At 28.7% G+C, this 120,327-nt stretch overlaps 1 protein-coding gene across 4 annotated transcripts; it reads left to right on the top strand.

Annotated features, from left to right (window-relative positions):
- The first annotated feature begins 21,326 nt into the window (after window positions 1-21,326).
- On the top strand, window positions 21,327-97,841 carry LOC107455636 (uncharacterized). 4 transcript variants are annotated; one of them, XM_087168061.1, is made up of 24 exons: window positions 21,327-21,565; window positions 32,019-32,065; window positions 38,761-38,911; window positions 39,438-39,500; window positions 41,467-41,544; window positions 47,193-47,297; window positions 54,294-54,399; window positions 55,837-55,881; window positions 58,131-58,191; window positions 58,278-58,377; window positions 60,400-60,464; window positions 61,709-61,787; window positions 63,884-64,002; window positions 71,317-71,409; window positions 74,412-74,508; window positions 75,849-75,957; window positions 78,950-78,987; window positions 83,701-83,810; window positions 89,263-89,347; window positions 90,724-90,779; window positions 91,955-92,064; window positions 92,451-92,506; window positions 95,636-95,671; window positions 96,531-97,841. In XM_087168061.1, the coding sequence occupies exons 2-24, from the start codon at window positions 32,043-32,045 to the stop codon at window positions 97,536-97,538; spliced, it is 2,793 nt and encodes a 930-aa protein (XP_087024187.1). In that variant the 5' UTR covers window positions 21,327-21,565; window positions 32,019-32,042; the 3' UTR covers window positions 97,539-97,841. The 4 variants fall into 4 exon arrangements, with proteins under 4 accessions (XP_087024187.1, XP_087024188.1, XP_087024189.1 ...); XM_087168063.1 differs by having other exon boundaries at window positions 21,348-21,565; window positions 89,278-89,347; XM_087168062.1 differs by lacking the exon at window positions 32,019-32,065 and having other exon boundaries at window positions 21,341-21,565.
- Window positions 97,842-120,327: the final 22,486 nt, after the last annotated feature.

Raw genomic sequence — 120,327 nt, 5'->3', positions numbered from 1 at the left:
TCTGCATATGTATATTATCTAAATTTTAGTGGGTACGAAAGTAGGTAAATTTTAAGTTTCTGTGATGAATAATTTGCTTCTCCTCAACGATTCACTCATAATTGAGATCATTATCAAAGATTTTCCAGAAGAGTTTTATTTTATGAAATATGCTCTAAAGAGCAATAATCAAGTTGTAAAAGAAATTTTATAAGCTTAATTGTATATGATTCATTTGAGCATATTAATATGTAATGGCGTTGACTATGATAAGTAACGCCTACTCTCTACTCGTAAATATGATTTTCATATAGCAACGATTCTTCTGTATAATTTTATTTTAAGTAATACGCCTTAAAAAGAAAAAGTCATGTTAAAAAATACATTTTTAAAAATTAATTGCAAACGTTATGTAAGAGAGTGTTAAAATGCTAAGCAATGTGAAGTAACGCCTACTTTCTACAAACGCTCTATATCTCTTTGCAAACATATAGCAATGATTATCCCGTTTAGAATAATGGGGGAAATGATTGAAGTGGCTAAGATTTCAACCTCCTGATCCTGAAACTGGTTTCATGGCATAGCTTGAGGCCCTTTTTTCATTTATCATGTTTTTGTGGCGTTGTAGTGACAGAAAATTTCGAATTTCTTTCTACTTATCTTTGTTAAGTTAGCTCATTTGTTTTCATATCCTATTTTATCCTGCACCTAGTTAATCTGGTCAAAATTCACTGCCTCACAATTAGGGATTTCTGTATAAAATTAAATTCGTTTGTCTTTTGTGAAAATTAGCATTAATCATATAAATAGGCGCATCTACAATTTAGCTAAGTATTCTATTTTGAGTCGTATAGATTGTGTTGATTAGATTTTTCTTAGCAATTGCTAATGCTGGCTATGCGCTTTTCATAATTTGCTTTATTAGATAGAGAAGTATTTTGTTCCATAGATTGAAACTGAATTTTCTATTTATGAGTGGGTAGAGTTTTATTTATGCAACTTTAGCTTTAAGAGCAATCGCTTTAACATGTTCGTGCTAAGTTATTCTTTTATTAATTATAACGCTAAGATATAATTGTTCTTAAGATTGCCTGGGATGCAATAATTGTACTTAAAAATGGCACTTCGGAATGCTTCTCTTTCGGTATGACATAATTAGAAAGTTGTTGTTGAATAGTAATTGAGGTAGCTATTTTATTTCTTCTAATAATTAAGAAATTTGATTTTTCACCATTGATCTTGATTTTAAATTTACTACACCATTCCTCTATGGTCGTTAGACCATCTTGTAGCTTTTGAACAGTGTGATTGAATTTTCTGGATTGGGATAGTAATGCAGTGCCTTCGGCATAGTAAACTGTCGACTCATTGACGTTGTCATTTGTTGGGAAGTCGTTAATATAAATTAAGTAAAGTATCAGGCCTGAAATGTTACTCTGAGACATACCTGCCCTTATCTTTCTGTTGTTGGATTAACTATTATTTTTTGATTCTATAGATTTTTTCCTGGAGAATGACTTTTCGTCATACGGGCATCTGAAAGGCAGATTTGTTAGCTACTCTTTCAGGGGTACCATGTGAGAAGAAAGAATATCCATGAATTGCCCGGGATTCGAACTCAGAACCTTAGTGATGCAAGGTTAGTTCCCTTACCCCTACACAGGCCTGTCGGCTTGATTCTAAAGTACGATCAATAATATGTAAGTCTGTTAGTTTTATAATATCACATAAGATATTAAAATAATTTAATTTGAGAATACAACCATGGCGCAAAACGCGGACAAACGCCTTTGCCTCTTAAACCATAAACTACGCAGTGGCTTTTTTATTGTAAATGCCCTGTCCTATAAAGTTTAAAATTCTAAAGTGTTTTTCATTGATAGTTTCTCTCGGAATCTGTACTGCCATGCCAGTAGTTTTGTTAAATAGGATTTGATCCGAAAGTAGATAATATTTTCCAAGATTTTGTTCATGGTGGGCAACAGACTAATTTGGTAATTTTCTGGCAAAGCTAAACTTTTCCCAGGTTTTGGAGAGAAAAAAATGACAGTTCAGTCTTGAGATAAATATCTTATTCTTAGACAGGCATTGTATATGTTGCTTATTTGTTGAAGCAAGGCTTTCCTGGAACTTTATTGTTCTTTAATTTAAGTATAATTTTGTAAATTTCAGTGATCACATGCAAATTTCTTGAGAAATAGGGAGAGGTAGTCTTATATTCTTTAATTTAAGTATAATTTTGTAAATTTCTGTGGTTATATACAAATTTCTTGAGGAATAGGGAGAGGCAGTCTTATATTCTTTAATTAACATAAAATCTTGTAAATTTCAATGATTGCATCATAGATATAAAGGCAGAAGGATCAATCACTCGACCAAACAGACGTCACGGTGAACGTTGACATCACTGGTCTAGTAACTAGTTTGTACTCTATATCCACGCCCTCTAGTGAACTGCGGTGCTCGTTTATTGCAGCTGTACATAATTTGTTCTTTTTTTATTTGATTTTTATAAGTTGTAATGATTAATAATAATTGATAACATTCAGTCTCTTTGCCAGAAAAATATGAAATTCGCAAATTTTATGACACATTTTTTTTCAGAATTTTTTTTAAAGATTTATAATTTGTAAATTTTAAACTTAAAAAACAAAAAAAAAACTAATATATTATTAAAAGTTAGTTCTTTATACCATTCTGAAATTCAAATATTTCAAATAAAATAAAATACATCTCATGTATTTACAAAAAATTAATAAATAAATAAAATATACAACATTTTAGTAAACATTCCAAGCTAGTCAAAACATTAAATTTCATATAAAGCACAAGAAATTGGAAAATGATAATAATTGCTGAGATATGTCTCATTATTGCCTGTTAGCGTACAATTAGTTTGCTAGTAAAGCGTTATCTTGGCTTTCATTTATGTGTAATGGAAATTCTTATTATTTTCATTCAAAAAGTCTTTCAAAATATGATTTTACTCCTCTATTTCAATTACAAGGTACTTTGATATATGGGTCGTGTTAAAAGTTAAAAATATAAGAAAGTGCTTCAACATCCACTAAGATGACAAATTGTCTGTCAAGGATGATAAAAAAAATTAATGATTAAAAAAACAATTCATTGCGATAATGAACATTTAGCTGTAATGCGATTATTGTTCAGCAATCTAAAAGACATTTTCGTGGTTTTCCTTTGCATTTAACGCAACATTTGATTTGTCTAAATTTTAATTTTATTTTAAATAATATGTAGGTTACAGCAAAAGCTTTTATAAACATGATTTTACTCTGATATTTAAAATTGCAAGTTACTTTAATTTCTGAGTCGTGTTAAAAGTTGAAAATATAAAAAAAGTATTTCACAACATCCACTTAGACGGCAAATTGTTTGTCAAGGATGATAAAAAATTAATGGTTAAAAAAATAATTCATTGCGATAATGAACATTTAGCTGTAATGTTATTATTGTTCTGTTATCTAAAAGACTTTTTCGTGGTTTTCCTTCGCATTTTACGCAACATTTGATTTGTCTAAATTTTAATTTTATTTTATTTTAATTTAATTTTATTTTTTAATTTTATTTTAAATAATATATAGGTTACTACAAAAGCTTTTATAAACATGATTTTACTCTGATATTTAAATTGCAAGTTACTTTGATTTTTGGGTCGTGTTAAAAGTTAAAAATAAAGGAAAAGTATTTCACAACATCCACTAAGATGACAAATTATCTGTCAAGGATGATAAAAAAATTAATCGTTAAAAAAATAATTCATTGCGATACTGAACATTCAGCTGCAATCTTATTATTGTTCAGTTATCTAAAAGAATTTTTCGGCGTTTTCCTTTGCATTTAACGAAACATTTGATTACTTTAATTTCAACATAATATTGGTTAAAATAAATTATTTTAATAACTTTTATAAACATTGTTTTACACCGATATTTAAATTGCACGCTACTTTAATTTTAGGAATGAGTTTAAAATTACAAAAAATATGAAGAGCATCTCGCTAATCACCGAAATAATTGACTATCTGTCAAGGAAGCTAAAAAAATGATTTATTATATAAAAAAAATTCATTACGATTACTGAGCATTTCGCTGGAACTCTTTAAGCGTCAAGCAATCTGAATGATATTTTCGTGGTTTCCTTTTACGTGCAACGCAAAATATGATTGCTTTTTTTAAAGAAAACATTCATAAAGGCAGCAATGTTTAAATATTTACATAAATTATGAGTAATTTCACCTTTATTCCTTGTAAAATCAAAACAAAATGAAGAGCATTTGATTGTGGGCAATTAATTAGCAAGGTATAGGTAGTCTTACGCTGACATTAAGAAATTAATTGAGAGATTTTGATAGGGATATATATATATATATATATATACACTGGTTATCATAAATTAAGGAAAAATCACAAAAATAGCGATAACTCTTTCAAAAGTAAGCCAAACCGTGCAAAATTTGCATATGTTGTCCACTAAGAGTAGCTGAGTAAAATTGCAATATGCAAATTAGTGGCGCTGCACTCGGCTTACGTCATCTGCCTGGAGCATAAAAGTCCAAGTTTGAGAGAAAGCACACAAATTTTACTGTGATTGCGACATTGAAAATCTGAGATAGCCAATTCGTAATAATGACCTCTAGGCATCATTTGCCTGAAGAACTACGATGGAGAGCCATCGGGAGACTAGAGGCAGGGCAGAGTCAATCAGAAGTGGCCAGATGGCTAAATGTGAGTCCATCTGTGGTTCATAGACTTTGGAGGCAATTTCAAACCACAGATTCGGCATCTAGGAGGTTCAGTCAAGGACGGCCAACTGTTACGACCAGTGCCGATGACCGATATTTGACATTAAGTGCACGCAGGAATAGAACCGCTACTCCGACACATCTTAGATCCTCTCTTGCTGCAGCCACCGGAAGGTTGGTGTCAACGTCAACTGTGCGCAGAAGGCTCCACGAAGGTGGTCTGTATGCGAGACGACCAGCCATTTGCGTGCCGCTCACATCACGCCATAGGAGAGACCGTTTGCAGTGGGCCCGACAACATGTCCACTGGACGTCAGATCAATGGAGGCCTGTTCTCTTTACGGATGAGTCCAGGTTTAGTCTAGAAAGTGACAGTAGACGTTATTTGATATGGAGAGAACCTGGGACCCGTTATCATCCATCAAACATCCGTGAAAGAGATGCATACGGAAGAGGCAGTGTCTGTGTTTGGGGAGGCATATCCTTAGGAGGGCGCACATACCTCCATGTCTTTCCAAGGGGAACCGTGAATGCTCAGGTTTATCGAGACAACATCCTTGATGCTTATGTGCGCCCATATGCCGGGGCAATTGGTGATTGCTTCCTGTTACAGGACGATAATGCAAGACCACACAGAGCTCGCATTGTTGATGATTATCTTCAACAGGAAACAATTACTCGCATGGAGTGGCCAGCTCGATCCCCGGACTTGAATCCTATCGAGCACGTTTGGGATGCTCTAGGGAGGCGTGTATCTGCCATCAATCCGCCCCCTCAGACCCTTGCCACGCTTGCAACTGCTTTACAAGAGCAATGGCTCTCACTTCCTATTGAACTGATAGACCGCATAATTGAAAGCATCACACATCGCTGTTTGTGCTGTATTGCTTCTAGAGGCAATCATATTCCATATTAAAGGTACTTTTTCTATTGCAAACCGATACTTCCAATTTGTTTATTTTATACATGTGCTAATTTCTATACTACTATTAATGTCTGATAATTTCTTTTTATGTTGTTTAATACCTTACTATGTGTTGTATATTGTGGGTAAGTTTCATAAAATTCCATGTGTAATTTCTTGAGTTATCGCGATTTTTGTGAATTTTCCTTAATTTATGATAACCAGTGTATATATATATATATATATATGTATATATATATATATAGCGCAATGGCATTGATAAAGATCGGAAATCGAAAGATACAATCGAATTCATAATAAATGCTACGAATAATTATTTTCATGAAAAAGATTTTTATTTTTAATTCTTATCGGAAAATTTAAAAAATTTACGGTTGCATGGCTTATATTTTGTTTAAAAAAATGTGTCATTAATGTGCATTTTTAATTACAATGATTTTAAAACAATAATAGTAAACTTATAAAATTCTAAGGGTTTTAGTTTTGAACTCGTTCTGTTAAATCAAATTTTTAAATATAAAAAAATGTTAATATAAGCATCTATACTTCAGTTATAATAGAACCAGACGCTTCAAACTTATAACTATGGTTGAATAAGCAAATATCCTTCTATCGGTTTTAATTAACCCAAGTTCTGAAAACCGAAACTAAGCAAAACCGAAACTAGAGTATATAATTGCTCGTAATCTGAATCATCTCTGGTTTTAAGACTTCAAAAAACAAATAAATAAATTATGAGTAATGAATAGACATCTTTAAGCAATATACAAAGTAATATACTGGTTTACGGAAAAGAAAAAATTTTAGAATTTAAATTAAGTTGCTTTTTAATGATCAACACTGATTACGCGCAATGCTAAGGTACGGCGGGGATGTCAGAAAATAATGCCTAGGACGACGCGAACGCCACTTTTTGTGCGTAAAACCGGTCTGTCAAAAGCGTGTTGCTTTTCTAAAAACCCCCGGGAAAAGTTAAATGTCCTTTTCGTGAAGAGTAGAGTGAGGCAGTTTTATATTTCTCGATACGTCTATGTTAAAAAATTGGATACACAGCGAAAAGTAACGCCTACTTTTCTTTCGCAAAATTTTAAATTGCCTTCCAGTTTCCGGGAGGGCTTTATATTTAAATTTAAAGTTGAAGGAATTCATCCTTAGGTATTTCATTCCTGATTTAATAATTTAATTTAAAAAATTTTTTAAAAGCTATAATATTTTAACTATGATAAGTTAACCATAAACTATAATAAATTAACATAAATAATTTAAACATATGTATTAAAGGCTTCTAAATGTTTAGATCTGGTAATTCAGTATATTCAATATATATATATATATATATATATATATATATATATATATATATATATATATATATATATATATATATATATATATATATATATATATATATATATATATATATATATATATATATATATATATATATATATATATATATATATATATATATATATATATATATATATATATATATATACACCGAAGAGCCATTACTTATGACCACCCTTCTAATAACATGTAGGACCACCTTCAGCCCTCAAAACTGATAGCACCCGCCGTGGCATTGATTCCACAAGGTGCTGATAGGTAGTTTGAGGTATCTGGTACCAAGCGCTCACCAACTGGTCCTGCATTTTCCTCCTCACATTGCGAGGGGGTAGCGTGGCAGCACGAATTTCGTTTTCCAAGTAGGACCACAAATGCGCTATTGGATTAAGGTCAGGTGAACTTGGGGGTCAAGACATGACTTGAATGTCACTGGAATGGTCCTCGGCGATTCAACCTTTATAACATGGTGCATTATCCTGTTGGTAAACACCATCCCCCGAAGGAAAAACTGTTGCCATGAATAGGTGAACCTGGTCTGTAACTATGTTCAAGTAGCTTACAGACGTCAGGGATTGTTCTATGAGGATTATGGGTCCTAATGTGCCCCATGAAAACATTGTTCCTGGGCGAGAAACCATGAAAACCTGGGCAAGCCCATTGTTATAGATGGAGGGTGGTCATAATGTAATGGCTCTTCGGTGTATATTCAATTAAAATATAGCAATAAAAAACGCAAATTCGAAACTAAACGTATAAGTGTTAGTAATTTCAGTTATGAATATATACAGATGTAAACAAAAATAGAACGGAAACACTAAACCGTAGATTATCAACTATTCAGTTCTACAATATATAATAGTTGTTTTCTTCAAAAGTTCGCAAGTTCGTAAAGAGAACAACTACAATTTAGGGAGCAGGAATTTTAAGAAAAATGTCATAATAGGCTATCATCCTTAATTGTTATCGTTTATAAATGGAACTAGACAAAACAGAAAAAGATCCTGGTCCTTAGTTTTTGTAGAATTTAAAATGTCTAAGTTATTAAAATTTAAAACACTTGGTCAATTTTAGAAAAATTTCAGATTTGTAGTAACTGTAGTAGCAAGAAAGTGTTGGAGAGAAAAAGAGTTTTGGATCTTCTTTACAATATATATAAAAAATATGAATAATTTACGACATTATTTCCTCACAACAAAATAATCTTACAGCAAAAACATCAATTTTTGATTCCTTTCAGAAATTTTCAGATCTAGAAATAGTTCTTTCAGCAATAAATTTCGGTGACTCATTATTTGTGAGTTTTAGTAACGCGTACGCTTTTTAAAATTAGCTTAAATTGTTTTTGTTTTGAAATGCTTAACTAGATAACTCTATTACTAATCGGACGTAAAATCAAGCGCCCCTATCTTTAATGTCTATAGAGTTGCGCTCTATCTATAGAGTGTTGCAAGTTCTTCCTTATTAATTTATTCAATTAGAGGTCTTGTAAGTGAGATTAATAAAATATTCATACTTATAGGCTGATTTGAATATAAAAATGATGAACTTTTAATCACTAAATTTATCCTTTTTTACCTGCATGTGAAGGGTAAACAGTTGGACTAACAAAAAAAAAGTGGCGTTTCGATGACATTTTTTTGAATTTCCAGTTGTTGTATTATTTCACCCTGTGACTGTTAATTTTGCGCTGTAAAAGTGAGGACTAATAAAATATTCATAGCTATAGTCTGATTTTGATACAAGAATGTTTAACTTTTCGTCTGAAAATTCCTCGTACTTTAGTTGCATGTGAAAGATAAGCAGTTGTACGAACTATTTATTACTGCACTACCTGGTAATTTCTAAGGAACAACTGAGAGTAGAGTTTATAACCGTCGTTGAATAGCTGACTCAATGTTCAACTCCGTATTACTGCAAAATAGAGTTACCGACAGCTGACCAATAACAGTAAAATCAACTGTAGAGGATGTGAAAGAGCATGACCCGTTATCTGAATAAAAGGCAGTGCACACAAGCTCGTAAATTAATGCTGTTAGGTGTGACCAAAATACCTAACAGCATGGTAATTTCTAAGGAACAACTGATGAGTAGAGTTTATAACCGTCGTAGAACAGCTGACTCAATGTTCAACTCCGTATTACTGCAAAATAGAGTTACCGACAGCTGACCAATAACAGTAAAATCAACTGTAGAGGATGTGAAAGAGCATGACCCGTTATCTGAATAAAAGGCAGTGCACACAAGCTCGTAAATTCATGCTGTTAGGTGTGACCAAAATACCTAACAGCATTGTAATTTCTAAGGAACAACTGATGAGTAGAGTTTATAACCGTCGTAGAACAGCTGACTCAATGTTCAACTCCGTATTACTGCAAAATAGAGTTACCGACAGCTGACCAATAAGAGTAAAATCAACTGCAGAGGATGTGAAAGAGCATGACCCGTTATCTGAATAAAAGGCAGTGCACACAAGCTCGTAAATTCATGCTGTTAGGTGTGACCAAAATACCTAACAGCATGGTAATTTCTAAGGAACAACTGATGAGTAAAGTTTATAACCGTCGTAGAACAGCTGACTCAATGTTCAACTCCGTATTACTGCAAAATAGAGTTACCGACAGTTGACCAATAACAGTAAAATCCACTGCAGAGGATGTGAAAGAGCATGACCCGTTATCTGAATAAAAGGCAGTGCACACAAGCTCGTAAATTCATGCTGTTAGGTGTGACCAAAATACCTAACAGCATGGTAATTTCTAAGGAACAACTGATGAGTAGAGTTTATAACCGTCGTAGAACAGCTGACTCAATGTTCAACTCCGTATTACTGCAAAATAGAGTTACCGACAGTTGACCAATAACAGTAAAATCCACTGCAGAGGATGTGAAAGAGCATGACCCGTTATCTGAATAAAAGGCAGTGCACACAAGCTCGTAAATTCATGCTGTTAGGTGTGACCAAAATACCTAACAGCATGGTAATTTCTAAGGAACAACTGATGAGTAGAGTTTATAACCGTCGTAGAACAGCTGACTCAATGTTCAACTCCGTATTACTGCAAAATAGAGTTACCGACAGTTGACCAATAACAGTAAAATCCACTGCAGAGGATGTGAAAGAGCATGACCCGTTATCTGAATAAAAGGCAGTGCACACAAGCTCGTAAATTCATGCTGTTAGGTGTGACCAAAATACCTAACAGCATGGTAATTTCTAAGGAACAACTGATGAGTAGAGTTTATAACCGTCGTAGAACAGCTGACTCAATGTTCAACTCCGTATTACTGCAAAATAGAGTTACCGACAGTTGACCAATAACAGTAAAATCCACTGCAGAGGATGTGAAAGAGCATGACCCGTTATCTGAATAAAAGGCAGTGCACACAAGCTCGTAAATTCATGCTGTTAGGTGTGACCAAAATACCTAACAGCATGGTAATTTCTAAGGAACAACTGATGAGTAGAGTTTATAACCGTCGTAGAACAGCTGACTCAATGGTAGGTTTTTCAACTTTTTTCTGAGCAATTCAGTGTGGTGTTTCAATAATTAGGTGCAAGTTGCTGAAATTATTTTAACTTTATTAATTTCTCGGTATGAGCCGTGGTAGCTTAGGGGAAAAAGCGCTCGCCCCCCAATGAGGTGAATCGGGTTTGAATCTCAGCGATGGCCGGTTGATTCGATTCCGAACCCTGGTTGCACTGGCCACAGTGCTGACATAAAATATCATGCTTTAGAGTCCCCTTGCAATCAGGCTAATCGTGGAAGATTTTCGTGGTTTTCCTCTCTATGCAACGCAAATGCCGGTTAGTTCCTTCAAAAAGTCCTCCACGAAGGCAAATTTCTAGCAATATTTGATCCAGGATTTTCGTTGTTCTCTGGATCGGGTTCAAAATTACAATGCTACGGATTTGAACATTGGTAATCGTAAACTCTAAATTGGGTCAGCTGCTCAAAGACGGTTATAAAATAAAATAAAAAATTTTCTCCGTATATGATTCTTAGTCTTATATATGATTTCTTAGTGTTGTTCAGTGATGATTTATTGATTTTTTTCTTTCTCCTTACGAAAAGCGTGTATTGAGCTAGTATTTATAATAAAGAGAATTTAATGCTGACAAGAAGTGTGATCGAAATATATTTCATTCTTTTTCTCAAAAAAAAAAAAAAAAAAAAAAAAAAAAAAAAAAAAAAAAAAACAGGAAAATCACGCTCGTAAGAAAAAATAATTAAATAAAAGCGAAGAATAGAAATTTCATATGTTGGATGAATTACGAGAATTGCAAATAATTTAACGAAATCATAACCTTCTTAAAGTTTAGATTCATCAGTGCTTTAAAATTACAGAAATATTTAATTTTTTAAAAAAATTTAATTACATCGCCACTTTTTAGGCATTTAAAATTTTTTCATGACATTTATGTAAAACATTTAATTATGTTTACTTTCTTGAAAGTAAAATAATTTAATTATAGCTTTAACGAGATAAACATATTTAAAAAAAAAAGAAAAAAAAATCGGAGCAATTCTGAATAACTTATTTTACTAACAGTTTAGTTTTTCCATTAAGCTACTATTTGCATTTGTAATCCTTGTAACCGTTGCTTCATAGAAATAGAAACATGGGAAAATGAAAGTAATAAAAATGAGGAATGACAAAAATTACATAGAAACTAAAAAATAATATTGATTATTTTTTTTAAAATCATACATATGTCTACTGCAAAAATTATATCTTTTAAAAATTGAACAAATGACTTTGCTCACATGTAAAGGAAAACGAGATTCAAATCTAGGCCAGGTAAGGGTTAACATTTGTTTTCTCAAATAGTGTGTAATTAAGCTTATGCTGGTCATAAGGGTACATAGTAGGCACTCTTTTTTATGATCTTTAAAAAAGAAACATTTGAAGCAGTCAAAAATATGCATATATTTTTAACTGAATTAAACACTGAAAAAACATATAATTTTTCTACTTGAGAGTAATAACAATGAGACTCAAAGAAAATACCATTTTATATAATTAACGTTAGTCAATTTATTTTTATAGTTTGAATCTTAAATTAAAATGTTGGTTCAATTAGTAAGGAAACAGATTATTATTCAATATAGTTTAGAAGGAAAAATGAAAGTTATTATCTTTAAAATTATTAGGGCTTCTATTTAGAGAAGTTATAATTCATTATATAAGAAGTTATAATTCATTATAAAATTCGAAACTAGGCTTCCTTTTCATTTTTCAACAGTTTAAAGTATACACTTTGACGCGGAAAACTAATTTTTTTTATTAATTAAGGGTCTATTAATGAAATAATAAAAAAAAATTATAATAAAGGATTAAAAAATTTAAAAGAGTTAATAATTAAAACAATTTAATTTAAATAAATTATTTTAATTAATTTAATTAATTATTATAATATTATTAATAAATTAATTTATTATTTGCCTTATTTATCCGGTAAATTAAAATAATAATTTATATTAATAATTAACTGTAATTTTTGAACAGCTTTTTGAACACCGGAGGGAAAAAATGAAAAAAAAGCTCAGATTCAATAATAAAAATGGGGAAAAAATTACATTAAATAAAGAAACGAAGTAACTACGCCTGTTTTTTTCTTATTTTACTATCGAACTATTGATTTAAATCTTTATGTATCTTTAATTCAATAAGTTTTTATGAAAATTAGTATATTTATAGACCGATATTTAATTTCAGAATTTTTTTCGATGTTTTTTTAAAATATTTAAAGACTTCAATTAAGATGTAAATGGCATTTGATATTTCTATTCATCCATTCTTTAGTAGTTTATTTATTTAAAAAAATGTATATTGTGTAGAAAATTACAAAAGAAGTTATTCCATTATAAGCAATTATGATTAAATGAAATAACTAATGAAGCCAACATTTTTAGCCAATTTTAATAAAAATTCAATCAAAAAGCAATAGCGTTTTAGTCAAAGCGGCTCAATGTTTGGACAATAAAACTAATGCTAAATTTGTATTTTAAATCGAACCTTTCCCAATAATTATCCACGCAATATTTCATACTGTTTTTGTATTTGCCTCTTCTTAAAAAATAAAGGAACCCTAATGTGTATAATTTTTTTACTTCATTTTTAGAAGAATTTTAAAGATATATTAAAGTAAGAATTGCAAAGCACCATGTCTTTAAAAAATGTTCTTTAATTAAAATATAAAATAATATTTAAAGGCCACAATCTTTTTTTTTTTTAATACACGGTGAAAAAATTTCTGGTAAAATAACCGTATTGCATGATATTGGCCTTCTGGTAAAAGGAAAAAAAATCCATAATTCAGGTAGTGAAACCAATATATACGGTATTTAAAACATTCATTCGGTAATTTTACCGTTCGCATGATAACGGCTTACCAAAAATTCTTATTTTTAAAATTACAGTTCCTTTTTTCGTACATTTGGTAAAAAATACAATCTTTAAAAGTATATTTAACCCAATAAATGCTTTTTATGCCATGCTCTACGACAGTGTTGCCCAACCTTTTTATCACCGTGGACCTGTCAACGTTTGATAATTTTACCGCGGCTCGCTGGGGGGGGGCGTTGATTGTTTATATTTTAGATTATTTTGATTTACTATTTTAATTTAATTGTATTTAAAGATGCCTTCAAAATAAAATACAATTTCACCAAAACATAAATACAAAGTGATTTAACATTTTAGCTTATTCGAACGTTAAATCAACGAAAACCCCGAGCTTGTTTCCTTGCAATGAGACGGTTCAATCCGGGGGTAATAGGAGACAACGATATATTACAAACATCAAAAAATTTATGTCACAGCTTAGTATTCTAATTTTAAAACTAATTCCTTTTTAAATTGTTGTAGAATTGCTTTTTCCCTTCAAAATCATTGACGGAAAATCATACAACGCGAATATAGTCAAAAGTATACTAATACTTTAGAATTGTAGAGTGAGGGCTCTTTGAAGTTAAAATAAGGATTTCTTAAAAAAAAAAATGACTAGTTATAGCGGTGTCAATGAAGCTTCTAGTATAAAAAAAGTTTAAAATGAAATGTTTCGGAATGTTTGAACAGCACAATTCAGTGTTTTTTCAACCTGAGATAAAAAATTTGGTCAAAACTGCCAGAATATGGCAAAATTTACCTTTTTTCCGGCTTTTTCAGAACACCAAAAAGTTAGATAAATATATCGAATCACTTTGATAATGATTTTGGTAAAATTAATATTTATATACCGTTTTATAATCTGTAATAAAATTTGATGAATGTGAAGAAAATTTTTTTTAACTTTATCATGATGCCTTAAAGTATGACATAATAAACAATTTATTTAATTAAATTATTTTTCAGTTTTGTATTTTTTACTAAATGTGTGGCAATAACAACCACAATTTTAAAAACCAGAATTTCCGGTGAAACCTTTACCGTATGACTAGAAAAATCGTCGGGTGAATAGTTTAAATACCGTATATTTTATTTTGTATTATCAGAATTATGTTTTTTTTTAAAAATTCGAAATGTGATTACTACACGGCACGGCAAATCTACCAGAATATTAATAACACAGTAATTATTTTTTGTTTTCGTTATCCTGCAAATGCCATCGTTTAAACGATGGCATTTGCAACAATAGTGAATTCACTGTTGTTGTAATATTTTCGTCGCGCTTTGTATGATTATCATTTAATCAGCAGTTTATTAAATCTAATTCATTTTTAAATTGTTGTAAAGTCATTTTATTTTTGAAATCATTCACGGATAATCAAAACACGAAGAGTTGAGAGTACAATAAAAAAATTTATTTGCGGAGTAAGGATAGATTGAAAGCTTTATTAGGATTTTCGAAATACTTATTAACGATTTTATTTATGGAAGGCAACCTACCTTATCTAAGGAAGATATTATCGATTATTTTAATATTACGATTCATTCTTTATTCAATTCTTGTTCCTATTTGTCTAGTTATGGTGGAAACATTTACAGCACTCTATTAGAGTGCAGACTTATTAGTCCAGTTATAATGCACAAGTCATTATTGAGAGAATTATGTGAATGAGTATGTATTATTATCCCTTTTTTTAACAACTATTAAGGCTGTATTTAAAACTGATTCATTTTCAGATTGTAGTTGAGCAATTTTTCCCCTTTAATCATGAACGTATAATTAATACATGGATAATCGAGACTATACTAAAACTTCAGAATTCTCGGAAAACAGTTTAAAATCATAAAAAGGTAAATAAAAAATTAATTTAAATGCGCAATATAAGACAAAGAAAAACAATTGTTGTTTTTTATTAATTCAACTGGGAAAAAATTGCGTTTCTTTTTTACACAAACCAATACAATGAGATTTCTGAAATCATTATTTGAAGCATTTCAAACAGTTTTACGATTTAAATGATTTATTTTGAACGTCGTTCGGAAAAAGGTATCGGTAAGTGAAAGAGACACGCTTAAGAAAGATAATATCTTATTTTTTTATAACTCAACCGAGATTATTTGTTTCAAGCAAAGATAAACGGGCTCTAAATGTCTACCTAAAAGAATAGTTTCATCTCAGAAAATTACCGCGCAATTGTCTCTAAGGACGTGTATCTTACCTCAGAGAAAATAAAATCATGTTTTAAAAATCGTGCTTTGTGTATACTTGGTCACTTGATTATCTTTTCCTTTACTTTTCAGAAATTATTCAGAAAAATGCATTCACTTCTTTTTTCAGCTTTGGACTTTTTTTTAAGTAATCTTATTTGTGAAAAACAATAAATATTTCATGTACTTTTTAAGCATTTTGAGGAACAATCGTTTGGTATTTAGTAAAAAAAAAGTTCTAAACTTCTCTTGATTTACATTAAGAGAAATAACTTGAGTAATCATTTCTTTGTTTCTTTTTCTCAATAAATATTTAGTCGTCCTTTTTTATTAAAAGAACTATAATTCACTGATTCGTTGATTTTGATATAAAAATACACAAAGACATTTAATTAACGATTGATCTGTGTTTCATTAAAATAAAATAACTATTTGAAATATTCTTTTTGAAAAAAAAGTTACTTTTAAATAATTGTTTAGTATTTGAATTATTTTTTTTAGAAATATTTTCAAAATCATACAAATTTCAGCTTTGAAAATTATTAAAAAGAATTTTTTTTAATTGCACTTGATCAAGGTGTTTAAAGAACATTTTCATAAAACACAGAAGATTTCAAAAAAGCTTCAAAAGTGGACACTAAAAATTGAGATTACCTCAATAATTGACTTATTCATTGTGTCCAATTGTTTATCCGTTGGGTTGTGACTTATCCACAGATTCAGTGAATGCTGACCATCAAAAACCTAAGTCTTACTAAAATTAAGTTCTGGCGTAGTTTAGTGGGTGCTGCCAATATAAACGTCCCAGGTTCAAAATGAGGATTTGGTATCTGATGAATTGGTATTCTGTTCTCCATTTGAGCGATTAAATTACAGTTATCCGCAGATAGATTATTGAAAATGAATCCTGTCAACGTGACCTAACCACAGAAGAGTCTCTTGTCTTCCATTTTCATACATTGTAAAGAAAAATCTGGATGATTAAAAACTGCCAGCTGGCTTGCCAGTATGAAACCGTTTATTTCACAAGAAATACTGTTATTTGAAAACTGGTGCCTGTTTTTAAGCAGATAAGTACTGCTATTTCAACAAACAAAATCTGTTATTTTAACTCTTATGTTGACAAAAAAAAACTCGGTTGTTTTAACAAAAAATTCTATAAAATAGTTATATCAGGATTGTGGTTGGTGCGAGCCGAGAGCAGAATTCACGTGACTAGTCAACTCCAGAATTCGAACACGGGTCGCGTCATAGGGAAGCGGATGCTCTGTTCCTCAAGCCATTGAAGTTTTGGTGTTTGGTTTGTACTGCCCTCCCTTTATTAACCAAACAATGAAACTATTAAGTAACAATTTTGGTTAAAAGCTGGTGAGGAAAGAAGAAAAAAGTTCAAATACTTTCAAACCTTCTTGCTAGGGCTTTGGGAGCTTTCCTCCCTCACCCTCTTCGAGTCAAAATAGTAACTAAATATTTTGTATTTTCTTTAATATTTTTTATTTTGATATTTATTTTTTCAATATTTTAAATATTTTTATATTTTAGGAAAAAGGGACTATAAACTTATATAACTGGAAAACAAGTCAAAAACTGTAAAAGGAAATGTAAAACTCGGTCGTTTTAAAATTCTTTTAATAAATATATATTTTGATTCAGAATAGTGGTCCCTTAAAAGTGTTCCGCGGAACTCTAGTGCTTCTTGGAAGAGTCATTAGGGTACCGAGAGCTAGGAATCTCTTTTACCAGCAACGAATTTTTAACACCATCAAAAATGTTTAGATCCAGTCAAAAATCTGTAATTTGAATAATATTTCAGTTATTTTTTTGAAACTATTTAAGTAAAAAGCCAGTTTAAATCGAAATATGTAAATTCTTTCTAATAACAACATATTGAATAAATTATGAAAGACATAAGTTATAAAGAATTGCAATAGTATTTTCCGGCGAGAAATAAAATAAAATCGCATACACCAAAAGCAAATTATAATAACTTAACTAGTTGTTCATCCAGGACGGCTAATTCAACAGTTTGTTTGACATAAATTTCATTTAATTTGTTAATTTTTATTTAAATAAAAATTTTGTTTGGAGGTAAGCCATCCTCGAGGCTGGCCACTGAGATACATCTCTACCATAGACATTATTTGATATTTGAATTACAGTAGTAGTTCAACCTTTCAAATATAAAATCTAAAGGGCGTAAACAAGATTGCTATGAATAAAAACTATAATTACTTTTATCAGAAACAAATGAAATTAAAAATTCTAAAACATTCAACCTATACATTCTACATCATTGTTCTAGCTATGTCATTTCATTTTTTAAAGAAATACTTCATTAAGTATCTTATCCTTAGTATCTTATATTTAAAAGATTGAAAGATCGTCATGATACCTTTTTCATATCATTATTGTTAGCAATATTTATTTTATATTTATTTAATTTGTAATTCGATATTATTTATTTAATTCGTAATTAGTTAATTTTTTTTAAAATTAATGTTTACTCATATGAGATTTTTTTAATTAAATATTTAAATGCATATATTGTGAAATGATATTCCAACTTTAATAAGTAAACGATACTAGCAGCTAACGGATAATTGAAATATTTTTTTATAATTATATGACGTGTAGTTTTAAAGTAACAAATACGTAATTATTATTATTATTCCTTTTTTAGCAACAATTAGAATAGATGTAGCTTTTTAGCAAGGCCATAGCTAAATAATTCGTATTATGCAGTGAGAAAAAAATTTATGATCAAAACTACCAGAGTATGATAAAATTTACAGAATTTCTAGCTCTATGGGAACACTTATAAACTCAGTAATTTTTACCGGAATGTTTTGGTGAGGATTTTCAATAAAATTAAAAATAAAATATGATTTACATGATAATAAATTTTGGCAATTTTATCTTAATATCTTAGAGCATTGTATAAAAAGCATTTGATCGGTTAAAATTACTTTAAAGTTGAGTATTTTCTACTTATAATTTTCGGTAAACCGTAACAACAGAACAGAAAAATTACCAATTGAATGGTTTAAATACCATATATTTTGGTTTTATTAACTAGAGTAGCAAATCATGAAAAGTATTATAAGCAGAGCTTTTATGGTGCGCTAATTTTTTTATTGCCATGATGATGTAAAAGAGAACTTTTAAAATATGTGTCGAATTAATTCAATATTTACAAAATTATATTTTAAATATTTATTAAATTGTATTTTAAATTTATATTTTAAAATATATTTTAAGAATTATATTAAAAATATATATCAAAATTCCTTTTTTAATTCAACAGATGAAACTTAATTTAAATGTTTTAAAAAATGCTTAAAACATGTTCACAAACTTATCTCTTTTGGTGAATTTTGCGTAATCTGTATTCTTGAAATCTACTAAAATATTATACTAGTACAAAGTAAGCTATTTTATTATCGAATACACATGCAAAGTTTTTAAAATATCCCAAGAGTTTTCTTTCATTATTAATTTTTTTAAATATTTTTTGGTGGGGAAGATAAAAATTTGCAAAATATAAAATATTAAATTTATTAATGTAATTATGAATAGTTATATTATTATTAATGATTTCAGTATTATTAACTTTAAAATTGAATCGGTGTATGTAGAATAGAATTATGCTTGCTAACTTTTACTTCGGGAAATTTGAAAGGAAAACTATTTTTGATTTTTTCTATCACTGCACAGAATAAGCTGGTGGGTGATCACTTTAATTGACCTGTGTAGAGACCGAGGGTGCGCGGTATCGGTCCTCATTAAACTGCTCTACCGTAAAGTGCTCGACTTAGCGTGCAAGTCATCAGACTACCAGAGCAGGGGAGCCATTCCCTCTGCAGAGGATCAAAATTACGATGGCATGTATTCGAATCATCCTCAGGAGTGTTTCCCAGACCGTCGCCAATAACCCATTGTACAGCTTTAGTAAGACTTAAAGTACCTACCTACCTCACCGACATCCATAAGCATCCTCCTACGATACAGTTTGCTGTAATTCTGATCAAAAACATAGCAAAATATGTTAGTTTCTGTTTGATAATTGACTCTAGCTGTTTTATTTAACAATATCTTATCTTTATCTTTACCTTTATCTTTATCTTTTTACCTTTATCTTTACCTTTTCCGATAGTTTTGGGATATCATAACAAACATTATACACATCTGTATTGTAACTATCATGATCAGTTCCAACATCACTGATATTTGTACATCACAAAGCAATAATTGGCCCATATAGCAAAGCAATTACTGGGTCAAATATAGAAAAAAAATAATTATGTTACTAGACAGAGAAAAAAATATTGTTAAAATTACCGTACAGCATGGTAATGATATTTCAAAGGTAAAAAATTAGAAAAAATATAAATAAAACATAATTCTGGTAATAAAACCAAATTATACGGTATTTAAACAATTTTCTTGGTAATTTTTCCATTGGTATTGCAAAGTTTTACCGGACAGTCGAGTTTTGAAAATTATAGCTCCTATTATCACACAATTATCAAAAATACAAAAATGAAAAGTAAATTTCAACTGAAAAGTAAATTCCCTTAGAGCCGGAAACACGATAAATTTTACCACATTCTGGTAGTTTTAACCATACTTATTTCTCAGTGTGCGACATATTATAAATAACCAGACATAAAGGACTTTATCTATCATTTTTTTCCGTATACGAGTAATAGGTATATAAATTTGTCTTATCTATAATGATGCCTTATGTATGTACCTCAGCTGAAATAGTGAACGGAGCAGTAAAAGAAACACAATAAAATCACAATTTGTTTTAAAATTAATTAATTATTAGCAATTATAGAAATGATAGCCATTTTGTTATTACAGCAGCTAATGTGACTGACAAATGGTTCTAGAACTTATACCTCTATTTTAAATAATGATATATACCAATTAACTCCGAAATTCCTGCATATATTCCACGGTTAACAGTTATAACATTTAACGGTTAATTAATTTAGCGTTTTTTACTAATGTCTAATTTTTTTTCTCTTTGTATCTATTTTAAAGAATATTTTTATTTTGTTTGAAAAATATTTTTCTTCCAGTGTTCCGTAAAACATTCCAGATCAAATTACGGTAAAAAGTACTGGTCTTCATGATGCAGGTACTTTTTTCCGTAAAATCTATTTTTATCGGAGCATGCTATGGTCAAAAAATCAGATATAATGTAATTTTAATACAGTTATAATTACTGTAAAATCACGCAATTATTGTTAATAATTAAATATTACTGTAAAAATTACGGCATAATATTCTACGGTAAAAATAGATTTTATGCTAAAATGGATTTTACGGATAAGGTGTGGATTTTGTGAAAGTGCAGGTAATTTCTTCCGTAATTTTTTTTTTAAAATCTTTCACGGAGTAGGTTAGAAAGGGCGAATTATAGAGATAAAAAAAATTTCTACACGATTTTAGATTCTAAAGCATTTAAATATCAATAACTTCAAACAAAAGAATTATTTGAATAAATACTCGCTTATTTCGTAAAACGCTTTTATTTTGTAACGTTACAAGAAAATCGTTGGATCGTGGAAATAGTGGAATTTGGCGAAATATCTATGAAAACAGCTTCATGAGCTATCTGTGGGAAAAGTATCGAGCCTCGTTTTATTGATTTTGGCGACTTTGGCGAAAGGTGCTCACGTGACGACAATATTGTTCTCTGAATCTCCGAGGATGCTTCCTAAGGTTAGTACAAAAGAAAGAGAAACAATTTAATGCAGTCCATCGCAGAGATATAGTCTAAAAGAAATTTGACTGAGACCCCATTTTTCAAAACAGGTGGTTTGTTACTGTGCATTGTTGATCTTGCAATTAACTTATGAATTCTCTCATGTAGCTGCAAAAATTGAAAACAAAAATTCCTATGTTTAATGTCAAAATATGATGAGAGTATTTTCTAGGTGAGTATTCATTTTTGAATTTTGTGATTTTAGTGATTGATCATTGTCAGGGAGGAATAGTATTATACTTAGTACTGTCATTTTAATTAAAAAAATGAATTAATTAAGAATTTCTCCATTTATTTTACAAGATAAATTGTTTAGGTATCATAAATCCGAAATGCACTAACCTCTTGAGATCCAGCGTAAACAATGTTTAGTACAATTTTATCACTTAAAAAACAATATTTTGATTTTTTTCTGCTTCTATGCTTTTGCAAAATAATTGTCTTTGTGAAAATATAAATAGATTTAATCTCATTAGTTTAAGTTTTTAATTAGAATTAAAATTGTGAGAAAGGTAAGAAATTCAATTCCAAGTAAACGGTTTGACAATTTTATGACAAGAAGTTTTTTTTCTTTTTTTAGTCTAGTGGATTTTGATTTAGATCGAAATGTAAAGAAATACATTACATCCCAAAATATGAAAAAAATACTAATAATCATAATATTTAGACTTTTTGTAATGATTAAAATTAACAACTTAAATTATATAATTATTTTTTAAATAACAATTGTCTTTCGTTCCGTTTAAGGTATATATTGAGGTAAACATCGTTTTTTTCTGTTATTACTTAAAGCTAGGTTGAAAATGGAAAGAATTAAATGGAAATAATTAAAGTATAATTATTGAAAACACATGTGATTGGTAAGACAAGAGAGCCTTGTAGATTTAAAGGGACAGGTACCTTCGATACATTAACAAGATACAAAATTATGGTTCTCAGTAAAATTGCTAGAAATAATATAATATTTCACATAATTTCATTAAAGTTTATAAAAATTAAAGTTATCAGTATAGCAAAAATAAAACATACGATCTTGAAACTAGTATCTTGAACAAGAATCTTCTACTGCGTGTCGCAGTGGAAAATCAACAGAGACTTTCGTATTGAAAATTGAAATGGGTTTAAATAATTTAGGCTGAAATAATATTATTCGTTTTATAATTTAAACTATTAAATTAAGTATGTAAGCATATTTTGAGTTCAAAACACTATTCATCGGAGTTAGCGTACAGCAGTTTAAAACATTTGCCTGTTGCCAAAAGTACCTATTACTTAATAGCATTTTTTTTTTCTAAATTGTATCTATTTATCTATAAAGTTGCACAAATTCTAAATATTAGTTTGAAAAGTTATGTGGATTTTGATAATGCTGAACGCAATATTAACCATTTTAAGTATCTATGGTACCGTGTGAATTTAATAATATACTCCGTGTGACTATACTCCATGTGGAGAATTCCATGAATTGATGCTCGTTGTTAAACTTACTAAGTTAATACAAAGTTAAACTAAGCTAACTAAAAGATACAAAGGAAAAAATATTAGTTAACTATTAAAATTTTAAGTTGTAAATTTTATTTTGCTTACTTAAATAGAGTTTGATGATGTTCTACGTAATATTTAATTATCTTTTTCACCCAGTATTTACCACTTTAAATATCTAAAGAATATTAATCTGATGGCATCTCTCGGGTAATTATACACCGTATTGAGAATTCCTTTAATTGATACCTGTAGTTGAACTTACTAAAATATACAAAGGAAAAAAATTAATCTTAGTTCCCTATTAGTTATTATTACCTACCTGGATTGCATAAGGTGTAAATTTCATTTTGCCCATTTAAGTAGAGTCAAAATAATAAAATATTTAATAATATTTGATTATCTTTTTCATCTGGTATTAAGCATTTTATGTATCTATAGTAAATTGTTAAGCCGGTTGGATTTTTCGAGTAATAACTTTAAGAAACATTCTATAAAATTTAAGATACGAAGATGAAAATTAATTTGTTTTTACTTAAAATTGTGTTGTAAAAAAAATGTTTAGTAAAAAAATAACAATACAGCTTCTACGAATTATTCATTAATTCCTTTCAATCCAAACGAATTCGGCTTCAAAATTTTATTCTCATTCTAAAATTTATTCCAATTCTTTCACGTTTAAAAACTTCTTCTGTCAAAGGAATTGCATTGTGGAAAACATAAAACTACTGATATCTAACAAATCATTTTTTAAAGATTTTGAGGATCTGAACTGAAGTATATTGTTTATTTTATGCCATATTGTTCCGAAGTCGTTTCAAAAAAATATTTTATGCTACATACACGAAGAAAAAGATTTCAGCCAAAGTAATGCCCCAGTAGCACGTTGGAAAAACGTAAGCAACTTTTATTTAATATGTAATCGGTTTAGGCTGTTTGATCTCCGACTAAGTGAAATCAGTACTTTTCGATTAGCCGAGCGTAAGCAAAAAATTTAGACTTCCACTAATGTTTATTAATTTTTTTTACTATATTCTTATCTTATTTATTTTTTTAAACACTGAATAAACGAGCGTTCACAAGAAGAAAAAAATTAAAGAGGAAAAAAAAGTTTTCCTTTCCCCGAAAAGTACTGAAAATCATTTGATTCATTTATTTTTTTAAACAGTGAAAAAAATGGATGTTCACAGAAAAAAATTAAATAAAATAAAAAAAGTGAAAAAAAAATAGTTGAATTTTCTTTTGCCGAAAATTACTAAAATTATTTTTTGAAGTCCTTTTTAGATGTTTGCTGTAATTATGGTATAAATTTTATGGTTAAATGCATTTTGGGGATACCGCACTCATGTTGCCAGTACTTTCTACCGTAATTTAATCTGAATTTATTTTGCAATGTACACAAAATAAATATTTATATTTTACAAAAGTATATTGCACATACTTTTATATTTAGTTTTTTTAGTCTATAAGTCAGATAAATTCAAGGAACAACTTTAATTCGGTGTTATTCTTTGACTGCGTCACCAAATTAATATACCTGATATCACGTTTTTATTTTGTTTATAGTGATTCTTTCAAAATATGTTTCCATAAAAGTAAATAATATAAAATCAACGGTATTTGAAATAAAAAAATAGTTATGTATTATAAGGCAAATGTAATAGAAAAGGGGGATTCACATAAGACAAATTTAAAAATTCGCCATACTATTATTAACGCTAATGATTTTTATTTAAGTTAGGTAATATATGCATATTGAAATAAAAATATAAGCTATGCACTTAAAGGCAAAATTAATGGAGTAGAAGAATTTATTCGCTGAGAGGAACAATAAAAAATTGCAATGCTATTATTGACGAGAATAATGTTTAATTACTGTTGATAATATGTATTAATTAAAATAAAAATATAACATATCTACTAGAAAGTAAAGTAAATATAGTTATTCAATATAGTAAATATAGTTATAAAAGTAAAATAAATATAGTTATTAGTAAATGTAGTTAGAGAAAATAGACTTATTCATTTTGGAGAACCTTAAAAAATCCCCACTCTATCAATACCAATGCTTAATTAATATTGGTATTATTGAAAAGAAAAAGAGCTACTAGCTAAAGAGCAATATTAATTTAGAAAATGTTAATTGGAAATATGTTTAGGGGAACCGTAGAAAATCGTCATACACAGATATTACGTTCAATTAATTTCAGAATTATGTACTAAAATTGTTGTGGTATTTGGTGAAGTTTTAATAAGAGTTTTATGAAGGCTTTTTGTAGTTTTAAAAATTATATTCCCAGTGATCGCAAGGATATTGTATTAATACTTTAATGAATTAGAATTGAAAGAACTTTATTTCCACAACTACTTATAAATATTTGAAACAGTATATTAAAAGTTAGAGAAATGGCCATGCACTCTCTTCTGCTATCAAAATCTTATTATAATTTTATTTAATTTCAGAATTTCAGCTTTATTTTGATGCTACCGATAAATGTATTTCGAACATTACTCAAATGTTGCAGGATATGTAGCATGTACAAAATATTATTGTAATATATATTGACAATAATTAAAAGGGCTCTGATTCAGGTAGTTTTTCTACAGATACTGTAGAATTAAGTGACATATGGCCCCTTAAAAGGGATACGTACCAGAGAAAACTACTTCATAATGTCGATAACAAATCAAGTGTCGATTATATCATTTACAAATTGCGACTCGCATGAGTTGTCCGCGAACTGTAGCATATCACGTTAAGTGATGCTGATTACAGTTAATCTCTAATCTGATGGGATGAAGTACCAATAACCGTGTTTTACTTATTTTGAAAACTACAAAATAATATAGAAGAAAGAAATAATTGAAATTATTTTTGCTTTATTAATTGTGTGGTTATATACCTTACGGTTTTGTGCATGATTTCGTCATGATATTATCAGGAAAAAGTAACCAAATTATATAAAAGTAAGTGCTTTGTTATTATCAGGCAAAAGTAACCGAATTACATTTAGATATTACAAGACTAATTTCGTTTAATAATTAAAAAAACTAATTTCGTTTAATAATTAAAAATAAAACCATCAAGTATCAAGGAATATTTCACTGAAGACCATTGAATTTAAGAAATCCAAGACAATTAAAGTATTTTTCTCTTACATCATTTCAAATGATTAGTAAATTTGTCGGAGTTGACATCACTCATCACAAACAAAACATCTCACAATTTATGTAGTAGTGATTTCTAGGAAATATTTATGTCATATAAAGCTTGGTTAAAAATATTTTATTCGCATTTTATTATTTTGCATATTTTGAATACTTTGAGTTTCAATTGCAAAGCTTAGAGGAAAAAGGCACCAATTGTCTTTCTAAAAAGTTAAGCAATTTTCGTTTAAAATCATGTTATAGTCAGATATATGGAATTTGTGTATATATATATATATATATATATATATATATATATATATATATATATGTATGTATGTATAATAAGTTGTTGTGATTACCTCAAAAATTAAGGGAAATAAATCGAGCGCATAGAACACAAAGCATTATAATTTTTTTTCTGAAACATTGCTACATTTGTTACCAGTTAATTATAATATTATAACATTTCTGAAAATTTTCAGTTTTTTGAGAACCATATTAATCCAAACTAACTCAAATTTGACTTGTAGATATTCTATAAAAAGACGTGATATTTTTTTTTAATTATTAGCTTTTTTTAGATGGTTACTTTTTCTCAAAGCCATGATATTTCAAATTTGTTTGCAATAATAATAATGATTATGTTGATGTGAAAATTTATATTTTGGATATGAAAATTTTAAAATCCAATGTTTTAAGGCAAGGAGAAAGAGTAAATACCGCCAAGCGTGTAAAGAAAAATTATCATTGAGGGCCATATGAGCCGTTTTGTTTTTTTAATGTAATACGCTATATGTTTTTATGTAAAATATGGAAATCTGTAAATGGGAATTTATATGAGACAATATATTAAGTGTTCACCAAATATTTGAACAGATTTTTTTTTAGGTTTACCAAAATACGTGTTGTAAAATATCTAATTTTACAGCATCAACTGCCTTTATTTTCAACGAACATAAATTGAAATTTAAAAAAATGTTAAGTGTGATAGATTTCTTTAATTTTTTTTAATAATAGTACTGCAGTAAAATAACAAATCTTTGTATCTAATAAAAATCAATATAAACCTTTAATCAATCTCATTTGACACTTTTAATGTTTATATATATATATATATATATATACTAGCTAAATTCCCGTTCTTCGCATGGGGTGAATAAAAAAAGAAGAAAAGAATCATTGAATCAGTACTGAGAAACACAACGCAATCATGCTCAAACTGAAAGGCATATACCGACAAAATTAAAGAACTTGATGGAACCAGGTAAATGATAATTTTAGGGGAATTAATGAATTAGGTAAAATAACATAAAGTGGTTGCCTCTACATGGGTATGTCTAAAGTAACAAAACTGTTTTTACGATTACCTTTTTCTAATCCATAACTAATCCATATTAATTTTTAGAATGCTTGCACGATTTTTATTACAATAAGGCAGTGGTAAATAAAATGAAGCAAAGAATTATTAGTCCAGCCTCCTAATAAATTGGTAATAAAATTTTTCGTTTTGAAAATGTTATTTACCTGGCTCTTTCACTAAGTTTTTCAATTAGTATAGCTAAAATAATTTCGATTTTTTTTTTTAAATTTTATATGTTGTAATCTTCGGTGGCTTTACGTTATTGAAGTAAGCAAAGCTCGTTGTTTATAAATTGGTATTTTTGGTAAAAAATAATAGTTCTTCATTTTCTGTCAACAAATTAATTTACTTTAATTATAATATTTTTCGAATTAATTTCATTAAATTTATTAGTAATAGTAAAAAGCTGATTTCAAGTAATTGCAAATATTTAAATAAACTTCTCTTGATTAATGCATACCTGCCAACTTTTACGCATTTGACGTAAAATTTTATTTCTATATTTAAAGTGGTGGTAAAATGTATGCTTTCTATACATTCCTTGCATTTATAAACTTAATTTATAATCATTTTGACCACCACTATTTTTTAAAAAATTAAGCATATACACCGAAGAGCCATTACATTATGACCTCCCTGCTAATAGCATGTAGGAACACCTTTAAGCCTCAAAACTGCCAGCACCCGCCGTGGCATTGATTCCACAAGGTGCTGATAGGTAGTCTGAGGTATCTGGCGCCAAGCACTCCCCAACTGGTCCTGCAATTCCCTCACATTGCGAGGGGGTAGCGTGGCAGCACGAATTTGGTTTTCCAAGTAGGACCACAAATGCTCTATTGGATTAATGTCAGGTGAATTTGGGGGCCAATAAATGACTTGAAAATCACTGAAATGTTCCTAGACGATTCGACCCTTATTGCATGATGCATTATCCTGTTGGTAAAAACCATCCATGTTGGTAAAAAACTGTTGCCATGAATGGGTGAACCTGGTCTGCAACTATGTTCAAGTAGCTTACAAATTTCAGGGATTGTTCTATGAGGATTATGGGTCCTAATGTGCCCCTTGAAAACATTGTTCCTGGGCGAGAAACCATGAAAACCTGGCCGAGCCCATTGTTATAGATGGAGGGTGGTCATAATGTAATGGCTCTTCGGTGTATACTAATATGTAATACTGTTGTGGTACTCAGCATAAGCTTTTTCAAAATACAGCGTATGTTTCTGCCTAAAATTGTAATTTAAATTCCATATTACAACCACTGGGGAAAATCATCCTCGAAAGATTAAAAGTTGGCAGGTATGTTAATGGTATTCCGATTGGGTTTGTGGACAAATACTTGATTTAGTATAGAATGGTCTTCCAGGGTGAAATAATACTATGACTGAGTCCCCTTAGGATCGAAGGTTCGGACGGAACGCATTGAAACGTAATCGTAAACGTATCATCAATAAACGAAAACTACACCGAAGAATCATTACATTATGACCACCCTCCATCTATAACAATGGGCTCACCGAAGTTTTCATGGTTCCTCGACCAGGAACAATGTTTTCATGGGGCACGTTAGGACCCATAATCCTCATAGAACAATCCCTGAAATCTGTAAGCTACTTGAACATAGTTGCAGACCAGGTTCACCCATTCATGGCAGCAGTTTTTCCTGCTGGGGATGGTGTTTGCCAATAGGATAATGCACCATGTCATAAGGATCGAATCGTCATGGATTGGTTCGAGGAGCATTTCAGTGACTTTCAAGTTATGTCTTGGCCCCCAAATTCACCTGACCTTAATCCAATAGAGCATTTGTGGTCTTACTTGGAAAACCAAATTCGTGCTGCCACGCTACCCCCTCGCAATGTGAGGAAATTGCAGGACTAGTTGGTGAGCGCTTGGTACCAGATACCTCAGACTACCTATCAGTACCTTGTAGAATCAATGCCACGGCGGGTGCTAGCAGTTTTGAGGGCTAAAGGTGGTCCTACATGTTATTAGCAGGGTGGTCATATTGTAATGGCTCTTCGGTGTATATCAAGGAATTGTAAACGATGGTGAGAACAGTGAGAAGAAGACAGTTAAATTAGAGAAAAAGTGTTTTGTTTACTAAATTATTTTTTAATATATTTATTCGTATACCGTTTATATAATTTAACCTCATTTTTCTATTTTTAAAACAGCATCAAAAATTTGACTACTATAGATTGCAAAAATGTCCCAAAATGCAAAAAAAAAACATATTTATCAAGCCAAAATCTCTTTTAAATTCTTTCAATTAAAAACTTAAATTGCGTAATCAATCTGTTTATTATTCTAACTGTTTGTATTAACTACCTGGTTTAGTCAGGTTTTACCTATATTTTTTTCCTTATTCCTTCCTTCTTTTCTCTGCCTTCCTTTCCTTTTACTTATATTTCTTTCTCAACAAAAAAATAACAATTTTTACAGATTAAAAATGGCTTTTTGCTTTCTAGAAAATTCTTAGGGTTCCATTTTAATACTAAGCTGATTCTGTAAATATTATTTTGGTTCAAAAATTCGAACCAAAAATGTTTTGTGCATTTTGAATAAGAGAATGATTTAATGATATTCTTTATGAAAAATTGAGTTTTATTTGAAAGGCAAAAAAAAATGGTGGAGTGATTCTAATTTTAAAAAGCGTTAGTTAGATTTGTATCAGAACATTTTAAACATATTTGAATTCGTCCAAATCAAACCAGTGGTCGTTACATTGTCCAAGGTTTTTGAAATGTCATCAAAAAGTTTAATATACAGTTTAATATTATATACAGTTTAATATTAAGTTAATATACAGTTTAATATTTTGTCTAATAATAATAGTAAATAAGAATCTATGCGCAAATAAGAGTATCGTATTCTAATAGTTCAGGGTCTCAAATTAGGGAGTGCAGGACACTGGAAACTTTTCATGTGTTGAATGAAATGGATTAAATATTATGATGTCAAAGTTAGGACAAGAACCGCCGTTCTATCGGTCATGAGACTGACGATGCCCTCGTGGCAGTAATATGTCCCCAGCCGTAAGGAACTAATGAGTTCATTAGGTGAGCCTCGTTGCTGCGATAAAATTCTGGTTGTTTAACTGTATTAGGTAAAATCAGTTAATAAACGGTTTTTCTCACAGTTAGCAATTTGAATGCCATCTTATTTATGGTTACTTGACTGCGTTTGTATATAGTGAAATAACTATTAAATAAATAGTCATGTAATCATTTTTTCGCAGCCGTAAGGAACTAATGAGTTCATTAGGTGAGCCTCGTTGCTGCGATAAAATTCTGGTTGTTTAACTGTATTAGGTAAAATCAGTTAATAAACGGTTTTTCTTACAGTTAGCAATTTGAATGCCATCTTATTTATGGTTACTTGACTGCGTTTGTATATAGTGAAATAACTATTAAATAAATAGTCATGTAATCATTTTTTCGCAGCCGTAAGGAACTAATGAGTTCATTAGGTGAGCCTCGTTGCTGCGATAAAATTCTGGTTGTTTAACTGTATTAGGTAAAATCAGTTAATAAACGGTTTTTCTCACAGTTAGCAATTTGAATGCCATCTTATTTATGGTTACTTGACTGCGTTTGTATATAGTGAAATAACTATTGAATAAATAGTCATGTAATCATTTTTTCGCAGCCGTAAGGAACTAATGAGTTCATTAGGTGAGCCTCGTTGCTGCGATAAAATCCTGGTTGTTTAACTGTATTAGGTAAAATCAGTTAATAAACGGTTTTTCTCACAGTTAACGATTTGAATGCCATCTTATATACTTGACTGATTTGTTTGAATATAGTGAAATAACTATTAAATAAATAGTCAATTAACCATTTTTTCCAATAAATTTCTAACAGTGTATCAGATTTTTTGTTCCGTAACATGTTCCGGTAAAAATGAAATTTACATTAAAAAGTACCGTCATCCTGTGTGCCTGTACTTTTTACCGTATTTTTTTACACTTTAGGTATTTTTTAGAGGGAAGCCGCTTTGGAAGCATTGAAGGCATTCTGAAGAATGTCTAAGCATTTGATAAAATTTGTATCTTCAAAATAATTTTCTTGTTAATGCTTTGTCTAAAAATGCCTGACATTCTATAGAACATAGCCATTCCATACATTGACAAAATATACCATACATAAAACTAAAAATTTCAAAATAGGTTCATATTTTTTCTCATTTTATCCTGATATTTTTTTATGAGAACCATAATTGCAGCAGCCACGTGACAATATTCTGCGGAACAGATTAATATCATGAATTAAACACTGACTTCCTGCCTTCCAATGAACCTCTATCAATAAACTTGACCTATTAAGCGTATTTCTTTTTGTTTTGTTTTTAAAGATGCTGATCTGTAGCATCTCAATTCTTTCAATTCGTACAGAATTTAATGATGCTGCATTTATCAATATATTTTTATTACTTAATAAAATAATTTTAACAAACCCTTAAACGAATAATTTTAGAAACTTCAATGCATTCAAAAACTTATTTTGGAAATTACACTTGACATGTCAAGTTTCATTTACTCTGTTTGCAATGTTAGTTAAGATTTAAATGTAAATATAAATAATATTGTTTGTTTTTATGCAGTGCTAATTGATTTTTTTTATGTTTTTAGCAACTGTTCAAGAGCTAAATTACTATGTCTAATTCACCGGAAGTTGGGTGAGTTTATGATTTTACTTAAAGTGTTAACACTTTAATGTTTTTATTATACCTTTCTTGTTGTATTTTTAAGATTAATTGTTTGAACCGAAAAATTTAAAATTTTAATTGAGCTTTTAATTTTAGAAAAATTGTTATAATTAAAAATAGTTTTGTTTCAGTGAACTATACATTTCCAGTTCAGTTTTGGTTTATTCTCATCGTATCATTTAAAAAATTTGCGAAAGTAACGTGCTTAAATTTAAAACAAATGACCAAAAATAGCTTCAACGTAAATGCAAGAGGTAAAAAATATAAAAATAAACTTAAGATGAAAATAATTTTCGAAAACAATTTATTATTTTCTGATTTTTTTTATTGATTTGAAATATTTGAATAATAAGGTTGCATTATTTTTTTTATTCTATATTATAGTATTTTTTATTTTATTTTTGATCCAAAACGTCAAAAAACTAAAATGATTCTAACTAATAGTTTTTCCGGATGCCTCGTTTTTTATTTCAAACTATTAACAGATTTTGAAAAAAGAAATAAAATTTGAATAGAAAGGTAAATAGTTATGAATTTTATTTTTTTCAAAGTATAATTTTTTTTATCTTGATCGTTTGAGCAAATCTTTTTTGTATAAGAAGTTACATTCAAATGATAACTTTATAGATAAAAAATACATTTAAGTTATCTTTAAATTACGTTTCAGTAATAGCTTTGTTAGATATATTAAACTTGATTTCTAACGAGAGCACTTCAACTGTTATTCATCGCATTACTATCAAAACAATAATTATAAAAGAAGGAAATTTTAGCTTAGATTACAATTTAACTTAAAGCATTTTTTCATTTAAATAATTATTTACAAGAAACTAACAAAATTATGCACTAGAAAAGTTTTGTTGCATGAACTCTTACATTTTTCTTTCTATGCAATTTTTTTAACTGTAATTCGAATTAAAATTCAGCAATTTTAACTATTTGTTATTTTAACTATTTGTAATTTTAGCTATTAACAATTTTTCAGCAATTTTAAATAATTGTATGTTAATTAACAATTACATAAAAATTTACAATACAACAATTTTCTAATTTTTATTATTAGAAATACAATATTCTTTTTAAAATAATTTTATATTGATATATGTACCTAGTTTGTAATCTGTACTTTATAGTACACACTTCAGATAGCCGATTGGCATTGATAGTTTCCAATTAGTAGTTGCATAATCACCTAGTTAATAGTCACCTATTCGCATAGTATAGTTAATTTTTTTCTCCATATTAAAATGATAGCCATTATATGGTTTTATAATTATTTTATGCCTAGGGATGTTTATATTTTGCAGTTTAATAGCATTTAAATGGCTTTTATACACTTTACTGTGATTTATGATTGGAGCACTGGTACGCCAGCACTCCAATCACATTAAAATAAGTTATCCAAAAAAGACTAAGCTAAGTCTCAGTGTCATTTCATAATTTCGTTGAAATGAAAACCGTAAATAAAATGCCAAATAAATGTGAAATGAAACTTTGAAAAATCTTTTTATCAAAGTAATTGCTGACCACAGTTTTTTGATTGACTTTAGCCGCCTGTTTGATCTATCTTGTATAAGGCAGTATGTAATCACTTTATTTCAATAATTAAACATAGAATTATTTTGTCTTTTGTTTAAAAAATTACAGTTTTTTTTTAATTATAAATTTAAAGTAGTTTTAAACACATGATGTGAATAAATTATTTAAGATTTTTATTGATCAAAAGTATAAGTAGATATTTTATTTTATGGTGTATAAATAGACTTTAAAAATTTCTAAATGGCAATGGCAGTTGGGGAGCTGGATTTTTACCAGTAACATTTTCGGGTTTTCAAAAAATCTTACTCTTCCCATACAGAAATGAGCCAAACCTAGGGTAAGTATCGGATATATGACTATATTTTTTCAAATCAAAATAAAAGTAAAAAGAATTGAGATACAAGCAACGTTTATGCATATTTTAACTGTACCCAATATAGTATCTTAAAAAATGAGGAAAATAATAAAAAAAATTATTTGAAAATATAGCTTTAAGGTTGCCATCTCTCTTTAATGTCGAGAAGAGTTAACCATCCAATATTGTAAAGGAAAAATGAGGTTGAAAATAACACTTTCCTACAGTTAACAATGAATAGCTTATGATTAATTAAAAATAAATAAATTTTACCATAAAAAATTTATAAAATGTATCTAATAAATAAATTTTATTTAACAGGTTTAATCCAGCTCCTTCAAGAAACTTTTACCACATTTTTCAAAGGTTTTGAAAAGTTTTACATGTTTTATGGAGCCATTGCATATTATGTCATATGCATTATTTTAGTGAACCTGTTTGTCACATATTTTAGCACTTTTAAAATTTCTTTAAACCTTACAGTCTCTATTTCTGCACATGAAAAATGGTCATCATTTCTTGATTTTATGTGGCCATCAGCTTGCCTAAACTGTAGATAAATGGCCACCGAACTAATAACACCACTCCGACAATACATTCCTTTTCATTATACTCAGGAACAATGATTGGACTATACAGGGTGGTCCCGAATTCATGGTACAAATTTTAATGGTAGGTACAGGACATTGTAACAATGATTTATTGTATAGGAATGTATAGTCGCAAGTGACGCGGTGAGGCGTAAACAGGAGAAATAACGGCCGAAAGGAAAAACAAAGATTTTATTGAAAGCGTTGTTGACAAGTGTCATGTTTACAGTAAGTGTTCACAATTGCGTTCACCAGAAGCGATACATGCTTGACAGCGTCGGTGGAGCGATTGGCGTACACGTTCAAAGATGCCTGGTATTTCACGCACACCTGCAGCTGCAGATATGCGAGCGACGAGATCCTCATCTGAGTCAACTGGAGTCTCATAAACAAGATGCTTTAGATGTCCCCATAAAAAGTAATCGAGGCTCGATAAATCCGGAGATCGGGGTGGCCAAGGGATTGGTCCACCACGCCCAATCCATCGAGCACCAAACGTGGCATTCAGGTAATTCCGTACATCAATGCTGAAGTGTGCTGGCGCCCCATCGTGCTGAAACCACATGCGGTTACGAATGGCGATCGGAACATCATGCAGCAGTTGTGGTAACACTTCTTTCAGAAAAATAAGATAGCTTCCGCCACTGAGTCGCGTGGGTAGTAAGTATGGGCCAATCAAAAAGTCGTTCACAATACCAGCCCACACATTAATACAGAAACGTTGTTGAAACGCATGTGTACGCGTTGCATGTGGATTGGAACATGGGAACTGGGAATTGTGCGCATTAAAGACACCCTCGCGGGAAAATGTCGCTTCATCTGTAAATAGCACATCACCTACGAAATCCGGATGCAACGCACATTACTGCATCACCCATAGGCAGAAGTTCACGCGGAGAGGATAATCTGCCGGATTATCCTCTCGTATGCAGAAAAGGATATGTTGCATCGTAATACGTACTTGTACTTTCTGAAAATGGAAGGGGTGTAAGCGATTTTCGTTTAACACTCTGCATACAGTCTGATGACTCACACCTACGTCACGCGCAACAGTTCTTCTGCTTGACTCGGGTCTATCAGCCACAATGTTCAAGATGCTTTCTTCCAGCCTTGGAGTGCGTACAGCTCTTAATCGACCAGCGTCATGCCTGTTGACGTCGAACGCACCTGTTTCACAAAGTTGACGATGTAACCGTTGAAAAATTCTATGATCCGGCATTCGTCGATCAGGATACTCCGCGCGATACATTCGTAACGCAGCTCTGCCGTTACCATTTGCACGGCCGTACATGTAATGCATGTCTGCTTTTTCTGCATACGTAAAGTCACTCATCGTCTACGGCAGCACAATTGTGAATGGCGCTTTTCCCTACTGCGATGCATCATTTTCAACGGCGGCTAGACATCTACTGCCCTCTACCGGCAATGATACCAACCGATTACTCCATTTCTCTTTCCTTCTATTTCCCCTGTTTACGCTTCACCGCGTCACTTGCGACTATACATTCCTATACAATGAATCATTGTTACAATGTCCTGTACCTACCATTAAAGTTTGTACCATGAATTCGGGACCACCCTGTATATGCGTCTTAAAAGTTCAGCTAGTTGAAAGAAAATATAACCTAGATATTAAAAAACTATAAAATACGAAGATTCACAAAGCTTTTTTAAACCTAAATAAAATAAACATTAAAATTTTAACTACACTTTATTGTTACAAAAAAACAGCACATTATCGAAATTAATAGAAAAGTTTAACTATTTCCTATGAAACAATATTTGCTGTAAACTATTAAAAAATATCTAAGATATTTAGATTGGCCATCTCTCTTTCTATGGCCATTAAACCAAAACTTACCCTACACTGAGAAAAATTCAGGATCAAATTATGGTATAAAGTACCAGCACTTTGGGTGCATCGCCCTCAAAGTTCATTTTACCGTAAAATCCATTTTTACCATAAAATATTATACCTTAATTTTTATAGTAATATTTATCAAATTAGATTGCTTTAGTGATTTTACGGAAATTATTACTGTAGAAATTTCAGTCTGTCAGATGTTTTTTGTTTCGTAGCATGTTTCGGTAAAAATGGATTTAACCGCAAAAAATACTGGTACCCTGAGTGTTGTTATTTCACTAAAGCACTTACAATAATTTTTTACAGTGGATAAGATACATAAATACTAGCACAATAAGAGTAAATCTAGCACAATTCTATGAGACTTTTAACAGGTACTCTTTATACATTGTTGTAAAAGCTCCTATTTATTACGGATTCATATTCATCTTCTCCTGAGACCCTCAATATATCCTTTTTTTGGTACAATACACGGAATTCAAAAATATTATAATTCTTAAGAGATTTAATTACTAAGTTTGCATAAAGATTTTTCTTTGCATCTATAAATGATTTGACTTATTACGTCAAATACTGATTTAAATACTAAAAACTAAGTGAATATCAAGAATATGAGAAGACTGAATTCAGAATATCAGATGACCGAACATTATTCGAAAAAGAAAGAGCAAAAACTGACTTTCATTTTTTTATATACTTATAATTTTGAATATATTTTATAATTACAGGTGATTGAAAGATTTTTAACAATTCGTTTAAATTATTAAAAATCATTTTTGCTATTTTTTAGATTACTTAAATTTTTTAAACTATCATTTTGAAGTTAAAAATTGACTATTTTTTAGGTATTTATTACCTTAACATGTATCATAAAATTAATTTTAAGAATGTGTCACATGCATGTCTATGTATGAACTCATAAGTTACGTTAGCTGTCATTGCCATATTTGTAACATCTTTCTTGTAAGACGCAGTGGTTGAAGCACTGAGGTGCCATTTTGAAACATGAGTTCCGCCTTCGAGTTAGCTTGAAGCTTACCCAAATTTAAATTGATGAGTATGTTGTGTTAGTGTGCAATTCTGATCATGCCGTTGGTCTCGAAATTCCGGTATTTTAGTCTTCATGCCTGAAAACAGGATATTTTTGGGGATGCTTTTATATAGATTTAAAAAAAAACTACAAAACAATTAAACTTTAAGTGAGAAACTCTGTAAATTCAGAACTTGGTATAACAAGTTTTAAAATAGTTAATAATATATTACATTTATATAATATTAAATTTTTACATACGGTACGAGCATGTGTTATTTAAATATTTTATGTATTTGAATACATAACAGAAGACGTGAAATTCAGTTGTATTTGTTAATAACGGTGCTATTAAATAAATATAAAAGTAAAACGAATTAGGGGATATAGCAATATATTTTAGTAATTAGTTCATATCCCAAAAATGATCGGTGACTAGGAAATTTTATTAAACGGAAAAAAATTATGATTGTTGCGTTTTTTTAAAAGAAAATTTATATTTTTCTTGCATAATTACTAAATTAGTTATAAAGGTTGTCAAAAGATAGTGCTTCGAACTGAAAAGAAATTTAATACTATCTTTTCAAAATGATAGTTCGTTGCAGCAGCCACATGGCTATTTTGAAAACAAAATTAACTGACATTCTTGCAAATATTTCAGTTCAAATCGAATGACTTAAAAAATAATTTTTTTGACTTAGAAGTTCCATCTGTCGTTAAATTTTGTAGCAAAAATTTGAATTGGGTTAGAATAAATATCTTGTTTCCAAAGCATAATGCAGCAAAGTTCATGCTTCTATCTCCTCTTATGTTTTTTTAATTGATTTTTCGATTCAAAAGTGTTTTTCTTATGGGGGGATTATTCGGGGATTTCTAATACAGATTTCGATATCACATAGTTTAAATTAGAACTAAGTTTTATGCATATATTTCATTGAGATTGTCATTAACTATATATTCAAATCACTTCTCTTAGATATTTAAATCCATAAATTATGTAAATGTATCTTTCATAAATAAAATGTAAAATATTTAAATATCATAAGCTCAAATTTTTACAAATTTCAAACTAGTTCAAAATTTACCGACTTTCTAATTTATGATCAATTTTATTTCACTCAGTTATTTATTATTTTTTTTTACTCTCCGAAGATTAATACAATAATCTAAAGAGGATTTTACAATTCCACAAATGTAATCCTTATACCTATCATTAAAACATATTGTCATTTTAAATATGTGTTCATTGTTAATTATTATATTTTAAATCTATTATTATAACAATAGAAGCAACGAGAATACTGTTAGTAAAGAAAATGACACAAACAACAACAGTTCCAACTCAGTTACAGCTACATCCACACCAAGCAATCCTGCCTCTAAGCTTAAAAAGTGGAAGGCTTTGTCAGCTAGCAAACATATGGAGACAATTGTTAAGGTATTTATATTTTTGCACATTTTTAGAGAGATTTAAAAGCGTAAAGTTAAGCTATTTTAATAAAAATGTCTACACTGTAAAAAATTCGGGATTCAATTGCAGTAAAAAGTGTTGCCATGTTGCATGCCCGTACATTCTATCGTAAAATTCATTTTTTTCCTTAAGTTTTTAAGGAACAAAAAATACAGTAGTATCTACTGCAAAATCACTGAATCACTGCAATTAAATAAATATTACTCTAGAAATTACAAGTTAAAATATTACCGTAAAAATGAATTTTACGGATACTGTGCATAATGTGCTAATACTTTTCACCGTAATTTTATCTGGAATTTTTTACAGTGCAGCTAGCATTAAGTTTAAAAGAAAATGTTACATTTTTTATTTAAGTTCATGTTGTTTCAATGGAAAAATATAGATGTGTTTATCATTCCTTCGTTTGAATTTTTATACAAAAAAATTTTATGCAAACAAACATATTCTAACAGAGTAATATTAGATTTTTTTTCTATTTCTTTTTTAATAGGAAGAAAGACAGCTTCCCAGATTCATATTCGACCCAGACAGTCCTATCGTATGCTATTGGACGGTATGTTAATTACTTTTTCTGTAAAAAAAAAATAATTTTAAAAGCGTGAGTTTTAAGTGCATTAACATCATTGCTTATAAGTCTAAGAAATAGTGAAAATTATGCTTGTATTTAAACAATGGGATAACTGCAAGTTATGTAGGGGGGATATATCTATACTGATGGGTTGTTGAAACGTGGCATTTGTTTGCGTTAGCAACTGTTCTTTCTATTCTATTTCGAGTAAGCCATGCCTGTAAAGTTTCAATTCTCTTAAGTGACATACTCTATATTCTTACACGAAGACTCCTTCGCAAATATTTCAATTCTTTCACTATATATTTATTACTTAACACAAAAAAGGCGGAAAGCCATAAGCAAACTAATTATGCATTGAAACTGCCAAGTACACTAAACAAAAATATATCACGGTTACAATAAAATGCATAAGCAAATAATAAATCTAAGTTAAGTAAACGATGCAGACGAGAAAAAATTGTGTTTCAAGAAATTCGATGTGTGATATGACGCTGTATTTAATTAATTCCCGTTATTAGCATTCTAACTTACGATTTGAAACTTAGATCAACTTAGGCACGCCATTTTGCTTATAAAGGATCAGCTGGCTCTGAAGTCATAGTTCACATGTCTGGTCTTCTTCTTCTTGAAGTGCAAGTACCCAATTGATTTAGATATCGAAGTTTTATTGAAGTGTTGAGAAATGTAGTTTGTAAAAATAATAAAAATAACTTTAAAATCCTAAAATTTATAATAATGTTTTTTCAAAAATAAAAATTAAAATTTGAAAAGATTTCAAATCACTTTTTCGTTCCTTTGCCCAAATAAATTATACAATTTTAAGGAACTACACCAAACTAAATTCGTCTTTACAGATGTGAAGTTTATAAAAATATTATATGAACGAATTCTATACGAATATCATTTAACAAATTAGTACTATTTCTCTATTTCTTTAATTCCATAGTAAGCAGCTTATTTTTTATTTTTTGCTTCAATTCGACCCTAACACAAAAATTAATTAAGGATTACTGTCGTCAATAAGAATTTGACGTATTTTTACGCTTTTCTTAAATGAATTAGTAATATTTCTGCATTAATTTGGTTTTCAGTACACAAATTTATTTTTTATTTCGAAGTATCGATTAATAAAATTAATTACTCAATATTAGCATTAAAAATGGTATATTGAATTTTTACTTTTCCTGAAGCGAATTAGTTCCATTTCTCCATAAATTTTGCTTTTCTTATTATTTTTTTCTGATTTCAAGTTTTCCTATTTTCAAAATTAATCATTATCATTATTAATTCTATGCCGATTTTTCACGTTTCTCCTAAGCATACTAGCATCATTTCTCTATTAATTTTGCTTCTTAATGAGTATTTTTTATTTCAATAACCATTATATTTAAATTATTTAGTTTTATAGAAAGACATTTCAAAAGCATGCCTATAAACAAAATTAACGTGAGAATAGTTTTAGGAATACTAATTTAGAAACGTTGTCCACTTACGCTACCGCTATAAGCTATTTACAACGGTGATTTCTGAATCAATGAAGAAATTCTGTTTCTCAAATATTTCTCCCTAAGAAAGTAATTAAAGTTTTTGAACAATTGGATGCCTGCAAATAACGTCATCGTAGGTAAATCGTGGCATTTGTCGATTCAGAAGCCAATCAGGTTCAACACACACGCGTTGAAATTTCATGGTTAGACATAATTACTTCCCTTTTTCTCGAGTTGCAAATACCCAATTTTTTAGGATCGGGGAGAAAATTATCCCTTTCATGCACTCTTCAAATTTCAGGACACTAGTTCAAGCGATTCTGGAGCTATAAGAGAAAGATACGCACACAGAGAAGCTTTTCATTTTATTATTATCAACTAAATTTATGCACTGTTTTAGCGCATTTGTACTGCATTTGTGTGACTAGTATTAATACTTTAAATTGTTTTGATAACAACAGGCTGCGGTAGCAATAGCTACTTTGTATAATGCTTGGACTGTGGCTCTTCGAATAGCCTTTCCAGAAATTCGTCAAGAGGTATGTAGCTTTGAAATATATTAATCATTATACATGTATCTTTTTGTTTTTCTTTTGTTTTTCATATCTAAGTTTTAATATTTGAAATAAAAAAATTAAATTAGCATTATTAAAAATATTTTTAAGTATACTGTATAGAAAATGCTTCAGAGTGCATTGGAATATAGATTTATAATATTAATATATTAGCATTAACTTTTTTTTTGTTTATCTTAATTTTTTTCACTTTATTTTTTAATTATTGTTTAAGGTTTGGTTATTTTACGAAGTTGTTTCAAAAAGTTTACTAAGCTATTACAAAAAGTTAAAAGTTCACTAAATGAAAGCAATTTTTCACAATTAAATTCACCAAATGAATTCTATTCTGTTGAATTAAACTATCTAAATTAATTTCACCTCCTATATAAATAATTCCCCACTGTATGAGTTATGAAATTCCATCCAAAAACATTGATTAAAATTTTGTATAGAGATACAATAAAGTATGTGCTCAGGAACAGTATTATTAATAATCTCATGGTTATAGGACTCATTAATGGCAGCATGTAGGTTATTTTTATTAAAGCGTGATTCTTTCAGTGAAAAAATATTAATTTAGGCGATATTTGTAACAGGAAAGACGGTGATTCTAGGCAGAATTGACAAAAAAATAGTTTTAAAAAATTTCGTCATGCCTGTGATTGACCTTTTCGGGACAGGCGAGTCATAAATGTATTCGTACGGAATCAGAAACAGGATAATAATAAATAGAAAGTGGTAGCTTATGTTTGGGCATAGCTAATTTGACAGGTTTATTTTTGCCTTCACTCTAAATCTTACACATCCAATCCTAGTGTGTTAAAAGTGTAACTATGCAATTTTTAATTCGAACTAAGTAGTGGTGAATTAAATAAGGCAAACTATTATTACCCCGCCCATAAATAAACTGCTATAAAAATAGTTTAACTAAAAATTTTATCTTTTTTTACCCTGGTTATCGGTACCCTGAGAATGCATATATGACTCTCCCGTCTCGAAGAGGTTAAGCTTTACTTGAAAGCTCTCTGACGAGAGAGGAAAGAAGAAGAGAAAGACTTGCGTGTTACACTGAGTTTTGCTTGCTGCATCTGACTCTTTTTTACTCCGTTCAGCGTCATCACCATTAGAGCAGACATCATTCACTCTCCATTTTAAGTTTTCAATTCTGAGAATTACGCTTCGATGAGAAATTATGATACTGTCGTTACAGCCGGATAATCGTTTTTAACATTGTCTATAGTATTAAATAAATGAACCCAAAAATCTGTAGAAGATATTACTCGATTAAAAACTTCTTTCACTTTTCAGGATCTCTTTTTTTAGGATCTTACACCCTTCCATAGCATGTGAAAATGCATTTTACCCTGATTTGCCCCTCTCGGCCACTGTGGGTTTTCTTGTTCTGTTTTTTTTTTCTTTCTCGTCTACTGTGGTTTTTCTATTTTTGTTTCTCATCTTATTTTTCCATATTTATATAGCCCGTCTGCAGTTGTTTTGACCCCGCCGCCCTGTGGGCTCGAACTCTCAAAAATTTTTCTCCTCCTCTGCTCATCGACAAAGACTTGTGGTGCTCTTAATCTTGCTTGACTCGGGGCCTTGAGCCAATTGAGTACTCTTCTCTGCCTTTCGTGCTGCGCTGGATGCTTTGTGGCGGCGAGACAGCAGCTAAATTTGAGTATGGGCCATAAATGGGCTGGGTCTCGTAAATATACTACCTTTTCGATATTTATAGTGAGCAACTTTTTGTTTTACATTTTAAATCACTTTTGTTTCACGTCTAGTAAGTCATTCACGTCCAGTAAGTCTTGAAAATGGGCGCCAATTTTTGAGCGCTTAGAACATGTCAACAGTTATTTCTATTGCGTATTTTGTTGAAACGAATAAAGTTTTAATCAAGTAATATTATTTATAATACCTTATAATACCTTTAAATTAAATTTCAACCTTTTCTTTCGAACAGTATTCTCACATTTGCAACAAAGTTATTTTATAATATCTCCAGATATATAATATGCGTGTATTTTACTTTTGAAATAAGATACAATTGTAAGTTCACTGTATCAATTCAATTTCACAATGAATAATTTTAAATTTAAATTTTTCATTCTCTACTTGTAATATACCATTCTTTCCTAAACTAAATTTTATATGAAAAATCAATAAATAGCAAAGAAAAGTCAGGAATTAGTAACAGTCATGATGCACGATTGAGATTTATGTACTTATTTCCAAATTGATGCGTACCTTATGAAATAAATTACTTGTATCATCTTTTTAAATTTATTCTTCTTCAAAATTTCATTGTATGTAATCCTTAAAAAAATGTCTTCTACATTGTTCCACAGATTTATGACAGCAAACCTATTCCACGTTTTTATGACATCGGATTATTTTTTTTCTTCTTCTGATTCAAAAACGTGTCCCACATGGAAACATTTGATATTATTCATTGGAACATAAAATCTATTTTTGTCAGAGAGCTTGAGTTTGTTTCGAATCAAAACAGATTTATAGTTAATTGATTAATCCTATCTGGAATGACATCATTTATTTTCATAATGTCTTGTTTTCGAAGTAAGAGTTTGGTGTAATAAAACTCTTTGTTTCTTATATGATAAAAACTCACAATAGAATATGGAAATTATGTTCAACAGTCTAGTTTTCAGAAGATCACCTTCTTCTCAGAAAAACATGCTAATTTAATTGAAATATTTAAATGTAGGTTTTTTTGTTAACCCTTTGACGCAGATGGGTCACCGGTGACCCCTTTATTTATATTTTTTTTCTGACGCTCTCCAAAAATATATTTTGGTATTTTTTAATTATAAAAAACGGTTTAATAATCACCGGAAGAATCTATTATATTTGTACTAAAAAAGATATTTAAAAGAAGTAGTTAGAATTTTTTTTCATTCATATTCAAAAAAAATATCAATAAATTATTTTGTAAAGTAAAGAAACTTCTGTGATGAATAACTTAAATATTAAGAAGTGCAAATTTGAAAAACTATTGTTTGGAAGTGATCTGAGTTTGGAAGATTTTAGTTTTATCTCAAAAAAGACACCAGGATAGCAAAGCTGCTTTTCATAACCATGAATTATTAAAATGCTAATAATATTTTTTACTTATTTTAGTCTAAATTAATGCAAAATAATGAAAAAAAGTATGAGAAATATGCCTTATAAAAATTCTGAGTCAAAGGGTGAAAGAAGCAAATTATAAAACTCATGGGATAATAATACTTAAAATAAACAGTATTTATTATATTTATAAATTATTAACAATATTAAGTATAAAGTATAATTTTTTCTCATACTTTTATACATTAACGGTTTAGAGATAACTTATTATTGTTTCTAATATTACCATTTGAAGATTACTTAATTTAACATTTGAAGATTATAAAGTTACCATTTAAAGACAAAAAATATTTCTTAAGTGGTCAAGATAAAGAATCCTTCGATAGAAATGAAATTAATAAATATTTATTTAAGAGTTCCTATATTCTTTCACAATATCTCTACAGTGTGAAACGAAAAAGTCAAACATCCGGAATAACTATTATTTGGAATCACTCAAGTTCAGATCACGTTATGAATTTTAAGAAAATAAATTATTTTAATATTATATTCGATTTTAATCAACAAGCTTGTAAATCAAAAATTCAGTGACAGTTAATATTTTTTTAATTAAAAATCAAAGATTATAGCTTTTATTTAAGCTGAAATTTTTATTTAATTCTTTTTTATTTAATAAAACTCTGTTTAAAGCTATGACCACAAAGATATTAAATGGCTGCTGTTACATTTTGTGCAAGATATATTACAACTGCGCATACAAATATTTATAGTTACAAATATATTGTCTTTGGTCATTTTAAAATTTGATGTTAGGACCCCAACATTTAAAATTTAACTATCCATGACAATGAAAATTATCCCAGAACAAAAATATATATTCTCATATAACATGTATTGCTACATTAAATTTACTTTCAATCCAAATCTAGGTGATAAAAAGGAATGAATGACTTTTCACTTATAAAAAACATATTAAACAGATATAAAAAACATATTAAACAGACACATATTATTCAGCTTAAGAGTTAGAGGTGTATTCTTCGCATTATGGAAAACTGTTTTGAGAATAATGCCCCTATCTGAAAAAATATATGTATGTTACTAGCATTTTTTGGGAACTTTTTTGCATACATAAAAGCAGACTTGAAGCATTTTGTGTTGGGGTAAAGGGTCATGAAGGTTAAGAATCCATAATTTAGTGTCCAACAACACGATAGTATCAATATGAAAAAGATTGCGCACAAGACGCCTTTACTTGCAAGGAAAGATAGTATCCATAAATATAAAGCTTAATAGGTTTCACACTACCACCAAGGAGGGCACTCTTGTGCTTTGAAACAATAGCTCAGTGACTTTAACCGCTGAATCATCGTGGCTCATGTATGAAAGTGAAAATAAAATGTTATTCATATGCTAAACATTTTTTTCATGTAACATATTCCATGCAAGTGATATTAGTAGAGGTTTGAAAATAATGTAATAAACTAGACAAAATTAAGAGCTTTTTATTGTGAATAAATATTTTTTTAGGTTTATTCAGTTTGGTTATGTATTAAAAAATCAATAATCTGAAAAATTTAATTCAACTATCATTTAAACAATCAGTACTTAAATAGCATGGCTTTTGAATTTGTTGATTTTTTACTAACGTTCTTGTCGACGACATAAGTAATTCAAAACTTTTCATTTGCTCTAAGTTCTCATTGTGCCACTTCGTATGGCATTGTTAAAATCTAGCCGTGCCATACCGTGGCACGAGTTCTGTGGGTTGGTCATTTATGCCATATTCTGAGTTTTTACTGCTCTGTATGTTTGCTGCTTTTTTCATCAGGTGCTGTTTCATTATCAGGCAACATGAGAGTTGATTAATATTTTTTTATTAAAGTATACTTGCATTAAGTATACTTGCATTAAATTTAAATATTTCTTCTTTTTCTTTTTTGAGTGTATGTGTGTTTTAACATCAATTTCTTCAAAAAATCATTTCATTATTTCAAACAATGTAAACATTTAAATGTTACTTGATGCTGTTTAGTGCTTTTGTGCTGTAAATCAATATATTATAAAACTTATAAATAAGTATTTCATACAATGTAAGAAAGAACAAACATTTTATTTTATTCGAAATAAAACAGCCTCTAATTTTCCACATTAGAAGTTTGAAATAACTAGCTTATTAAAAAGTGCGTTTTTTGTTGAAATTTTATTCTTGTAGAGATTTTGAGAAATTAGCTTGTTTGTAAGAGTAAAGATTTTTTAAAGTTGGTAAATGAATCAGGAAAATATATACATAGTTCGAAAATATGTCTATTAAACATAATTATTTAAAATTGAAGCTAATTTACTTATAGCTATTGTCTTAGAATAATAGTGCGATTTTTGTACTATTTTTGTTGATTTAAAATTGATCTTGTTAAAATTTCATCACTAATGAAATTTGTATGTAGGTCATTTCTCTTACGAATTCCTTCGTATCAATAAAGTTTAATTCATGATGATACATAAAATACTTATTTCGTCAAAATAATATGAAGGAATTTTTTTTCTAGAATGGGCCAAGCTGTATGTTTTATTTTGACATATTATGTGATTTTATTTATTTGTTTGATATATTTGTACAACTGCACACCGCCTATTTAGAAGATGGAATTCCTGTAAGTACCTTTTTATACTTAATTAAATTGTTTTTTAAGTACATTGTATCAGCATAATTTTTCTTATTTGTCTGCTGAGTTTGCCCTCATCATGGCTAAAAAGATCGTTTTAAGGGTAGACAAATAACCTGTGTCGATTATTGCTAAATATAGTTGACAATTATCAACACATTTAAGACACCCATTGCAAATGCGTTGAAATTAGACCTGTCAGAAATCAATTAAAGGAAATTTAAATGACGAAATAAATTAAGTGTAAGGGTTATCCTGTTTTGAGTGTTATCTTCAGTTTTTTATGTCAAGCTAAATTTAAATGGATTTATAAGTCGAATGATGACTACTCCAAGTCGTGTTTTAAACAAGTACAATATCAGTGCAATATTTCAACAATTGCGTATTTTTTAAGCTTAGATGTAGAAATAAATAAAAAGCAGTAACCGAAATACTCATTACGAATTTTAACCCCTATAACCACTTTTTTCAGCTTTATGTAAGACGCCAAACCACGGGAGAAACTTTTCGTCACAAATTATCTTTACCTTCATCACTAATTTAAAATTAAAATGAAGGAAAAAAATGGTTCAAGCAAACCTAAAGTTTCATGAAGTTTCAATTCCTGAAAAAGAAATCAAAATATCAAAAGGCAAACAAATTATTGGAAAAGAACCTCTCCATTGAGTAATCATAAGTTTTCTTATAATTTATTTTCATTTTGATGTTTTCAAAGTTTCTTTTCGGTATATGAAACGTAATGGCTTTCTTTAGGTTTCTCTGAACTCACTTTTCTATTTTTTGAATCTCTGAACTGACTTTTTCCATTTTTTAATTCTCTAAACTGACTTTTTCTATTTTTTACTGTAAATTCACTTTTTCTTTTTTTTAATTCTCTGAAGTCACTTTCTCAATTTTTTACTTTTCTGAACTCACTTTTCCTTTTTTTTAACTCTCTGAACTCACTTTCTCAATTTTTTAATTTTCTGAACTCACTTTTCCTTTTTTTTAATTCTCTGAACTCACTTTCTCAATTTTTTAATTTTCTGAACTCACTTTTCCTTTTTTTTAATTCTCTGAACTCACTTTCTCAATTTTTTAATTTTCTGAACTCACTTTTCCTTTTTTTTAATTCTCTGAACTCACTTTCTCAATTTTTTAATTTTCTGAACTCACTTTTCCTTTTTTTTAATTCTCTGAACTCACTTTCTCAATTTTTTAATTCTCTGAACTCACTTTTTCTATTTTTTTAATTCTCTGAACTCATTTTTTTTCTACTTTTTAAATCTCTGAACTCTCTTTTTCTATTTTTTAAATTAGTTACGGAGGTGAAAGAAAATTTGCGGCAGAAAGCACTGGTATTGCGTCCTCCTAATGAAATTTGTTTGAGTATGTTAATAGTATATTTATGAGAGCTCGATCTGGTTTGCATAAAGAAGCGCAAGTAAACAAATTTCATCCCAAACAAGTCCTAAATTACCACGATTACCTTATTGTCGTTTGTTTACGAGCAGCTGTCAATATCGTTGCGTCCTCCCTGATGGGATCTCCAATCGAAATCATGCTATTAAGCAAGATTTCAAGGCCCAGAAAGAAACTTATCTGATGCACTCACATTGTGACAAAACAAATAAAACTCAATATTTTATGTTTCGTCTGACATAAACTTAAGTAGCGATGAATGCTTTCTTGAAGGAACGTAAATCATATTCATAGACCCTCATGAAAATGCATACACAAAATTTTTATGACACACGCTCAACTTGGAAGTTTTTCTTGTTTATTCGATTTGGAATTCGAAAGAGAGGAAAGATTTTGCTTAGAAAATAGCCTAGCATTAATGGCGCATTAAAAGTTAATTCAGCTGCAATTCAAATAATTCTTATTTGATACATATAAATGGTTGATGCATTTTTTATGTGCTTAATCACAAAGAGGTAAGACCATAACATTTTTTTTGAAACGGTACATTTCATGGTTATGTCTCGGAAGATATTCTGGTTGGTTTGGATTTGAATCTAGATGTTTTGTTCTGCAATGACTTAAAGCGTTTTTATACAGATCGCATATCCCTATCGATTTATATTTTTTTATTTCGTTATTCGTTATTTTATTACATGATGCTCAACGATGTGAAATATCAATTAAAAAGAAATAGAAAAAAATAAAAGAATACATCTTGCAGCCTTAAACCCAGGCATTCCCTCCAAATTTTAAAATTAAGTATTAAGTTCGACAGCAGATAACGCTGCAACTAGAAAAAGTTATAAATCAATATTTTAAAAATTACCATTTTGTACAACAACAGCAATGAGGCGCAGAATGAAGGAAAAGAGAAAAAAGTAAAGAAAAAACACTCTCGTTCAGATATTTTGGGTTAGAATGGTGAGGTATGCAGAACTGGTGTTTATAGTTATTTCTCAAATAGCAGCGCCATCTTTTGATTAATTTTTCAAATAATTTTGAATAAATAACTACCTCATTTTTTTAAATTAAAAATCAATGAATCTTATATTTTTTCCCCTTTTTTACAAATTAATTTTTCAAAGCGTCGGTCATTTTGAGGCGTTTTTTACATGCCAAACATTTAATTTCTAATCTTAAAACTTTGATAACAATTCGGAAAACAAGATTACTTTTAAGTTATATACCGAAATTTAGCTTTATTTAATATCTTTTTAAGTAAAACTATCTTTCATTTGAGTTGAACAAAAGGGAAAATTAACCAAAATTACGCATGGTTAATCCGTGACAATTGAAACCAAGAATCATCAGTAACCATCATTTACCACTATTCGATGCCATAATTGAGGTCAACAAAGGATTAGGAACTGTGAGGCCAACCACAGTCATAATTCGAACCTCAAACGCCTATGCGTAACGTACCAAACTAAAATAATCTTTTTATGCCCTAGCACAATAACAGGTATCTAAATGCAAATTCGACAATATTCTTATTTTAGTTCTTATTTTATGTACGATATTTGTATCAGAACAGATATTTCATAAACTTAAAGAGTATGGCAAGTACTTAAAAATTACACGGATTAAATATTTACGTTTTGGTATTTGTAATATTTTTCAACTACAGCTCATTACTTTATTTAAACAATAGGCAAATTATATTTTAAGTTGCATAATTTTTTTGTTTATATTAAAGAAGAATTATTATGCTCTAAAAATAAGCATGATAGTTTATTCTAACTGATCATAGCGAACTTATTTTGTATTTTTTATTGCAAAGCACTTTTTATTTTATTTTTTATGTGAATTCTTAGTATAATTTCAAATGTAGTATAGTGACTTAGCTAATCTACCTAGATTGATTTATTTTTATATGGTGAAAAGTTTTGGTTCGTTACGCGAAATTTAATGATTAGAATGATAAGCAGTTAGAACGTGAATGACATAACAAAACTATGCACCAATGTAAAAATGGCAACACTAGATCAACTTTTTAAAAAGACAATAAATGTTTAAAATTTTTAATTTTTTAAAATAAAACCTCTTAATTTTTTTCAATGCAAGTATTTATTATAAAAATTGCTGATACACAATCTTATATAAAAACTATAACTTATATGCATTACAATTTACATATTTTATCGTTTTCCTTACCCTTTATCTAACCTATGTGTAGTAAACATGACAAAAAAATTTTTTTTGTTTTTTCTATTTAATGACTTTGTAAAGGTGTGTGATTGAAATTAATAAGGTTATTGATATTAAATTCGAGGAACAATTTTCTTTTCATTCAATCATCAGCAAGTAACATTGAAAATTTATAAAGTTCTCTTTAAATGAAATAGCAACATATAATTTAGTGAAAAACCGAGAAAGTAAAATTTTTTGTTAAATGAATGCAAATTGAAATTTTAAGCACTTTATTAATTGAATAACGTTTGGAGTGAAAAAAAAGCATTTTTTTTCTTATTTATTTATTCTGAAGGGGGCAAAAACGCCATGAAAACATTTTTATTCATTTTTTTATAAATCAATTGTTCTTTCGCACTTTTTTTGTTCTAATTCTTCCAAAACAACAATAAAAATTAATTCAATAAATATATATGATTAACAGTGTAATTCACGAATTATGGAAATAAAATGATTGATTGTGTTTTAATATCACCATTTTGAGTAATATAGTTACATCTAGAGATTACTTCACAATTTGTTGTGTATGTCCTCAATGTTGCAAGTGCGTATTATTAATGTTTAGCAATCTTTCTAAATTGTTAATTACTACTATTTCCAGACACAAAATGAATTTATCAATCATTATCTAGCTTCATAATAAATAATTCTTACTTACCCATGAAAGGAATTAAATATGGCTTTAGTGACGTATGTCATAATCAGCAATATTTTTTATGCAACTAATTGCTGAGTTTCTAGATTGAAATGGAACAAAATGAAAACAAACTCATAACACTCAAGAAGTCTCTACCCTCGTCATCTTGGATTTTAGATTAAATTTTCAATTTGTGTTTTCTTGATATTTTTTTTTGAACTTTCGGTTATATGGTATTATTAGACGGCACAATATCTTTCAAAAAAGGTCGAAATAATGTTGTCGCTTTATTAGATCAGGAATAAAAATTAATAATTTAAGAACGTCTGTGAGTTTTTCCTCAAAACTTTAACGCAATAAAATGACGCGTTTTGTGGTTATTGAGTAATTAATTCAACACTACACGTTTTTCAGTTCTTAACACTTAATTTTATTACAGTTTAAACTGATGAAAAATGATTTGGATGTCTTTAAAAAAAATTTTAGCTTTAGTTGCATAAAAGCAAAGACACTTATCAAAACTCTGAAAATTGGCAATTATGTACTATTTAACCACTCATCAAAAACTGTTGATTTCAGAATTTTACTGACGTAATTTTGTCACAAAAACTTAATAGAGGAACAGAAATACATCATACATTTACTTGTCAAATTAGTATTGGCTGACTGCCTTGTATTTTACATGCATCGATTATGTACTATGTACTATTATGTACTATTTAACCACTCATCAAAAACTGTTGATTTCAGAATTTTACTGACGTAATTTTGTCACAAAAACTTAATAGAGGAACAGAAATACATCATACATTTACTTGTCAAATTAGTATTGGCTGACTGCCTTGTATTTTACATGCATCGAGAGATACTGTCAAATGTAATAAATAAACATCATCAGTTTAGGACTTAAAGTATATTCAGAGGATTTAAAGCGCATTCTATTCCTTCCCGCCTCTACTCCTTTGACAGTTACCTTAGGCTAAGAGAGGATGAGCCTCTTAACCAAAATGATTTGTTTCAATTATTGTTGATACTATTGTATATACTATTGTATTGATATTATTGTATATACCATATTGATTTTCAAAATTCGAAAAGTGTCATTTATCGTGATTACTTTATATACACAAACATAAATAAAGAATAATACTCTTCCTGGAGAAAAATAAATAAATAAAATAAAATAAAAAATAAAAAAGAATGTGTTGTACCAATTAACTAAATTATTTCTCAAAATTACTCCGAAATATTAATAATAAATTTAGAGCAGAAAATGGTGCATAACGAATTTTTAAACATGCTTGCAGAATGGCAAGTTTTCAAAGTCATAAAATGCTGAATGCCATTTTAATTTTAATTTGAGATTTAATTTTAATAATTAAAGCATAGTTTTAAGTCCAACAATAACTTCGATGAAATTTTTTATGTTGGTTCTATTATTAGGTATGTATGATGTAGGGCTGATATGTATGATTCAAATATTAGGTTTTTTAAGCTATTACGGTATTCGATGTTAATCAAGATATTCCTATAATTAACCATTTAAAAATATAACCAAATTCAGTGTGACCCTAAAATAATGATATAAAAGCAACTTAATTAAAAATGATTGACGCAAAACTTTTTTGCAACCATTTCTATCTCAAATTTGAAACCTTTAATTATACTTGTGCTGTTGGTAAAGCTAATTATATTGAAATTATTTTCAAAGTTATACTTTTGTTACTTTTAGAAATAATGATCGCATGATGTTTTTGTAACATTTTTCATAAAACTTAAACATTTAAATTATTATCCCAAAAAGTTGTACTGTCTGCATTAAAAATGTAAGCATATATTAATAAATGAAATAAATCAGTAGGTACAATTAAATTTTTTGAAATAAAAAAGCTAGAATTTTCATATTCGATACCTTGCCTAAAATTGCGTATACAATATGCCGACATGTATTAATTAATTAATTGAATTTTCTAAGTACAAAGATAATGATTTTTGGAATCTTTGAAATGATTTCCAATAAAATTACTCTAAGTGTAAATTAAATTACAGAGCTTTTAGCATTTTTTGTCTTAAATATTAAAATATTCCCAATGAGTGAAATATTTCTACGAAATAATTTTAATTTAATTATTGTTGTCTTGATCATTAATTCTTTGCTTACTATAGACATTTTATTATTTACAAAAAAAGTTTTAGTGTGAAAGTCTTTTTGTACAAAACATTTAAAAACATTTTTGCATTCACATAAAAGTGTTAATAAACACTTTTATGTGTATGCAAAATGAGAAATCCGTCATTGTACTCAATATTTAGGTGTTGTTTACAATGCTGAAAATCGATATTAAAAGTATGAAATGATTGAATATTACTGACATTTCCCAGCCACATTATACATTGCCAAATGGCAAACAAATAGTAAGAAATATAATTATTTCACACATTTAACTAGTTTCACACATTTAACTCAATATTTTTTTTGAGAAAACGAAGAAACATGAATGCGCTGTCTCTTTCTGCCGGGGTTTTCATCCATCAAACCATATATTATTATGTTTTGCTTAAAAATTATTTATAATTGCAAATGTAATAATAAAGTAATTTTCCTTTCCATACCTTGTCTAAAAACGCATTTACAATGATGGCATTTCTTACTTCGTCAATATCAAATGCGAGTAACATTTTTATGGTTTCTTGAATCACTCTCCTTATTTCAGGTTTTCGATCATCTGAAGATTCGTCAACATTTCATCAGTCAACCTCATTTTATTGAAGATGTCATATCTGTGTTGCCTAGTCAAACTCTCATTGCATACTTACCAGGTACATCCTTTTTTTCTCTTTTTTTTAAATAATTTTTTGTTTTCCCTCAGCAAACATTTAAATCCAACAATTAAATCAGCAATTGATTTAAATCCAAATAACAAGTAACCACATGCACATTTACGATGATATAAGTATCATATCCTCTATGAAACTCATTCGCTAATTAGTGACCACTAATACGTGCTCCAGTCACTGAGTGTAAAAATAAATTTATGCATGTGCTGCTATAATGACCATAAAAATACAGATTTGCCCGTAACATTTTTCCTCGAAAACATATGAAACTGACAGTAAATTTTCGTTCTGCCCGTAAAAGTTATCTTCAGTTTGGAACTTGATGTAGTTTGAGAAAAAATGTAATGTTGACATCTGTTGAGGAGGGAGAAAGTTTCGTGTACTCTCACCGGTGTCAATAATGTAATACGAAGTGTAAGAAAAAAACATTAGGCACCCACTATATATGAACTCTAGACTTTTGACCCCCTAGCCTGATGCTGTAACCACCATAGTAAAAAGTATACGACTCCAAATTATGTTAATCTTTGCATAATAATTTCATAAATTAACAATCAACTCAATTAATTTTGCTAAAGTAAGTTACTATTACGGGTAATGTACTTTTTTCTCAAAGAAAAGCGATGGCCACCGACTTTTATGGATATTTATTAGAGTTTGTATGAAAATAGAATGTTGGGGCAAAAATATTACCTTATTAGTTTGTATAAAGACAAAATATTTATAATATGTTAAACTCGTTCAAAAATAAACTATTAACATTTTGAGGTAAGAACAAATTAGAAAAACTTAAAAATAATTGAAGTTTTTGTTTTAATGAAGCCAAAGGAAAATAAATTTATCTAAGTTATAAATTATATTGCTAAAGTATATAATAAAACAAATAGGTAATCGGTTTACGCGTATCTCTTTTACTTATAGGTGTAAATAATTACTTATTATTTAGTACAATTTTGCGTAGTTTGTTTAAATAATGCCACCATTAAATAAAGCAGAATTAGCATCCTTCACGGAAAAATGTAAATGAGTTCTACGCACGGTAATAAAATGAATATCCTTTGTCTTCCCGACTACAAAAATAGTAAAAAAAGAAACAATGAAATGACGTCAATATATGGAACAAATATGCCGCCGAATCTTCAGATTTCGTTTTACTTTTTTTTTATATTTTACGTTATATTATACAATTCCTTATATTTACTTCGTTTACGAGGTCATATTTCGTAAATCCAGAATAATATAGATAGAAACATTATTGGAATATATATATATATATATATATATATATATATATATATATATATATATATATATATATATATATATATATATATATATATATATATATATATATATATATATATATATATATAGTGTATTATTTATTTAGTTGTTATAAAAAATTACTTTGTTTTACAGGCAGTTTCAGCTGGTTAAAGTTTTTTTTGTGTACAGCAGGTGCAGGTAAGATTTATTTTATTCAATTTCTTTCAATGGCTTTCTCCAAGTATTCAAGTTTTAAAGCTTTGCATCAAATTTATTTGCTTTTAATTTATACTTCATGAAAGTCTTTTTTATTTCCATTACAGCATTATTTCTTATTAGCATTAAAATAAATGGAAAATGTTCCTTTTTTTTAATCAACTCTTATATCTTATTCCACTAATACAGTATGTAACTGTTAGTAGTACATTTTCAAAAAAAGGATTTAATGGTGGATCATAATGTTATAATTAAGATGTTAAGTTGAACAGTGCTCCAGTTAACAAATTATAATGAAATCAATCGTTTTTTTAAATTTTGCGTACATAGTTAGAATTTTCATTATAAAATTCCGGTAAAGTGACCAGCATAAATCTGTTCATTCAATTATCCGTAAAGTTTATGGTTAAGAACATTTATTACCTATATTTGTTTGAAACCGTTTACTACTAGTACAGTTAAAAAAAATCATAAAAATTAAATTTAATTGCACATTGGAGCTAGGATTTTCGTCAGGTTATGAGTACTGGAGTTAGGTTGCGGTTGAATAGTTGTGGTGTTTTAACAAATGAACGGTAGAATGAGACTTAATTAGTTTATCTGGTTGTTTAACATATTGTAACAGTTGAGAAATACTAGACTATATAATGTTAAGCAGCTCTGTGGTGCTGTCATCTATGCATGTATGGAAATATCGTATTCTAATAGTCCAGGGTCGCAAATTGGAGAGCGCAGCACACTTGAAACTCATCAAGTGTTGAGAATGGAGAGAAAATATTGTGGTGTCAACGCTGTGACTCAAACATTGTTCTATCGGTAATGCCAGATTGATAGATTAGATCCCTCGATTATAATATGTACCCCGTTGCACAAAACTTGGTTGGTTTAATAGGTGGGCCAAGCTGTTGTGATCGAATTCTGGTTGTTTAACCATATTAGGTGAAAGTAGTTAATAAACGTCTTTACAATAGATGTATCACAGTCAGAAAAAAAACCTATAAAAAAGAGCAAAGACTGAAAGAATTTTGAAAATAAGGGGGGGAAAAAACAAATTTTACAAATTTTCAGAACTAAGAAAAAACTTCAGAATCTAAGATATCAGAAGAAGAAGAAGCGAAAGAATTAATCTAAGGGTATGAATTGATATGGTATGAACGGGACTGAAAACAAATTTAGCGCACTATAAAAAATTTAAAAAATGCTCGACGCAGTAATGCATGCCAATACAGCCAATTCTTACTCAAACCTTCGGATCCAATTGCAGAGGTAGTTTGGAGAACGATATATTATAATTTATAGCCCAATCGTGAGCATGAAAAAATGTTATCAATATTTACCATTAACGAGTATACAGGCAAGCATCAAGAAACGTTTTTCATTAAAAATTCTATTCCACAGGAACTATTCAACCGATTTCACTCAAATTTTATATTTTGCCATGTTAAATTGCATTCTTTTAAATGTTGTAAAAAAATTTTATACCTCACAATGCAATATTTTCCGATTATTATCAGATACATTAAGAAATATTTACTAAAAGCTATTTTTTGCATACGATTATCTTCGGAGAAACACATTTTATAATTGACTGTGAAAATTTTTTAATTCTCTTAAAAAGTTCTATAGATATGGCAAAATATGAAAAAAGTAAAATTGACATTAAGGGGTCCAAACTTTGGGCCGCTCATCTGACCAAACTATTAATACTATATTTCCTACATTGCAGCTATATTTTGAGGTTCAAAAATCCTAAATCGTCAAAAAAAAGTATGTTTATTCAGAGAAAGTACGTTTTTGTGTCCGATTTCGTAACTTAAAAATATCGTCTTGGAGGAATTAATTAGCATATTTGAGGTCACTCCTTCTAACTTGAGTGCTAGAAAGGGAAGATCTGATCATTAGATCAAAAGTTATTCAGATTGATCCGCTTTTATTTTTGCTCACTGTACATTGCTTTTAAGCTATGATGTGCAAATAATGGTAGTAATAAAATTTTTAATAAACATAATTCTAAACATCACTCCTACTTCCATTCAAAATATTTAATTCTGTTTTCATAACTCCATTAGTTAACTCCATAGTCTTAAATATTATAACTAAATTGATATTTTAGAACTAATTGTTTTTTTGACCAGACACTAATTAATATGCTCATCAGTTTTATTATTTTCATTCTGTACAGTGTCATAGTTATGCATTTTTACAGACTCAATACTTTTTTATTAAAATAGCACGTCTGACAAAGCTCCTGAAATTTCATATCTTATACAAGTTCTACGATCTCGCTGAAAGGTAAAAGATGAAATTCAATGCATTTTTTTTTATTTTTAGGATTAATTGACATTTGTTTTAATCTCTATGTTTACTTTTTATTTCAGTTTCACAAGTAATCCACATCTGATACGGGTCCTGAGACTGTTTCTCAATTTAGCCATCATAATTCATTGGATTGCGTGCCTTTATTATCTCTTATCAGATGTATTTATTTCCAGATATTATTCATTATTTTTCATATTCTTCACCGTCACGTTTTTGTTCAATAATATTCACTGTATTTACGCTTGGTATGCTATGACCGCGAATGAATTTCCTAGAGACATTTGTCACAAAAGCCATTTATCATCATGCATTAAGCTGCATAATTTATAACATTTTATAGATATTAGCTATATTTTAACTTTTTTTTTACAATGGGTTAATAAACACGATTTTATACCTTTGATAGACACGATTTCATGATAATACCTCACAAAAGAAATCTATAATCAAATTTCTCGACCACTTTCAGCCATAACTGACAAACATAGAACTAAAAATAACAAACTAACAGACACAAAACTTAGGTGAGGAGGCTAACAAAATGAAAATTTTAAAGACTACGTTTTTTCAAGTAAATAAATAGGATAGGCGTAGCGATGCATTACGCGATTTCCCCTCTCCGTTACCATGGTATTCATAAATCTCGTTTTTTCTTCCCCCCCCCGCCAGTACGTTATTATTGTAATAAGCGTGCTATCCAAATTTTGCATGTTTCTAAGCTGGAGAACTTAAATCTTTATTTAAAATGACTATAGAAGTTTCAATCATTTTCCGGCTCTTGCAAAGTTTATCATCCGTCAAACTTTTTTTTCAATACTCGTCAGGGGAATGACCTTTCTTCATACAGGCATTTAAAGAGCAAATTTGTTGAGTACAGAGAATGAAAGAACATCCATACCTTCCCGGGATTCGAACTCAGAACCTTACTGATGAAAGGCCAGTTCCCTGATTCCAACACAGGCCGGTCGGCCCATCTGTCAAACCTCCGAACACCTTTTAGCTAATTAAAGTTCACAAATCTCCACTGCAGCTCTGTGCTTCAAAAATTCCATTTTTAATCGTTTTGTCACAGCTACATACGAATAGAATTTATCGCAAGAAGATAATGACAAAGAGAGTAATGCAAAGAAGAGTTTATTATCAATCGATTTTTTTAATCACTTTCTGACTAATTCGAACATTAAATTTTAATAAGAGCTTTATGCGGAATGATAATACAAGTTTCAGTCGCTTCCTGACCTCTAATATTAGTAAATATTATGATATTACGTTTTTTATAAAGAGATTATTCAATGTCATTTTGGCGGCTTGATTATTGAAGCTTTGGGCTATGTGACTATACAAGTTTCAACCGTTTCTTGACCTCTACAAGCCGGGCGTATACTGTCAACCAAAAAGAATTTATCATCACCAAAAGAAATTATCGTACATCAAAAAGAATTTATTGCCAATCGAAAATTCGACCCCATTCCAAATAGCTTGAGTGTTCAAATCTCAATTGAAGCTCTGTTCCTGCAACCAATTAAAGTTTCAATCCTTCCCAAACTACTAGTTTTTGGTATATTGCTCACACCCCCAAAATAAATTTCTCGTCCACTGTCCGCCACGACTAACAGACACAAAACTAAATCGAAGAAACTAACGAAATAAACATTCTAAAAACTACAATTTGCAAATAGACTATAGCTTTTACAAATAAAATAGGCATTTCAAGGATACGGGATTTCCCCTTTTTTTCCCTCTCCGTTACCATAGTATCCACAAATTTTGCTTTTTCCCCACACCAGTACGTTAAAGTTGTAATAATGTTATAATTATATACAGTTACGAGCTATAGATGCTTCTTAACTGGGAATTGGTGTTTTTATAAATTTACCATTCAAAAACTGACATTCTAATTGCAACATTTACATTAGTATCATGATGAGCATAAACATTTTTTAAGCATTGAAAAAAAAAGTTCTAAAATATAGTGTAAAAACAAACGTTTGTTGAATGCACTTACTTTTGAAAAAAATTAACTTATCAATGTTCTTAAATGTTATCAATGTTCTTATTTTTTTTTAAATTCTTCCGTAAATTTTACCGAAGAACTAAGTATATATTATGGTTACGAAGCAACAATTTAGCCACTTTTTTGTTTAGTTAATTTTTAGAAAAAATTATATTTCTTTTTTTCAGTATGAAGGTTTAGGAAGCAATGATTGGGTCTATACAAATGACACGGAACAGCAAAGATTTTCTAGGTAAAATCAGATTCGAATTTTTGCTTTTATCGCTGTTTATAATTTTTACTAAAAGTATCAAGGGCTATTAACAATTCTAATCTAAATTATTATTTTCTATAACGTCAATTTTAATTTAGTTTTTTTTAGAAATTTAACTCGCAATTGAACTGATTAATAATTCTCGAAAAAAATAACTAGCTAAATTCTAAATATATATTATATATGTTACATCGATTTACTTTTGCCATAGCCAAATAATCGAAAATTAAAAAACGTGCTTTCACAGATAATAGTTCTTGATTCCATAATATTTATTAACTCTATATTTGTGATTTAATTTTATGCTTATTTGGAACTGGATGTGATTATTATTATATGTTTTTATCTATATATTAATGTTTTTAATTGCAAAATTTTAATTTTTTACGATTCATATTCAGATCTTTTTCATTTCTATGGAATCCATAAAAATATTTTAACATCCAAATTTCAAATTGCATTTAACTTCTTTCACATGAATCAGGCAATATAAATATGAAGTAATAAAGAAGGAAAGAATTTAAAAAAAGGAAAAATGTTTAAATTTATAATAATAATGTTAAATGTATTGTTTAATAGCGTAATAACGCAGAAGTTAAGATACTGAGCAATCATTGTAATAGACTGGGTTTCTATGCTCGCTGATGGTTTTATGCCCACCCAGCTTGCCTTAGCAATAAAGACGGCCGGTGCGCAATGCTGACATCTTTGTTGTCTTCATGCCATTGTTGATCTTATTGAGAAGCCTTGATCTCCATAATTACTTGAACCACAACCGACTGTTGCTATTTATTTTGTATGTTTCTTATGAAATACTACATTAAAAATAAGAATTTCACCTGAATCAAATAAAATTAATAGTAAAGATTTATAAAATATGCATTAGAAAAAATTATTAAATAGTAGAACATTAAAATTAATAATATAATGTTATCATTTCATTTAATGTTATCATTCCATATCATCAATTAATAGTATAATGTTATCATTCTTAAAATTGTTATAATTCCAGGGAAATCATTCGAATTTTAAATTGCCCTGTATTTCTAAAGTTTGAATTAATAAATATTCTCGTTTTATCTTTTTTTTTGGGAAGGAAATGAATAAACACGAATTTTTAATGAAAATTCTTATAAACCTTAAATAATTGTTTCTTTCTCTATATTTTAACTATTTTTTCTCCTTAAGGAAATTTACTAATTCATTACGTAATTTCTCTTTAGAAAATATATAATTTGTCTTTATTGGTCTGCTATGACGCTAACTACAATCGGTAATGCAAACGATCCAGAAACAGATTTAGTAAGCTCGAATTCTTATTCTTTTCAGTTTTTATTTTTAAATGTCTCAAATTTGTTACATTTTTGTTCTGTGTTTTTTTTATCTCTATCAAATTACTATGCACTTCAAAGTACACAGTTATTTCAATATAACCTAAACAAAGTATTGCTTTACTGCAAAAAAGTACTGGCACCTTGAGAGTCAGTATATTTTATAGTAAAATCCATTTTTGACCTAAACTTTTACGGAACAAAAAATCTGATGTGCTGTAATTTTTGCATTAATATTTACTGTAAAATCGCTGTAATTAAATAAATATTACTGTAAAAATTACGGTATCAGATTAAACGGTAAAAATGGATTTCATAAATGCTGCACTCAGGGTGTGAATAATTTTGATCTTAAATTTTACAGTACTTTTCTGGACACTGTTTAAGTTTAGTTAAGTGTTGTTAGAACACTTTTCAAGCGTTTACACTTTTTTATCACACGTTTGGGTTACATGAAAGAAAAATTCATATAACGGTACAGAAGAAATTAAATTTCGGTGGTATGAATTTTATTCCTTCTTATCTTACAATCTAAGTAAAAATTCACATGATTTTTTTTCTTTTTTTTTCTAATCTTTATATTGGTGGCAATATTCCTAGAACGACCGCATAATCCTTTTGAATCATTTTAGTTATCAGCACCATATGCTGTTCTTTGATAATGTGTTTTTTAAAACGTTAATGCGATTGATAATAGATATATTTTAAGTACTCTCTCCATACGTTTTTATAATAAAAACCTAAAACATATTTACCAAAAGAACTTAAATTAATGAAAAGAAAACATTTTATTTTCACAAATAATTAGAATATTAAGAATTTTATATGAAAATTATATTACTAAATTCAAAAATCTAATTTAAATATAAATACTTATTGAACTGAAACTGAATTCGAAATAGTTTAAGTTACAAATATTAATAAAAAGAATACTTTTAATACAGACTTGCATAATCAAATTTATGCAAAGATTTATTTAAGAAAGTTAACTTTTGTCGGACATGTGTTTTATATTAATTTCTAAACTATACTGGCATTTATTTACGGTTTGAATATGCTTAAAACACGTTTTAACATTTCTTTAAATCGTGCTAAATTTGAAGAAAAAAACAGAATTAAAATCGTTTTATTAAACTTTTTAAATTGAAAACCTATACAATTTAGACACTGTATATAACACCCACCTGAAATTTTGATCTATAGCTTAGCTAATTACACTATTTTATTATGTCCAAAGGGCAATGACCAGTTTTAACCCTAGATTACTATATTGTGATTTATAACATAAAGGAAGACTTAGCATATTTTATATGTGATGCGAAACTTGTTTTAATATTTTAAATTAGTAGCTAAAATAGAGATATTATCAAACATTGAACTAATCTAAAATAAATCATTAAGCAATTAGATCAAAACTTCTGGTGAAATTACTATACTATACTGTAATGACATTTCTGGTAAAAAAAATATATAATTCTAGTTAATAAAACCAAAATATGTATAAACCATTCATTAAACATTATAATTAAACCATTCATTAGATAACTTATCCGCTTATATGGTAAAGGTTTACCGGAAATTCTGGTTTTCAAAATTATAGTTCTTATTACCGCACATTTAACAAAAAATACGAAACTGAAATGCAAATTTAACTGATTAAATAGTTTTTATCCCATGAAGGTATCACGATGAAACAACTAAATTTTACCACCTTTACCAATTTGTTTAACAATATTTTATTTTCAATTTAACTAAAATAATTAGTCAAGCTCTTCGGTAGAAATTACCAAGTTTTTTGGTGTTCCTATTAGAGCCAGAAATACGATAAATTTTAACAAATTTTAATAGTTTTCACAAAGCATTTTTCTCTCTATGAAGCAAGTTCTATGTACTTTCTGATAAAAGGCAGAAGCAGTTTATATCAAAAGTGCTGGGTCCCGGCTTTATTTCTCTAACTGGTTCTGTTAAAATCTCCTCGACTTAGCTCTTCATTTATTGAAACGTTAAAATATATAAAAATACAAAATTATTACTATGTGCTAATTTGTTTTTTTTTTTCATATTAAGGAATACATTTTCACTGGTTTGATATTTATGGCTGGTGTGTTTGTATTTGCAACTGTAATGGGTAATGTTGGCGATGTAATATCAAGCATGAACGCCAACAGACAGGAATTTCAAGCCAGGTAAGCAAAATGTGATTTTGTGAATTGTATATCATTAACTGAAAGTTGTTTAGTTTTCGAATAAAGAAATAAGGTTCCGATCTTTCTCTTAGAAATTACATTTAAAATTTAGATATAGATTTTACTGACTGCTAACATTTTATTGACTGCTTAATTCCATTTAATGGGACTGCTAGCAGATATTCTTCCTCTATTGTTAATACGTACAGTCCGCAAAAAAAAAAACGAATCACCCTGAATAACTTTCGTTCTAATGATCGGATTTTCACGAACTAAGTGTCAAACTTAATGGCTCCTGGGGGTGACCTCAAATATGCTAATTAACTAGTGCTAACTAGTAATTAAGTTACGAAATCGGACACAAAAACGTACTTTCTCTGAATAAACATACATTTTTTTTTACATATTTGGATTCTTAACCTTCAAAATATAGGGGGTAGCCGCAATCTGGGAAATATGGTCCCCGTAGTTTGGTCAGGAGAGTGATCCAAAGTTCGTACCCCTTAATGTTAATTTCCCTTTTTACGTTTTTAGTCATATTTTTAAAACTAACAAAGCAATTTAAGGAAAATTGCACATACTCAAAAAACTCATTTACCCAAAGATAATTTCATGAAAAAAATAATTTTTAATAATTATTAATTAATTTTTATTATTTAATTAAATTGAGGATGAAAAAATTTTGAATTATAAGGTATGAATTTTTTTATACCATATTAATCTACATATTTTTCAATTGAAAAATCTAAAGTTTCAATTGTTTTTATTTATTAGAAGCTGAGAAAAATTAAAATTAATTATTTTAAAAAAAATAATTTGGCGACAATAAAGAAATGATTAAATGGGGCGATTAATATTAAAATGTGATAAACTTGCGAGGAACTTGACTTCGCGCGCGTAGTGTAAAACTTCATTCATATTTTTTTCGCTAATAATCGTTTGCTAATCTTTTAACTTTTATTTCTTTTTAACTATAAAATACAATGTTTCCTTTTGAGTCGCTTAATAATTTATTTGCAATTTAGTAAAGAAATTTGAATAAAACATTTTGAATTAAAAACACTTTATTCAAGGAATGTCTAGTTTTATAAAATAGGATATGATATGATCTTCTGATATAATATGATTATACACCAGATTATGCTTATTTAATGTGACTATTTTTTATTTTTTTATTTTGTTTTTCAATAACATTGACTTATATCTAGTGGGTCTTCAGCAGTATTTACCATTTACTTATGGAACCAATTGTTTTTGCAACTAACAATGCCTCAAGAGGACTTATATCAAAATCAGTTTTCAAGATACTTTTATTATCAATGTTAGTTGTATCAGCTTCAGTGCCAAAATTTGATTAACCAAATGTTCTTTTTGAAATAAATTCTTCAATATTAAGAAAAGCACAGGCTAAAGGATATTTGGGAGATTAAACTTTTCTGTCGTCAATGCTCCTTTAAAAATTTGCAACATAACTTGTGAGATTCCTTCTCAAGCTTCTGAAGAAATAGTGCATCGTTACTCTCGAAGCATGTATTTTGTTGATAAGATGTCTTGCTCATTAACTCTTGGTGTCTGTTTTGCATGCATTTGTCAAAGTCAACGTTTTTTACATCGAATGGAAAAATATCGCATTTCATAAAAGCATTTTACTTCATCAGTTGATGTCTCAAAATCTTATTTAAAAATGGATGCAAAATTTTCTCGATACATTGCTTTATAATTCTTTTAAGATCTAACGGGAGATTTCCCTGAATTAGGTAGAAAACTAAACCAGAAAATTTGTTTTGATCAACATAACTTGCTCAGTTTCAAATTGATATGAGATTTATATCTATCCAAAACAAGCAAAATAGGGAATTTGATAGCATTTTTAATTAGCCATGTGTAGAAGCATTTGCAATATATTTGTAAAATGTTGCTGCGGTCATTGTTTCATTTCATGAATCGCTTTTTCCAATGAAATATATAGCAGGGACTGATTCTGTAATATCTCAAAGAATTCTTCAGTAAGGAAAAACTACCAATGAAGGTAATTTTTCTTTCCTAGGAACTTAAGAATATAAATCCTTATAATTTTTAGGGCCAAGGATTTTTCCCGTTTAAGGGCAGTATTAAACTCTTGTTTCGTTCGCATTGTAAATGCTATCACTTTCTAAAAGGATGCCAGGACTACTTCTCTCCTAAAGATTCATCTAAAGTTCTTAAAACCAGTATTTCGAATATTATTCTCTAAGGGAAGTTTTGCCTTTTGAAATTATCTTCGCATTGCACTGAGTTATCGGTGGATGTCGCCTTAAAAAAAACTTCACCCATTTTTCACCTGCATGATGGTTTTTAAATGGATTTTTCCTACCAGTTTCCGTCTGGATTAATAAATTAGCTATTTATTAGCACAAAGGCTTTTATTATTATATTTAGTCAGTAAACATAGCTTATTAAGGTGTCTAAGGTATGATGTAATAACTAATCACTACATTTATAACGATAAATAAGTAATAAATTATTATTATAATTCTTTAAATAAATTTAGCAATTAAATTTGCATTTTGAAATGAAATTTTTATGGGAACTATTCATGCAACATTTAACTGAATTTTAGGTGTCCTCTATATCGCAGAGCTACTAATTATCCATGTAAAATCATATTTCACACATACTGTTCATTCACTGGGAAATCTATTCGCAGTGAAGAAACATGCCTGTTCCTTCACTGGTTAGAAGTTGTTTTTTGTACTTTCAACATAATTTTGATGTATAATATGACTAAAAGTACAGAAAAATTAAAATTTTTCTTTTATTTTCATTAACCTGAAAAAATCCTAATAAAGGAACACTTGTTTATTCATTGGTTTTTCATCGTTTGGTAATCCAGTTATTAAGCACCCCCTAATCTCAGTACTTGCTAATGTTATGATGCTTGAAATAAATAAAACGTAACTTCAGTAACCATATTTTGAATTATCTTTTTCCCAATGAGAAAAAAAGCTTTATTATATGCAATTAATTGTACTTTAAACTGATAACTACCACCACTGACCTTATAATTGTGTCAAAGAAACAATGCGTTGAACAAATACTAACAAATTCAAAACTTTTTCCAGAGAAGACTCTAAAACCAGGTAACTCAATGCGTTGTTAGATGATTTCCTATTGTTAGGTAGTAAGCTACAGTTACCAATCAATCTAAATTAAAACGTTTAAAATCTTATTTTTAAAAAATATATATGAAATGTTCCTTTACTGGTGTGTTTCATCACTGGTTGGTTTACCCTATATCGTCTTAATCTTAAAAGAAATTTCCGGAAGTGTTTCGCAGAACTATTTTACCAATTATTTAAGTAAATTTTGACATTTTTAAGAATCTTATTCTTTACCCTTTTACGTTTATTATTTCTTCATTAATAAACTAATCAATTTTATTAGTTCCTTAATTTAGATTTTCTTCGGTTTTCTTAGGTTAGGTCTAAGTAAAGTTCCTTTCTAAATTATAGTCAAGCTTTCTTAAAAAGAATTATTGTCTGCTAGCTAAGAATAAAACCTTGTTAAGAAACTAAAAACATTCCGCTGTTTAAAATTATTTAATGCAAAACAGCTGATTGTTTACTAAGTATACTATTTTTTTTTTTTTGAAAAAAGAGTATAAATTATTGATTGTCTTTTTGTTTCTCGTGAGTTCAACATAGATTATCTAAATTGGTTTTGATGTTTTATAAGTCACTACAAAGAGAATAAAGATACAGATCATAAAAAGCTGTCGAATACGTAGCCAAATTTTTAAGCGTCTTAAAATATCTCAGTATCTTAAATGTCGTCCTAACATCTTAGTTGTGAAATAAAATTTTTAATTATCTGATCACGTGTGATGCACTAATTATTTCATTATATCTTTTACTCTTTCTTTATGATACAAGTAGATTTTTTTCCTGATAATATACTAAACTATTTCGTTTAATTTTTTACTTTAGCATGATTTCCAAGATATTATTGTAGTATAATTTGTTATCAGGAAAATGCCTTATTTTGTTAAGCTAGAAATACCAAAAATTGAAAAATTGAAAATTGATTCCGAAGCTGTGCCAATTTTAGAGTCATCTGATTTTTAAAAAAAATGCTATAAAAAATACACAATTTCCGAACTTATTTTAATAAAAAAAAATTTAAAAAAAAAACGTGGCAAGTAGACTAACATACTTTTTACAGAAACTGTGAAAACTAATTTTTCCTATATTTCGTCAAAAGAGGATAAGAATGATATTGCTCCAAGGGACCTACTCAATAATTTCGCTATTTCCAGAATGAAATCTGTTTGATCGAAACATATTATTCCTTGAAAATTAAAACGGGGAAAAAATTAGATTTTATTATTTATGTAAGCTTACTCCATTTGTTTAATGATAGCGGTATTAAGGTTAAGAATATGCGATGGAAGTCTCGTTTACTATTATACTATAAATGCATTAAATCATGTAGCTTGAATAATTTATTTTAAGCAAATTATTTAATAATTTTAAGCAAATAAGGGTAAAAATAAACTCGATCAAAATATTCTGAAAGCATACCCTAAAATATATGTAGAATAAACTTTGGCATCAATACATAAAGTATACCTTTTCAAAACTTATTTTAATATCAAGTGAAATAATTTAATATGTTGTGTAACTAAATGGATAATCCCAAGAAACTGAATCAAAAATATGAAAACTTCATTGATTTAAAAAAATAATCGATAACAATAAAAGTAGACAGGTTTTGAGCGTCCAATAATGAAAGTCACAAGTTAATCAAGCCTGACAAGTCTTGAGAATGGGCGATTATATTTGAACGCTCGAAGCATGTCGACTTTTACTTCCCTCTTCATATGTTTTGAAGCCAGTTGAGTTTTTATCGTCAATTATACTGTTTTACATTTGGTTCTTGATCATTATTTTGATAAGGATTTTACACTCGTTAAAGTAAACATATGCATTTTAATATTTTAACAGGATTCATGTGGTCTTTGAAAACGTAAGAGCATCAATATTGTAAAAGTTACATTTAACTTAAAAATTTAAATTTTGAGACCGGATATTTTGAGTTAATGAAATTAAATATTTTATCTTTTAAGTTTTTGGGCTCCATTTCAGTATCTTAAGGATCTTACTAGCTCTGTTTAAAAGGAGAGTATCCGATATATATAAGAAAACATAAATAATCATAATAGCAGTATTTGGTGGTAAATGTAGCTTATCGTAATTGAAGAATATGCTGTGCGACATTGTAAGGTTAATTTGCGAACGTAAGTCTCATAATGCATCGAGACACGAGGATGCTATTTGCTAATCATCTTTATCCAAAGAAAACCAAGTAACCCAAATATCTAGCAGAAAGAAGCGATTTTATAAACAACGAATCATACAATATGCAACATATTATTTCAATATCTTATTCTTAAACATAACATAATTTCAATGTCTTTAAAATGCCACTAAACATTCAGCAATTCCTTGAGTTATAGAAAAAAGAAATATCGTAAATTACAGAAAACCTTGTGGTGCATTAGAATTACTATACAATCTATATATATATTTTTTAAGCACTTTTTTTTTCTTCAAGCTTTCTTGCCTGCAAGACTCGATTAACTCTTTCGCGCCGACTGTCACAAATACGTGACAGCATGAAACAGTATCAACCAGGGTAAAAAGATAAAACTGGTAATCAAAGTAATTCTTTAGCAGTTTATTTGTGGGCAGGGTTACAATTGTTTGATTTATTTAATTCACCACTACTTACTTCAAAATAAAATTATTTAGTTATACTTTGAACTAACATTGATTATATATATGATTAAACTAACAATAATTAAATTCAAGGCAAAGTAAGTCTGTGAAATTAGCAACGCCTGTATTTAAGCTACTGTTTTTTATTTATTTACATCCTAATTCTGATTTGGTACGAATGCTTTCATGAGTCACCCGTCCCCAAGGGGTTAAAGCTGTAAAAATGATCATCCCTAAAATTTTGTATATAGCTGTAATAAGTTATGTTAATTTGATTTTAGTATGAAATCCTCGAAAAAATTTTGCAAAAACAGCAAAATCTAAACAATATCAGATAAAAAGTTTATGTATTTAAATTCTAAAATTTCTAAATCATAAATAATTTATAAATCGATTCAAATTTTCTTTTCAAAGGACATTAAAAAATATTTGTTTTTGCTTTTTAGACAGAAATCAGCTTAAAAATTGTCTATTGCCTAGAAACTTCGAGATATTTTCTATTAAGAATGAATTAAACCTCTCTGAGCAATCACAAAACATTATTTCAATTTCTTTTACAGTCATAGCATGGTTGCCTAGCAACCTAGTAAAATTAAGCGTTCCTCTTTTGAATTAGTCAATGGGTTATCTTAAAATATTCATTTGCGCAGGCGACTTTTTTTGGCTGTTTTCTGGACTATCGCCAAATATATAAACCTTTATTGCGACTCAATTTACGATCCAATTTTTTTAAAATTTTGTCTACCCTCCCTAATTCAAGTGTCTAGATTCCAAATATGTAAAAAAAGTTATATGTTTATTCAGAGAAAGTACGTTTTTGTGTCTGATTTAGTATATTAATTAATAGTTAGCACTAATTAATTAGCATATTTGAGGTCACCCCCAGGAACCATTAAGATTGACACTTAGTTCGCGAAAATCCGATCATTAGAACGAAAGTTATTCAGGGTGATTCGTTTTTTTTTTTGCGGACTGTACACCTTATTTTTCCTCAACTGATTGACTACGCAAAAATAATCAGAAAAAAATTATAATTTTAGTAATATTAAAACCTTTATTCCAGTGTTTAAAATGATGATATAAAGACCCGAAGGCCGGAGTTTCATTTCTGGTGGAAGCGGGAATAGCAAAACTGCGTTGTGAAGTAACCTAATTTTTGACGTCGAAGCATTTGATATTATTTAGAATATTTTCACAATGCTTACGAGATCATCCCGAAACTGTAAATTAAAGGTTTTATATACTATAAAAAAAATTGGAATTATATATCTTGTAAAAAGTATCGGCACTCAGAATGCCAATACTTTTAATCTTGAAATCCATTATTACCCGAACATGTTACGGAACAAAAAAATCTGATTTACTGTAATTTTTACAGAAATAATGTCCGTAAAATCTGTTTTAATTATTTTTCTGTTTCTTTTTTTAAATTTGTTGTTTTTTGGTATTTTAATAAAAACTAGACAAATTGAGTGCATGAAAAATAAATTTCCTTAAACCACACAAATCTATTGCTATTGTTTCTAATTCAATTTTTTATTAATTTTCTCTCATTCAGAATGGATGAAATTCAAATGTATTTAACACATAAAAAAGTTCCAGCCTCATTGCAACTGAAAATAAAGAAATGGGCAGAATACACGTGGTCTAGGTAAGTTTTAATTTTTTCCGTCTCCTGTGTGCACCGCTCACCGACCCCCTTGGTTGCTTTTCATCCATTATTGTTTTTTCCTTAACTGTCAATTTAAAAAAAAAATTATAAAATAGATAACTATTGCAATTTTATGTAAGCACATTTTATAAAAATGTTAAATGTAACGAAATGAAAGGATAGCTAGATTTGAAAATCATCAACTGTATTTGAAAAAAATTAAACTTCAGGAATACAGAATGGGAGACATAATATGAAGTAATAAATGAGATATAATGAAAAAAATTAAACTTTAGGAATACAGAATGTGTGACATAATATGAAGTAATAAATGAGAAGTAATGAAAAAAATTAAACTTTAGGAATACAGAATGTGTGACATAATATGAAGTAATAAATGAGAAGTAATGAAAAAAATTAAACTTTAGGAATACAGAATGTGTGACATAATATGAAGTAATAAATGAGAAGTAATGAAAAAAATTAAACTTTAGGAATACAGAATGTGTGACATAATATGAAGTAATAAATGAGAAGTAATGAAAAAAATTAAACTTTAGGAATACAGAATGTGTGACATAATATGAAGTAATAAATGAGAAGTAATGAAAAAAATTAAACTTTCGGAATACAGAATGTGTGACATAATATGAAGTAATAAATGAGAAGTAATGAAAAAAATTAAACTTTAGGAATACAGAATGTGTGACATAATATGAAGTAATAAATGAGAAATAATGAAAAAAATTAAACTTTAGGAATACAGAATGTGTGACATAATATGAAGTAATAAATGAGAAGTAATGAAAAAAATTAAACTTTAGGAATACAGAATGTGTGACATAATATGAAGTAATAAATGAGAAGTAATGAAAAAAATTAAACTTTAGGAATACAGAATGTGAAACATAATATGAAGTAATAAATGAGAAGTAATAATAAATAACAATGACCTCATATCATATAACAATCTGCATAGAGATGCCTAAGCTGACTTCACTTCACTAACTTGTCCCCTGGAAATCCTACAATGATCAATCAGTTACAGACATAACCAGTAGTAATACGTTTCTATTAGGATAGGATCACGAATTTTCCAATAGGAACAGGGCTGATAGAAATTGAATGAATGATAGTGAAACACAGGTCTAGTTCAGCCTCTGACTTGGGCATCTCTATTGGAAACAGTTTTCTATCTCATTAGTCCTAATATTTTTAAACTTTCGATATAAATATCAATATTTATATCTGGCAACATCTAACCTCTTACTTTTTATTTATTCATTTTTTTGTTACTTTTGACGTCAAGTAAAGCTCGAGCTCATAAAATAAAAACTGCAAGAAAAATAAAATTTTCTGCAACAATGGGTAAATGATTATTCTTTAAAGTAATAAAATTGAAAAAAAAAGCACTTAAACTTTCAATAACCATCGCACAAATTGAAACATTGGAAAATAAATTTCATAGTTCAAAATTATTCTATCAGCACCTCAAACTTTAAATTTGTAGTTGAATTTCAGTGGGCAGTAGATTGACCATCAAGGCTCTTTTTTAACAAGAAGTATAAAAATTCTCGAAATAATAATTGAATCATAGCATTTTTTATTCCATCAAACTTTTTGTATATATGTTTATAAATCATCGCGATTTCAAGTTTTTAAGATTTATAGTTTTTGCGTGGCAAAACAAAATGTAACGTAAAGCAGAAAAAAGTAGGAAAAAATACGCACAAAAAGCACTTAAAATTGAAATAACTTTCGAACAAATTATAATATCTTAAAGAAAAAAAAACTCTGTGTTATGTTCATATACAAATACGGTTTTTTCAGCATATCAAATTTCAGTTTCTCAGTTGCATTACTGCGGTCTGTCTTTTTTCTGAAAAGTTTAGTGTTTAATAATTCTCGAATTGACAAATGATAATTCTTTTCATCCTACCGTAATTCTTGTACATTTTTCTCCACACTTTAGTAACTTCACATTTCTAAGTTTTATATTTTTTACGTAACAAACTAAAATCAACTTACTGTAAGTTGAACACTCAAACCCTTTCGATATTTTAATATAGAGAGATATCAAATATATCCAATTAAATTTATATATTTCAAGGGAACTTGAAATTAGTTGAAATTAAAAGTATTGTTCCCTTATTAAAATATAAAGTGCTCCTTCCAAGTTTTGTTCCCTTATTATAAGATACACCGAAGAGCCATTACATTATGACCACCCTCCATCTATCACAATGGGTTCTCCCAGGTTTTCATGGTTTCTCGCCCAGGAAAAATGTTTTCATGTGGCATATTAGGACCCATAATCCTCATAGAACAATCCCTGACGTCAGTAAGACGTTACTTGACGCACTTGAGCATAGTTCGCCCATTCATGGCAACAGTTTTTCCTGCGGGGGACGGTGTTTACCGACAGGATAATTAACCATGTCGTAAGGGTCGAATCGTCCAGGAACATTTCAGTGACTTTCAAGTCATGTCTTGGCCCCCAAATTCACCTAACCTTAATCCAATAGAGCATTTGTGGTCCTATTTCGAAAACCAAATTCGTGCTGCCCCGCTACCCCCTCGCAATGTGAGGGAATTGCAGGACCAGTTGGTGAGCTCTTGGTACCAGATACCTCAGACTACCTATCAGCCCCTTGTGGAATCAATGCCATGGCGGGTGTTAGCAGTTTTGAGGGCTAAAGGTGGTCCTACATGTTATTTGCAGGATGGTCATAATGTAATGGCTCTTCGGTGTATATGACATGGTATTCTCTCATTTTTTAATTGTTAATGTCAAAGATATTTAGTTAGCAAATTACTATTATGAAACGGTAAATAAGTTGTACATGCTTCTTAATTACACTGAAGACGCCTAAATAAGATATTATATTTTTGCTATTTAGCAGCATAATAACTTAACATTAAATATTTTTGCTATTTAATCTGTCTACAAAACAAAATTATTATTTCAAACTATCTATAAGACATTTTTTTTTCTATTTCAGAACTAAAGCAACTGATGAGTCACGTTTGCTGAATATGTTACCCGAGAGATTACGAGCTGAAGTTGCAGTTCATGTGCATTTAGATAGCTTAAAAAAGGTGGCTGTTCTCATAGCTTAAATTAAATCTTAAACCCGAAAATTTAAAAAAAATTTAATCTGATGTTCGTGTTTTTTTGCAGCTGCTGGTTTAAAAATGTAATTGGTCTTTTTCATGGTATTTTTTTTCTTGGTTGTTTTATGTCATGACTATACCAGTCCAAGCTGTTGTTAATCCACCTAGAGCCCCTAAATTAGACCTAGTATAGTAGCCTTAAATCCACCGATTGTCACTTCCTCGTTGGAACTGACGATAATTGTCAATTTGAAAGTTTAATTCTCACGATAACACTAAAAACTGTTGTTAGCTGTCTTATTCTTGGCGATTTTGTGTAATTGCTGGCAATCACCAGTATTCCCTGTAAATATAATAAATAAATTAAAAACTATTCTGAATAACCTGTATATTAGATGTATACTTTTATTCATATTTATCAACTACTTTGAAAGTCAAAATCTTGCTTAGATCTAAAATTTCCTCTTAAATTTACAACATATAGAAATCATTATCTTAAATATATCTAGTACTTTTTCATTAAAATTTGAACGTTTGTCTGTATACATAGACCGTTAAAAATTCCAGATCAAATTGCGGCAAAAAGTACCGGCATCCTGTGAACTGGAACTTTTTACTATAAAATTTTATGTCGTAAGTAGGCCCCACTTTCTGTGAGTCGAATACAATGTATAAAGTCTCATGAACATTATAAACGCACCACTATTGGTGGAACTCCTGTCAATCAACTAAGTGGTGACGATTGAGGACGATTCATGAAGACTAGTTTTTCGCACGACTTTTTCTGAAAATTTCTACTGTGACTTATTAGAGCATGGCATAAAAAACATTTAATGTGTTAAATTTACTTTTCAGTTTTGTATTTTTTTACCATGTGTACTAATAGAAACCAAAATTTCTAGTGAGCCATTACCGCATAAACAGAAAAATTACCTAATGAGTGATTAAAACACCATATATTTTAGTTTTATTTACAAAAATTAATATTATATTTTTTTTATCAGGAATGTCATTATCTTAAAGTATGATAATTTAGCCCGAATTTTTTTCTCCATGTAGAAATTTTCTGAGTTTAGATAAAAACGTTATTTTTGAACCTTTTTGTTTGATTGGTTTAAATTACTTTTACGCATATTTATTTAGAATTACTGCATTTAACTAATACAAAATCCTATGCGGGTTTGCTATTCCTCAATTTTTTCCCTTTTTCTCAATATGCAAATCAACATTTTAGAATATTTAATTGTGATTTAGGTATATTACTTTTTTAATATTATTTTCTTGAATTATCAACTTTGATATTAATTGCTATGAAAATTTTCCAGGTTAAAATTTTCGAGCAATGTGAAACCGGATTCCTTTGCGAACTAGTACTCAAACTTCGTTCGCAAGTATATTCTCCCGGCGACTACGTCTGCAGAGCGGGCGAAACAGGTAATATATAAGAACTTAATTACGAACAAAAAACATATGATGCTGAATTCCGAAAACAATTTGACAAAAAATATAATCAAATTCTTTGTAGGAGCCGTGGTGGATCAAAGGAGTGACCCAGGTTTAAATCCCAGAAACGATTGATCGATTCGAATTCTGCTTACGGTTCGCACCCGACCTCAGTGCTGACATAAAATACTCTCGGAGATAGACGAATCATGGGTCATTCCTTTGCCGTGGGGTTAACAGTGGGATATTTTTATGGTTTTCCACTCCGTGTAACACAAATGCGTATAAACCAAACCAGACATCTCCTGAATTCGTAAACAGGTTAACTTGTTGGGAGGCAAGCCCTCCATCCTCTGAGCCACAACGGCTCTTTAAATTTCATTTATAGTAAATAAACGGGCCGTTATGGCTCAGAGGAGCTTCCCATTAAGGTGGCCTGGATTCGAATCCAAGCAATGACTAGTCAATACGGATTCCACATCCAGCTCACCCAGACAACAGGGTTGATCTAAAATCGTCGCTTGGAAACTAAACAGTGGCAATTCAAAAAAGCAAGTTTCTCAGGAGAGCGATTTCTAACTTTTCAGGAACTTCCACCGCAGTTTGACTCGAAGCTATTAAGACTGTTGCAAAATAGTTTGCATCAAAAAAACTCTGTTTCGTTACATTTTTTAATGAACCAGGCCTGATTCTCGTAGCATTTTTAATTTTGTGGTAATTTCGAAATAAGTTAAGGTACTTTGAGTTGAAACACTTTTCTCTAAAACGTTTATTAAAAGTGGAGAGTCATTTCAAAATGCAACGGTGTTCTTCAAAATATCCTCCCGAATATTGCATATTTCATTTCAAATTTCGACATACAACAATGTAGGAAAAAAATCTCTCTCCTGAAAAATGTGCTTTTTTCAGTTACCACGGTTTAGTTTCAAAGCGACGTTATCTCCTCCAAGGTTTTGTTGCAACTGGCACACTGCTACACTATTCCCTAAAACCAAGATGGCGAATCCCGCCAATACGATTTATCTGCTCTCTAAATTAATTTTATGGAACTATGAAGATGACACGTTGTTTCTCTAAAAGAGTGATTTTTTTACACAAAATGACCCAAATATCTCCTTTTTCGATTTTTTTTGAGTTACTACGGTTTAGTTTCAAAGCGACGTTATCTCCTCCAAGGTTTTGTTACAACTGGCACACTGCTACACTATTCCCTAAAACCAAGATGGCGAATCCCGCCAATACGATTTATCTGCTCTCTAAATTAATTTTATGGAACTATGAAGATGACACGTTGTTTCTCTAAAAGAGTGATTTTTTTACACAAAATGACCCAAATATCTCCTTTTTCGATTTTTTTTGAGTTACTACGGTTTAGTTTCAAAGCGACGTTATCTCCTCCAAGGTTTTGTTGCAACTGGCACACTGCTACACTATTCCCTAAAACCAAGATGGCGAATCCCGCCAATACGATTTATCTGCTCTCTAAATTAATTTTATGGAACTATGAAGATGACACGTTGTTTCTCTAAAAGAGTGATTTTTTTACACAAAATGACCCAAATATCTCCTTTTTCGATTTTTTTTGAGTTACTACGGTTTAGTTTCAAAGCGACGTTATCTCCTCCAAGGTTTTGTTACAACTGGCACACTGCTACACTATTCCCTAAAACCAAGATGGCGAATCCCGCCAATACGATTTATCTGCTCTCTAAATTAATTTTATGGAACTATGAAGATAGCACGTTGTTTCTCTAAAAGGGTGATTTTTTTACACAAAATGACCCAAATATCTCATTTTTCGATTTTTTTTTGAGTTACTACGGTTTAGTTTCAAAGCGACGAAATATCATAAGTGTTAGATGGATCATGGATAAAAGTCCCCTTGCCGTCAGACTAACCGTGGAAGATATTCGTGGTTTTTTCCACAATGTAACTCCCAAATGTGGGTTAGTCCCATCAAAAAGTCCTCTACGAAGTCAATTTTCGCCTAATACTTGATCCAGTAGTTCCTTTGTCTTCTGGATGATGTACAAAATGTACGGAGATGGACATTGGCAGTCGTAAACTCAAAATTGGATCAACTGTTCGCCAACAGTTGTAAAATATAAAATAAGCGATTAATCATTAATTGTTAAAATGGGTAACAAAAAATCTACAAATAAAGCATTTTGCAGAGACGGCAAAACTCAGCACGGGTTACCATAAATATCCCTTAGTAGTCCAAACGTAATGACATGTTTTGTATTTTCAACCACTGCGCAGCTCAGTACCCCTAACGTAATGACATCTTTCTTATTTTTCGTCTAACGTGCAGTTAACTTCGTCACATCGGACTACTAAATTGATCCGTGCTTAGGCTTTTCTACTTTTAGGAGGTGTTGGCAAAACTCGCCTATAAATAAGGGGTTTTATAGGCATATTTTCAAAATTAATCTCGCTTAAACTTAGTACACTATCAAAATACTAATTTTGACTAATACTAATTTTGCAAACTACTTCACTTGGATAACTGGGAATCACTTAATATTCAAAAAAGTTTTAATGAATTAATCTGGGACGCATCTGGTATTTATCATTTACAAACTGTTGAGAAATATCCTTTAGTTTAATTTTTACTCCTCAGTTTTATTTCTGGTTTTATTCTTGTTACTAACTATATCCTGGAATACTTTGGTTCTTCTTACTTTTATCTCATATTTATCAATGATTATACTTTTTTTTAATCTTGATCCCCTTTCTTCTTTAATCAGATTTTCCCACTTTACTTGTTATAGTACTAAATTCTAAATCTCTCTCTGTTAATTGCTTTTATTTAAGCTTTTATACGGTACTGTTCTAAACTATATAATACTATAGCACAAAGGCACCCTTTGCTTTATTAGAGATTAAGGATATCTTTCAGACATTTTTAGATTTAAATAGAGACTAATTAAAACGTTTACTTTTTACGTTTCTTAATATTGTGATTTTAATTTTTTTCCAGGTCGTGAAATGTTTATTATAAATCATGGAAAAGTTGAGGTAAGTAACTTAATATTAATTTATTCAAACTTCGATTTTTATAAACAGTTCCTAACTAAATTCAGTTCCATTCAAATTTTTTTATTCAATTATTTTGTAACTAATGTTAGCGCAATTAAAATTATTAAACTATTTTTAAAAAAAAGTTACATTCAAACGTGAATTTACTAAGCTATTTATAGTCAATATGATTTATATTAAAATTTTCTTAGAATAATTTTTTTTAACTCTTTGTACGTTATAAAATATTTTATAATAATTTCTTAATGAAAGTTATGAAATGTTTGCTACCATATTCTGAAGTTCTTAAAAGAAAAAATGTACTAATTACTGGTTTCACTTACTGGAGAGTAGACTTCCTTAGCCTATTTTCTAATTTTTGTAACCAATAAAAATACTTATTCTTTCACTATTTTTTCAGTTTAGGAAGTGTGTTTCCCAATAATTCATTTAAGCGGAATTTTGTATTAAATATAATTGCTCGAATAAAAAAAAATTCTAGAGATTTTCTAGAGAAAAGAAAAAAATTTACTAATTACTGGTTTTACTTACTGTAGAGTAGAATTTCTTAGCCTATCTCCTAATTTTTGTAACCAATAAAGATACTTAATATTACGCCATTTTTTTCAGTTTAGGAAGTGTGTTTCCCAATAATTTATTTAAGCAGAATTTCGTATTAAATATAATTGCTCGAATACAAAAATAGTCTAGAGATGTATTAAAATTTTCGACGTAGCTAACATTATGTCATTTATTTCTTGACTTGAGCTTTTCTTTTGAAATAAATCTAGCGAGCTGAAAGGATATTGCAAACACAGGTGCATTACTTTCACGAACTTCATTAAAAAACAACTGAAACAATACAACAAAATGATATTGTTTTCCGTTAAATCACGAATTATGTTCTACAGTAGATATAATTTTAATCAAGACGAACCGAAAGTTTTTTTGCACGAGATTGTATTTGTCATAGTGGCATCTTAATCAAGGTTCTGATTTTTACTTTTAGAAGTTATAAATCACATTTAATTTAAAAAATATTTGTTCATTAGTATGTGCAAAGCCAATAAATATCATTTTCCATTGCAGTATTGAATCAGACAATTTGGAACGTTGCTTTTTGGTTTCTATTTTGCTGGTTAATTTGAATAATGGAAACGCGTGCTACTGATAAACTGCTGATTTAAATTAAAGCAAATACTATCAGCTTTTATTTCAGAAAATTGGATACAAGTCTTTGAAAAGAAAAAAGTTTAAATTAAAGCAAATACTATCAGCCTTTGCTTCAGAAAATAGGAAACAAGTTTTCAAAAAGAACAAAAAATGAATTATTTTTAAAAACAGAAAAATTTTTGAACAATTTCTTTGTCAATTATAAATTATTTAAGCACGAAAAAAATCAAGCTTTTTTATAATTAGAAAAATAACTCATACTCTTCGTATTAAAATTAACTTCTTTTTTTTTATTTTTACGCTTGTAGAGAAAAGTTTACTGATGCTGTTGAGGGTATGAAGTAGCAATTTAATAATGATAACAATTATGTAACAGAAATGTGTAACAATTATGTTACAGTAATGTATAGCAATTATGTAACAGTAATGTATAGCAATTATGATAGTAACAATTGAATGATAATTTATTAATGAGTCAGATTGGATTAATAGTAGAAAAATATTTTTTATTTGCGGAAATCAAAAGCTCCATTGCAAATAAATTAGTTTTTTCGAGAAAAAAAAATCTTAAACAATAATAATAAATTTTGTAAATGGTTCGGAGAGTGTGGTTGAAAGAACAAGTCTCACAAGCCACCTCCTACTCTTAAGAAATCAGAAATGTAAGTGATATATCGATGTCAGAACATATTATTCACCAAGAAAGTTAAGAAATCCATGCATTGGCTGCAAACTCTTTTTATATTACTGTCACTACTCCTTTTCTTAGCCTAAGGCATTCAAATAAGTTGGCGGAATAGAAAGTGTGAGAAATAATAACGAATTTTAATAAAAACAAAACAGTAAACGACAAAAAATTCAGAATATAGAATTTTGTATATTTGGCATTTTTGTAAGAAAAGCTATCTATAAAAATACCAACTATACATAAATCTCAATTTTGAATTTTTTAGTCGCATACGTTGATTTTTCTACTGCGTAACATTATAACGCTGATGTAGAGGGAATTAGTAAAAATAGATGCAATAATTTTGCAATAAAATAAATTTCTGCAATTTTCAAATAAAATTATTATCAATTACATTAATGTTTTTTTATTTACTGAGAAACGGATTAAATGAAATAATAATATTTTTTTAAAGATAGTAAATACGTTATGCATATTTTTGCAAGACAACTTTACTCTCTAGTTAAGTTATATTCTCTAAATTTTTAATGCTTTCTAATTTTGCCGTGATGAAGTAACAGCACTCATCGACTTTGTGACGCTCTCTAATTTTGCAGTGCTAAGTTTAATGTGCTCACTAGTTTTACAGTGTGCTATAATTTAGTGGCACTCATAAAACTTTTTAATCTTTATATTTTGATAAGAATGATTGCGAGTATAACTTGCATTAATCTTTACTAATTTGCCCACTTCTTATACTTATTTGGATTGACTTATCAAATTTCTTTGAATTCATTGAAGTAGATTTCTAAAAACTAGCTTACCATCTGCTATAGTCTTTATGTAATTAAATACTCTTAATTAATTTAATGCAAAACTTTTCAATCATTTAAGTAAATAAAAACAACTTGCTTTGCATTTTGTATTACTTTCTATAATTTAAATGTGCTCACTAAACTTAAAGTGGTGTCTGATTTTGTAAGAACTCAAAATTTAAACTGCTATTTTAATTTCATGAGAGTCTTTATTTTTATGAAGTTCTTTAAATTTATGGTGCTATTTGATTTTAAGGTGCTCTTTTATTTTACAATGCCTTCTAGTTTACACGGAACCCCAGTTTTGTGGCGCTCTTAAATTGTTTCATTTTTTAAAATTTTTTCGTAGATAATATTCATGATTGGAATTAATATTTTGTACCAATTATTTACTGGTTTTAATTGTTTGGTTTCAAGTTTTGACATATTTGATGAAATATTTTTTTTAAAATCTAACTTCAAATGCATTAAATTAAATTTTATGAAATAAATCTAGAATAAATATTTAATTCACACAAGTAATATGAATGAACGAACCTTTGAAAGTTATATTTTAAAGGTATGAAGTTAGTTAAAGTTCTCAAAGGAAAAAAAGCAAAAGTGTAAAAATTTAAATTCACAGGTAACTTACTGCACCTAAATTTATGTCGTACCTTTCATTTTCTGTAAAAGATAGGAGAAAATAAACACAGGATTAAACAAAATAATCCTTTCAATTTACATGTACTAATCTATAATGTAATATAAAAAACTTTCATCAGCTTGTGATGATGGCATGTTCTTCAGAAGCAAATAAAGTTTATTTGAAACAATTTTAATATAATTAGAGTAAATAATTGTCCAATTCTACCCAATAACGCTCCAATATGCAGGTTGAGGCCAGGCTGACGCATATCTTTAAAACTGGCTTATATTAATGAATATGAACAGCAAAAAGAAAGAAGTGGAACATAAATACACTAAAACATGGCTCTAACTTATCAAGATTTAATAGTTTATTTCTCAAAATTAATGTGGAAAAGAGGGCCTGCATGTAAATTGATGCACTGCTGTAAACTCCTGCAATTGATGCACTCTTGTATATAGCTGATCACCCATATCCACAAGTCTAGCTAACAGACGCAATTTCTTTAACTATGGCTTGTTCAGGTTCCTAAATATGTTCTGAATATGCCTCCTAAGCACATGCTTTTTTCGGGGATCCATTGCCATGCAGACCAACATTATAGTGTCCTCCAAACACAGAATTAGTTTCGGAATAATTACAAACTAAGGTAATACGATGTTCTGTATTCCAACGCTCCATTGTCACTGATCATATAACGCGACGTATTTTCCTCTTCCGGTTTCCTACCCACCAATCAAAATAAGTTATTGCGACTGCGCTTCATTCAATTTTAAAATGTTTCAGTCGTCTTCGATGTAACTTAATACATGAGGAAATGCTTTTAAGTTCAACTTTGACTTTTTAATTACGATTCTAATGACCAAGAGCTTTTTTACGAATATATATATAAGTTTCATTTATTGCGCATCAGCTGCAATTAAGCAGAACTCATTAGATGAGTTCAAAATGAAGATAAAACAAATGAAAATTACAGACATATGAAAAAAAGGAGGGGGGAAAGAAAAATAATAATTAAAAAAAAAAAACAATTGAAAAAAAAGGATAAAATTCTTTAAAATATCCGGAAAATAAAAGATATAATCTTTTCATCAGCCCACACGATTATATCCGCAAAAATGTGTACCATTCCTGATGTTTATTACCGTTTTTTGTGGATATAATCGTATATATATATATATATATATATATATATATATATATATATATATATATATATATATATATATATATATATATAGAGAGAGAGAGAGAGAGAGAGAGAGAGAGAATATTCGTAAAAAAGCTCTTGGTCATTAGAATCGTAAGTAAAAAGTCAAAGTTGAACTTAAAAAAAAGCATTTCCTCATGTATTCAAACTTTAGTTTTCCTGATTTAATGTTTTAAAAATAATTTTTGCTCCTTTTGTATCTTGATCAAAAATTTTTTTCCAGGTAATAGTGAATAATTCAACTTCAGCCAAACCAATGGTTGTTGCTGTTTTAAGCGAAGGGAATTATTTTGGAGAAATAAGTTTACTTCGATTAGAAGGAGTTCAAAACAGGTATTTTACAAATATATTATAATTAAAAAAGGACTTTATTACTTTGTGAATAGTAATAATTTCGTTAAATTTTGTTTTGTTTTTCTTACAAATGCTAAATGTAAACACTACCATGTTCGTAAATGAATTTTAATAATAATATGTTATTTTTTATAATTGAAATTGGAATTTATACACTAAATTTATTCTCTATATGAACACATTAAGTTGAAAGTTTTTCATGATTGAAGTTACTAATTTGGATATTTAGGAGCCAAACAAAATAGTTTTTAAACGTTTCATTGTAAATGATTAAAACAGGAATAAAAGTATAAGTTTATGAAATAGCAGTTTGTTCAACATATTGTTAAATAAATGATGCAATCTTGATGTAGACGTTTTACTGCCTGAAATTTATTAACTAAAACGGTTAAATTTTACTGAAAAGAAAAAGTGTTTGACATAATTCTTATTTGCTATTTCTACATTGTCAAAAATTCCTAATTACGGAAAAAGCACTTGCACTCTGATTGCAGCGTCCGTAAAATCCATTTTTACCGTAAATTTTACAGAATGCTTATTTAATTACACTAATATGGTGATTTTACAGAAATATTATTGTAAACATTATGGTATATCAGATTTTTCTTTTCATTTTTTCATTTTGTTTTCAAATCTAAACAAAATGAAGTCAAGAAAGCATACACGTAACGTGGTAGCTCATGGGTCCCTTCTCAACGAGACAACCCAGGTTCGAATCCCGGTGAGTTATCGATAGAAATTCTGCTTTTGGCTCACGCCGTTGTTTTGTTTTCAATGGATTTTTATGGTAAAAAATATTGGCACTCTTAGAGCTGGTACTTTTTAACGTAATTTGATAGGGAATTTTTACAGTGTACATAATCCATAGAAAAGTTGTTACTTTTCTCTTATATTCTTTGTGTACCATTCCTGATGATTATTTACTTTCAATTGATTTTATATCCGATAAGTTCAGATTAATACATGTTTTACATAAGTAACTTTATTATAACTTGATCTATTATTGTAGCATATTCATCCCTGTTCTTATTTTTCTTTATTCCTATGAACTTAACTGATTGTTATTTTCCTTACGAATATTTTGTTAGCTGAAGATCTAGTAAGGCAGGCAAAAAATATGTCAAAATATTACTTCAGCTTTTACTTAAACTGTTTTTGCAACACTGTTAGAATTATCATTCTAAAATTATTGTAAAATAACCAGCAGCAACTATCAATCCGATTAACAAAAAAGTTTTCGTTAAAGAATATTTTTATCCTTTACAGTCTTGAAACCATTTACAACTAGTATGGTTATAAAACGATGAATACAAAATTATGTTGTTTTGATCCATTTAGAACTAGCATAGTTCAAAATCGTAAAAAAAATTTGACTGAACATAGGAGCTAGGCTTTTCGTTAGGTTATGGGTATTGAAGAGTCCAGGACACTTAAAAACTTTTCATGCTTTGAAGAGAACGGAGGTAATATTGCGGTGTAATTTGCTTCTATGTTGAAGATTTCTTTACTTTCTATGTTGAAGGCTTCAATCGAACCAATTTCCCCGCTTCTAAAACCTAAGAAGTAGAAAATTGGTTTTAATTCCTAAGAAGATTTAGTCTTAGCAGTACTTATAGAAGTTACGTTCGAACTTTGTAGCACGTAAACTCATGATTCATTAACATTTAATAAGCTTATCATACTATTATTATAATTTTAACAAATGAAAAATTTAATTGTATCGGATTGCACATAGTCTACTTATTCACTTAATAATAAATAATTAATACTTTTGAGGTTGGTACGATTTAGAAAGCAGTGTTATGATCGAGGCAACCAATTTCCTAAATCACACCACTAACAGACCTTGTTAAAACAATTACTTTTCAGTACTTTTTGCACAAATATTATTATCAAAAAATAATACAATATTAGTAGCTGAATAGCTGCATTTTATTAAAAAAATATTTCAAGTCTAGCTGTTAGTGACTTGTGGCTCATAAAAATTTCAATGATAAAAGTGATAAGATTTCGACAACTTTCTTATATATTATAAAAACTAAAGATTTATAAATATATATATATATATAAACTTAGTTATGTAGTGTGACATAAATACATTATTTTTTTCTATTTTGATGCATATACTAGGATAACTTTCACGTAAGAATTTTTACTTAATATATTTCTTCAATTTTTGTTATAAAAATAAGTATCACGTTTGCTCTCCAACCTAGTTTGTTATTAATTACTCCTACAAAATAACTGTTTATCTCAATATTCAAAGACAATAATAGCTAAAATTTTATCCTGAAACATAATTATATAATTTTAGAAAAATATATAATTTCCGAAAAACCTTTCTAAAACTATGTAATTAACGTTACCATTATATTAATGTTACCTTTTTCAAATGTGAAAGTACAAACTAACATTATTATAACATTCTGCATAAAAAATAAGTTGAAATTTACTGTATTTCACAAAATGTGATACATTTCTGCATTGTTATAATTTTTTTCTGCTCATCATAGATATAAATACGTGCTTTTTAGTGCAGAAAATTGCAGTAACAAGCTTTAAAAAACTTTAAAAATCTTTGCGCAGGACAGAAATAAGCATCAATGCCTCAATCAATATATTGCTCAAACTATTTATCTTTAACTATAATTTAAAATCCTGACAGTTTTGATAATTAATTGGACATAAACTAAAAGAATTAAATTTTCCAATGAAAATTACCCTGATATTGGATTCCGTAATAAATGCTTTAAAGTGTCGTAGAGGCTTAGCACCCATGATTTGTAAACCCCTAGGTATAAATGAATTCGTAGTAAAAACAGTATTTCAGCGCAAATATCATCAATTTTTAAAATTGTTTTCTAATTTTAAATTTTAAGCTTTTTTTTAGATATTTAGACAATTTTTAGTTTGGAAATTTTTAATGTACATAGCAATTCATAAATTACTAGCTACTTTTGTCTTTACAGGTAATGGAAAATCAGGGATAACATAAAGATATACTTGCATTAATTTGTAAGGATTGCGTTGAAATTCCGTACAAAATTATTCTCAAAATACTGAAATTCTATACTAAAATAATGTCTAATAAAAACTTATTAGGTTTTGAAGTATTAAATAATATTTTAAAGTGAGAAAAAACTTTTAAAGGCTTAAAAAAACTTTAAAAACGTTTTTGTTTTTAATTTAAAGAACGTCCATCACTTAAAAAAATATGATGTATTTTTCAAAGCTACAAATAAAAACACAAAATTTGAAGCCAGATAATTAAATATTTTCTAATATTATTTAAACAGAAAGTCTTCTATTATTGAAAATAATAAACAGGTTTGTTCCAAAATACTTAGCAATTGCTTCATATCCCTTGAAATAGGTCATGTTACCTAGATGTTGGTTCCAATCAATAGAAATATCAATAACATAATATTGAACATTATCAGTCCCGGGAGCAGTAAAATAATACAGTTTATGATTAGTATAATGGAATATCTTTTGTTATCTTATATTATGCTTTTCATTCAAATTAAATTAATTTGAATTTTTCTTAGAATTTTTAAATTATTATTTAAATTAAATTTTTAAATAATTTTTAAATAATTTTTTTAATAATTTTTTTAAATAATTTTTTAAATTATTTCAAATTAAATTTATTTGAATTTTTCGAATTATTTTTCTCATCACTACATTTCTTTTATGTCTTATAAATTATTGTGAATAAAATGTTTCCAAATAATAAATATGGGAATCCCAATTTAAAATATCCCAATTAGATTTAATTTAAAAGTTTGTTTAAAAAACTTATTAATTCCAAAATACTTAATTAAATTTGTTTAAATTATCGTATGCAAGAATTTAAATGTTTCAGAAGGGCACATCAAACCATGAAGATTAAAACTGATTACGACGAAGATTAGATCTGATTAAAATCAGATTATTTGAAATTTTGCTCCCCCGATAAGCACCGTTAAGTGCCAAAGGGCTATAGAAAATTACAGACCACTATTACCAGATTCATCAGTGGACATACCCGAACACATGTATACGTACAAGAACAAAAAGAGTTTCCTGTGTGCCCCAAGTGTAATTTACACCAATCTTTTTTTTTCCCAATGCCCACCTGGAGAATGACCTTTCGTCATACAGGCATCTGAAGGGCAGATTTATGGACCACTCTGTCAGAGCATATTAGGTGGGTCTACGTTGCTCCCACAGTAAGGACAGATAGTACAGAGAATGAAAGAACATCCATGCCTTGCCCAGGATTCGAAACCAGAACCTTTCTGATGCAAGGCCAGTTCCCTGAGCCCTAGACAGGCCGGTCTGTTTTTATTTCACACCAATCTACACCAGACTATTTGCAATCTACACTAGACCAGACTGGAGAAGAACGCGATCTCTCTGAAAATCCTGTACTGGTTCATGACTTTCTGTAGGTTAACGATCTTCGGGACTTGATCTAACTAAGGACTGGATCAAGTGGAATAAGAAACAACATACCATTAAGTGCTTCAATGTGCTGTAACTGTAATGGATTTCTCATATTAAATTAAATTTTCACATGAAAGCCAAAATTACCCATATATTATGATTCAACTAGTTTTTCTTAGAGCTTAAATTTGTTCACCTTCCTACTGACATTAAAAGTTACATGAGAAATTACATGAATGCATTAAGAGTTACGGAAATATGTTAAGGATCTTAAGTGGTACAATTTTCAATTTCTTTAAAGATATAATTTTCTGTTACTTTCTATAGTCTTTTGATTAGAAAAAATTTGTGATAATCATTCTACATTCTGATTTAACTTAAAATCTTGATTAGAATTAAAAATTACATAAGAAATTACATAAATACATCAAGAGTTACAGAAATATATTAATTATCTTAAGTGGTACAATTTTCAATTTCCTTAAAGATATAAATAATTTTCTGTTACTTTCTATCTTTTGATTAGAAAAAATTTGTGATAATCACTTTACATTCTGATTTAACTTAAAATCTTAATTAGAATTAAAAGTTACATAAGAAATTACATAAATACATTAAGAGTTACAGAAATATATTAATTATCTTAAGTGTTACAATTTTAAATTTTTTTAAAGATATAAATAATTTTCTGTTACTTTCTGTAGTCTTTTTATTGGAAAAAAATTGTGATAATTACTTTACATTTTGATTTTGTTTGTTCAACAAATATGTGGAATAGTTTGGGTATAAAAAGAAGACAGTTGGTATGTGCTATTTTAAAGGTTTATTACCTTAGTAAAAGTAAGTGCTGTTAAGTTTTCAAGTGTGTGTGCATGCAAAAGTGAAACCATTAAACAGTTGGGAATGTAGTTTGGTGATGGTGCATCATTAGTCGTAGAGGTAGTGGGTAGAGTAGTTTTAAACTTTATGTTTGTTCACTTTGTTTGTATCCATCCTTTTTAAGCGCCTTTTTCCGTAGACGAACGGCTGACGTACGCTCCATAGGCTATTCAGAACTTTTATGCCTCTCCAGACGGGATCTCATGGCGGTAAGTATAATTGCAGATATAATTTGTTTGAAAATAACTATACTTAAGTTTTACATATTTACAATTCTAAACAAAATAAAGTCAAGAAAATATACACATATCGAGGTTGCTCATTGGATTGCTCACCTCTCAATGAAGTGATCTGGGGTCGAATCCCGATAGATAGTCGATACAAATTCTACTTCCGATACGCACTGACCACAGTGCTGAGATAAAATATGCCCACACAGTGGTCATATCAGACTAATTATATATCGGAGGATATATCGATGGTATCTCTTAGAATCTCTCTGCCATTGGACTAACCGTGGGAGGTTTTCATGGCTTCCTTTGTTAGTTGACAGCAAAAACTAATTAGTTAAACCAACAAATCCCCGACGAAGGCTTGTTTGTTGCATTGCTTGATTCAGGCGTTCCCTTGTCTTCTGGATTGGTGTCAAAATTACAAGACTACGGAAATGAACATTGCCAGTCTTTACTCACTAATGTGTTCGTTGTTCAATGTCGGTTATAAATAAATAAAAAATGCCTGTTGTAAGTTAGTGTTTAAGTGCGGAAATACAAACTCTTTATCAGAATCCGTAGTATCATTTTTGAGGATAGTGAAGTTAAAAATATAATGACCAGTTTAATTGTCTGATAACCGTCTCTAAAGTTCGCAGCTTGTTTGACTTTTGTGAAAGGTCAAGATGTAGAATGCGTGATGGAGTTTTTGCGAGCACAATATTGCCAATTCTGTCTTTCACATAATTTAATTCTACACTTCATCGATCTAAAAAAAAATAATATTAAAAAAATGAGGAAAATTGGTTAATTTATGGACTTTACAATATGATAAAAAATGAGGGCAATAGTTAGTCTCTATATTATTACCCTGGAGAGTATTATAGAGCTGTTTTTAAAAAGCTTAAAAAACAATAGGGCAGCTCTTGAAGGGATCGTCATGCTCATCGCTATAGTGATTCAGTAGGCAACCAACTGAATCCTTGTTATGTTTCCGGTCTAAATGTTTTTGTAAGTAATCTTGTGCAGTTGCCATACGAAAGCAAGCTACTCTAACAGTCAAATAAAAGAACTGGGTATTTCATTTTTTTACCGTAGCCATTATACATTATCTACGACTGAATCAATATATAGCGATATTCAGCTCTCATTCAATTATAAATAATTCTGATTTCTGATCTAAATTCTAAATTATTAAGTTTGAATTCTTAGATAATTTTCTAAATTTAATATTAGAAAGAGGCAGATGAGAATTGAAATCGATGCATTAGAATTCAATTTTAACGAAAAATATTGAGAAATGCATTTATAACTAACTTTTTTAAAAGGATTTTGTAATAATTTCATTAAGAAAATTGATTTTTCAACTATAGGCTTTGGTAGAATATCCAGAAGCAAAATCTGTGTTAGAAGATCATGCTAAAAAAAGGTATGAAAATATAATTAAATTATTTTATTTGTCATCGCTTTTATTATGTTTATCAGTAATATTAAGAATCTTTCCCAAAATATCGCTTTGAAAAAGAACCAATAATTTTTATATTTTATTTTTCTGCACTTGCACCATATTTCTTTATTTACCATATTTGAACTCTTCATTTAAATTCCATTCTTTTATTTTTCCATATTTGAAATGTTATACATTCTTTATTTATCATATTTACAATCTCCATTTGAATTCAATTCTTTCATTTTACTATATTTGAAGCTATATACATTCATTATTTACCATATTTGGAATTTCCATTTGAATTCCATTTTCTCCTTTTACCATATTAAAAATCTACAATTGAATTCTTTTTGCTTTGTCTTGTTTAATCTCCTTCTATTTTAAGTATTTTATTTATATGCTTAGGCAGAATTTTCATCTGAAACTAATGATTACATGTTAACTGTATATTACATATGAATGAATATTTAAGTTTGACTCCAATTTAAAAGAAATCACCTGTTTTTTAACTCTATAACTAATCTAGTTTTTTTTCTTTAATTTTCAGTTTATCTTAAAAACTGAAATTTATAAATTATTTAAATTTATTGTTAAGTAATAATGCTAACAAATTTCTCGTTAAATAATATTTATTTTCAATTAATATAATAAAATTATTGTTAAGTAGTTCATTTTTAATTATTTAAAAATTTCAAATTTGTAATTAAATTATAAAATTTATTGTTAATTAAAAAATTATAGTATGACATCTACATATAAACAAACTGACTTATTATTAACTAACATAACTGAATATTAATGAGAGAAAAAAATTTAAAACTGAATAAATATTATTTGATTCAATTTCAAGAAGTATTTTTTTCAGTTCTAAAAAACATTTTTGAATTAAAAAAAAATTGTATCCTTACAGATACATTTTTATTTATAAATTTATATTGTCTCTGGTCGAAACGGTAAGTTAATATATTCTTTAAAATTATTTTTGGAAAAATTTTTTTTTAAATAATTGTTAATCGAATTCAAAATGTAACAAAAATTCTTAAGTATTTATCGTAGGCTAAATTATATAATTTTATAAAGCAAAATAATTTTTTTTTCTAATAAATTGAATTTTTAAGTATTTTAACTGACATTTTCCTTTTTTATCTCTAAAGAATGAAGACCAATCTTCAGGCTCAGAGAGCATTTAGTGTAGACACACTTCTCAAAAATTCCCAAGAAAATTCAGTTGATAGTGGAATTGTGACAAAAGAAGAAGAAAAAGGTAAAAAAATTATTATTTGGAAAAAATACCATTTTAACTGTACTTGTGAGGAAGGTTCTGAGAGCCATTTTAGTGAATATGGTAACATTTAACATCATAAAAATAGCAGGAAACTCTCGACGAAACACAATTTCTTACTTAAAATCGTTTATGTATGTAATTATGTCATACCTTGTTTTTAAATCTAAATTTGTGTCCTTTTTTCAACAATGTCTTATGGTATCGGTATCTTCTTATTCTGGAAATTTTAACTATGTTATACCATTGCACGAAAAAACTTTCTATGTATTTACGTTCTAATTTTAAAAACATTATTTTCTTTAAAATTAGGAATTGAATACATTATATCAAAAATTTCTTTAGCTTAATGCCAATAATTTTTACAGGACAGGAAGTTTCCGAAATAAAAGCCATGATTGAAGATTTAAAGAATGCCAGCAGAGTAAGTGTATTCTTACATTAAATTAATAGATTATTAATAAAAATTTAGATCAGTACAAATTGTCTTATTTATGAGAGAAAGGTTACTTAATTTTATTAAATGTCTTCCTTTTGCATTATAAATTAAACATATAAATTTTACAATTTTAAACTTTGAACTATTGATTCAAAGTCATTTTCTTAAAACAGTTTGAAAATTCTATCCTTTAAAACTAAGCTTTTATGATAATAATAGAATTTTAGAATGCTGTTTATGAGTTGAGTGACAAAGGGCGCATCTGACATATTGGTTGACTTTTGTTTTAGATTACTTAACTTTAGATCAGGCTTTCTAACTGGAAGTTATGAATTATTAGTTAGACTAAATAGTTTACGTTGTATTTTTTTTCTTCAAAAATTTGGAAAATTCTAATTTTTAAAACTGAGTTTTTATGTTAACAAAAATAAAATTTACGAATGCTGTTAATCAGTTAATTGACAGAAGACACATCTAAAAAATGGATCAACTTCAAGTATGCAAAAGCTTCCATATATCCATTAAAAAGTTTTTGGTCAACAATAAGACGTGATTGATTTTCAAGTGATTGATTGGATGATTAGTATACAATATGATTATAAAGTAACCAAAGAGGAGAAAATAAGAGGCACCACTTTACCTTTAAAAACGTATACCTATACAATTTAAAACGAGCTCGCCGTCTCTTAATGATGCTGCTATCTAGTGGCAAGGATAAAAATAAAGCTTTTTATTGTTCTTTCCAGGAATAAAATGTACAAAAATAGCTCTTTATGCTATTCCCGAATCATTAAAATAGTTTTTATCTTTTTTTCATGAAAGGGAGAAAAGGTAATCCACTTTATATACATATATATTTTAAAAAAATTAAAGAATAGTATCGATATTTTTGATTTCAATGAGTTAAAAACTTTATGGAACTATTGAATATAATAAGTGGTGCTGACATTTAATGATTCTTACAGAAAATATGTGTTCATCATTTACTTTCATTACAAAAACAGAACTTATTTTGGTATTTCTAGAAAATGCACACTTTTGAAAATATACATCGAAGAGTATTCAGCTCAAATATGTTTCAAATGAAGAAATTAGGCATTATGAGTTTTTGATTGCTAAGATAAAGAAGGGAGAATGTCGCAAAAACTAGCATAGTGCTAATAGCATGGAAAGGCGGAAAGATCCAGATGTGTAGCAATGGCGCATTGCTTTTTTTATAGTTTATTTGGCTGGAGTGGTTTATCTTCCATAATGTGTCTCTGAACATAACTTTGCCGATCTATGATTTAATGGTGAGCATACAGCTTGAGAGTAATGAATAACATTTCTGTAAACTTACTGTAAGATACATGCCCAAGACAGTGTTGCAAAGATTATATAGTGTTTAGACAGCAACAAAATTCAAAAAATTTCTGACATTTATTTATTTATTTTTTTATTTGAATGCAGTTTTCTGAATAGAAAACTTAGAATAATAAATGAACGAATAATTTTTTGCACTAAAAAACAGCATTGCTAAGAAAGAGAATAAAAGAACAGTTTATAAATTGTTGAATTGTTAAACTGAATAGAATCTGACAGCAACGGGAAGAGGGGGAAAAAAGCACAGTGACTTGAATGTTGCATTTTGCTCACTTCATCCCTAGTCGACGTTGTTTGTGATGAAATTAACGTTCCAATGCCAAAGTTTTTTTATTTAACTTATTTAATTTTGCAATAAAAAGTTGGTAATTTCTCTATACTCTTTTACCCGAATGGAGTCGTGAAGTAATCCCTAAAAAATCAAAAGATTCAAGTTACATAAGCAACAGTAACTTCACTCTGTCAAAGTAAGCTAGTTACCCAATTTAGATATTGACATAAGCTCCTGCATTTTAATAAATCTACTCTCTGATCTACATTAAAAATTGTATGTAAGACTCACAATCAAAGTAAACATCCATGTGACAACAGAATTTAAACTGGTGTCATTGGCTTTGTAGTGCAGTATGCTACCCACTATACTGCATAAATCACTATTCGATATTTTATGCGTTAGGAATTTCGTACATATTTTTTCCAAACGCAATAGTCAATATTAAATTATGTAACCTAACTTATTTTCCTAGTTATTTTCGCTTTTTCTTTAACTGTGCTGTCATTATTTAATGCCTAAGTTGTTTAAATAAAATCGCGTGATTTGATTTCTTATTAAATTTGAAACCAAGAGGTATCTCTTTCACTGAACAAATGTTCCTGGTCGATGCATCGATAATTGTTTTTTGAGATGCAGAACTCTGCTTGAGAATTTTCATAATAAATTTTCCCTTCCAGTGGATTCCCATTAACAGTGGCATAGTAGAAAATGAGAAAGCTGACTTCGTAGACAAGTAGGGATCTTAGGTTCCCCAGAAACCTTCTGGGAATTTAGGATTCCATTTTGCTTGACTGGAAATTTCCAGGATTTCCAATGCTTTCTCTGGGAAATGACTTACGAAACAGAGACATTAGAATTTGCATCTTTCAAGTGGAAGACTTTAAAATGCATTCTTCTCTAAACAACAGATTGTTCCTGGCTCACAGCATGTGGCTTCAGCTGCAACTTTTAGGCATCTAATAGGGCATGATTGTCTTCGTGCCCATCTTGACCTTACATTTTCTCTTAGTATTACTGGCCAGGATATGACTAATTTACATTTGAACGACTGCCTTTGCACTATTAGCTTTCTCCAGTCAAATGAAAAAATATCAGAGGTCCTGTCATCTAATGGCCTAGGGCCTAACGACTGGTATTTGATAATAATGATAATGCTCCTAACATACGAATACAAGAGAAATAACGTAATAGTGTATGCCAAGAGCGTGCTCTATTACTTAAGAATCATTTATCAGTCAGTATTTAATTGTTAACAAATTATACTTGTTTTAATATTAATATAATAAAAGGAATACATATAAATTTTATTGCAAAACCAGATAGGGTTGGTAACAAAATATTTTAAGCCGGTAATATTTCAAATTTGATCCGAGCAGTTTCAAAACACAAAATAAAAGTGTCTTTCATTCGTATCTCTCTTTTTAACTATGTTAATAAAAATTAGAAGTCTTCTAAAATTGTTCTCTTTTAAAATGCAGGTTCCTGGACGAACAATATGGCAGCTTATTGCAAGGGTAAGTTGCATTAAAGCTATTCCTTTCATATCTCAAATAATTTTTGTATATTCTATGAAGTGACTGAAGTTTTGCAAATTGAATTAGCTTATTTATTATCTAAATTGTTTTCGTTTTAATCAGGAATTTTTAAGCATCAAAAATCTGTGAACAGTCAACTTTAGTTAACTTTATGATCAAGTTGTATACAGATATTCTTTTGTACTTGCAATTCAATATATTCACAGTTTATTTATATTTTTTATTCGCTTATGTCTGTTTAGAATAACTAATCCGTATTAATTTGAAGCTGACGTGATTTAACTACCAATGCCAGCAATATTAATGGTTTTGGTGAAAAAAAACAAAGGAAGAAGAATAAAGAGAGCGATTCGATGAACCATAGAATAAGATAATCAGAAAATTAGTGTTCATTGGAAAGTCAGAATATACTGAAATGAATCGGCATATTATTGAATAAGTGAATAGAGATGTTCAATATAAGTTTTTAGAAATAAAGAAATGTATTGAAGTCTTCTGAAAACACTTTTCTAATTAAAAAAAAAATTGCAGAAAAAAATTTTTAGTTCTAAAAAAATTATCATATGCAAAAGAAATTCAAATATTTCTGAAATCATGATCACTTGATTTTATAATTAATTATCATTAAAAAAATTTGTGTTTTTTTAACATTATTTTTTAGAGATTAAAATAAATTTCGCATACTATTGTTTTTTTATAACACAAGTCTATCAACCGAATTTCATAGCATTTGATCAATCAAATGTTTAGTAATAAGGCTCCAAAAACCTACCGTTCTTTTCAAATCATTCAGTAAAAAAATAAACGTAAGACAAATAATCCTTTTTTTCTGTTGCAGTGTGAAGTTTTACAATCAAAGTTACTTGATAAAGAAAAAGAAGTTGAAGATTCCAAACACCGCATCAAAGATCTTGAGCAACTTTTATTCTCTCATCACTATCCCAAATACGATGAAGAAGAATCCCCACAATGCTCTGAAGAATCAACAGAGAGCTCTCCCGTCAAGAGCTTAAGAGCCATCAGCAATAACAACAAAGTAGTCAAGCAATTTTCTCAAGACGAAGGACGCAGAATCAAACCGGAATCTTCAGGGAGTTCCCCGGAGGATGGTGACAAAAATGATAATCGAACTATTCCTGATCTCAAAATCACAAGGCCTTCGTCAGAGGGTAGTTCAGGCGAAGACAGTGATCGAAAATACTCTTTGGATTCGAACACTTTCATCAAAACTTCGAAGATCCATAATATCTACGAAAGGAACGTGGCTCCAAGGAAGGATGAGTCACTTCCAGAATCGAGTTCTGAAAAAGACCTCTCAACGATTGAAAGTAATCGTGCAACAGATTGCTTTACGAATTTCAAGATTTGCACTCAGAACATTTGGGATTGGAAATCGTGTTCCAATTACTGCTTCTCTAACGAGACACTGATTGATCAAGAATTTTTCTTGAATAACGAACAGGGTTTGTCTCTGTCCACCAGCATTAAAGACCAATTCTCTGTATCGGATTCGAATCCGGTAAGTATACCTACAATACCAGAAGAGAGTGAAGACGATACGTGCGTCACTGCAAGCAATAATAACGCGTCTGAGTCAACAGACGCAAAAACTGAAACCAAACACAACCAATCAGCGAATAGTGTTGAAAATCAGCATGAGCTTAATCAAACAACAAAGGATGTTAAGTGCCTTGAAGATGAAGAAGACATGGACCGTATCAACTATAGGCGACTTCGTCTTTTAAGTGATTGTTTTTTGAATGATTCGAATTCAAGAAGGAACAGTTGGAACAATTCTGATTCTGATGCTTACAGTGACGATGATGATGAAATTACTTCTAGTTAAATGTCCAAAATTCTTGCAATTTTTTGAGAGAAATATATTATTTAATTGAAACATTTTATCAAGAGTTCCAGAAGTCTATATTTAAAGCAAAATACGAGAATTTTCATAACAAACAAGATTGTTCTTTACATAATTACATTTTAATGTTAAATTTTTTGAAGTTTTATATTTATTGTATCATCAATTCACTTTGAACCAGATGATATCATTTGATATGCAAAAATATACGTGATGTATGTTTTTAAATATATATTAAGACAACATTTTTAATCGCATAATAAAGCAAGATTGATGTAATAAAAAGTCATTGTGTAATATTTGAATCTTAATATTTCTAACACTTGTGGCAAAAAATAAATTCATAAATTAAAAGATGATCAAAATTTAGATGGATGCAACTCAAATAATATTATATCTTTCAGTTGTAGTCAATAATTTTAGAAAGTACATGAAAAGGACAATTATCAGAGTATATCCACATCAGTATAGTAAATTCGATTAAACTTGTAAGTTTTAAAGAGTATGGAAAATATTGTTCTTTTTTTTTTTTGTTAACAACGAATGCATTGGAAGACTTATTCTTACTTAAACTGGCAATAATTAGAGATAGATATGAGTTTTTCCGTCAATCTAAAACTTAATTTTTTAACCCATTGGACATATATGTTCCACCGAGATTTATATATTCCTGCAGATATTTCCGAGACGTATATATCCTGCCCAAAATACCCTATGGGGTAAATAAGTCTGAATTTTATTCGAACCCATAATCCACTTGTTTCTTGGGGTAACATTACATTTTAGTCTAATTGTATAGTCTATTTAGCAGAATATTGTTATTTTTACCTTATTTGATCTATTAATGTTGATCTATTATATTTTTTTAGAGAAAAACAACTTCTAGTTGTTAACAAACAAATAAGTTTAAGAATAACAAAAAATAAAACCGTTAGTCAAGATTGTTTTAAAGAAATTGCTATTTTGATTACTAAATTAAATAAAAAGTTTTCTTAATTTTTTTCCTTTTTTTTTAGGTTTGTAATCGAATCTTATTATTTGTTTTAATCTTAATTTTATACTTTTATATTGGAAAAATATTCTTCTTTAACAAAAAAGTTTTCAACGTTTGTAAAATCAAGCCCTCCATTTTGAGTTAAAGCTTTAAGTTAAGTTGGCAAAGTTTTTTTTTCTTTTTAAGATAATGTGTACAATATTATACCATTGCTCAGGACATGTATTGACATTAATTTTGACTATGAAACGCACCTATAATATAATTAATTTATTTTGCAATAAGTAATTTGTAAGCTGAAACGACAATGTATAAAAACACTATAACATTGGAGGACGTAGAAAATATTAGAATAAAAATCCTTAAAAATGAATTTTCTTTATTATTTTCAAATTTATAAAATAATCCATATTGTTACAATATGGAGAGTAGTGACTTTTACGAAAATAATATTTGCTTGAAAGCAGTTTTTTCGCCTTAACATTCGTAAAATGTTTTGTTTGTCAAAAAAATCTTCCTGCATTCTATTAATAATAGTTCTAAACTATTGAAATTTATTGATTGCGTATGTTTTTAGACTAATTTAGGTTTTAAAAAAAACTTTTTGAATTTATAGTTTGTTATTGGAGTTTGAAAGATGAATTTCAAAGCTGCGCAGATTTAAAATTTCCCAATTAGCTTCCGAAATACATTTTAGAAAATATGACAATTAAGTAATTCGTATTTGGCAATTTACGGACAATTTTTCTGAATAAATGTTCTTACTTAAATAATTAAAGTAAGCAAATTTGAATATTTAATCCTCATCAAGTTTTACATAATAAAATATTATGTTAAACTCAAAGAATGTTTGTCGATATTTTATTACGATTTTGCTTTCAAATAAGAACTGAAAAGGAAAAGGCAGAAATATTTTCTAGTCTACTAAACATTATATCAGAGTTAATTAATAATTGCCGAGAAATGCTCATTTCCAAACTTTTGGAACATTTGAATGATGTATCATGTTTCAGATCCCCGTAGGCATATTTTTAGTTGTCTTTGATTTAGTGTAGCGTTTTTGTAATTTTCTACTTATGCTCTTTTGTTTTATCTTCGTATGTTTGTTTGGAAATAATTTCCCTCATTTGCAATGCAGTTAGTAAAAATGGCAACAGAGCATTAACTTTTTAAACAAATCCAAAGATGGTTTTGTAGTATTCGGATAGTAAAGAAAAGCTACACAACAATAAATTTTATTAGGACTTACCAAGTTAACTGGAAATCGAATAACGAAATTCGACAATTTTTGACATTTATAATTATGTATAAAGTTTGCATCGCATTTCGGTAAATGATCTATCATTGAATCGTTAATGAGCATTGACAGATCAAAATCAAGCTTTCTCTCAGGCTCACAAAAAAAGTTTTCTAAGATGTCCGAAAGAAGTTCTACTTTTCACTACAAGCATCTCAGTTTCTGTGAAGATCAATAAATTACTACGAACAATTAATATAGGTGATAACAGATCATTAACCTGATAAAAAAAAATCAACAACGATTTCAGTGAAGAGCAATAAATTTAGATAATATCAATTAATAAAAATAATTAGAGCGCATTAACTTAATAAGAAAATGTACAAAGATGATTTCTGTGATGAGCAATTAATAAAGATAATCAAGATAAGAGCAATTAATAAATAAATTAACAGAGCATTAACTTGTTAAAAAAAATCCAAAGATGGTTTCTGTGAATAGCAATAAGTTAAGAGCAATTAATAAAGGTAATAATAAATCATTAACCTGTTTAAAAAAAACAACGGCGGTTTCTGTGAAGAGCGAAAAATTGAGATAAGAGCAATTAATAAAAATAATAAAAGAGCATTAACTTAATTTTTTAAAAAAATACAAGGATGGTTTCTATGAAGAGCATTAAATCAAGATAGGAGCAATTACTAAAGACAGCAAAAGATCATTAACTTATCGACAAAAAAATACCCACAGATGGCTTCTGTGAAAAGAAATTTACTTATTTCTAAGTGCCAGAAAATATCAATGAAAGGCGTTTCTGAACATTTCAAGATTGTTCAAAATTGCTTTTGTCCGCCCTCTCAAAATCAGCTTTTACCTGATATATTTAACAATATTTCTTTATACAATTAAAATTACATCATCATTTGCATATTAGGTCCCACTCCTACCACTACTTTTCCCCCACTCAGATATGAATTAATTGAACTTTCGTATGTGAATAATTATTTTATGTTATTTTCGTCTTTTATGTTTCCCAAAATTTTCAAGTTAAATAAAATAGAAAAAAAAAACTACCTACTTTTTACCTTTACATTACATCCTTTTCTTGTTAGAGCTACGGTTTCAGTACTCCTCCCTCTTTCTTACTACGGATGTGCTTTAAAAGAGGTTATGAACTGTCTGAATTTGAATTTTTTTTAATCAAGTATTTGTATTTTTTTTTATACAAGTCTTACAAGTACGAGTCTTTGCAAGTCTTAATTATACAATACAAGTCTATTAAATTTTATTTTCCAATTAACTATGCAAAGCCTTTATTTTTTTGGTTTTAAAAGGGCTTTTTTTGTGATAATTCGTGCATTTATATATATTTTCTGAATTACCCCATAACATATAACATTGAAATAAGCGAGAAATAGCTCTAAAACAACTAGGGTAGAACTAAGTATAAAAGGAAAAAGATGGAAATTGATAGGTCATATATAGAGAATGCCTCCTACAAGAACACTAGCAAAAGCCTTAACGTGGGCACCAGAAGGCAAACGAAAAAAAGGGAGACCCATGCTGACATGTAGAAGAAAGATGGAAGAGGAATGAAGACAGGCGGGATGGACGAGCTGGTCTAAGGCGAGATCTTGTGCAAAAGACCGAATGAGCAGGAGCACGAAGACAATTGCCTTATGTGCCACCAGGAACGAAGTAGGATAAGTAAGTAAGTACATTATGCAACCAATAAATTCGTACTCCAACTTTACTATCCAACTTTTATTAATATATACATTTCTTTAATTTCTAAAATTCTGAAAAAGAAAAAAAAATTGAATAGCTTTCACAATTACAATGCAAATTACATCATTTACAAAAATAAAAAGCTTTATTCATTTTATTAGAAGCCACTAATCGCACTATTAGAGAGAAAAAAAACCAATCTTTATTCAAAATGACTTAAAGTGCCCCTAAAAATTAGGTAAAAAAAGGAAAAGAAAAGAACGACAACAGCAAGGAAATGTATAAGATACACAAAAATATTATATTGAGCATGTATATATTGAGCATGCAAGGTACACAAGCTAAGTTGCTCTATACTTGCTGGAAGCAAGTCTTATTTGTGCAAAACTAATAATTTCACAAGTAGTTAATTTACAGTTCCAATTTATGAACTGCAGAAACAAATTAAATGTATACATATATGATTATGAAATAGTTTCGGAGTTAACTGTATATACACAATACTCGATCTTCAGAAACTAAAGTTATGTAATTATTTAAACTGAAACTTTCTAAATTAGTAAAACCTAGAAAAATTCAAAAACACAAATTGAGATAAATTTAAATTAAGATAGTTATGTTTATAAATACGATACAGCATTTGGTCCATAAATATTTTATTAAAGAATTTCTGCTGAACTATTCAAGAAAGTTTAAAAGTAACATACTTTTTTACAGCACTAGATGGCAGCATCAAAAGTTCTCTTGGCACATTGCATTCTTGTTGTACACAAGGCCTATTTTGATAACATTCCGAATAAAATAAAAGTCTTTATCAAAATTTTTAATTTTTTAGTTTGAGGGGTGGCCAACCTTTTTAGAAAGATCGCAGCTATCGAATAAAAAATTATCTGAGCAACTTACAACTCTAACATGCAAATTTTTTTTAAATTTTGAAAAATGTTTTTTTTATAATATGATGCTGTGATTTTTGCTTAAATAGCGCTTATTTTCGTAACATGAGTCGAAGTAATGAAGATTTAAGAAATGATATATAAATAAAACTGAAGTGCAAATTTAGGCCTTATGGTTAATAAACATTATAAAGTATATAATGAAAATAAATAGCTTGAATAATTTTATCTTAAATAATTATATAGTCAGTATTTACTAATGTGGCTTTTGATTTTTTTTCACCTAGTAATCAATCTTCCCCTTATCTGTCAGAATGAGTTCAGGAAAATATTATTAAATTTGAAGAAATAGTGACTGAAATGTTTCTTAAAAACTCTACAGACTTTTTTTTCAAAAATATAACGCAATAAAATAATGCAATTTTTGGTTTTGAGTAATGAATTTAAAACGACAAAATTGACCATTTTGAGGTCCTTAAATTTAGTCTTACGGCAGCTTAAACTAAGGAGAATCAATTTGGATTATGCTTAAAAATTTTTAAAGTAAATCAGGCAAAAAAATATATAAATATAGATTTATTAAAAATCTGAAAACAGACAAATGTTTAAGACCAAACTACATTTTAAAAAATGTTGACTGCCGAATAGTTTTAAAATAGTTTCATAAGGAAAAAAATTGAGTAAATAATACAAAATACCTTGCCCTTATATCTCAAATGAAAAGAGGTTTTTCAGTATAATATTCGTTTAGGAACTATGAAAAGTATTTATTTAAAAACTGCAATATGTAGTTTTGGTGTGAAAAACTTATTTCTAAAAGCTCGATCATACTTTAGAAAAAAATTTGTTTATAGGAAATTAAAAAAAAATTTCAGAATCACCATCTAAAATCTGTAACATATTTCATAGTTGTAAATTGAAACCTTATTGTAATTTATGTGATTTTTTATTTTATTTTATTATTATTATTTCCCCCTTTTTCTATCAATAGGTTTTTAATACAAACATTTTCAATGGGAACTATCTTTTAGTAGTAAACCTCGCAGAATAAAATCCTGTGATAACAGTTAAATAATGAATCATAATTGTTACCTATAAAACGAAATACAAGGTCAAAAAACCTTATTTTTTTAAAAGAAAGAATTCTAAAATTGATAATACATCTTTCTAATAGTGATTATGAGAATGTAATTAGGCTTCCTCTTAATTATTCGAATAATATGCATCCTCCGTAATTATGCGAACTACTCATGAGTTAAAGATTCAAATGTTTTTATTCAAAAAATCTCGATGATCATTTTTGACAATAGTTTAACTTCCAATTTTCTGTATTTTTTTTAATATAAAATGACGAAAAAATATATATGTGTACTCAGATACTAAATAAACTGTTTATTATTGTATCTGAATTGCATAGTTAAAGCAAAAGAAAGTATGATTAACGAAAAAATATTGTTCTGCTTGTTTACTTAAAGAGGGATAAGACATGTTAAATATTCTTTCCGTTTTCATACTTATGACTGCTCACTTGCTTGATAGCTCATGTCTTTTAAAATCACGTTTTTAAAATTCTGTGTGTTTAGATAAATAGATTTCATTTTTTTCCGCCTTATAGCTCAATTTGTTTCTTTAACACAAGGCAGTATATAATTTTTATTCAGAAATCTGTAAACATGTACGTTATAAGCGTTCAAGCTTATTACTGCTTAGGTAAAACAACGTTTAAAAGCACAAAAACTATTTATAAATAGTTTTGTGCTTTTAAACGTTGTTTTACCTTAGTTTGTATTTTAGCACAAAGGTCACCCACTTGTGTATTCATGACTGCTTCTCACTTGATATTCCAGTTCTTTGCTGCCAACGAGAAAAAGAAATTTCATCGGACTTTTTAAAAATCAGTGTACATACGCATATCAAATACCTTACTGCAAGCGTTGTATTTTTATTTGATTGACATAGAAAGGTTCAGCGATGATCATAAAATCTAAAATAAACAATTAAGAGGGTGAACTTATCATCGGTTTAAGAACGCTTTCTACTCTTGATTTAGGAATGATGATTCATCTTTCATTTCAGAAGGTTTTTCTAACCATGTTTTCGAAAAGCAGATCTCGATATAAAAGAAAGAGTTGATTATGCAAGATTATTGCGATCCTCAGAGAGCGTAAACTAGCATAATTAAATTTACTGTTTCAAGCTAGCATAGTTTATTTGCTAATCATTTATAAACCTTGTTGGACCTTGTGATAAACGTTGTTTCTGACATTAAAATTAATCTAACACTGCAACCTGGGATTATTGTTCTGATATAATAAGAACATACATGAAAATGCTTATATGAATGAACAGTAAACGAATTAAAACGAATTAAATGAATTAAATAGTGAGGTGAATCTCACATTATAAATATTAATATTCATATACCATAGTGAATAGATTCAGAATATTCGTTATTGATAAATCAAATTGTGAGAAAAATTCAAGAAAACAAAAATGTGACCAGAAAAATAATCCCGTAACAAATTGCTAAGAAAAATGGAGTAAACAAAAGGATATTTTTCTAACTCAATAGTCTAAATCTTTAAATATTACATCAATCATTATACATAAGTAGAGGACTACGACCCCTGATCGCTTCGCTCACCAACTCCCACCTATTACTCTGCAAACATTTTTATTTCCTGCACTAGACAAATTGTTTCAAAATTTATAATTATTTAGTTAAAGGATCCTGAAACCTTTATTGTTTCGAAAAAATAACAGATAATCAGGAAATCTTGATAATTTATAAAATTTAAACATAATAATTTTGCACGCGGTTACGATAGCAACTTATATCTATAAACTTTCTTTTTAACAATTTACTTTATTTAATTTTTGTTTTCAATTAAAACTCGTTAAACTTTTTTCGTCAGGTAATATTAAGAAACAGTGCAAAAAGATAATTGATAACACTTCTGTAAAATTTTTGAATATACATTTTGTTTTCATTATTATATGCTAACTTGACACAGATTTTTATGTATTCTCGTGTATTCATTTCTTTCATGCATTCCTTCAAGTATTTATTTATTTATTTATTTTGTACTTCTCATGTATCATAAGAAATCAATGATTTTTACTGGTTGCTATGACACCTTCGAAAAATTTTTATTTGTTGTTTGACATTTACTCACATCTGAATTCTATCTCCAATAGAAATAATGCTAAAGGCACCTGGGTAAAAAAAAGCATTACGAAGCTCTGATTTGTGCTCTATTTGACCTGATTTGAAGCTCTGATTTGACCCCTTTGGTCGTCATTAGAGGTACACTTACTGCACAGCGGCACGTCGACGACATCCTAAGACCTGTTTTGCAATCGTTCCTTTTGCAGCGCCCTGGGCTGGTTTTTCAGCAGGACAATGCAAGACCACATACGGCACGTGTTGCTATGAACTGTCTGCAAGCTTGTCAAACTCTTCCTTGGCCTGCCAGATCACCAGATCTCTCTCCCATCGAGCATGTCTGAGATATGATGGGAAGGCGATTGCATCTGGCACGGAATGTTGATGACCTCGTTCGACAATCGAATTTGGCAGGAAATACTGCAAGAGACCATCCGGGAGCTTTATCGGTCTATGCCACGCCGTGTGGCTGCTTGTATCCAGGCTAGAGGCAAGTCAACACCTTATTGAACTTGTTACTGTAACTCTGCAATAATTTATTCATTTGTTCTGAAATTTCAATTATTTACTATTCTGTACATTGTCTTCCTATCCACCAGTTTTCGCTTCAATCGGATAACTCCTTCTTGGTGCGTCGATTTTTTTGTTGTAGATAAAATAAAATATCTGCATTCAAAACATCAATTTTTACAGTGGAATAAATTTGAAGTTAAAAATCTTTAAAATTGTTCTACCGTTCATTGGCGATTTATTGCAAAGCTATCCGCCATGTTATCGAACTTATTGCGTTCCTCGGGGAGTCATTTCCGATGCTTGATGAAAGGAGGGGGTTGGTTTTGATGCCAATTCATGACGCTCACTAAACAGAAAGGGATTTCTTTTACCTCCTGCACCCCTTAGCAAACAAAGCTGCCCTCAATTAGAATCGCTCCACTCTTCTATTAATACTCTCTTCGGCCTCTCGATTGGCTAGGAATTTTCAGTTCTTTCCTTCTTTCTTGCTTCATTTTTCATTTTCAGATTTATTTTGCACAAATTCACACAATTACAGATTTATTTTACACCTATTTTTGACTGATAATATGGTCGATGCATACGACTTCTTTTCGAATTCTGCTTACTATGCTAATTTCCTTTGTACTTTTCATATTTTTAAAGTAACTTTTGAACGAAAATAATTGTTATCGTTTTTTTTTTATCTCAATTAAATGAAATCCAATTTAAAAAAATTTTGCTGAAATTGCTGTCCGTTAGTGATAAATATAATGTTTTTGATTTGTTTTTCAATTATCCTTTCTTTCTTCATCTCCTTATATATTTATTAATAATTTTCTTTAACTTTTTCTTTAATTTTGGTAAAGGATAAATTATTATTGTTCTTTCTTTGCCAAAATGAACTGTAAATTACAGATTTATTTTACACCTTTTTTTGACTGGTAATATGGTCGATGCATATGACTTGGTTTTAAATTCCATTTACTATCCTAATTTTCTTTGTACTTTTTTATATTTTAAAAGTAACCCTTGAAAGAAAATGATTGTTACCGTTTTTTCTATTGTCTAAATTAAATAAATTCCATTTAAAAATATATTTGCTGAAATTATTGTTTACATTTCATTAGCGATAAATTTGATGTTTTTGATTTGGTTTTAAATTCTCCTTTCTTTCCTTATCTGCTTATAGATTAATCAATCCTTTTCTTTAATTTTTGATGAAGAAAAAATTATTCTTTTTTGTACTTTGTCAAAATGAAATCTAAATATCAGATTTATTTCACAAAATTATCTATATTTCACTAGTATTATGGTATATTATAGTGTTATAGGAATTGGTTTTAAATTCTGCTTTTTCCTAACTTCTTACTTTCTTTCATAATTTTATTTTATTTTTCTTACTTAATTTTTATTGTACACTTTGCTTGAAAAAAAAACTTATCTTTTTTTGTTGCTAGAATCGAATAACAGTAAAATTACAAATTTATTTGTGATTTAAATAAAACCTATATTATAAATTTATTTATGGACTAGTCGAATACAAGTATTTTGTATGAGATGAAAAAAAAATGAATCAATAAATTAATACTGAACAGCACTACGAAATCATTCACAAAACTGAAAGGTTTATACCGTCACAATTAATAAAGCTAAATGAAGAAAAAAAATTATTGCTACGTTGTTTAGAAATACTTTTCCCTTTCCGGTGGCTTTACGTTATCAAATTAAGCAAAATATATTTTTGGTAGGTTATCTGATTACAATAGAGATAAACTGTATTCAGCATCACTTGAGATGATGTTATTTCTCGCTGCCAACTCATCATAGTCAAAATTTACCACCATCAAGTTATTTTCTTCTGTTCATATCCTTTTCGAGGGGCCGTAAGATACTTATTTCCACAGTAATGACATTAAAACTGCTCAATATCGGTGCAGTTTTAAAAATTATCAAATATATCCATAAAAGACAGTGGGTGGACGAAATAATGGAAATACTTCTATATTAATGCATTTTTTTTCTTTCATAGTTCTCAAAAAATACTTGATGAATCAATTTACTTAAAAAAAATGTTAGATCATGTTATTTCTCTTGCATATCAGTGAAGTTTAACGCTTTTAGAGGTTTGAGGGACAAATATAATTACGAACGGAAAATAGTATTTTTGAACACCCTATGCTGAAAACTGGGGCAATAAATTCATAACTTGTAACAACTATTTTGGTTATTATATGCAATAATTACACGAAATTTCGTAAGCCTAGCTTAAATATTTAGATAGATATGGGCATTTTTATAAAAAAACTAATTTGTTTGTCTTGCTTTTTTTCCTATACCTTTATAAATATTCAATAAAATTAAACAAAACTTTTAGAACAACTTGAAATTAATTACAAAATTTTTAATCCTTGATAACTGTACAATATATAAGTAATTAAAGTAGTTTTTTAATATTACGCATAGGCGAAAAAATTTGGCAACTAATGAAGAAAGTCCGATTTGAATATCTTAAAAATTTAAAAAGTTTTAATTAATTTTCTTAGTAGTTTTTGTACTTTTTAAGAGATAGCTTAAAATGATAAGGGGCTTTCCACGAATATTATTTTGTATCAAAAGACAAAACTACATAACAAATGATAATACCTTACGATAAACGTTCATACACCGAAAAATGATTGTATAAGGAAATAAAACGTGGGAAAGGAAAGGTATTTTTATGGGTGATGATCCCCAACAATGCCTGTATCATTTTTAATAAATCTTGTTTAATAGTACAAAATGAAATTTATGGAAAACACCGTATCATTTTGAGCTTCCTTTTAAAACGTACGTAAACGTTTTTGAACGTCGAAAATTGCTTGAAACTTTTTAAATTTCTAAGATAATGATATTGGATTTTTTTTATTTGTTACCAAATACGATTCACTACAAAATTAAGAAGAAAAAATTTAAAAGAATTTAGCGCATACGAAGTTTAAAGGAATTACTTTAACTACTCATATCTTGCTCAGATTAAAACGAATTTTTCTCAAATTTTAATGCAATAATTTTGTAATGAATTTTAACTTGATCCAAAAAAAATCTTCATTTTATTGAGTATTTTTAAAGTTATAGCAGAAATATGCAAGACAAAAAAAGCAATGCGCTTTTTCAAAAAAATGTCCATATCTCCTTAAATTAAGCTAGGTTTACGAACTTTTGTTCAATTGTCGCATATAATAACCTAAATAATTGTTACCAGTTACAAATTTCATTCCGCAATTTTTTTTTCTTTGATAGAAAAATTTGATAGTATAAAAGTGTTTCCATTACTCTGTCTAACCCCTGTACTTTATACATATATTAGTATAATTGGCACTATTACATAACCATTCAACAATTTAAATTTTGTGCGAAATACATTTTTCAATGCAGCTAATTAAAGTTAAAATTTTAAAAGCAAATAGAATTCTTATATGACCTTGAGATAGACTTTCGAACACGACCCTTTCTCTATCTGATCTTCAACATACTGTTTAAACTATTTATAAGAAGTAATAGAAAAAGTTCCTTTCCAATTTTTTATAAATAATAATTAAATATTAAAGTATATGCAATAAACTCCTTTTTTTATTAAACAGAGCTATAAGTTAGAAAATACCACTGATGTTATCTTATAATATATTTGAAAAAAAATTTTTTAAAATATTTAAAAAAATAGAATTATTAACCGAAAAATTTAAAGCAATGGCTAACGCTTAACCAAAAAAATTCTATTTCGTTTTTCGCCCTTCCCGTTCGAATAGTATGCAATAGATTGTTCTAATATTAGTCATTATGAGTGCCGGTACTTCTTTTCCGTAAAAACCCATTTTTTCATGTAGTTTAACGAAGCAAAAATCTTATATATCGTAATTCGTATCCGTGATTATTGTAATTATAGCCGTGATTTTACAGTAACATTTACTGTAAAATCACGGAATAAAATGGTAAAATCCGTGGGATACCTGCAAGTGACGTGGTATGAGTATCTCGATCCTGATTGGTTGTTGAAACGTGGCATTTGTTTATATTAGCAACTGTTTTTCTCATTCTATTACGAGTAAGCAAAGTTCCTCAAGCATCAATTCTCCTAAGTGATGCATTCTATATTCTTACACAAAGGCTCTTTCACAAAGATTTCAAATATTTCGCGAAATACTTCTTACTTAACACAAAGACGGGCATGAAGCCATGTAGAAAATAAAAAAACCAATTATGCATCGAAGTTGCCAGGTATTCAAAACAAAAATATGTAATGGTTACAATAAGATGCATAAACAAATAATAAATCTAAGTTAAGGAAAAGACGTAAACGAGGAAGAATTATATTTCAACAAATTTGATTTGTATTACGGCTCTGTATTGAATTTACTTCAAGTTAATTAACATTCTTACTTATCTCAACTTAAACACTCCAATTTCTTTATGAGCTATCAGCTGACGTAATAAGTCACATGTGTGGGTATTTGCGATCATCTTCTTCTTGAAGTGTAAGTACCCAACTGTTTTTGCCATTTTTAATATTTTTTTTGAATATTTACTATAATTTACCTTTAGTAATTTTGTAATTTCTGATTAAATTTCATTAGATATCTAACTTTTTTCAGCTATGCTCCATAAGCGGTAAAATATATTGACAATTTCCAGCAATTTAAAAATAAACTCTTTTAAAAATCTATACCCATAAAATCCATGAATGCGCACTTGGATCTTGGGTTCGATCTTTGAAATCTTTTATCGTAGACCTGCATAGACTTCGTTTTCAATGAAAGTTTTTCCCATAACATTCGCAAATCAAAGTGATGACATGACATCGGAGTTATATATTCCCACGGAATGACCCTTAAGGTCGACATTTGACAAAAAATGACGCGCATGTCATCACCTGGTCAAAGTGTTGACAGCTTCCTGTTGACACTTGTGCATCCAACATTTGCATTTCTGATATTTCAATGGGATGACACCCTCTTTTGTGACGATTTCGGAAGGATAGAATCTTTTTTTATAAGTAGGAAGTTGCTGTCCTTATTATTTTAGTATAATACAGCCATTTTACACAGTGAGAAAAAAGTATGATCAAAACTACCAGAATACGGTAAAGTTAACCGTGTTCTTGGCTCTATGGGAACACCAAAAAGCTTCGTAATGATTCTTGTAAAATTTGCAATAAAACATGTTTTTGTAATATGTAATTAAATTTGGTAATTTTATCACGATACCTAAAAGCATGGCATAAAAATCATTTATTCGGTAAACCAGTTTTGTATTTTTTGCTAAATGTGCGATAAAATTATAAATTTGAAAAGCAGAATTTCTGGTAAATCACCATTAATAACCATTTGAATGGTTTAAATACCGTATATTTTGGTTTCTATTATCTGAATATTTATCAAAAATGTCATTACCACACTATACGGTAATTTTACCAGGATTTTTTCTCCGTACACTGTACAAAAAACATGATTCATTTAATTTTAATGGTTATTCATAATGAGTCGATTAAAATTTTTAGAAAAGGCATTAACTTTTAACTCAGAACTTTTATTAAGCATATTTTTGATTACTTTGTATTTCTCTCATGGGCGGCATAATTCAAAAATCAAGACTTTGAGATAAGTGGGTTTAAAGTTTTCTTTAATAAGGAAAATGCATAAGATTGCTGCTGAAAGAATGTGTATTTTCATATATTATATATTTCATATATTTCATATATGTATTATACACCTGTTCTTAGTCCAAAACCCGCGTTTTTTGAGTTGTACCACTATTGCAATCCATGATCGATTTATTAAAGATAAAAGGAGCGAAAAAATATTACATTTAGGATTTTTGAAATTTATAGCTATAAAATTCAGAATTTAACAAAAGTGTATTTTACTGCGTTAAAGGTCAAATGTTTCCAAGCACTGCTCCCTTCCAAACAATTTTTGAAATTCGCACTTATTTGCTGTTATTTAGATCTAACAGAAACAGTTATTCTTTAATGTAATTTCCTTATTTTATAAAATAAATTATTGATAAAATTTTGAATATGAATGGAAAAAAAATTTTAAACTACTTTTTAGATTTTAATGCAAACATAATTTCCGATAATCTAACAGATTTTTTTTAGTAACTGATAGACTAGTTTTTATGAATAAAAAATATCAAAATATATTTTTGCTTGTAAATAGAGCGTCAGGAAAAAAGTATGCAAAAGGGATGCTAGTGCCTCATCTGCGTCAAGGTTATAAACAGAATGATAGTAGTATTCAAAAATAATCGCAGAAAATGTCTTAATTTTAATAAAACGTTGAATAACAATCGGAAACTCTTAATGACATTTTCATTTTTGATATTTTTGGAAGTCAGTAAATTACTATCACCATCGACTTGAGTAGTGTACACTGTAAAAATGTCAGGATTAAATTATGGAAAAAAGTACCGGCACTCAAAATGCCAGTACTTTTTACCGTAAAATCCTTCGCTATTCTAAAATCTGATATACCATAATTTTTACAGTAATATGTAGGGGAGAGTGGGGTCAATTGTAACAGGGTACGATTGTAACAGAGCAAATATTTCGAGTGTCGGGTTCTAGATTTGGTTCCTAGGTGGCGAACAAGGTGTATTTAATAAATCTACATGTACACCCCTGCTGGCAACCATTTTTATGTACTTTTGAAAGAGTTACATCACAAAAGATATTTTCACGCTACGTAAATACTTTTTTTTGGTATTAGAATATTATATATTAACAAAGTAATTTTGTTTAAACAAATAAAAATTATTAACCGAATATGTAAGTGGACACCTTAATTAACATTTTGAAGAAAAAAAAGATTAGTTTTGTTAATTAACTAGCATTGTTTTTAACAAATGAAGCTGAAATGGCGTCTTGGGGACAATTGTAACAATAAGTAAAGGGACGATTGTAACAGCTGAAAATAAATAATTTTACGTTTACAAACCATTACTTAACTCTTTAAGAACCACCAATAGTTTCCTATATCATTTATATTATGTTGCATGTGCATTATTTCATTTGTCACCTTTCACAGCATTAATTAAAATTTTTAACTCCTTAAAGTTTAACCCTTTAGGTCTCTGCTCATCATTATTTTGACTCCTAAAATATCATTACTATTTTGATCAATAAAAAAATATATCACAACTATGATAATATGTATAATTAACTATGTTTTAGTTGAATTTATGAACTGTTACAATTGACCCCGTAAGTGGGGACAATTGTAACAAGTGCGCGACTGTCAAAAATTGTTAATAACTGATATAATGACATTTAAAATAAGGTATTTATTTATTTTTTCTAGTAGAGGATAGTCTACTTTACTCGTCTGTCAATTAATACTAATAATATATTGGAATTTTTGTCAGTTAAAAATAGTTAAGTAAAAAATGTTACAATTGACCCCACTCTCCCCTACAGTTATATCACTGAATCACTTTCATAAAATTAATTTCTTTCCATAAAAATACGCTATGAAATTTTACAGTAAAATTAGACTTTAAAGTAAAATAAATTATACGGATGTTGCACTCAGGGTGCCACAGTACTTTTTGCCGCAATTTGATCTGGAATTTTCTTACACAGTAATGAGCGTATTGGGTTACTGAAAGATCATTAAAAAATGACACTTTTTTACTCTGCTCTAGACTGTTGGCACCATCAATAGCCAAATTCTGTAGCAGAGAGTGAAAAAAAAAAAGAAACAAAGAAGAAAAGCAGAGAGGTGCTTAATATATAAATATAAATATTACCTTTTCAGATGATTTAAGTTTTCACTCGTAAATAAAGAATTTTTTTTTGAGTGTGTATCAAATAAAATTGATTTCTTTCTAATTTTCTTCTTCTCCTTGTTTTTATCTATTTAATTAATTTTTTGCTTAGTCCCCATTAACTTTCATATTTGTGACACAGGAATATTTTAGTCAAAGTAATTACAAACTTTGAAGACATTTAGCAAATAAAAAAAATCCTTTGTCATTAAAAAGAAACAAAAAAAAAATGTGAAGTTTCGATGCATTGTTGGGTGAGACTAGGTTTCCAACACATGCTTTGTTGGATTATTGATGGTTTTTTTCCTTCTTTTTATTAAATGATAATGATATGGTTATGGTTTCATAATATGTGATAAAATTTGGCAAATGTAGTAAAATTTGATAATCTTATCTTTATATCTTAGAACCTGGCATTAAAATCATTTGTTCGGATAAAGTTACTTTTCAGTTTTTGCTGAATGTGTGGCAATAAGAACTATAACCTCAGAAACCACAATTTTTGATAATTCACTACTATACGAACGGAAAAATTGCCAAATTAATGATTTAAATACTGTATATTTTGACATTTTAGAACCAGAATTATGGCTTACTTTTTGCTAGATGTTATAGTACGGTAATTTTATTAGATTTATTTAGCATTTAGTTATTCTGTAACAATAAGTTCAGCAGTTCAACAAGATAAAAATAAAAATTTCGAAAAGCCTATTTTTTCGGTATAGAAAACTTTAAGCAAAATTCACAAAAATAAATAAATAAATAAAAAGCAATTTTTGAGCTGTCTTCCCTGTTTCTTTCTTTCTTTTTCCTTTCACAATTATTTTGTCACGATATTACGAGATTTTTATCGAAACGCTAATTCTCAAATATTTGAAGAAATTGTTGTGCCGTCTCCATACATTCAAGTATAATGTTTCTCGCATGTTGCGTAGTTGTTGTACAATGCAAATTGTAGTTGATAATTGTAAAATGCGGTTTACAAGAATTACCACCGGAAAGTCAGTTTGGAATCACGTATATTGAAGTCCATGAGTGTTTGTTTTTGTTTGCCGCGACAGTTCTCTTACATTTTTATCTGATTTTTTATTTATTTATTTTTTTTTTTTTTTTTTTTTTTTTTTTTTTACTTTATCATGACAGGAAGGTACAAAAATTAGTGTTCTCCCTTGTCAAACTGGTTTCATTGAATCAATTCCTGGCTGGTGATTACTGAATTTTCATTCTTTCATACTCTTTTCAGGATTTTACTAATTGATTGTGTTATTGACATGTTGCATTAAACCTAATAATTTTGTTGAAAATCCTGAAGCCGGAGAAAATAATTATTTCACGAATTTAACAAAATGTTGGAGCGGGATGATTTCCTCAAACACAAAGAAATTTGAGTATTTATTGCTTGTTGCCAGAAAAAACTTCCTAACTTTTATCAATATCGTTTAAGTTAAACGCCTGCCTTTTTTCTTTTTTTCGGACGGAAAAGTTGAATTTTTTCGCTACGATTATCTTATTTTTTGAATAAGGAATAAACTACCAAAAAAATGAAGTATAACGCAAAATTCTTTGGAGTATAACAAATTTATTACAAATTGTGTCAAGTGATTGTAAATCTTTTATTTTGAATCTGAGAATTTTAGGTAATTCTGAAATTTGTTTACAAGTTAGTCACTAAAAAGAAAAGAAAAAATATTTTGCGCTAAATATTTTTATTGCAATGCTGTTAAATGGAAAATATGTATGCATAAAGCTAATTCTTATTATTTTTTATAAAAAGTTTAAACAAATTCTGGAAATTTCTGTTATGTTTTTTGTTATAAAATGATAATAATAACGAAATGGCCTTTAGTGACACTACAAAAATCACTTCTCTTCCAAAGATTTCAATGAAAATTCTTTCCTTTTCCTTTAAGAAGCTGAAAATTGAAAAGTAAAAATATTAATCACAAGCAAATACTTTAAAAAAATGACTACTAAAAAATATTACAAAAATTTTAATAATAATTAATAATTAGTATCAAAAATGAAAGTAGGAAATAATTTATATAAAACACAGCTAATTATCAAAAATTTATTGAAATTTAAATTTAAGTTAATTAAATTTATTATAAATTGTATGTTTAATAGTTTCAATAAATAAAGTATAACATATAAAATTTATTTAAGCACTAAAAAGTTTTAAGCTTGGAAGTTAAATAATTCTATGACTTAGTTGCTCAAAACGCAAGGTCAATTTTCAAACTCGCCAAATTTTCCGCTTCGTGATTTGCCCTCCACTTGAATTGAAGTATTCTATTGTTGCTAAAAGAGATTTTTAGCACTTTATGGCTACTTGAATGTTTAAAGAAACATAAATTTACCAGGTGTGATACACCTGGTTCGTTACATTTTGCACGTGCCCTTTTTATTGAACAAGGACTAGCGAACACGTTTCCCTGGGAGTGTCTTTCGAAATACGGATGAAAGTTTTTGAAGTTGGCGACTTCAAGTACAATCTGCACAGAGGAAAAAAAGTACGGTCAAAATGCAATTTACCGAATATGGTAAAATAATCAGCGTTTCTGGCTCTATGGGAGCACCAAAAGAGTTCGTTAATTTTTACCGAAGCGCTTTGGGAAATGATTTTGGTAAAATTAACAATAAAATATTATTTTTTAATGTGATAAAATTTGCTAAATGTGGTGAGATAGGGTAATTTTATAGTGATACTATGAAGCATGGCATGAAAAGTGAAAATTATTTTTCTAATTTATCAATGAAAATAATTTTTTAATTAATAAGTGAAAATTAATTTTTTAATGTTATGTTAAGATGTCACATGCTTGCAAAACTCATATATCTTGACAGATTCAACGAATATTCAATTTCAGTTTTATATTTTCTAAGTAGGTACATCTCACTAAAAATAATTGAAACTAGTGGACTCTACCCCCCGCTCGCTAACGCTCCCCAACCCCCAAAGATTGCTATCCAACCTTACATGGTCTGCTTTGCAAATTATACTGTTTTGCTCGCTACTAAGTTTAAGTAATTTGAAAAGTATTCAAGCGTAAAACCTTAAGAATTTATGTTAAATGTTAAAATCTCAAAAACTAATTTCTCTCTGGAAAAGTAAAATCTCTAGTAAATAAGTCATTGAAATAAAGAATTCTAATTTGAAATAAATATAATTCAATAGAAACACTTGCAAACCATTAATTATGGTTTCAAAAAAGCAGTTACTATATAAAAAAAAAACACCTATGCTAAAAACGCAATTATAGATTTCAAAAATTTGAGCAATCACTTTCAAGCTGTCAAATGACCTAACTATTAAGAAATTGAATTAAAATAAATGATATGCAATTGAAAAACTAGCAATAACTAAACATAATTTATAATTTCTTGCCTGGATTTTTAGCATATCTGGAATGATTTCGAAGTCCAGCAACTTGATTTCATGGACACCTTTAATATACTTCGATTTGATATTTTTTTTCCTTCAGTCCAGAAATGAGCAGCGCATAAACTACATTATTTCTTTCATGGAACCGGTGTCAAGTTCTTCAACATCAACAGTCAAATCATAAACGATCAGTATGATTTCATGCCTCCTACAGATTCTTGCAATGTTGCGTCTTTCATACCTTCAGCACCTTCCTCTGCTCTTCGAGCACGCGTTTTACAAGCCTCGAGCACGAACATCACGACTAACACTCATTTGTGAATGAATAGCAATTAATAAAATAAATATTATTAAACCTGCATAAGTTTAAATAAAACATAGTACAGAACACTTTGTTGATATGAACTCTTTACTTTCAGGCTTTCAATTTTTTCCCTTCTTTTAGCTGTTTCAGCTTTTCATAGTCAACTCTAGAAAAGAATTTTTACTCGGAAATTTGTAAACATGTTCAGTAACGCTTTCATGCATAAGACAGCTCACACGCTTGATATTTTGATTCTTTGCTGCCGATTTGAAGAATAAATGAGGACTTTCTTTATCAGTATCTAAAGAAATATATTTGTTGATAATAATTATATAACTTTTTCCAAGCGTAGTTTTTTCTGAATTTGTCTGTTTCATTTATATATATATATATATATATATATATATATATATATATATATATATATATATATATATATATATATATATATATATATATATATATATATATATATATATATATATATATATATATGTATATGTATATATGTATATATGTATATATATATATATATATATATATATATATATATATATATATATATATATATATATATATATATATATATATATATATGTATATGTATATATGTATGTATATATATATATATATATATATATATATATATATATATATATATATATATATATATATATATATATATATATATATATATATATATATATATATATATATATATATATATATATATATATATATATATATATATATATATATATATATATATATATATATATAAAAGAAACTTTAAAGAAAGAAATACAAAACAAATGAAATAAAACAAAAATACGACCACCGAAGCCGACGTCTTCAGGGGGTACCGGCCCCGGTAGCCATTAAAAACAAAACCATTTCTATTTGAGGGAGAAGCAAAAGCTTAAAATATCTCCCTCAGTACCCCGATGGTTTTGTATAGAGGTCCAGGAAAAACAAGATACATTCAAAAGAATAAACAAATTACAAAAAGAAAATCAATAAAAATCATCAGAAAATTAAAAACTCACAGTCACAGGTCAAGAATCAACTTCAAAAGCGGAGGAAAAGAAAACACTAAAAACTGAAAAACAACGCCCCCTATAATAATGCGCAGTAAAAGTTTAAAAATGATATGAAAAGGGCAGGAGAAGGAGATACGTAGATAAATTAATAGAATGCTTAACTGGGGCTGCTCAGTTAAGACTAGAATTGCGCCCTGTTAAAAGAAAAAATATAAAAAAACCTAAAAACCATCAATCATTTTTTTAATTAAAAAATTAACATTACAAAAATTAAAAGGAAAATCATTTTTACTCAAATTATTTAAAAAATTATCCACAGCTTCTCGAAAACTTTCAACATTATTACAAATTTTCTTGATCCTAACTAATTGCGAAAAAACAAGATTTTTGAATATTTTACTACACAAATTAGTTTTAAAGTTGCAGAAAAAAATAACATTAAAATTAAAGGCTTTTCTTTTATCAAACACACCAATTTTAATAAAATTGTTAACAATATCAATTTTAAAATCTAAATATTCAATATTAAAGCAATTTTCATTAGTTTTTTTCAGGACCAAATCACCAGGATAAATTGTATAAATAAAATTAAAATCGTCACAATTAAACAAAATCAAATCATCAATGTATCGGAAAGCATTAAGTACTTTATGTTCAAGAAATTTAGCCTCAAAAAAGTGCAAAAAAATGTTGGCAAAAGCCCCAGAAAAGGAATTACCTTGTGGAATTCCAATAATTTGTTTATAAAAATCTAAACCATTAAAAAGAACATTCTCAAAAAGATTAAACTTGCATAAATCTAACCAGTTAAACCTATCAATTTTTTCATCAAATAAATACTTGTCATAAATACCTTCACAAATCTCAATAATTTTTTCATGTGGTATGCTGGTATACAAATTTTCAAAATCAAAAGTGTTAATGCTGGAAATATCATTACTTTTAATAAAATCCAAAACTTCAACATTACTTTCAATAATAATATTTTTCTCTTTTTTAATTTTAAGCAAAATAATTTTTAAAAAACAAAAAAACCTTTTACTAATATCAGAATTATAACTATTAGTACCACATGCTATAAACCTAAATTTAATTGGATTTTTATGAAATTTAACTATTGGAAATAAATATGGAAATGTAATCCTATTTAATTTAAATTTTAATTTTTTACTAAATGCAATAATTCTTTTTTCAATAACTTTTTTATCTTCTTTTAACTTTAAATAGGTATTATTTGCATTATATTCTCCAATAATCAATTTTTTAAAAAAATATTTACACATAATACAAAAATTATTTGAAGCTTTATCTACAACAGTAACAATGAATTTATCCTTAAGATTTTTAATTTTTCTAGATAAATCATAATCAATAAAAGTACCTTTAGGAAAAGAACTAAAACTGGTATTAAATAAATTAAATCTAACCCTTTCAATAATTTTAGCTTTCCACTCAGAAAAACCTTCAACAGGCCAATGATATTTTCTGGAAATTTTTGCAATAAAAAAATCTAGATCTTTTTTAATGGATAAAATAAAAACTTCTTTTTTCATCTTAACTCTGGTTCTAAATTTTGAACCCTTACTTAAAATGCTAATTAGATCCTGATCACCCACAATTTCCAAATTTCCGGTAATAACATGTCCATAATCATTATCAATAAATTTTGAAAAACCCTCCTCATTACAATAACAATCAGATTTAGAAATACAATTAAGATTTCGACTTAAAAAAT

This window comes from Parasteatoda tepidariorum, chromosome 7, assembly GCF_982258835.1.
Source record: "Parasteatoda tepidariorum strain Cologne lab strain chromosome 7, Ptep-v5.0, whole genome shotgun sequence".
NCBI lineage: Eukaryota > Metazoa > Arthropoda > Arachnida > Araneae > Theridiidae > Parasteatoda > Parasteatoda tepidariorum.
This window is presented reverse-complemented; position numbering and strand designations above follow the sequence as displayed.

What these genes read in the sequence shown, in the direction of transcription:
- LOC107455636 (XM_087168061.1), top strand. Translation starts at nt 32,043, where the DNA reads ATGTCTAATTCACCGGAAGTTGG. An exon ending in TTTATTATCTCTTATCAGAT is followed by an intron (nt 58,378 to 60,399) that starts GTATTTATTTCC and finishes TCTTTTTTTCAG; the next exon opens with TATGAAGGTTTAGGAAGCAA. An exon ending in ATTTAAAGAATGCCAGCAGA is followed by an intron (nt 92,507 to 95,635) that starts GTAAGTGTATTC and finishes TTTAAAATGCAG; the next exon opens with GTTCCTGGACGAACAATATG.